Source organism: Polychytrium aggregatum, assembly GCF_025602895.1.
Source record: "Polychytrium aggregatum strain JEL109 chromosome Unknown BJ171scaffold_116, whole genome shotgun sequence".
Taxonomy (NCBI): Eukaryota; Fungi; Chytridiomycota; class Chytridiomycetes; order Polychytriales; genus Polychytrium; species Polychytrium aggregatum.
The window spans coordinates 1-135,660 of record NW_026516318.1 but is presented as its reverse complement, the minus strand read 5'-3'; the positions used below and the strand labels follow the sequence as shown (position 1 = coordinate 135,660).

The window sequence follows — 135,660 nt, the reverse complement described above, 5'->3', positions numbered from 1 at the left end:
CGTGGTTAAGGACCGCCTGTCCAAACAAGCACACTTTGTGCCCACCACGAAGACGGTTACAGGCGAGCAAACCGCCGAACTCTTCCTCTCCCACATCTTCCGCTTGCATGGTTGTCCCCGGTCTATTGTTTCGGACCGAGGAACTCAGTTTACTTCGGCCTTCTGGAGGCGCTTCAATGAGCTTCTGAAGACGAAGATTTCCCTTTCTTCTGCCTTCCACCCCGAGACCGACGGTTCGACCGAGGTTCTCAACCAGGTCATCGAGCAGTATTTGCGTATCCATTGCAATTACCTGCAAGACGACTGGACCCTTCACCTTCCCCTTGCCGAGTTCACTTACAACAACTCGGAAAACACCTCCACTGGCATGACTCCCTTCTTTGCAGTCCATGGCCATCACCCCATTTTCGATCCCTCTATCATCCGTGATCCCTCTGTTGTGCCCTCTGCCGAAGAACGTGTCGACCGACTTCAGACCGTTCTCGAGGATCTCAAGGCCAACCTCCGGGTTGCCCAAGAGTCCTACACTGTGCAGGCCAACAAATCCCGTCTCCCCACTCCCGACATCTCCGTTGGCGACCTCGTTTTTCTTGATCGTCGCCACATCCGCACCCTTCGTCCCTCCAACAAGCTTGATCAGAAAAAGCTTGGCCCCTTTAAAGTTCTTCGCCGCATCAACCCCGTTGCCTTTGAACTTAAACTCCCTTCCACACTTAAAGTTCACCCCGTTTTCCATGTATCCCTCCTTGAACCTCGAACGAAGGACATTGTTCCCGAGTTCACCCAACCCGAACCACCTCCCATTCTTGTTGACTCCCAGGAAGAGTTTGAGGTCGAGACTGTTCTCGATTCTCGGCTCTTCCGTGGTCGCTTACAGTACTTGGTTCAGTGGAAGGGCTATTCCGAGACTGACCGGTCTTGGGAGCCCGCTGCCAATGTTTCCCACGCCACTGATCTTGTTGCTGACTTCCACCTTCGCTATCCCTCAAAGCCGAAGGCGACGCCCGGAGTTCGTCGCTAAGGAAGGGGATGATGTTAGGGATAGCTTCTGCTTGTTCTCCACTTTGACTGCACACTTGGCTGTTCTTTTGCCTTTCTGTTTGTTTGTGTGTAGCTTTGTAGTTCCCCTCCGATTTTCCGCCCTTTGCCTGTCTTTTCCGCTCCTTCCGCACTTCCGTTTTCCCGCGCTGCTCCGCTTCCTTTGTCTTCTTCGCACGCGCCGGTTTGTTTGTGCACGCGCCTTGCTGCGATTGGTTGCAATTCGGCTGCCGGTCATGTGTCCCCCCACCGGTGACTCATGACCTGCCTGACCGCCCCGATCTCTTGTTCATCTCGCATGCATTTGCCCCAACCTTATACTTGACCAATCCGCTTCTTGGATGTTGAGTCACATTGCTTCCCTTTCGCATGTTTCTCCTGCCAGGTGCTTCGCTTTTGCTTGCGCCTCTCTCGCTTTGGTTCTCTGCCTGTCTCGGTGGTCCTTCTCGGCCCTCGTTCGTGCATCGCCCCCTTCGCCACGCTCGATCGCCCACTTTTCCCTCCCTTGGCCGCCCTTCGCTGCCAAGTCCGGACTTGTCTATAAATAGCCTGACCCCCGCGATGTGTAGTCGAACCTCAGCGTTCAAAATAGGACTAAATAAAGTGCCTTCTACTTTATTCTCTGAGTGTTCCTCACGTCTCATTTCGAGACAAGTCTTATCTTGAACGGATCTTTGCTTCCCTCGCTCCCTCTCCGAGTCCACTTCGGACTCTACCCTTGCTTTCCCTGAGCTCACTTCGAGCTCACTTCTTCTTTTGCCGTTGAGTCCCCTTTGGACTCTAACAGCATGTCCTGATTCATAACAGGAAGCCATTGGTAAAAGAGATAGCGAAGGGAACGGGGGCAAAGGCAGGGCAAGTAGGGGGTTGTTGAAGGTCTTGCCAAGTGTCAAGACTGGACAACGGGGCAAGCAGGGAAGTGCGCAAGAGTCCTAATACAAGACTCGAACGTAGGGAGAGGAGCGGGGACTGGACTGGGACACAGAGTGTCAAGTGTGAAGCCAAAGTTTTATTCTAGATCCAAGGCTTAGGATGCTTAAAATACAAAGTCATTTCAAGGACAAGGCAAGATAACTAGGCAAGATACAAGGCAAGGAAACTCGGTTCATGACATCGACCTTCTCCCGGTCTATAAATAGCCCTGCATGTCTGAGCCTATGTTGAACACCAGTTCGAACAAAACTTGTTCTTTGGTGTTCGGGGCTAAAAGCTAATAAAGCTCATACCAAGCACTTGGTCTTCGTCCTTGCGCTTGTTCACTCCTCACACTTTGTTCGAACTCTCTTCTACTGATACCACCTGCTTGGTATCTTCCGCTCCTAGCCCCGCCCCTTTCCTAGTCCTGTCCGAACCTCAAGCACACTTGTGTCTGAGCCCTCTTCGCTCTCCTGCTCTTGAACCTCCTCGTTTTTTCCCAGTCCCAGTCCCAGTCCCGCCATGGATCCTGCCCTCGTGGACCGCCTCCGTGCCTTGGAGGCCGAGCTCGCCGAGCTCCGGACAGCTCGCGATGCTCCTGCCGCTGGGTACAGCGTGCAGATGCCGGACCGTTACGACGGTAACCGGCAAGGGTTCCGGGCATTCGTAAATCAGTGCAAACTGTATATACGAATGCAGCCCCACCGGTTCCCTGCTGACCCGATTAAGGTCGGATTCGTCATTAGTCTGCTCACTGGACCGGCTCTCCAGTGGGCGACTCCGATGCTTGAGATGGGTGATCCCCGACTCAACTCTTTTGGCGATTTCCTAGAACGCTTTTCTAAAGTGTTTGACGACCCTGATCGGGCCAGGACTGCCGAGTCAGTGATCACCACACTGTCTCAGGGCAACCGCCCGTGCGCAGTCTATGCATCCGAGTTCCTTCGTATTGCCGCCGATACGACTTGGAACGACGGTGCAAAGATCTCGTTCTTCCGACTTGGCTTGTCGGATGATGTCAGAGACGAACTTTCGCGAGTTCGCCCTCTGCCACGAGATCTGGAGGAGTACATCGAGCTTTGTAACGAGCTCGATGCACGAATCCGCGAGCGCCGTCAAGAGCGCCGAAGCACGCCTGCCCGCTACCGGTCTTCCCAGTTCGCCTTTGGTTCCGCCTCCGCTGCCGTTCCCGCCATCGCTCCCGCGCCCGTCCTCGCTCCGCCGCACCCCTCCTACATTGTTTCCGAGCCCATGCAAGTGGACTCTGCCGTCTCTGGACCCCTGACCGCCGAGGAGAAACAACGCCGCCGCCGCTTTGGACTCTGCCTGTACTGTGGCAAGAAGGGCCACTTGGTACGAAACTGCCCCGTCAAGTTTGGATCTACCAGAGCTACCGGACCGCCCCCTGGACCTCCCGGCCCGAGGATCATCCGCACCATCGTTTACGAGGATGGAGAAGTGCAAGACTTCAGTTCGGGAAACGACCAGGCCCGGTTCTAAGTGAAGGCCTTGAACCGGAGCCGTGCCCACCGCCTTCCGAAAGTGAAGACATTGGTAAGGTGCCTTTGGTAAGTACTGGGGAAGCAGTGATGTGCGGACAGCTTCGCCTTGCCTCTGGACCGGCGGACACTCTCAGCTCTGGCATAGTACCCGTGGCACCTCTGGTGTCACTGGGAACTGCACCTCATCCACAGGTGCAAATACCTGAGCTGTCCTGCCAACCCTCGGCAAAGTTAACTGTCTGTGCTAGCCGCAACCCTGGTGCCGAAGCTGGTACCGAACCAAAGTCTTGTGTTTCGTCTGTTCGTCGTTGCTCGTTGGTTGTTCCCGTCGCTGTTCGTCTTCCTTCTGGTGATTCTCTGTCGTGCGAAGGACTTGTCGATTCTGGTGCCTCTGGCAACTTTATCGACGAGGACTTTGTTGCTCGACACTCTGTCCCCACCTGCTCCAAGGCTTCGCCCTTGGCAGTGGAAGGCGTGGATGGTAAGCCGCTGTCGTCTGGCCCCATCCTCCGCGAGACTGCTCCACTCGAGGTGATTCTCGGGGACGTCTCGCAACGCCTTCGGTTCGATGTGATCAGGTCTCCACATCAACCACTTATCCTTGGCTTTCCTTGGTTGCGCACCGCCGAGCCCAAGATTGTCTGGTCTCGCGGTCTTCTTTGTCTCCCTCCTTCTGTTGATTCCGACCCCTCTCCATGCACTACTTCTCTTTCGTCTTGCTCCACTTCCTCCAATGTCACTCCCCTTCTTGATGATTCCACTCCTTTGATTGATCTAAGCTCCTCTCCTACGCTCCCACCTTCGTCTTCCCCTTCTTGTCTTGTTCCTCCCGAACCCCTTCGCTCTTCCCAAACCCCTTCTTCTGTTGTCAGTTCTCTTTCCCTCCTTGATGTACCTCCTCCTGTTGTTTGTTCTTCGGACATTGTTCAGAATAAAGTAACCGTCGAACATTATTCTGACCTTGTCCACGCCCCTCCTCTCAGCTCGGACGCTCCTCTCCGCGTCTGCAGCATTGATTACCGCTCGATGCGCGAGTCTTTGGATGCATGCAGGCATGGAACGCAACCCCTGACCATCTTTCAGGTCCATGTCCTGCCCACTGACGAGCCGAGCACTGCGACTGTCGAAGTGCCTGCGGAGTACAAGGACTTCCTGTCTGTTTTCTCTAAACAGGAAGCTGACTCCTTGCCTCCGCATCGCCCTTACGACTGCCCCATTGACTTGGAGCCGGGCAAGTCGCCAAAGTTCGGGCCTCTGTACTCACTGTCCGAGCCCGAACTTCACGCTCTGCGTGACTATCTCGACGAGAATCTTGCCAAGGGATTCGTTCGTCCTTCGTCGTCCCCAGCAGGCTCGCCAATCCTCTTCGTCAAGAAGAAGGACGGCTCACTTCGTCTTTGCGTTGACTACCGCGCACTGAACGGTATCACGGTAAAGAACCGTTACCCTTTACCGCTGATCGGCGAGCTGCTGGACCGACTTCGAGGCGCGAAGGTGTTCACTAAGCTGGACCTTCGTGGAGCCTACAATCTGCTGCGCATCCGCTCCGGGGACGAGTGGAAGACAGCTTTCCGTACTCGATATGGGCACTTCGAGTACTTGGTGATGCCCTTTGGGCTCACCAACGCGCCAGCGACGTTCCAGCACTTCATCAACGACGTCCTGCGCACCGAGTTGGACCAGTTCGCAATTGCGTATCTTGACGATATCTTGATCTACAGTGCTGACCCGTCGCAGCATGTAGAGCACGTCAAGCAGGTCCTCTCGAAGCTCCGAGCTGCAAAGCTGTATTGCAAGCTGGAGAAGTGCGAGTTCTCCAAAACCTCGGTCTCGTTCCTTGGTTTCATGGTCTCGCCCGAGGGCATCGGTATGGAGCGATCCAAGCTCTCTGCGATCTTGGATTGGCCCATACCGCGCAACATCTCGGATCTTCGATCCTTTGTCGGGTTTGCGAACTTCTATCGACGCTTCATCGATGGATACGCAAAGATCGCGGGGCCCATGACTCGGCTCTTCCGGAAGACGCATGGCTTCCAGTGGTCCCGCGAAGCCGATAAAGCATTCAGATCCTTGAAGGATGCCTTCGTTTCGGAGCCCGTTCTGGTGCATCCGGACCCATCCAAGCCGTTCGTCGTAGAGTCAGATGCGTCGGACTTTGCGCTTGGATGCGTGCTCTCCCAGCGGGGTGCTGATGATCGCCTTCATCCTTGCTCGTTCCATTCGCGGACACTCTCGAATGCTGAACGTAACTACAGCATATACGAGAAAGAGCTGTTGGCGATCAAGGAGGCTTTCGAGGCGTGGCGACACTACCTCGAAGGCGCCCAGCATCCCGTTGCCGTTCTGACCGACCACAAGAACTTGGAGTACCTGGCGACGGCTCGCATCCTGAACCAGCGCCATGCACGGTGGTCCCAGTTCTTGTCTCGGTTCGACATCCGCATCCAGTACCGTCCTGGTGCGAGGAACGGCAAGGCCGATGCCCTGTCTCGTCGCTCGGACTACATCCCTTCGTCGGCCTCCGTGTCGAGGGATCCGCCTCTGCTTCTCGATCCTGCCGCGGTGATACGCGTGCTCCGAAGCAGAGACGCCCGCTCTTCGGTTGCAAGTCGCAGTGACCCTGTGGACTTGCTGCAGCTCATAGCCGAAGAGCAGGCTCGGGATCCCGGTCTAGACAAATACCGTCGTGACCCGAAGTTCGTCTGGAATGGCCAGTACCTCACCTTCCAGAACAGGATTGTAGTCCCAGAGTCGTGCCGAGTTCCGGCGCTCAAGTCGTGCCATGACCCAGTCGCTGTGGGTCATCCAGGCATCCGACGGACTCTGGCTCTGGTATCGCGACAGTTTTGGTGGCAAACCTATCGGAAAGATGTCAAAGAGTACGTCTCGACGTGCGACACCTGTGCACGCTCGAAAGCTCCGCGACACAAGCCGTTTGGGTTCCTGTTGCCACTCCAGACAGCCGATCGACCCTGGGGGACACTGACCATGGACTTTATCACTGATCTGCCAAAGTCCAAGGGTCACACCTGCATCTTTGTGGTGGTATGCAGCCTCACAAAGATGGCACACTTTATGTCCTGGCGTTCACTGCCGTCGGCGGAGGAGACTGCGTCACTGTTCCTCGACAATGTCTTTCGTCTCCATGGCCTCCCCGACACAGTGGTTTCAGACCGAGGAAGTCAGTTCACCTCTCGGTTCTGGAAGGCACTCTGCACGCAGCTCGGGATCCAAACCAGTCTGTCCACGGCCTTCCATCCCCAGACCGATGGACAGACTGAGAGTGTTATGAACGCGTACCATGATTGGCGTTGTGGCGCAGCGCATTGTCATGGCACTCATGAGCATCCGGGACTGGCGACGGTCTAGAACCTTCCTGCACCATGCATTAGATTAGTTCATTCATTTACTTTATTTGATCACAGAGTGGCTTATCCTGTGGCTGAGCTCGATGACATGATAGATTAGATGGTCGAGGTATAAATAGAGGAGCTCAGGGGCCAGAAGGAAATCACACCCAGTGAATTATCTTATCACCTTTCTGAATATAAGATCATCACTCTCTCGTACCTTGCCCTTGCTCCCTGCCCCTGCTCCTTGTTCTTGCCCTCGTTCCGATTCCCACGCCTTGTCTGCACCGTCAAGAACCCACTCGGTCTGCTGACACCTGTTTCCCACGCCTCGTTCCTGACATCATAATTCACTCCACCCCCCTTGCCTTGTCCTACTACCATGGCTGACCCCATCCAGGCCGTCCTTGAACAGCTGGCTGCTCTGACTACTCAGAACCAGCAGCAGCAAGAGACTATCCTTGAGCTTCAACGCCAACTGCAGCACCAGCATCGCCAATTCCAGATGCTTCAACAAGTCCAAGTGCCTCAGCTTCCCCCGCCCCAGGAGCACAACGTGGTCTTCAGAGAGCCCAAGGTCCCCTGCCCGGACAAATTCTCTGGTGCCGCCAAGGACATCAAGAACTTTATCGCGAACGTCAACAACGTCATCGCGCTTCAGCCCACGCGTTTCCCGGACGAGCGCGTCAAGATCCTCTACACGGGAACGCTCCTCTCGGACCAAGCTCTATCGTGGTTCCGGACCCTTGAAGACGTGCCGGTGACCCTCCAAGATTTCTGGCTTCAACTGAATAACACCTTCGGGGATCCCCACTCCGTCTGGAGTGCAAGGTCCAAGCTCAAGACCCTGAACCAAGGCAGGCAACCTTGTGTCGCGTACACGACGCGCTTCAAGCAGCTCGTGTAACGTCCACTACTGGGACGTTGGGGCAAGACGGGGAGGGAGGGGGTACAAGACAAGACAGGACGGGGCAGAACAGGGCGGTGCTAGGCTACTCTAGCGGACGGGTGAGCTCGGGGAGCACTTACGTTTATTCACGATAAAACCGAACTCCAGACAAACGGGGGGAACGGGGGCAACCCGCAGGTATACCCTGCGGTGGCCTGCCTGCGGTGCGTGAAAACGCAAAGCGCAGCACAGGTCACGACCCACTGCGCCGCGCAGTACGCGCAGTACGCGCAGCACAGCGTCGGAGATACCATCTCCTACACTCCCACACTTAAGAAGGCTTCCTGCGAGGAGCCCTGCGTGTGCTCTTTATTTGGGGCTCCTCGAGGTGTTTACCGTATTTACTCAGCTCCTCGGGTGCATGGGACAAGTCCTCCAGTGTTTGCCATGTGTTGCCCGAGTGTGGGTAACCAACCCACTTGACATAAAACCGAAGTGACCCATCAGCCACTTTCTTGTGCCTCACGATCCTTTCGACTTCATATTCTTGAGTATAGTATTGTCCGAGGTCGTCTTCCAGTGGTGCGTCGTCCGGGACACCTTCGTCGGCGTCGGGGAACTGTGCTGGACTGCGGGTCGTGTGGCGACGCAGCTTGGACACATGGAAGACAGGATGGAGCTTGCTTCCAGGTGGCAAGTCCAACAGGTAGTTGAGGGGACTGGGTCGGGCCGCTATCTTGAACGGTCCTCGGTACTTGGGCAACAACTTCTTTGACTGGGCTTCGGGGACCTTGATGTTGTCGGCGTCCAGGTAGACAAGGTCTCCAACTTCAAAGGAGACATCCTGGTGTCGGCGGTCGTAGTACTTCGCCATCACTTGTTGCGCATCCGTGAGCGCGTCGGCGATCATCTTGTGTCGGACTTGATGATCTTTGACAAAGGCACTTGGTTTGGGAGGCAATCCAGCCGTGGACTCGGTCAGTGTCAAGGAGGTGGGAACATCAGGCTGGAATCCGTAGAGCGCCTCAAAGGGGCTCAAGCCAGTTGTGCTCGACTTGGCGGTGTTGTATGCAAACTCTGCATGACTCAGCTGTATGTCCCAGTCGTCTTGGCTGGTCGAGGCGTATGTCCTCAGGTATTGCTCGAGGGTGCGGATCGTCCGCTCGGACTGTCCATCCGTTTGTTGGTGGTGCGAGGTTGACATGTTCAGCTTGGTGCCGAGATGGTCGAACAGACTTGTCCAAAACAAGGAGGTGAATCGGGGGTCTCGATCACTGACGATGGACTTTGGGAGGCCGTGGTGCTTGAACACATGCTTGAAGAACAGCAGTGCAAGGTCAGGCGCGGAGCATGTCGTCTGGCACGGCACAAAGTGTGCCATCTTGCTGAACCTGTCGACAAAGACAGCGATTGCATCGTGGTCCAACTTGGTCGTCGGTAGATGCGTGATGAGATCCATGGACATGCTGGTCCAGGGGCGGTCGGGAACAGGCAGGGGTTGCAGCAATCCTTGCTCTCGGGTCGTGCGTGACTTGACCATCTTGCAGGTATGGCAGGACTCGATGTACTTCTCGACGGTGCGCTTCATTCCAGGCCAGTATGCGACTTTGGCCAGTCGGTCGTATGTCTTCTCGACTCCAAAGTGTCCAGCGAGGGGCGAGTCGTGGACCTCTTGGAGCAACTTGGTCTTCAACGACGGAATGTCCGGCACACAGACACGGCTGTCCTTCTTCAGGAGGAGCAGGCCATCACGCACTGTGTACTCGGATGATTCGTCGTCCTTGGGGAGCTTAGACACCTTTCGGAACAGTTCTCCGAACTGTTTGTCGTTGGCGATGTTGTCTCGGACAACATCCAGCATCGTGTTGTCGACACTGACAGTCGACTCGTACAGTGACGCCAATTGGTAGTCGGGGCGTCGGGACAGTGCGTCAGGCACCACATTGAGTTTGCCTTTCTGGTATACAACCTCGTAGTTGTACTCGGCGAGGAACTCCATCCATCGCGCTTGGCGTCGGCTCAGGTTCTTCTTGGTGTCGAGGTAACGCAGTGACTGGTGGTCCGTCACAATCTTGAAGGGCTTGGCGGTACCGTGGAGGTACACTCGGAACTTCTGCAGCGCGTAGATGATCGCAAGCTGCTCCTTCTCGTGCACGGGATAGTTGATCTCGTGTTGGGACAGTTTGCGCGACTCGAAGGCAACGGGCCTTCCCTCCTGCATCAAAACAGCTCCCACCGCAAAGTCGGAGGCGTCGGTGTGCACGGAGACATCCGTGTTCGGGTCGAACACAGCGAGGACAGGAGCGTTCGTCAAGGCGTGCTTGAGGGTCTCGAACGCTTGGCGTTGTGGGTGGTCCCACACGAAGGGGCACTCTTTGCGGAGTAGGTCTGTGAGTGGACCGGCAGTGCGCGCCAGATCGGGGATGAATCGGCGGTAGTAGTTGACGAGACCGAGAAACGACTGCACGTCAGAGACGCATGCGAGCGGCGGCCACTCGACCACAGACTTGACCTTGGCGGGGTCGACTTCGATTCCTCTTCCTGAGACAACGTGTCCCAGGAACGGGACTTGATTCTTGAAGAACTCACACTTGGACAGTTTGGCATACAACTTGTGCTCGCGTAGCTTGGCCAGCACGCGGGCGACATGACCTTCATGGGTCGCTTCATCCTTGCTGTACACAAGGATATCATCCAGGTACACGATGACAGAGTTGTCGAGCTCTTGGCGGAACACATCGTTCATCAGCTGCATGAACGTGGCAGGTGCGTTCGTCAATCCGAACGGCAGCACTAGGAACTCGTACAGTCCGTAGCGAGTCCTGAAGGCGGTCTTGTGGACATCATCCTCGTGGATGCGGATCTGATGGTAGCCTGAGCGGAGGTCTATCTTGCTAAAGACCTTTGCTCCACTCAGACGATCCATCAACTCGTCGATCCTGGGCAACGGGTAGGTGTTCTTGATGGTCTGTTTGTTTAGTGCGCGATAGTCGACGCACATCCTGAGATCACCTTCTTTCTTCTTGACAAAGAGCACTGGTGCACCATACGGTGACTGGCTCGGGCGGATGAACCCATGGGCGAGGAGGTCATCCAACTGGCGCTTGAGTTCGTCCATCTCCGTCAGCGACAGTTGGTACGTCGGTCTTGACGGAGGCGACGAGCCTGGTTCGATGTCGATGCGATGATCGACGGTGCGTTGGGGTGGCAGGCATTGTGGCAACTGGTCGGGGAATACGTCCTTGTACTCGTCGAGCAGCTTGGTCACCACAGGCGGGGGACCGGGACCGGCTTGGTCGGTGTCGTCGACCTCACGCACGACACAGAGGAACGACGTGTCCTTCTTGATCAGCCTCTTGAATTGCATGGCTGAGAGGAGAGGTGGCATGTTGGGTGAGGCCATGCCCTGCAGGACAATGTCAGGGCCAACACGGACAGTGCGGCCTTTCCAGTCGACGACTGGAGTCGGCTCGGCACGAGCAAGCCAGCTCATGCCGAGGATGGCATCGAACTTGGTGTCGATCACTTGGAACAACAGGACAGGATGGTACTTGGGATGGAGGGCCACTCGCAGGACCACTTGGTGTGTGCACTGCTGCACACGATCGTCTGCAAGCGCCACACTCATCGGCGACTTCTTCTTGGTTGCATGTATGTTGAGCTCCTGGAGCAAGCGTCTGCTGACAAAGTTGCAGCTTGCTCCAGAGTCCACCATCATTCGGACGGTGTGACCTTGGACGGTGGCAGGGAGGTACAGCAGGGACTCTTCATGGTCCTCCTGCACAGCCTCCTGCACCATGACTTGACTTGGGGGAACGGGCGACACTTGGTCTTGGTTGGCTTCATCACGGCCACTCGGACATTTTGGATAGGGTTCGGCCATTGCGGGGGCCTGCGGCGTCAGCACGCCATTGCACACGACGTCCACGGCTTGCGGACACATGTCGGAAGCATCCGACACACACGACTTGACAGGGGTGAGGGCACAGGCGGTCCTGTCCCTCAAGGGTTCTTGATTTTCTTTTTTGTTTTGGTTTTCAATTTTGGTTTTCTCTTCACGTTCGTGGAGAGGCAGGCGGCTTGCGCCACCATGCACCTCTCGCACGACGCACAACACTTGGTTTGTTTCTCCTTCGGGGGAGGGGGCGAGGTGAACTTCCTCTGGAGACGCGTGGACTGCATTGAGCAATCCACGGCGTTGGTCTCCTACTAGGGCTCCAGAGCCACCTAGTAGGGTCGGCCGTTTCCCGACTTCATGGGGCACTCCTTGGCCTGGTGTCCCGGTCGGTGACAGAAGAAGCAGGAACCATGGCGGAGGTCCTCCTGCTTCTGTCTGTCCTTGGGGGAGACAGTGGCAGCTTGCTGGAACCGGGAGCGGGGAGGGCCACGAGCCTCCATGGCGTTGACGTCAACGTCCATGGGCTCAGGCATGGGTCTTGCGGGCGGGGCCGGGCGAGGCGGACGGGCTGGGACGTGATGAGACCGATGGCCGCCTGCCAGCTGCGGGTAGAACTGGCGGCCATGGTACTGGACGTTGTCGAGGTTCTCGGCAACGTCCATCATCACGTCCAGGGACTTGCGGGCATCAGGGTTGCTGGCGATGTACTCTCTGATCTTGGGCTTGAGGCCCTTCTGGAAGAGGTACATCGCATCAGCAGAGCCCAGCTCCTCAATCTGGGAGGAGAGGTCTTCAAACTCCTCGATGTAGCGGGTCACAGAACCACGCTGCACGAGAGAGTATAGCTTGTCACGGGCAATGAGTTCAGCATTGGGGCTGCCGAAGCGGCGACGGAGGCGGTCCTTGAAGTCGTCAAACACACCTTCGCTCTGCTCGTCGAACCCTTGGCGGCGGTACCAACGGTACGCCTGGTCCTTTAAGCAGAGCTTGGCGGCGACGATGTGGTGGGTGGGGGCGACTTGGGCAGCATCGAGGTAGTCCTCGAGTTGCTGCAGCCAGTCCTCCACCGAGGAGGAGCGGCTCTTCCCAGTAAACACTGGGGCACGGAAGGTCTTGAGGAAGGCTTCCGGAAGTGGGCGGGGGTTGCTCATGGCAGGGGCAGGCTCCAGGGACAGAGAGGAGAGTCGGTCGGCAAGAGAGGCGGGATCCAGCTTGAGGATCTAGAAAGAGGACAAACAGGACGAAAACAAGACGAGGATTTCCGATGCTACCATGTAACGTCCACTACTGGGACGTTGGGGCAAGACGGGGAGGGAGGGGGTACAAGACAAGACAGGACGGGGCAGAACAGGGCGGTGCTAGGCTACTCTAGCGGACGGGTGAGCTCGGGGAGCACTTACGTTTATTCACGATAAAACCGAACTCCAGACAAACGGGGGGAACGGGGGCAACCCGCAGGTATACCCTGCGGTGGCCTGCCTGCGGTGCGTGAAAACGCAAAGCGCAGCACAGGTCACGACCCACTGCGCCGCGCAGTACGCGCAGTACGCGCAGCACAGCGTCGGAGATACCATCTCCTACAGCTCGCCCTCGAGTCGGGCTACAACGAGGAAGCCCTCTACCAGCACTTCTACGATGGGCTCAGTGATCCCATCAAGGATGCACTGGCCCAGACCCTCGATGTTCCGCAGCAGTTGGATCGCTTCATGATCCTGTGTATCCAGCTTGATAATAGACAGTTCTCTCGGCGCATGGAGAAGGCGGCAGGTGGGCACGGACCCAGACCACACGGGCGGCCACCTGTCACCCTCCATGATACGCGCTATGAGCCCATGCAGGTGGATGCCGTTCACACCCTACCCAAGGGCCCACTCTCGCGTGAGGAGAAGGAGAGGAGATTAAGAGAGAACCTCTGCCTCTACTGTGGTGAACCGGGTCACCATGCCAAGACCTGCCCCAACAAGAGCCACCCAAACTTCAGCGTCCAGGCACAGTAAGGGGCCTAACCCTGGACGATACCTCTGCGGCCCCCACTCTCTTTAATGCAACTGTTACTTCTCGAAAGGCTCCAAGGAGCCTCATTGTCCCTGTTACACTTCACTTGCATGGTAGCACAATCTTGTGTAACGCCCTTATTGACTCGGGCTCTTCGTGTAACCTCCTCGATTCCAACCTTGTTCAGCATCGCCACATTCCTATTAGAAAGAAACCAAAGCCCCTTAGAGTCTACCTCGCAGACAATTCCTCTACCCAACTGATCACAGACGAGACGTACCCCTGTGATCTTGACGTCCATCCTCTCCCCCGTTCCCACGCTATGGTCTTTGATATTTTCCCTTGTAACTCCCCCCACTTTGCCATTATTTTGGGTTTCCCATGGCTTCAGGAGTGTAACCCTGCCGTGGATTGGCAGCTTGGTTCCATAGTTTCCCACGGGGTCAACTCGGTGCGCGACGCGTCAGTAGATGGAAACCCCATGGGATTGGGCACGCCTTCGATTCCCACGGGCACTACCCCGAGCGAGGAGATACCTGAGATGCTTCCGAGCACCTACCATGACTTCGCAGATGTCTTCTCGAAAATCGAAGCGGAGTTGCTGCCCGCTCAGCGCCGCTTCGACTGCGACATCCCATTGAAGGATGAAGGCGCTGCGCCACCTTTCAAGCAGCTGTACAACCTGTCCCCATCCGAGTCCAAGGCGCTAGAGGACTACATCAACGACATGCTGGCCAAGGGCTTTATACAGCCCTCGAAATCCCCCGCCGGCGCACCCATCTTCTTTGTGAAGAAGAAGGACGGTGGTTTGAGGCCTTGTGTTGACTACCGCGACCTCAACGAAATGACCGTGAAGAACAGGTACCCGCTCCCACTCATCTCGGAGCTCATGGACCGACTGGGCAGCGCCAAGATCTTTTCGAAAATTGATCTGAGGGGCGCGTACAACTTGGTCAGGATGAAGCCGAGTGACCAGTGGAAGACTGCGTTCCGCTGTAAGTTCGGTCACTTCGAGTACTTGGTAATGCCCTTTGGGCTTACCAATGCTCCCGCAATCTTCCAATCGATGATGAACGACATCTTCCGAGACGTTCTAGACCAGTTCGTGGTAGTGTACCTTGATGACATTTTAGTATTCTCACCCGATCCGGAGTCCCACACCGCCCATGTCAGGACAGTCCTGCAGCGCCTCAGGGACAACAAGCTGTATGCCAAGCTCGAGAAGTGCGAGTTCCACAAGCACTCAATCGAGTTCCTGGGTTTCATAGTGTCGACCAAGGGCGTCGCCATGGCGCCCGACAAGGTTCAAACCATCATGGAGTGGAAGTCCCCAACATCCCTCAAGGGTGTACAAAGCTTCCTGGGTTTCTGCAACTTCTACCGCAAGTTTATCGAGCACTACTCCGAGCACGCCAAGCCCATGTCCGACCTCACCAAGAAGACCACCAGCTTCCAGTGGACCCCAGAAGCCGAACAAGCCTTCACGGCTCTCAAGAATGCCGTTACCTCAGCTCCGGTGCTCAAGCATGTCGACTCGAGCCTCCCTTTCCTGCTCGAGACAGATGCTTCTGACTTTGCGCTGGGTGCTGTGCTTTCACAGCCCATGTCACACGACACCGCGTCAGCTTACCACCCAGTCGCATTCTTCTCTAGGAAGCTCAATGACGCCGAGCGCAACTACTCGGTGCATGACAAGGAGCTCCTAGCGATCGTGGAGGCTTTCCGTTTCTGGCGTCACTACCTTGTCGGTGCTCGAGACATCTCTGTCAGGTCCGACCACAAGAATCTCACCTTCTTCCGCACCCGTCGCACGCTCAAGCAACGACACGCCCGATGGGCCGAACTACTTTCCGAGTACGACTTCAAGCTCACCTACACCCCCGGGCACCTCAACACCGTGGCAGACGCACTGTCGAGGCGCCTGGACCTCGCTCCGGAGGGGGGAGATGGTTTCGACAACGACCCGACAACGATCACCCTCTTACCGGACGAACGCTGGATGCGAAGCCTCACGACCAAGCTTTCACACCAAGTACTTGTCGAGAGCGACGATCGAAAGCTCGAGATACTCCGGGCTCGACACGACTCACCAACGGCAGGACACCCCGGCCAGGCCAGAACATTGGAGCTCGTCCAAAGGGACTTTTACTGGCCGGGGATGAGGCGCTACGTCAAGGAGTATGTCAAGGCGTGTGAAACATGTCAACGCAACAAGGCAGCAAGGCACAAGCCACTGGGACTGCTCGAGCCACTACCCATTTCACTGACACCATGGACGTCGGTGGGGATGGATTTCATCGTCAAACTACCCCCCTCACACGGTCACGACTCGATCCTGGTCTTCGTTTGCCGTCGCACCAAACAGGCGCACTTTGTCCCATGCAATGAAACTATCGACGCACAAGGTACTGCTAACCTCTTCCTGCATCATGTGTTCCGACTCCATGGTCTCCCAACCGACATCGTGTCGGATCGAGGTCCGCAATTCCGTTCCTCGTTCTGGAAGGCGGTTACTACTTCCCTGGGAATCAAGCTCAAATTGTCGACCGCGTACCATCCGCAAACGGATGGGCAAACCGAGCGGACCAATCAAACGCTCGAACAGTACTTGCGGTGTTTCGTTTCCTATCAGCAAGACAACTGGTTTGAGTTGCTGCCGCTCGCCGAGTTTGCACACAACAATGCTACTAACAGTAGTACCCAGTTGAGCCCCTTTTTCAGCAACTACGGTTTCAACCCAAGAGGAGACTTCGAGCTACCCGTCCGGGACGACAGTAACCTCCTGTGATGACCAGCATCACAACGGACCAATGAGATTGTCCCGCATGCTCTCGCCCTCCGCACCAATCATGAGTCCCCACGTGTTTGTTTGCCCCCATGCATGAGCACGCGCCGTTGCCACCCGCGTCTACTGGTTTCCTGCCTCCCCCACCGCTCGGCACATGTCCCCGGGCTGTGCCAAGCCTCTCTCGCTTGCACACCAGCCACTCTCGCACCCCCTTCTCGCTTCTCTGTGATGCTCCACCCTTCTCGCCCACTTTTGCCCCTCGACCTTCTCCCGGTCTATAAATAGCCCTGCATGTCTGAGCCTATGTTGAACACCAGTTCGAACAAAACTTGTTCTTTGGTGTTCGGGGCTAAAAGCTAATAAAGCTCATACCAAGCACTTGGTCTTCGTCCTTGCGCTTGTTCACTCCTTACACTTTGTTCGAACTCTCTTCTACTGATACCACCTGCTTGGTATCTTCCGCTCCTAGCCCCGCCCCTTTCCTAGTCCTGTCCGAACCTCAAGCACACTTGTGTCTGAGCCCTCTTCGCTCTCCTGTTCTTGAACCTCCTCGCTTTTTTTTTTTTTCCCAGTCCCAGTCCCAGTCCCGCCATGGATCCTGCCCTCGTGGACCGCCTCCGTGCCTTGGAGGCCGAGCTCGCCGAGCTCCGGACAGCTCGCGATGCTCCTGCCGCTGGGTACAGCGTGCAGATGCCGGACCGTTACGACGGTAACCGGCAAGGGTTCCGGGCATTCGTAAATCAGTGCAAACTGTATATACGAATGCAGCCCCACCGGTTCCCTGCTGACCCGATTAAGGTCGGATTCGTCATTAGTCTGCTCACTGGACCGGCTCTCCAGTGGGCGACTCCGATGCTTGAGATGGGTGATCCCCGACTCAACTCTTTTGGCGATTTCCTAGAACGCTTTTCCAAAGTGTTTGACGACCCTGATCGGGCCAGGACTGCCGAGTCAGTGATCACCACACTGTCTCAGGGCAACCGCCCGTGCGCAGTCTATGCATCCGAGTTCCTTCGTATTGCCGCCGATACGACTTGGAACGACGGTGCAAAGATCTCGTTCTTCCGACTTGGCTTGTCGGATGATGTCAGAGACGAACTTTCGCGAGTTCGCCCTCTGCCACGAGATCTGGAGGAGTACATCGAGCTTTGTAACGAGCTCGATGCACGAATCCGCGAGCGCCGTCAAGAGCGCCGAAGCACGCCTGCCCGCTACCGGTCTTCCCAGTTCGCCTTTGGTTCCGCCTCCGCTGCCGTTCCCGCCATCGCTCCCGCGCCCGTCCTCGCTCCGCCGCACCCCTCCTACATTGTTTCCGAGCCCATGCAAGTGGACTCTGCCGTCTCTGGACCCCTGACCGCCGAGGAGAAACAACGCCGCCGCCGCTTTGGACTCTGCCTGTACTGTGGCAAGAAGGGCCACTTGGTACGAAACTGCCCCGTCAAGTTTGGATCTACCAGAGCTACCGGACCGCCCCCTGGACCTCCCGGCCCGAGGATCATCCGCACCATCGTTTACGAAGATGGAGAAGTGCAAGACTTCAGTTCGGGAAACGACCAGGCCCGGTTCTAAGTGAAGGCCTTGAACCGGAGCCGTGCCCACCGCCTTCCGAAAGTGAAGACATTGGTAAGGTGCCTTTGGTAAGTACTGGGGAAGCAGTGATGTGCGGACAGCTTCGCCTTGCCTCTGGACCGGCGGACACTCTCAGCTCTGGCATAGTACCCGTGGCACCTCTGGTGTCACTGGGAACTGCACCTCATCCACAGGTGCAAATACCTGAGCTGTCCTGCCAACCCTCGGCAAAGTTAACTGTCTGTGCTAGCCGCAACCCTGGTGCCGAAGCTGGTACCGAACCAAAGTCTTGTGTTTCGTCTGTTCGTCGTTGCTCGTTGGTTGTTCCCGTCGCTGTTCGTCTTCCTTCTGGTGATTCTCTGTCGTGCGAAGGACTTGTCGATTCTGGTGCCTCTGGCAACTTTATCGACGAGGACTTTGTTGCTCGACACTCTGTCCCCACCTGCTCCAAGGCTTCGCCCTTGGCAGTGGAAGGCGTGGATGGTAAGCCGCTGTCGTCTGGCCCCATCCTCCGCGAGACTGCTCCACTCGAGGTGATTCTCGGGGACGTCTCGCAACGCCTTCGGTTCGATGTGATCAGGTCTCCACATCAACCACTTATCCTTGGCTTTCCTTGGTTGCGCACCGCCGAGCCCAAGATTGTCTGGTCTCGCGGTCTTCTTTGTCTCCCTCCTTCTGTTGATTCCGACCCCTCTCCATGCACTACTTCTCTTTCGTCTTGCTCCACTTCCTCCAATGTCACTCCCCTTCTTGATGATTCCACTCCTTTGATTGATCTAAGCTCCTCTCCTACGCTCCCACCTTCGTCTTCCCCTTCTTGTCTTGTTCCTCCCGAACCCCTTCGCTCTTCCCAAACCCCTTCTTCTGTTGTCAGTTCTCTTTCCCTCCTTGATGTACCTCCTCCTGTTGTTTGTTCTTCGGACATTGTTCAGAATAAAGTAACCGTCGAACATTATTCTGACCTTGTCCACGCCCCTCCTCTCAGCTCGGACGCTCCTCTCCGCGTCTGCAGCATTGATTACCGCTCGATGCGCGAGTCTTTGGATGCATGCAGGCATGGAACGCAACCCCTGACCATCTTTCAGGTCCATGTCCTGCCCACTGACGAGCCGAGCACTGCGACTGTCGAAGTGCCTGCGGAGTACAAGGACTTCCTGTCTGTTTTCTCTAAACAGGAAGCTGACTCCTTGCCTCCGCATCGCCCTTATGACTGCCCCATTGACTTGGAGCCGGGCAAGTCGCCAAAGTTCGGGCCTCTGTACTCACTGTCCGAGCCCGAACTTCACGCTCTGCGTGACTATCTCGACGAGAATCTTGCCAAGGGATTCGTTCGTCCTTCGTCGTCCCCAGCAGGCTCACCAATCCTCTTCGTCAAGAAGAAGGACGGCTCACTTCGTCTTTGCGTTGACTACCGCGCACTGAACGGTATCACGGTAAAGAACCGTTACCCTTTACCGCTGATCGGCGAGCTGCTGGACCGACTTCGAGGCGCGAAGGTGTTCACTAAGCTGGACCTTCGTGGAGCCTACAATCTGCTGCGCATCCGCTCCGGGGACGAGTGGAAGACAGCTTTCCGTACTCGATATGGGCACTTCGAGTACTTGGTGATGCCCTTTGGGCTCACCAACGCGCCAGCGACGTTCCAGCACTTCATCAACGACGTCCTGCGCACCGAGTTGGACCAGTTCGCAATTGCGTATCTTGACGATATCTTGATCTACAGTGCTGATCCGTCGCAGCATGTAGAGCACGTCAAGCAGGTCCTCTCGAAGCTCCGAGCTGCAAAGCTGTATTGCAAGCTGGAGAAGTGCGAGTTCTCCAAAACCTCGGTCTCGTTCCTTGGTTTCATGGTCTCGCCCGAGGGCATCGGTATGGAGCGATCCAAGCTCTCTGCGATCTTGGATTGGCCCATACCGCGCAACATCTCGGATCTTCGATCCTTTGTCGGGTTTGCGAACTTCTATCGACGCTTCATCGATGGATACGCAAAGATCGCGGGGCCCATGACTCGGCTCTTCCGGAAGACGCATGGCTTCCAGTGGTCCCGCGAAGCCGATAAAGCATTCAGATCCTTGAAGGATGCCTTCGTTTCGGAGCCCGTTCTGGTGCATCCGGACCCATCCAAGCCGTTCGTCGTAGAGTCAGATGCGTCGGACTTTGCGCTTGGATGCGTGCTCTCCCAGCGGGGTGCTGATGATCGCCTTCATCCTTGCTCGTTCCATTCGCGGACACTCTCGAATGCTGAACGTAACTACAGCATATACGAGAAAGAGCTGTTGGCGATCAAGGAGGCTTTCGAGGCGTGGCGACACTACCTCGAAGGCGCCCAGCATCCCGTTGCCGTTCTGACCGATCACAAGAACTTGGAGTACCTGGCAACGGCTCGCATCCTAAACCAGCGTCATGCACGGTGGTCCCAGTTCTTGTCTCGGTTCGACATCCGCATCCAGTACCGTCCTGGTGCGAGGAACGGCAAGGCCGATGCCCTGTCTCGTCGCTCGGACTACATCCCTTCGTCGGCCTCCGTGTCGAGGGATCCGCCTCTGCTTCTCGATCCTGCCGCGGTGATACGCGTGCTCCGAAGCAGAGACGCCCGCTCTTCGGTTGCAAGTCGCAGTGACCCTGTGGATTTGCTGCAGCTCATAGCCGAAGAGCAGGCTCGGGATCCCGGTCTAGACAAATACCGTCGTGACCCGAAGTTCGTCTGGAATGGCCAGTACCTCACCTTCCAGAACAGGATTGTGGTCCCAGAGTCGTGCCGAGTTCCGGCGCTCAAGTCGTGCCATGACCCAGTCGCTGTGGGTCATCCAGGCATCCGACGGACTCTGGCTCTGGTATCGCGACAGTTTTGGTGGCAAACCTATCGGAAAGATGTCAAAGAGTACGTCTCGACGTGCGACACCTGTGCACGCTCGAAAGCTCCGCGACACAAGCCGTTTGGGTTCCTGTTGCCACTCCAGACAGCCGATCGACCCTGGGGGACACTGACCATGGACTTTATCACTGATCTGCCAAAGTCCAAGGGTCACACCTGCATCTTTGTGGTGGTATGCAGCCTCACAAAGATGGCACACTTTATGTCCTGGCGTTCACTGCCGTCGGCGGAGGAGACTGCGTCACTGTTCCTCGACAATGTCTTTCGTCTCCATGGCCTCCCCGACACAGTGGTTTCAGACCGAGGAAGTCAGTTCACCTCTCGGTTCTGGAAGGCACTCTGCACGCAGCTCGGGATCCAAACCAGTCTGTCCACGGCCTTCCATCCCCAGACCGATGGACAGACTGAGAGGGTCAACCAGGTCATCAACCAATACCTGCGCTGTTACACGTCGTATCAGCAAGATGACTGGGCCGAGCTGCTGCCGTTGGCCGAGTTCTCTTACAATAACCTCGAGAACTCGTCAACACATGCCTCGCCATTCTTGGCAACCTATGGGTTCCACCCAAGGTTCGAAGTCCCCGTTGTCGCTGGCGGCCCTGATGTTCCCTCTGCCACGGAGAGGGTTGAACATCTCCAGCGGAACCTGGCACTGTTGAAGGAGAATCTTGAGAAGGCAAAGTCTGACTACAAGCACTTCTCAGATCTCCGGAGGTCCCAGGCTCCCGACTTGCGTCCGGGCGATCAAGTCTGGGTGCTGACTCGTAACATCAGCACCACTCGCCCAAGCAAGAAGCTGGATTACCAGAGGATTGGACCATTCACCATCCTCGAGGCCGTCGGGACATTGGCTTTCCGCCTGGACTTGCCAAAGGACATAAAGGTGCACCCGGTGTTCCATGTGTCTCTTCTTGAGCCCTTGTTAGAGTCCGAAGGGGACTCAACGGCAAAAGAAGAAGTGAGCTCGAAGTGAGCTCAGGGAAGGCAAGGGTAAAGTCCGAAGTGGACTCGGAGAGGGAGCGAGGGAAGCAAAGATCCGTTCAAGATAAGACTAGTCTCGAAATGAGACGTGAGGAACACTCAGAGAATAAAGTAGAAGGCACTTTATTTAGTCCTATTTTGAACGCTGAGGTTCGACTACACATCGCGGGGGTCAGGCTATTTATAGACAAGTCCGGACTTGGCAGCGAAGGGCGGCCAAGGGAGGGAAAAGTGGGCGATCGAGCAGGGCGAAGGGGGCGATGCACGAACGAGGGCCGAGAAGGACCACCGAGACAGGCAGAGAACCAAAGCGAGGGAGGCGCAAGCAAAAGCGAAGCACCTGGCAGGAGAAACGTGCAAAGGCGAAGCAATGTGACTCAACGTCCAAGAAGCGGATTGGTCAAGTATAAGGTTGGGGCAAATGCATGCGAGATGAACAAGAGATCGGGGCGGTCAGGCAGGTCATGAGTCACCGGTGGTGGGACACATGACCGGCAGCCGAATTGCAACCAATCGCAGCAAGGCGCGTGCACAAACAAACCGGCGCGTGCGAAGAAGACAAAGGAAGCGGAGCAGCGCGGGGAAACGGAAGTGCGGAAGGAGCGGAAATGGCAGGCAAAAGGCGGAAAATTGGAGGGGAACTGCAAAGCTACACACAAACAAACAGAAAGGCAAAAGAACAGCCAAGTGTGCAGTCAAAGTGGAGAACAAGCAGAAGCTATCCCTAACATCATCCCCTTCCTTAGCGACGAACTCCGGGCGTCGCCTTCGGCTTTGAGGGATAGCGAAGGTGGAAGTCAGCAACAAGATCAGTGGCGTGGGAAACATTGGCAGCGGGCTCCCAAGACCGGTCAGTCTCGGAATAGCCCTTCCACTGAACCAAGTACTGTAAGCGACCACGGAAGAGCCGAGAATCGAGAACAGTCTCGACCTCAAACTCTTCCTGGGAGTCAACAAGAATGGGTGGAGGTTCGGGTTGGGTGAACTCGGGAACAATGTCCTTCGTTCGGGGTTCAAGGAGGGATACATGAAAGACGGGGTGGACTTTGAGTGTGGAAGGGAGTTTAAGTTCAAAGGCAACGGGGTTGATGCGGCGAAGAACTTTAAAGGGGCCAAGCTTTTTCTGATCAAGCTTGTTGGAGGGACGAAGGGTGCGGATGTGGCGACGATCAAGAAAAACGAGGTCGCCAACGGAGATGTCGGGAGTGGGGAGACGGGATTTGTTGGCCTGCAAAGTGTAGGACTCTTGGGCAACCCGGAGGTTGGCCTTGAGATCCTCGAGAACGGTCTGAAGTCGGTCGACACGTTCTTCGGCAGAGGGCACAACAGAAGGATCACGGATGATGGAGGGATCAAAAATGGGGTGATGGCCATGGACTGCAAAGAAGGGAGTCATGCCAGTGGAGGTGTTTTCCGAGTTGTTGTAAGTGAACTCGGCAAGGGGAAGGTGAAGGGTCCAGTCGTCTTGCAGGTAATTGCAATGGATACGCAAATACTGCTCGATGACCTGGTTGAGAACCTCGGTCGAACCGTCGGTCTCGGGGTGGAAGGCAGAAGAAAGGGAAATCTTCGTCTTCAGAAGCTCATTGAAGCGCCTCCAGAAGGCCGAAGTAAACTGAGTTCCTCGGTCCGAAACAATAGACCGGGGACAACCATGCAAGCGGAAGATGTGGGAGAGGAAGAGTTCGGCGGTTTGCTCGCCTGTAACCATCTTCGTGGTGGGCACAAAGTGTGCTTGTTTGGACAGGCGGTCCTTAACCACGAAGATGGAGTCAAAGCCGTTCGAAGGTGGGAGATCCGTGATGAAGTCCATCGACAGGTCCCACCAACGTTCGGAAGGAACGGGGAGAGGGTGAAGTAAACCATAAGGGGAGTGACGGGACGGCTTGGCTCGCTGGCACGCTTCACAATTAGCAATGAAGCGACGCACAGACTTACGAAGCCGGGGCCAGTGAAAGTCCCGGGAGATGAGCTCAACGGTCTTGGCAAGACCAAAGTGACCAGCGGCAGCGGAGCAGTGACGTTGCTCAAACACTTTGAGCTGGAGCTCGGGGGAAGGGACAACGATCAGGTCTTTAAAGTAAAGGAGACCGTCACGGAAGGAGTAATCGCCATCAAGACGTTTGGCGTTGAAGTCAGAAAGAAGGGAACAAGAAAGGGTGGCAGCTCGAATCTCGGAAAGAAAATCGGGGTTCGAGCCGATAACGGTGATGCTGTCGAGAGAAATAGACTCGAACAGCTGAAGGAAGTTGGTGGAGTGGAGGGAGTCACCAGGCTTTATCTCAAAGTCAGAACGGCGACTGAGAGCATCGGCTTTGGTGTTGAGGCGACCAGGGCGGTGGTAAATGCGAAAAGCAAAATCAGAAAGGAATTGGGCCCACCGGAACTGGCGGCGAGAAAGTTGGGAAGCGGAAGTGAACCGGGTGAGGTTCTGGTGATCAGAGAAAACAAGAGTGGGATGATCGGGGTCGGCAGCCATCAAGTAATGACGCCAGGCAGTAAAGGAATCGACAATAGCAAGGAGCTCTTTGTCGTGGGTGTCATAATTCACCTCGGCGGGACGGAATTGCCGAGAGTGAAAAGCAACGGGGTGAAGAGCGCCGTCAGGGTCAAACTGGGAAAGGACGGCACCCAGAGCAAAGTCAGAAGCATCGGGCTCGATGACAGCGGGTTTGGAGAAATCAAAGTAACGAAGAATAGGTGCGGAAGTGAATGAACGTTTAAGAGAATCAAAAGCCTCTTGGGCCTCGGGAGACCAAGAGAAGGTGGAGGATTTGGTGGTGAGTGAAGTCAAAGGACGAGCAAGTGCGGAAAAGTCCTTGACGAAGCGGCGGTAAAAGTTTGCGAAACCAATAAAAACTTGGATGTCGCGAGCAGAAGAGGGAACAGGCCAAAGGGAAACGGCCTCGACCTTGGCAGGGTCCATTTTAATGCCATCGGCAGAAATGATCATGCCGAGAAAGTCAACTTCAGAAAGGTCAAAAGAACACTTGGCCGGATTGACCTTAAGAGAGTGTTCACGAAGGCGAGAAAGAACAAGCTTAACATGCTCCTCATGCTCCAGGGGATCTTTTGAGAAGATCAGGATGTCGTCAAGATAAATGACAACACAGACACCAAGGAGGTCCGAGAAGATGTCGTTCATAAAAAACTGAAAAGCAGCGGGGGCATTCGAAAGACCAAAGGGGATAACATTGTACTCGTAAGAGCCAGATTTGCAAACAAAAGCAGTCTTCCACTCATCGCCCTTCTTGACACGAACCAAGTGGTAAGCATCAGGAAGGTCAAGGTGTGAGAAGACGCGGGCAGAAGAAAGTTTATCCAGAAGATCCTGGAAGAGGGGAAGAGGGTAGCGGTTCTTCTTCGTGATGGCATTGAGGCCCCGGTAGTCGACGCAAAGGCGAAGACCACCATTGGGCTTCTTCACGAAGAAGCAGGGAGCACCAACGGGAGAAGAGGATTTGGAGATCCAACCACGTGCGAGGGCGTTGGTCAGATACTCCGAAAGAGCAGATTCCTCGGCCGGGGACAAAGGATAGACTTTCCCCGGCTTTGGCAAACGAGGTTCCTTTCCATCCTCGGTCCGTACAAACTCAATAGACAAGTCATACGGACGGTGAGGAGGCAAGGAAGAAGGAGGGTCAGACTTGAGGCTGAAAACGTCGCCAAACTCATTGTATTTGAGCGGGACACCTCGAGAGTCAACAGGGGTGCCAGACTCGGCATACACCTTCGTCGTGAGCACGGACCTTATCGACACCGTAGGATACGTCTCCGGCGAAGGAGGACGGATATCCATTTGGGCAGCGAAAATGTCGAGCTTGTCTTCCCGTGCAAGACGGAGAAGACTCGCCGCATTAACGAGCTCAATGTCGGGCGAAGATAAAGCCGTTGGCTCTTCAGAAAGCGAAGCAGAGTCAAGGCGGGAAGAAAGGGAAGGCGAAGTGCCAAAGGAGGGAACCGGTGTAAGGGAAGGACCGGAGGGAGGAGTCAAAGGCGAAGTGCCCGAAGGGGGAGGCGAATAGCCGGAAGGGGACGAAGTGTCCAAGGAGGAAGCAGAGACATCCGCGAGGATGTGTCCATCAGCAAGGCAAGAGGGATCGGAGAACGAAAGGGAGAGGGACTTCCAATTGACAACTGGATTATGCAAGCGCATCCAGGGAAGACCAAGAGTGATGGGAGTGGTGGAGAGTCGAGTCACAAGAAAAGAAATCGACTCGGTGTGGGAACCAATGGTCAACGTCACAGGAACGGTTTGGAAACGAATGAAACCGGCCGAAGAACCATCAGCAAGGGAAACGGAGTAGGGAGTAGAAAGAGGGATAAGAGAGAGTTTATGGAGATCCGCAAAGGCAGGATCAATGAGGGCAAGAGCGGTGCATCCATCATCAATAAAGACAGAAAGGGAGATGGAGACCGGGCCAGAAAGACTCATGACGACAAGAGTGGCCGGAAGAAGAAGCTTATCGTCCGATAGTGACGAGTCAGAGGGGGAAGATGTTCGTATCGCCGAACAGACCACCTCGCTTACTTGCGAGGTGCTGCTCGGCTGTGAGCATTTCCCGAGTTCCGTTTGACCAGAACCGGGCACTGCTGAACATCGCGACTGCCGGGACAAGACTTTTCCCCGCAGTACAAGCAGAGACCCTGCTCACGACGTCGCTTTTTCTCGACGTCGGAGAGCTTAGCAGGGCGGACCGAGACAGAGTCAAGGTCCATGGGAGTGGGTGCAGAAGAGGAGGAAGAAGAAACATGCGCGGGAGAATGGTGGTGATGGGGAGCAGAGCGAGAAGAAGGAGGAGGAGGTTGGGAACGGGAGGAGACCTTGAGACGATGGAGGGCATCGTCGTACTCGACCGCTGCCTTGATCAACTCGGGCAAGGAAGCGGGAGCGGGGCGGAGACCGATGAGGTGGAACTTGACCTCAGACTTCAAACCCTCCTTGAAGAAGTGCATCTTGGTGGGTTCATCAGTCTGGACGCGGGCGGCGAGCTGGACGAAGCGGGTGGCGAAGGCTTGGCAGGACTTGAGCTGGACCAAGCGCTTGAGGTCGTTCAAGGCCTTATCTTGCGAGGAGGCCGTGTCCTCACCGAAGGTCGACTTGAGGGCAACTTCAAAATCCGCGAAGGAAGCCGGGAAGCGGTTGGCCATGTAGAAGGCGGCCTCGTACCACTTGAAGGCTTCACCGCGGAGGAAGGAGGTGGCGTACAGGACCTTCTGGCGCTCGGGCGCGAAGAAGGCAGGATCGGCGAGGAAAACCAGGTGGCACTGGGCGAGGAAGGCCGTCGTTTCATCGCGGGAACCTAGGAACTCCTTGGGCTTGTTGACCTGGTAGACCTGGCGGGGAGCGGCGGCGGGAGCTTGCAGATCTTGGATCTGACGATGGAGAGCAGCGTTCTGGGTCATGAGGGCGTTCATACGCTCCTCCATGCGCGCCAGATACGCGTTGAGGTCTGCAGGGGGTGCAGCAGGCTCAGCCATCGGATCGACGAGGGAAAGAGAGGCGAAAGAAGAAGAAAGGCCGGGAAGCCAAGAGGGAGCGTTCAAAATGATGTTAGAGTCCGAAGGGGACTCAACGGCAAAAGAAGAAGTGAGCTCGAAGTGAGCTCAGGGAAGGCAAGGGTAAAGTCCGAAGTGGACTCGGAGAGGGAGCGAGGGAAGCAAAGATCCGTTCAAGATAAGACTAGTCTCGAAATGAGACGTGAGGAACACTCAGAGAATAAAGTAGAAGGCACTTTATTTAGTCCTATTTTGAACGCTGAGGTTCGACTACACATCGCGGGGGTCAGGCTATTTATAGACAAGTCCGGACTTGGCAGCGAAGGGCGGCCAAGGGAGGGAAAAGTGGGCGATCGAGCAGGGCGAAGGGGGCGATGCACGAACGAGGGCCGAGAAGGACCACCGAGACAGGCAGAGAACCAAAGCGAGGGAGGCGCAAGCAAAAGCGAAGCACCTGGCAGGAGAAACGTGCAAAGGCGAAGCAATGTGACTCAACGTCCAAGAAGCGGATTGGTCAAGTATAAGGTTGGGGCAAATGCATGCGAGATGAACAAGAGATCGGGGCGGTCAGGCAGGTCATGAGTCACCGGTGGTGGGACACATGACCGGCAGCCGAATTGCAACCAATCGCAGCAAGGCGCGTGCACAAACAAACCGGCGCGTGCGAAGAAGACAAAGGAAGCGGAGCAGCGCGGGGAAACGGAAGTGCGGAAGGAGCGGAAATGGCAGGCAAAAGGCGGAAAATTGGAGGGGAACTGCAAAGCTACACACAAACAAACAGAAAGGCAAAAGAACAGCCAAGTGTGCAGTCAAAGTGGAGAACAAGCAGAAGCTATCCCTAACAGCCCTACAAGAAGAACTCGCTTCCGGGTCGGGTGCAAGCGCCGCCCCCTGCGGTGGTCATCGATGGGAACTTGGAGTGGGAGGTCGAAGAGATCTTAGACTCCAAGTTCGTGCGCGGAAAGCTGCACTATCTCATCGATTGGAAAGGCTACCCGGTCACCGATCGAAGTTGGGAGCCCGCCGACATTGTCTTTGCCCCAACGGTGGCCGCGGAGTACCACCGACGCTACCCAGACAAGCCTGGCCCCAGGAGAACTCAAGATGGAACACGCCGTAGTTTAAGGAGGAGATAGTGTGATGACCAGCATCACAACGGACCAATGAGATTGTCCCGCATGCTCTCGCCCTCCGCACCAATCATGAGTCCCCACGTGTTTGTTTGCCCCCATGCATGAGCACGCGCCGTTGCCACCCGCGTCTACTGGTTTCCTGCCTCCCCCACCGCTCGGCACATGTCCCCGGGCTGTGCCAAGCCTCTCTCGCTTGCACACCAGCCACTCTCGCACCCCCTTCTCGCTTCTCTGTGATGCTCCACCCTTCTCGCCCACTTTTGCCCCTCGACCTTCTCCCGGTCTATAAATAGCCCTGCATGTCTGAGCCTATGTTGAACACCAGTTCGAACAAAACTTGTTCTTTGGTGTTCGGGGCTAAAAGCTAATAAAGCTCATACCAAGCACTTGGTCTTCGTCCTTGCGCTTGTTCACTCCTTACACCTCCCCTCGGTCAAGACGCACCTGGATCGACTACAAGATGTCAACACCTTCCTCGACCGAACCCTGAAGCAAGCGCAGGAAGATGCGCGCCGGTTCGCCAACAAGCACCGACAGGACCACTCCTTCAAGGTTGGCCAGAAGGTGTGGCTGTTGCGAAGAAACATCAAGACACGACGCCCCAGCAGCAAGCTCGACCACGTGAAGCTTGGACCCTTCAAAGTCATCGAGCAGATCAATCCGGTCACCTACCGACTCGAACTCCCAGACTCGATGTCCATCCACCCTGTGTTTCATGTTAGCATGTTGGACGCGTACCATGCGAGCACCATTGCGGGACAGACTGCGCCACCTCCCCCTCCTGTAGAGATAGATGGTGAGGAGGAGTACGAGGTAGAAGGCATTCTTGATGCAAAATGGTTTGGGCGTACCTTAAAGTACTTAGTCAAGTGGAAGGGGTATTCGGACGTTGAGAATTCGTGGGAGCCGGAGGCGAACTTGCAGAATAGTCCGGACTTGCTTCATGAGTTTAGACTGAAGTACCCCCAGAAGGTTCAGGGCAGACCTAGAAGGGGGAGATGATGTTATGAACGCGTACCATGATTGGCGTTGTGGCGCAGCGCATTGTCATGGCACTCATGAGCATCCGGGACTGGCGACGGTCTAGAACCTTCCTGCACCATGCATTAGATTAGTTCATTCATTTACTTTATTTGATCACAGAGTGGCTTATCCTGTGGCTGAGCTCGATGACATGATAGATTAGATGGTCGAGGTATAAATAGAGGAGCTCAGGGGCCAGAAGGAAATCACACCCAGTGAATTATCTTATCACCTTTCTGAATATAAGATCATCACTCTCTCGTACCTTGCCCTTGCTCCCTGCCCCTGCTCCTTGTTCTTGCCCTCGTTCCGATTCCCACGCCTTGTCTGCACCGTCAAGAACCCACTCGGTCTGCTGACACCTGTTTCCCACGCCTCGTTCCTGACAGAGAGGGTCAACCAGGTCATCAACCAATACCTGCGCTGTTACACGTCGTATCAGCAAGATGACTGGGCCGAGCTGCTGCCGTTGGCCGAGTTCTCTTACAATAACCTCGAGAACTCATCAACACATGCCTCGCCATTCTTGGCAACCTATGGGTTCCACCCAAGGTTCGAAGTCCCCGTTGTCGCTGGCGGCCCTGATGTTCCCTCTGCCACGGAGAGGGTTGAACATCTCCAGCGGAACCTGGCACTGTTGAAGGAGAATCTTGAGAAGGCAAAGTCTGACTACAAGCACTTCTCAGATCTCCGGAGGTCCCAGGCTCCCGACTTGCGTCCGGGCGATCAAGTCTGGGTGCTGACTCGTAACATCAGCACCACTCGCCCAAGCAAGAAGCTGGATTACCAGAGGATTGGACCATTCACCATCCTCGAGGCCGTCGGGACATTGGCTTTCCGCCTGGACTTGCCAAAGGACATAAAGGTGCACCCGGTGTTCCATGTGTCTCTTCTTGAGCCCTACAAGAAGAACTCGCTTCCGGGTCGGGTGCAAGCGCCGCCCCCTGCGGTGGTCATCGATGGGAACTTGGAGTGGGAGGTCGAAGAGATCTTAGACTCCAAGTTCGTGCGCGGAAAGCTGCACTATCTCATCGATTGGAAAGGCTACCCGGTCACCGATCGAAGTTGGGAGCCCGCCGACATTGTCTTTGCCCCAACGGTGGCCGCGGAGTACCACCGACGCTACCCAGACAAGCCTGGCCCCAGGAGAACTCAAGATGGAACACGCCGTAGTTTGAGGAGGAGATAGTGTGATGACCAGCATCACAACGGACCAATGAGATTGTCCCGCATGCTCTCGCCCTCCGCACCAATCATGAGTCCCCACGTGTTTGTTTGCCCCCATGCATGAGCACGCGCCGTTGCCACCCGCGTCTACTGGTTTCCTGCCTCCCCCACCGCTCGGCACATGTCCCCGGGCTGTGCCAAGCCTCTCTCGCTTGCACACCAGCCACTCTCGCACCCCCTTCTCGCTTCTCTGTGATGCTCCACCCTTCTCGCCCACTTTTGCCCCTCGACCTTCTCCCGGTCTATAAATAGCCCTGCATGTCTGAGCCTATGTTGAACACCAGTTCGAACAAAACTTGTTCTTTGGTGTTCGGGGCTAAAAGCTAATAAAGCTCATACCAAGCACTTGGTCTTCGTCCTTGCGCTTGTTCACTCCTCACAACAAGCCCCGTGATCATCAACCCGGTCCAGCCGGTTCATCGGGGCCTTGTCCCCGACATCTTCACCATCATATGCTGCAACGACTCTTTCCAGTTCTCCCTTCCACTCACAGATATCGGGAATCTGCGACTGGTATGCAAGCAGGCAAACTTCATTTTGGACACCAAAGTGAACCGATTCCGGCTCTGGCTTGAGAAGCACCGCCCTGCTCGATCGCCCACTTTTCCCTCCCTTGGTCCCCATCGCTGCCTAGTCCGGGCTTGCCTGTAAATAGCCTGACCCCCGCGATGTGTAGTCGAACCTCAGCGTTCAAAATAGGACCAAATACAGTGCCTTCTACGTTATTCTCTGAGTGTTCCTCACGCCTCATTTCGAGACAAGTCTTGAACTCATCTTTGCCTTCCTCGCTCCCTCTCCGAGCCCAAGCCGGCCTTTGATGCCCGGCCATTCTATCCAATCGGGTTCGCGCGCAGCTTGTGCCATGCTTGTGGCACCGCCTGTCAGCGCAGCAGGCTCGTGCTGTGCGGCTCGATAGCTTATCGCCATCCACAGACATTTACCGTTGTATCCGACTTGATGTTAGGGATAGCTCCTGCTTGTTTTCCACTTTGACTGCACACTTGGCTGTTCTTTTGCCTTTCTGTTTGTTTGTGTGTAGCCTTGCAGTTCCCCTCCAATTTTCCGCCTTTTGCCTGTCTTTTCCGCTCCTTCCGCACTTCCGTTTCCCCGCGCTGCTCCGCTTCCTTTGTCTTCTTCGCACGCGCCGGTTTGTTTGTGCACGCGCCTTGCTGCGATTGGTTGCAATTCGGCTGCCGGTCATGTGTCCCCCCACCGGTGACTCATGACCTGCCTGACCGCCCCGATCTCTTGTTCATCTCGCATGCATTTGCCCCAACCTTACACTTGACCAATCCGCTTCTTGGACGTTGAGTCACATTGCTTCGCCTTTGCACGTTTCTCCTGCCAGGTGCTTCGCTTTTGCTTGCGCCTCTCTCGCTTTGGTTCTCTGCCTGTCTCGGTGGTCCTTCTCGGCCCTCGTTCGTGCATCGCCCCCTTCGCCCTGCTCGATCGCCCACTTTTCCCTCCCTTGGCCGCCCTTCGCTGCCAAGTCCGGACTTGTCTATAAATAGCCTGACCCCCGCGATGTGTAGTCGAACCTCAGCGTTCAAAATAGGACTAAATAAAGTGCCTTCTACTTTATTCTCTGAGTGTTCCTCACGTCTCATTTCGAGACAAGTCTTATCTTGAACGGATCTTTGCTTCCCTCGCTCCCTCTCCGAGTCCACTTCGGACTTTACCCTTGCTTTCCCTGAGCTCACTTCGAGCTCACTTCTTCTTTGGCCGTTGAGTCCCCTTTGGACTCTAACACTTGACGAGGTGTTTTACATTTTGCTTTGTCGATGGCGTCCGTCCTTCCCCTTTCGCATCGCGCGACTCTGGCCGAGTTTGGGGGCTCGGGTCCCCAATCCACCCGGGGATGGGGAGTATAAAGCATCCACCCAACCCCGCGCTCCGTTTCCCCCATCGCCCTGATCTCATCCACGATGCTCCAAAGGATCATCGTCATATCAGCCCTCGTTGGACTGCTGTCCCTCTGGTGGTGTGATGACCAGCATCACAACGGACCAATAAGATTGTCCCGCATGCTCTCGCCCTCCGCACCAATCATGAGTCCCCACGTGTTTGTTTGCCCCCATGCATGAGCACGCGCCGTTGCCACCCGCGTCTACTGGTTTCCTGCCTCCCCCACCGCTCGGCACATGTCCCCGGGCTGTGCCAAGCCTCTCTCGCTTGCACACCAGCCACTCTCGCACCCCCTTCTCGCTTCTCTGTGATGCTCCACCCTTCTCGCCCACTTTTGCCCCTCGACCTTCTCCCGGTCTATAAATAGCCCTGCATGTCTGAGCCTATGTTGAACACCAGTTCGAACAAAACTTGTTCTTTGGTGTTCGGGGCTAAAAGCTAATAAAGCTCATACCAAGCACTTGGTCTTCGTCCTTGCGCTTGTTCACTCCTTACACTTTGTTCGAACTCTCTTCTACTGATACCACCTGCTTGGTATCTTCCGCTCCTAGCCCCGCCCCTTTCCTAGTCCTGTCCGAACCTCAAGCACACTTGTGTCTGAGCCCTCTTCGCTCTCCTGTTCTTGAACCTCCTCGCTTTTTTTTTCCCAGTCCCAGTCCCAGTCCCGCCATGGATCCTGCCCTCGTGGACCGCCTCCGTGCCTTGGAGGCCGAGCTCGCCGAGCTCCGGACAGCTCGCGATGCTCCTGCCGCTGGGTACAGCGTGCAGATGCCGGACCGTTACGACGGTAACCGGCAAGGGTTCCGGGCATTCGTAAATCAGTGCAAACTGTATATACGAATGCAGCCCCACCGGTTCCCTGCTGACCCGATTAAGGTCGGATTCGTCATTAGTCTGCTCACTGGACCGGCTCTCCAGTGGGCGACTCCGATGCTTGAGATGGGTGATCCCCGACTCAACTCTTTTGGCGATTTCCTAGAACGCTTTTCTAAAGTGTTTGACGACCCTGATCGGGCCAGGACTGCCGAGTCAGTGATCACCACACTGTCTCAGGGCAACCGCCCGTGCGCAGTCTATGCATCCGAGTTCCTTCGTATTGCCGCCGATACGACTTGGAACGACGGTGCAAAGATCTCGTTCTTCCGACTTGGCTTGTCGGATGATGTCAGAGACGAACTTTCGCGAGTTCGCCCTCTGCCACGAGATCTGGAGGAGTACATCGAGCTTTGTAACGAGCTCGATGCACGAATCCGCGAGCGCCGTCAAGAGCGCCGAAGCACGCCTGCCCGCTACCGGTCTTTCCAGTTCGCCTTTGGTTCCGCCTCCGCTGCCGTTCCCGCCATCGCTCCCGCGCCCGTCCTCGCTCCGCCGCACCCCTCCTACATTGTTTCCGAGCCCATGCAAGTGGACTCTGCCGTCTCTGGACCCCTGACCGCCGAGGAGAAACAACGCCGCCGCCGCTTTGGACTCTGCCTGTACTGTGGCAAGAAGGGCCACTTGGTACGAAACTGCCCCGTCAAGTTTGGATCTACCAGAGCTACCGGACCGCCCCCTGGACCTCCCGGCCCGAGGATCATCCGCACCATCGTTTACGAGGATGGAGAAGTGCAAGACTTCAGTTCGGGAAACGACCAGGCCCGGTTCTAAGTGAAGGCCTTGAACCGGAGCCGTGCCCACCGCCTTCCGAAAGTGAAGACATTGGTAAGGTGCCTTTGGTAAGTACTGGGGAAGCAGTGATGTGCGGACAGCTTCGCCTTGCCTCTGGACCGGCGGACACTCTCAGCTCTGGCATAGTACCCGTGGCACCTCTGGTGTCACTGGGAACTGCACCTCATCCACAGGTGCAAATACCTGAGCTGTCCTGCCAACCCTCGGCAAAGTTAACTGTCTGTGCTAGCCGCAACCCTGGTGCCGAAGCTGGTACCGAACCAAAGTCTTGTGTTTCGTCTGTTCGTCGTTGCTCGTTGGTTGTTCCCGTCGCTGTTCGTCTTCCTTCTGGTGATTCTCTGTCGTGCGAAGGACTTGTCGATTCTGGTGCCTCTGGCAACTTTATCGACGAGGACTTTGTTGCTCGACACTCTGTCCCCACCTGCTCCAAGGCTTCGCCCTTGGCAGTGGAAGGCGTGGATGGTAAGCCGCTGTCGTCTGGCCCCATCCTCCGCGAGACTGCTCCACTCGAGGTGATTCTCGGGGACGTCTCGCAACGCCTTCGGTTCGATGTGATCAGGTCTCCACATCAACCACTTATCCTTGGCTTTCCTTGGTTGCGCACCGCCGAGCCCAAGATTGTCTGGTCTCGCGGTCTTCTTTGTCTCCCTCCTTCTGTTGATTCCGACCCCTCTCCATGCACTACTTCTCTTTCGTCTTGCTCCACTTCCTCCAATGTCACTCCCCTTCTTGATGATTCCACTCCTTTGATTGATCTAAGCTCCTCTCCTACGCTCCCACCTTCGTCTTCCCCTTCTTGTCTTGTTCCTCCCGAACCCCTTCGCTCTTCCCAAACCCCTTCTTCTGTTGTCAGTTCTCTTTCCCTCCTTGATGTACCTCCTCCTGTTGTTTGTTCTTCGGACATTGTTCAGAATAAAGTAACCGTCGAACATTATTCTGACCTTGTCCACGCCCCTCCTCTCAGCTCGGACGCTCCTCTCCGCGTCTGCAGCATTGATTACCGCTCGATGCGCGAGTCTTTGGATGCATGCAGGCATGGAACGCAACCCCTGACCATCTTTCAGGTCCATGTCCTGCCCACTGACGAGCCGAGCACTGCGACTGTCGAAGTGCCTGCGGAGTACAAGGACTTCCTGTCTGTTTTCTCTAAACAGGAAGCTGACTCCTTGCCTCCGCATCGCCCTTACGACTGCCCCATTGACTTGGAGCCGGGCAAGTCGCCAAAGTTCGGGCCTCTGTACTCACTGTCCGAGCCCGAACTTCACGCTCTGCGTGACTATCTCGACGAGAATCTTGCCAAGGGATTCGTTCGTCCTTCGTCGTCCCCAGCAGGCTCGCCAATCCTCTTCGTCAAGAAGAAGGACGGCTCACTTCGTCTTTGCGTTGACTACCGCGCACTGAACGGTATCACGGTAAAGAACCGTTACCCTTTACCGCTGATCGGCGAGCTGCTGGACCGACTTCGAGGCGCGAAGGTGTTCACTAAGCTGGACCTTCGTGGAGCCTACAATCTGCTGCGCATCCGCTCCGGGGACGAGTGGAAGACAGCTTTCCGTACTCGATATGGGCACTTCGAGTACTTGGTGATGCCCTTTGGGCTCACCAACGCGCCAGCGACGTTCCAGCACTTCATCAACGACGTCCTGCGCACCGAGTTGGACCAGTTCGCAATTGCGTATCTTGACGATATCTTGATCTACAGTGCTGACCCGTCGCAGCATGTAGAGCACGTCAAGCAGGTCCTCTCGAAGCTCCGAGCTGCAAAGCTGTATTGCAAGCTGGAGAAGTGCGAGTTCTCCAAAACCTCGGTCTCGTTCCTTGGTTTCATGGTCTCGCCCGAGGGCATCGGTATGGAGCGATCCAAGCTCTCTGCGATCTTGGATTGGCCCATACCGCGCAACATCTCGGATCTTCGATCCTTTGTCGGGTTTGCGAACTTCTATCGACGCTTCATCGATGGATACGCAAAGATCGCGGGGCCCATGACTCGGCTCTTCCGGAAGACGCATGGCTTCCAGTGGTCCCGCGAAGCCGATAAAGCATTCAGATCCTTGAAGGATGCCTTCGTTTCGGAGCCCGTTCTGGTGCATCCGGACCCATCCAAGCCGTTCGTCGTAGAGTCAGATGCGTCGGACTTTGCGCTTGGATGCGTGCTCTCCCAGCGGGGTGCTGATGATCGCCTTCATCCTTGCTCGTTCCATTCGCGGACACTCTCGAATGCTGAACGTAACTACAGCATATACGAGAAAGAGCTGTTGGCGATCAAGGAGGCTTTCGAGGCGTGGCGACACTACCTCGAAGGCGCCCAGCATCCCGTTGCCGTTCTGACCGACCACAAGAACTTGGAGTACCTGGCGACGGCTCGCATCCTGAACCAGCGCCATGCACGGTGGTCCCAGTTCTTGTCTCGGTTCGACATCCGCATCCAGTACCGTCCTGGTGCGAGGAACGGCAAGGCCGATGCCCTGTCTCGTCGCTCGGACTACATCCCTTCGTCGGCCTCCGTGTCGAGGGATCCGCCTCTGCTTCTCGATCCTGCCGCGGTGATACGCGTGCTCCGAAGCAGAGACGCCCGCTCTTCGGTTGCAAGTCGCAGTGACCCTGTGGACTTGCTGCAGCTCATAGCCGAAGAGCAGGCTCGGGATCCCGGTCTAGACAAATACCGTCGTGACCCGAAGTTCGTCTGGAATGGCCAGTACCTCACCTTCCAGAACAGGATTGTAGTCCCAGAGTCGTGCCGAGTTCCGGCGCTCAAGTCGTGCCATGACCCAGTCGCTGTGGGTCATCCAGGCATCCGACGGACTCTGGCTCTGGTATCGCGACAGTTTTGGTGGCAAACCTATCGGAAAGATGTCAAAGAGTACGTCTCGACGTGCGACACCTGTGCACGCTCGAAAGCTCCGCGACACAAGCCGTTTGGGTTCCTGTTGCCACTCCAGACAGCCGATCGACCCTGGGGGACACTGACCATGGACTTTATCACTGATCTGCCAAAGTCCAAGGGTCACACCTGCATCTTTGTGGTGGTATGCAGCCTCACAAAGATGGCACACTTTATGTCCTGGCGTTCACTGCCGTCGGCGGAGGAGACTGCGTCACTGTTCCTCGACAATGTCTTTCGTCTCCATGGCCTCCCCGACACAGTGGTTTCAGACCGAGGAAGTCAGTTCACCTCTCGGTTCTGGAAGGCACTCTGCACGCAGCTCGGGATCCAAACCAGTCTGTCCACGGCCTTCCATCCCCAGACCGATGGACAGACTGAGAGGGTCAACCAGGTCATCAACCAATACCTGCGCTGTTACACGTCGTATCAGCAAGATGACTGGGCCGAGCTGCTGCCGTTGGCCGAGTTCTCTTACAATAACCTCGAGAACTCATCAACACATGCCTCGCCATTCTTGGCAACCTATGGGTTCCACCCAAGGTTCGAAGTCCCCGTTGTCGCTGGCGGCCCTGATGTTCCCTCTGCCACGGAGAGGGTTGAACATCTCCAGCGGAACCTGGCACTGTTGAAGGAGAATCTTGAGAAGGCAAAGTCTGACTACAAGCACTTCTCAGATCTCCGGAGGTCCCAGGCTCCCGACTTGCGTCCGGGCGATCAAGTCTGGGTGCTGACTCGTAACATCAGCACCACTCGCCCAAGCAAGAAGCTGGATTACCAGAGGATTGGACCATTCACCATCCTCGAGGCCGTCGGGACATTGGCTTTCCGCCTGGACTTGCCAAAGGACATAAAGGTGCACCCGGTGTTCCATGTGTCTCTTCTTGAGCCCTACAAGAAGAACTCGCTTCCGGGTCGGGTGCAAGCGCCGCCCCCTGCGGTGGTCATCGATGGGAACTTGGAGTGGGAGGTCGAAGAGATCTTAGACTCCAAGTTCGTGCGCGGAAAGCTGCACTATCTCATCGATTGGAAAGGCTACCCGGTCACCGATCGAAGTTGGGAGCCCGCCGACATTGTCTTTGCCCCAACGGTGGCCGCGGAGTACCACCGACGCTACCCAGACAAGCCTGGCCCCAGGAGAACTCAAGATGGAACACGCCGTAGTTTGAGGAGGAGATAGTGTGATGACCAGCATCACAACGGACCAATGAGATTGTCCCGCATGCTCTCGCCCTCCGCACCAATCATGAGTCCCCACGTGTTTGTTTGCCCCCATGCATGAGCACGCGCCGTTGCCACCCGCGTCTACTGGTTTCCTGCCTCCCCCACCGCTCGGCACATGTCCCCGGGCTGTGCCAAGCCTCTCTCGCTTGCACACCAGCCACTCTCGCACCCCCTTCTCGCTTCTCTGTGATGCTCCACCCTTCTCGCCCACTTTTGCCCCTCGACCTTCTCCCGGTCTATAAATAGCCCTGCATGTCTGAGCCTATGTTGAACACCAGTTCGAACAAAACTTGTTCTTTGGTGTTCGGGGCTAAAAGCTAATAAAGCTCATACCAAGCACTTGGTCTTCGTCCTTGCGCTTGTTCACTCCTTACAGGTGGCTGCACCAGAAGAAACAAGCACCAGGTCAGTGTCGTTGATTGCTGAATCGATTCTGAACAATAATGGTCGTGGATTGGAGATAAACCAGGACGACTTCTCGGTAAAATGGCGATGTCGGGAATCGAACCCCCGTCATCGGAGTGATCTTGGATCGAGCCACGGATCCAGTGTGGTTCGAATTGGATTGGTTTGTCATGTGATCTGACTCTCGCTCATTCGATCCAAAGATGACACCCCCCAAGTTAACACCAAGGAACCAAAGGATGGTCAATCCAAAACCGCTAGGACCTCTAATGAAGACGAAGAGACCGAATTGACAGAGGAGTCTAAAGAATTTGATGAATTCCTGAAGAAATATGGCCTCAATGAGCAAAGAGATTGCTTCATCGAAAACGGATTGAATTCTATCGAATTAGTAAGTGTTGGTTTCTAGTCGTCGTTGGCATTCATTTTGTTCTGATTAGCTCATCTCCTCTATACCACAGCTCCTCGATCTAAAAGAAGCGCAGATGAAAGATATTGGACTGAAAATCGGCACTATTATCAAATTACAAAAAGCACTGAAAGCCCATCGATCAACCAAGGATACTGCCAAAGGAACTAATTCTCAAACGAAGCCCGAGGATACACCACCAAAACGTCGCACCAAATCGAGCGACTATAACCCGGCCACACCCACAGAAAATTGGAAGTGTCAAAGCCACTACAAAGAGCACGATGTTTTCATCAGGTACGGGGTGACTTGTCCGCACCCACGTCACTGGCAGTGGCACCATCTAACTTGTCACACCAAAGTTATCGTGTTGATAGCGATAAACACAATGCAACGGCCTTGCATGGAACACTTGCCGTCGCTCCATACGGCCAAATGGCTCTCCATCCCTATCTCGACAACCAGTGCCTCTGTGACGCAGCCGACTGGGAACAAGGCTTCATCAATGGTCTCTACCAATCGAACCTGATTGTCTTGATTCTCTCCGAGGCCGGCCTCAAGAAAACCTTTACCGCCCACGATGTCCTCGATAATCAATTTCTCGAGGTACGGTTGTTCAGCTCGGTACCATTCTCTCAAACCCGCAGTCTCACATCCACTGTGTCTATAGATCCAGCACGCTCTCAAGAGAATGAAGGATGGCGAGAAGAGTGGCAACCCCGTTACCATCCAGCCAATACTCATGTGGTCCCCTGTGGAGAAAAAAGGTGGTGGAATGGCTGCAGAGAAGTACTTCCCACCCGTCAAAGAGTTCCCTGATCACCCTCCGATGCATGAGAAGAGCCCGTTGTTCGATGGCAAGCCAATGACCATCCGCGAAACCTTTGCCGTGCTGATGAAGCTGCAGGCACTCGACGCCGTTGATGAGAACGCGCTCAAGAGGTATGGGCATCGATGTTATATATTATCCTGTTGATACAATCTCACACTCTTTCTATTCGATAGGCTGGTTCCCAAGATCCGAGAACTTATCACCAAGACTTCTACAGCCGCCAAGGAGGGCGATGTGTACACACAGGGCGGCAGTGTCGTCCTCACCGCCGAACAAGACTCGCTCCTGCGATCCCTCCTCGATCCCGTCGACTCGACCCAGGACCAGCACGACCTTGAGGATCTGTATGTCGAGGGTACCCGCCAGTGGCTGTTCGACCAAGTCACTCACTGGGTCAACGAAGACACCGCCGACACTGTCCTGTGGGTCAATGCCGTTGCCGGTGTCGGCAAGTCTGTTGCCGCAGCCAAGCTGGCCAGCTTCCTCCGGAGCAAGAGCCAGCTGGTGTCGGCGCTGTTCCTCAAGTACAACGACACCCGCAAGAGCGATCCGCGGGCCGTGCTGAGCACGATCGCATACGGCCTGTGCCAGTGGTATGCCCCCATCGGCCGCAAGCTGCTCGATGCTGGCCACTCCAAGGACAGTCTCGACAAGATGTCCATCCCCGAGTTGTTCAAGGCCGTGATTGCCGATCCACTCGAAGCCATCGGCAAATACAGACCCAAGGGATCGGTGATGATCCTGGTGGATGCACTCGACGAGTGCTCTCCACGCGACCAGCTGCTCAGTCTGCTTGCCTGGCGGTTCGTCGAGCTGAACAAGACCCGTCCGTGGCTCAAGTTGCTGCTGACATCTCGTCCCGAGGACGACATCAAGGCAGCATTCCATGGAGTGAATGCCAAAACAATCGAGCCCTCGAGCGATGAGAATATCGCCGACTTGAGGGTATTCATCAGACACCGACTCACCAACGAGCACAAGGGACTCACCGAGGTCGATAGAGATCAGGCCATCGAGATCATCCTCCACAACCCGGCTCAGTCGAATGAACATGGAAAGCCAGCTGATACCAAGGATTCGGCTGACGATGACAAATCCAAGACATTCGTGTGGATCAACCTGATCCTTAACACGCTCAAGGAGCAGGCCAAGAGCGAAGCCATCACACTCGACAAGATCAGGGAGATCAACGACAGCGCCACTGATGTCAAGCAGCTCTACGGGATCACATTCACCAAGATCCACTCCGTGTCGAGTCGTAAGGACGAACTGATCACCGTGATCTCGGCTATCGCCACATCGCAGACCATCCTCACACCCAATATGATTGCCGGGATCTTCTTCCGCAACGTGGCCGAGGGATATGCACTCCGCATAGTTCACGAATGCCTGAGGAGTCTCAACTTGGTTCTCGCTCCTGGTGCCAACGGATCCACCGACGATGGCGAGGTCAAGTTCAACCACAAGTCGGTGGCGGACTATCTCCTCGGCGACGAGTCCAAGAATGAGCCATGGCATGTGTCGAGCTCGTTCCACACGGTGTTTGCCAAGGGATGTCTCGATGTGATCCTCTCGCACGAGCCAGTGATCAACATCTGCGAGATCTTCGACTTTCACGACAAGATCCCAGACCTCGAGGACAGGGTTAACAAAACCATCACACCGTCGCTGCGATACAGCGTCGCCCACTGGGTCACCCATCTGACTGAGGGTACCAAGGTCAATGGTGTCGAGTTGGACCATCCCTTTGAGACACAATCCTTCGAAGAATTGGCCCCGTCTCTCACCCAATTCATGTCGAGCCATGTGTTCCACTGGCTCGAGTGTGGGTCGCTCACACATGTGGTCAAGCCGATCATCGAGCAACTGGCTGTGCTGCGAGGAGTGATCGCCAAGGCACCCAGCACCATCGTCGACGACACCACGAAGGAACTGGTCAAGGACACGTATCGATTCATCCGCGAATTTGCCGACCCGATCATTGCGAGTGCACCACAGGTGTACAACTCGGGGTATGCATTCACACCGAAGGAGACGGCGATCTACAAGACATATGCCACCCAACTCGAGGACAAGATCCCGTTCCTGGTCACGGCCGGTCCAGCACCCACCTGGCATCCGTGCGAGATGACACTCACAGGCCACTCGAGCCAAGTGAACTCTGTGGCAATCTCACCTGATGGCAAGTGGATTGTATCTGGCTCTTGGGACAAGACCATCAAGGTGTGGGATGCCACCACAGGCCAGCTGAAGCACACGCTCGAGGGACACACATGGGGTGTGACCTCCGTGGCGATCTCACCCGATGGCAAGTGGATTGTCTCTGGGTCCGGGTCAATTATTGGCTCTGGTGACAACAATACCATCAAGGTGTGGGATGCCACCACAGGCCAGGTGAAGCACACCCTCGAGGGACACACAAGGGATGTGACCTCCGTGGCAATCTCATCTGATGGCAACTCAATTCTGTCTCGCGACCGTTTTAACAACCAAATCCTCTGGGTCCGTCGCGGTGACGAGTGGGTTCAATCCGACGAGGATCCCTCCAACTTTACCACCGCATCCGACCCACATGCATCATCCCTGTGGACCGAAATCGATGAAGACAACGCTCCCCAATGGATCCGCCATGGCAGCCACATCACCAAGGTCCCACACTCCCTCTTTGGTGATTGGGACAAACATGACTTCACTCCATCCGGCGGGGTTGCTATTTTGACCCGTGAAACACCCCACCGCCCGGTCATCATCCTGGTAAGTCCAGCCACCTGTCACCACTCCTCCAGTCCCTCAACTAACACTCCTACCACCACAGCCAATCTACCTCAACACCCGAGAGATCCGAGCCGAGGTTGCCAGATACATCGAAGCTCGACCAGCCATCACAGCCGCCTTCGAAGAGGCAAGAACAGCAGTCGATGAGTAAGCTTGAGTGACCGAAGAACAAGCCAAACCGAAGGGTCTGTTCAAGTGGTTCCGCAAGTAGTGTGGGAAGAACGCAAGTGCAATTGGAATGTATTGCATGCGAATATCGAATACATGGTGTCCGTATGCCGTGTGAATTTGGGCATAGGTCCGCCTCTGCCGCCGCCAAATTTGCGTTCAAACCCGACCGTAATGGTCGTTGAAGCGAAGACCAATGAACCAGTCTCGCGTGTGGACAGAGCCACGGTGGTTCCAGACAGAGCTGGAGGTCTCAACTGGCGAACCAGTTGGTGATGGGCGGCGGCAGAGGGCTTATCAAATCATATCAAATCAACAGAGTCATGTTCCAGGAGTGGTTCCCATTTGAGTCGGGAGAGTATCGAGCTTGGTGGTCTTGGTGTCGCGAGCGAGGCTCGAGTGGATCAATAGAGACAGGAATGGTCTCGGATGTGCCATGGATGGGCAGGAATGTCTTGGGGCGTCGATAGTGACGTGCGACGCGTAGTAATCGCGGAATGCGATGCATAGGATGGTTTGTGCCGGAAGATAGCAGGCAATATAGGTAATATAGGCAATGTAGGTAATGATAGTATAGGCCGTAGAAGAGGCAGTATGAAGTAGGCAGTGGGCAATGGGCCAGAGGACGAAGGCCAGGAGGAGCATGATTGTGATTGTCATTTTTGGTTTCTGCGAATGGAACGTGCAGACTGGAGGTGCCGAGTCATGTTAGCCATCGCACAGCATGACACACGGACATGCATGGAGTATCATCACGGAAGGAAATGCACTTACGTTACGGTCTTGAATGTTGCTGCTGCCCAACTGCCTGGGGGGCAATCAGTAACATCAACACCAGCCGAATTTATGGGCCGGGAATCCCGCCAAAACCCAGCCCGCCAAACCAACCCGCCAAAGCCAACCCGCCAATACCCGCCAGCACGAATCACTCCTGTATGATGTGCTCATCCCGCCATGGGGCCAGGGCCAGCCCCCACATGACGTCGATACCCCGGACCATCATTTTACAGTACGACCATTATGCTATTCCTCAAGCGTCAACATGAACCCACAACGACCATGTAGACGCGACCTGAAAGCCTCACGCACCACCATGTTCGACCAAGCAGAAAGATCTGCCATCGACGAGTGCCCACGATGATAGCGCAGCACCAAACAACACCACGAACCACAATACCCACCATCCCAGAACATACACACCGATAACACCATTCTCACAACCCCAGCGGACACCACACAAACAGACATGAAACACAACTGCGCACGGATACCACGGAACCATCAACAAACCACAATAACAACGATATATCAATACTCCACATTCGACGACATCCCACACTGAATTCCAACGAACCCAACAGATACGGTATCTACCACACTGTCCCCCCTCCCGATAACACAAGTCACACGGACCACACAAACCCAAGCCACACGCAAGCAGACGACAGAAATATAAAAGAGGACGAATTCCCCCCCAAACCCGATGGACGTCCAAACCCAACTATCACGACGACCACGACGATCACAACTATCACGACTACCACTACTATCACGACTATCACGACTACCACTACTATCACAACACCACGACTATCACGACTACCACAACCACCACGACTATCACGACTACCACGACTACCACGACAACCACAACCACACTTAACCTAAACCTAACCTAACCTAACCTAAACCCTCACAATAAAACACCATATACCACAAATATCACAACTACCACCACTACCACCACTACCACCACTACCACATCCACCCCAACTACCCCTACCACCACCCCGCCAGCCACATCATCTACCCCTACCCCGCCGTACCCTACGACTACCCCGTCTTCCGTTAGGTTACGCTAACCCTACCGTCCTCCACAGCCCCCACCCCACGTCTACCCCTACCCTAACGCCTATACCGTTTTTCCCCATCTACATCATCTCTCAAAAACGGTATAGTCACCGATATACCCCTATACTACTCACCACTCGGTCCTGTGTTGCTTGGCCTGTGGTGTCGTTGGCTCGGCCAGCATTTCCTCCCCAGCCTCAACCCGTCAACAGAGCTGCTCTGCCATACCATGCTGTTGGTCCCTGTGCTTCTGTGAGCTGGCTTGCGGCCAACGTCCAGCCCCCTTCCTCCATCGCTGTCCAGCCCTGTGCTTCGATGAGCGGGAATATCCAAGAGCGAGAAACGATGGCTCGCCATGTGTCTCGCGGGCCAATCAGCGGTGACGCGCCGCTTTGGCTGAGGATCGCTGTCGGCTGGCCACCATCCATCCATCGTGTGGCGCCTCTGCCAACATCCCGCATCCCCCAACAGCAAGCTTTCTCCTCGGCACCGCTATCGCCACCATCATTCTCTGCTGCTGCTGTTGCTGCCGCCTTCCAAACGACTCCGCTACATCCCTGACCCATCCTCCATCCGACTCGCTGCGATTCCAAGCCATGTCCGCATCTGCCCCCCAACCGATAAATCCTGCGTTCGCCCTCGGAAACGGCCCCGTGTTTGCACCCGTCGGTATGGACTCGCTGTGGAGGTCGTGTGTGAACAGGGAGGGGGGGAAGAGGCCACTATTCTGCCGTTACCGTTTGATAAAGGCGACACAGTATCGTTTCCGACATCGCTGCCGCCTGGTATCTCCAGGGACCTCCCTCTCCTGCTCCCTCGACTCGCCTCGCTTCCCTTTCTTCCTCGTCCATGATCGTATGGTGATGATGAGATATGGGAGCAGGGCAGGGCAGATCTTTTGCTCGAGGTTGATCTTTGAGGCCGTTTTCTTATCATGATGCTCGCCATGTGCCGATTTCAGAGGAAGATCAGAATACCGAAGACTTTGGCCCGAGCAGCTACCGACCCTACAACCGTGGCAACAAACATATCCTTTCTATTCTGCATGGATGAGAAGGAGAGTGGTGGGGGGGGGGAGAGGATAGAAGCCGCTAACACTGACGCTGGCGCTGACGCATGCACACGCCTGTTTGATATCCTTGACTTGATTTGCCTCGACTCGCTCGCTCGCTCGTCGGCCGACCATGGGGGTTCTTTCTCTCCCATTTGTCGTTGGGAATGTTGTTTTTCTCTTTTCATTTTCTTCCTCCCGTCCTCGATCCGGGTCTCTCGATCTGGCGCTTGATCCGACACTGAAGAGACGGGCTCGGGAGCCAGCCACGATCTCGACTCGTCCTGTGCTCTGGGCATCTGCTAATATCGACCAGGACTTTCATCTCGGGCGCATCGGTAAACGCCGCGCCATCATGCGGAAGGTGTTTAATGCCTCTGGTGCGGCCGGGCCTGGTGCTGCTGCTCTTGCTCCGGACGACGATGACGACGATCCGTACAAGGACATCAAGATCGAAGGTATGAGAGCGTGTGGGGAAAGAGACAGCGGCGGAGGAGCGATGACGAGACTGGTAGGGAGGCGGGGTGAGGGTCAGATCTCGCCGGCGACGCTAAACATCACTGATTCGAGATGATGTGGTTTTGCTTTCTCTGTTGGCTTGACCCTACGTACTGGTCCTGCGATTGCGCACTGGCTCGCGATTGCACGCCGGCTCACGATTGTGCATTGGCTGAACCCTGTTCTCTACCACACGACGGGATTCTGGAACTGCATCTCGATCAATCGGATTCCCCCCCCCATCGACCCACTCTCTGTACGAAACGGCTCCATCGACACAACGCGGACCCCGGTCAACTGGCAGAGATCTGGGGGCTGCCTGAGTCCCTGGATGACGTCCGGAACCATCGGCCAATGGTGCACAGCCTGCGATCGAGGCATCTTAAGATGCTCGAGGCCACGAGCCTGGAGATGATCGAGATGGAGGCACAGCTCTACAAGCTGCTGAATCGGATCTCGGACGTGTTCCAGGGCGACGACCCCGAGTTTGCGCCGCTGGTGGATGTCGAGAAGACCATCCCGGTCGAGCTGCTGCAGCGCATTCGGGACCTAACCCAGGTAGATGCTATCGTGACTGAAGCATCGGGTCTATTTATTTTTTTTTGGGGGGGGGCAGCTGCTTTTTCCACCATCGCGGGAATGCTGATAAGGACTGCTGCATGCGTCACCGTCCCGCAGGAGCACATCGGAAACACTCGTGAGTCGATGCGGAGGCTGACTCTCACCAAGACCAAGCTGAACCGCATCCACGACGAAAAGAGGACGATTGCGCGGCAGCTGGCGCCGGTTCCCAAGCCCAAGCCCGAGGATGACGACAGCATACCCGACTCGCTCATTGGCGCTGTTATGCAAGCGCAATGAAGGATTCTGCATATCGTGATGGGGGGCGGTGCGAAGAAAAGCAGAGGGTGCTTTCCAGCTGGAGCGTCTCAATGCACCTTATTTTTGTATCTGAGGATATGTGAGAGGCAGAGCGGAAGGCTGTTCTGGGGCTTCATTGTGGCCATTGGTGCTCGGCCATTGGTGCTCGGCGACATCGACCCGGTCCTCACCGAGCGGCTCGTTCTGGAGTTGAAAGCGCTCCACCCCCTACAATCCAACAGCGCCCTCTGTGCTGGTCAGAGACATGCATCGCACCTGGATCTGGAATACACACGCATTGCCCAGCCGAGCATCCATATGGAAGTGTTTGCTCATGGAAACATGACACCAACACACAAACAGAGGCACGTGGCGGCGGAGCTTGCATCACGTGGGTGCAGTTTTCTTTTTGGATTCTGCGATGCGTTTGGACAGATCGCACCACATCGCATCGCAGCGGCGGAATCAGCCGGTGCTCAAATCCACCTCCAGCAGCCCCGCCAGCATGAGATTCAAGAGCGGTCCGCGGTCCCTGCCGAGCGCACAAGCGTCATCCAAGAAGGCCGCCGAGTATGATCTGCCGCCCAACCTGCGCCCGTCATCCCGGCCCAAGTCGTCGGGATCCTCCTCCTCCAGCTCCACAGCGCAACCCAAGAGCAGCCAGCAGCAACAAAAGCACAATCAAAAGCAGAAGCACAATCAAAAGCAGCAGCAGCAGCAACCCACGAAATCAGCGCAGGCCACCGTTCAGGGCAATGTCGGCGACACCCACGTCTTCTACGACGATCCGCTCCCGAAAAAGTTTCAGTATCTGATGAAGCGCATGGCCAAGCTGGAGTCGACCGGGACATCGACCAATGGGCCCGCACAGGCGACAGACTCGAAGAAGCGCAAGTCCAAGGAAGACGGGCAGAGCCAGGCCAACAAAGCCAGCAAGCTTGAAAACGGAGCATCGGCCAAGTCTGCGGCAGAGTCAAACGCAGCAGCCAAGTCGACCAAAGGTAGGGGTGCCAGCAAATCTCGTGAGATAATCGACTGGAAGCGAGCCCTTCCACTTGCTTTCAAAGGCACGGATGAGGAGGACAAGGGGATGCTAAACCTGACCCTTGGTGTTGATCTGCCACGAACAATCCTCCGACGTCGATGCAGAGGTACGGACGAGCCTGAATGTGACATACTGCTGCATTGGTCGCTATGATTGCTGCTGAATCTGACAGCCCGCACACCGGCATCCCTTCTCAAGACGAAACAATTGCCCGGCGAGAGTCTCCGCGACTATCACAAGTAGGTCTGCGGGGCAGCTCTATCTTTTTAGGCTCCCCGAGATTGTATCGGCATTGCAGCCTGCGATGTGCTGCAGACAGGAGCATATTGGCAGTCGTCCCATCCATGCTCGCAAGGGTCAAACTCATGGCTCGTGGCTCTCGCGTACCTGATCTACCCAACGCAGACGACTCGATGACAGCGTTCGCAAGGCAGTCAACGATGCTGTCCAGTCTGAGTTTCGGAAACGAACCAAGCGCAAGGAATGGCAGAAGCAACGTAAGCTCAAGCTCCAGGCCAAGAAGCGAGGCGAGACAGGAAAGGACATTGATTTGGAGCAGAAGCTCCAAGACACGGTCGAGTTTGGACAGGTACGACGGGCGCATACGGGATCATGCGAGCTCGTGCAGGCTCAAGGGAAGCGGGAGCAGATATATTCATCGGGCGATCGCTGGCCAGGCTGTCTTGTTGCCATTCCACCCCATGCTCTTGGGAGCCAATCTCATCCATTAACTCACCAATTCATCGGCCCATCCATCCAATTCTTTCGAGCAGGTCGTCCAAGCGCCACCGTCGATCTCCGTGATACCCCGCAAGATTGGAGGAAAGAAGGTTTGTGACGAACTGCAGCAACCTGCGCTCCGCAGGCTCCGGTGGATGCTCTTCTCGGATGATCGCTGGCTCAGCAGAGTTGGACGAGAGGAGACGACCCTGGACTCGAGACTGCGGTGCCAAGGAATGGTTCTGCCTGATTGTATCTTGGAGTCAGTGGTCTGGCGAGATCTTGGCCAGTTGGTGCAGTGACACTAATGCCGTGGATGCTCTGCACGGCCACTTCCCAGACGGCGACACAGGACGATGTCGAGAAGCTGAGGGCACTGATGAGCGGCAAGGACGAAGAGTCTGAGGCTGGATCCGGGTCTGGGTCCGAGGAGCCGCAGCACGAAGCCGCCAAGACAGCGCGCAGACCCGGAGACGACAAGCCCGCAGTGAAGGCGGTCGGCCGCAAGCGCAAGCTCAAGACGCTGCCCATGGCCGAGCAGGTCCGCCTGACACAAGAGCGAGAGCGGGCGATCCAGATCTACCGCGACCAGAAGAAACGGAAGGAGCAGGCCTTTGGGGAGTACCAGAAGCGCGAGGTGTACGAGGGCTTCCAGAGCTGATGGCGAGCAGTGTCCAAGAGCAGCGCCCGAGAGCAGCGTCCAAGAGCAGCAAATACACCGAATCTATCTGCCACACGGCGCCCACGGAGCAATGAGGCCGGTGGAAGCAATGAGATCGGTGGAAGCAAACAGGGTGGTTGTGATCGGTGGCTCACCAACCCCACAATTTGCACAGCCAGCGCCACGAACCCTGCGTCTTGGCGCAAGCGATGAAGCACCGCGGCAGGGATGCTGGTGTGATTTGGCATTTAGGCAGATCCGCAAGAGTTGCGGGAAAACGGCATATCCCTCGATTGGCGACATGGTGCCGGCACCAACCACGAGGGGCCAAGAGAAGCCAAGGCCGCTGGGCAAGGATGGGGGGGGCTGTCAGATGGGGCGGAATCAGGCAAATTTCGGTGGGCAGCAGCGAGCGAGGGAGACGCAGCGATGGCGGGAGCGACGAGGCCAACATCGATATCGAGTAACTGGGGCCTGGGGCGGCGATGATGACGTCGAATGCATGGGTGGGCGGTCTTGTCGGCGATGCCCCTTGCGGTTGCACGGCGCAGGGGATGCCGCGCCCATGTGAAGGCGTTTGCGTTTGCGTTTGCGTTTGCATTTGCAGGAGGGTTCAGATCTGGATCCGGGACTGGCTCCCAACCCACGGCCACAACCACGGCCACAACCACGGCCAAAACCACGGCGCGGGACGCGTCTCCCGGCGCGTCGGCGGGTGCGCGGACCGTGGGAGGCAGTGTACTTGCCGACGCGCGACGCTTTCCTTTCTTGGCGCGTGCGATCGCACGGACGGGGTATAAAAACGCCCTCGCGGCGACACACCACCGACGCAGCTCCAACCAGAAAGCAGCGACAGGAACAGCGGCGACAGCAGCAAGGGTCACAGCAACACTGACACCGGCAGCAGCGAAAGCGAGTCACCGCCCGCAATAGCCACAGCAGCCAATCAGCCACAGTCACAGCGTCAGCGCCAACAGCGCCAACAGCAACAGTGAGTCGTGTGCGATCGCTCCTTTGGTCCTGATTGCGCCGGTGATTAAATTCCCCATTTTCTTTTTCTTTTCAACCGTCCTGCCATCCTGCTCACTGGCATATCTTGCTATCATCTTGCTATTGTCTTGCTATCGTCTTGCTCTCTACCATCGTACTCCCCCCCCCGGCAATCTCGCTCTCGGCAATCTCGCTCTCGGCGGGTCGCAGGAACACCCCAACCCCCAACAAGCAGGTCAGTCACCGCGACCAACTCCGACTCGCAAACAAGCCGTCCCTTTTCTGCTCTTGTGGCTGTTGGGCGGGGGGTTTTGCGCTCGTCGCAACGTCCCGTTGGCTCGTCTCGCCCCCCCCCCGCCGCTTTTTATACTGTCTCCTCGCCCCTGCTCTCGCTTCTTGCTCTGCAGCGGCCTTCCTCCTGATCGCTCCCCCCCCCTCGTTCCGCTCGCTCCTGCTCTTCTCGCAGTAGCTCCTCAGGCATCCGAACGACCTGTGACCCATCCCACACGGCCCTCCGTCAACCCATCCGCCGTTGCCCTCTCCTGTCGTCCTCGCAGCCGCCATGTGCGTCCCCGACAAGAAGCAAGAAAAGCCCGTCACCCTGTTTACCCGAGAGGAAATCAAGGAGCGAGCCCTCAAGTCCCAGGAGATCCTGATCATCTTCAAGTCCAAGGTCTACAATCTGACCAAATGGGCAAAGTATCATCCGGGTGGCTACATGGCCGTCTTCCATCTCGCCGGTAGGACTCTCTCTATCCCTGCACCGACCAAACCAAACCAAACCATACGTACCAACCACCAACCGGCCCACCAGCCAATCCAATGCTCCCCGTGCTTCCTCTTCCTTCCGCCCCTGCTTTCTGTCCTTGCGTTCTGGTGTTCTATGCTGCTGCCTCCTGCTGCGCTATGCCGTGTGTTTGTCGAGCAAGCCAAGCCGCATGCAACTTGTGCTCGCCCACTTCCGAGCCAGCATCGTCTGTCGTGAACGGGCGTTTTGTCCACTCCTCCCTCAGCACTCTGTTGCCGATCTGACGGAAGCATTGACGGCCTGCCCGGGTTGCTGGGTCTTGCACGTCGACTCGCGTTCTCGTTGATCCACCCGGTTTGCTGCTTGGTCGCTCGGTCGCCCTGATCACTTGATCATCCTCCTCGATCATTTGATTTTCCCGATCGCCTGGCTGTCGCTGATCACCCTGCGTCCCGAGATCGGATCTCTGGGTGTGTTCCGTCGCCCTGGCGACTGTCTGGCGGTGGGGGAAGGCGACGTCCTGGCGGCAGCTTCGCGCCCTGCCTTCATTATCCCGCCTGGAGGCCCTCCACGATTTCCCTCTTCTCCGTCGCAAAAGTCCCCCCCTCTCCCTTACTGACGCACTTCTGTTGAATTACCTCCATCTTGGCTCACAGGCAAGGATGCCACCGACGCCATCACCGCCTTCCATCCGGACTGGGTCATGGAGACCAGGATGCCCCACTTCCAGGTCGGTGAGCTCGTCCCAGAGCAGCGCAAGGTCTCCAAGATCTCCGAAGACTACCAGCTGTTGGACCAGCAGCTCCGCAAGGAGGGTCTCTACAAGACCGACATGTTCTTCTACGTCCGCGAGGCCGCCAAGTTCTTTGCCGCTTGGGCCCTCGCCTTTGCCTTCATGTTTGTCGGCCCGACCTACATGCCTCCGGCCGTCGCCTACCTCGCCAGCTGCTCCTCGCTTGCCTTCCTGTGGCACCAGGCTGCTTTCGTCGCCCACGACGCCGGCCACAGCAGCATCTTCCACAACTCCACCAAGGACGTCATCTTTGGCATCTTCCTCGCCGACTTTTTCGGCGGCCTGAGTCTGGGCTGGTGGAAGGACAGCCACAACGTCCACCACATCGTCACCAACTCGGAGGAGCACGACCCCGACATCCAGCACCTGCCCTTCTTTGCCGTCTCGACCCGTCTCTTCAACAACCTGTACTCGACCTACCACAAGCGAGTCATGGAGTTTGACGACGCCGCCAAGATCTTTGTCTCGATCCAGGACCGGCTCTACTACATCATCCTGCTCTTTGGCCGCTTCAACCTCTACGTCAACTCGTGGATGCATCTGCTCAAGCCCCGCGTGCCCTTCCGCTCGCTCGAGATTGTCGGCATGGCTGTCTACTGGTCGTGGTACACGCTGCTGCTCTCGCAGCTGCCTTCGTGGGGCTGGATCCTCGGCTACGTCTTCCTGTCGCATGCCCTCACCGCCATCCTGCACGTCCAGATCACTCTCTCGCACTTTGGCATGCCCACGGGCGATATTGGCGACGAGGAGTTTGCTGCCATGGGTCTGCGAACCAGCATGGACGTTGATTGCCCCTGGTGGCTGGACTGGTTCCACGGTGGTCTCCAAGTAAGTTGTGTTGCGCAATAGCGTGCCGGTGCTTCTGGACCCAGGCTCGACATGTGTCGCTGCACGTGTCCAGTTTTTGTCCACTCCCCTTTCTGCTTCCCTGCACACGTCCGATGCATACCGTTCGTTTGCCTGGCGAGCTTCTCGTCTCCATGATCCATCGTATCGGTGAGACTGCATGGCTTACTCTGTGTCCTCATCGTTCCGTGTGCAGTTCCAAGTCGGCCACCATCTCTTCCCCCGCATTCCGCGCACCAACCTGAGACGCCTCCGCCCATACATTGCCAAGTTTGCCAAGGACCACGGCCTTGAATACCACAACTATGGCTTCATCAAGGGCAACGGCATCGTCCTGGGCGTCTTGCGAGACGTTGCCAACCACGCCCACCTGCTGGCCAAGGCCTCCAAGCCCCACCGCCACTGAGCCGCCGAGCCACCGAGCCACTTGGTCGCCCTGATTTGTTTTGGTCCTGATATCGCTCTCGTCCATCTCATCTTCATTTTCTTTCCATTCTTTCCTTTTTTTTGTTCTGCTCGGCCCGCACCCTTTCCTATTCTCTTGGCATTGTTATTATTATTATGATCACTATCTTGCTCGCTCGCCGATCCGCTCCTCAAAGTCTTCCGTCCCCCCCCCCCACACTCCCTCTCGCTTGGTATGCCTGCTCGAAGCATCTCACCGGACCTGCCAATTTCTCATCCGCTTCCGCGCGACCCGAACCGAGCCGAGCCGACCCGGCCCGCCACCGCCGCCAGGCCTAAATGTTTTGACGATGCCCAAGACTTGTCGCTACTGTGTAATCATCATAGATCGATACAGTGCTCCCCCCCCCATTTTGCCTCACTCCCCTATTTTAATTTTTGATTTTTCTTGTTTGTTTTGCGTCTTTGGCCCCACAGAGTTTCCCACGACTCTTCCAAACCAATACCAAAAGACAGAGAATATAAAAAAAATAGAATGGGATCCGTCATTACTACCAGCACCACCAGCACCACCATCAGAATGGGATCCACCACTGTTATCCTGGTGCCCAGCGAACCGAGAATGATCCTTGTGTCATCGCCTTCGCCGAGCAACTATCGACCGACGGACGGTCAAGCCTCACATTATCGACGAGACATTGCTCGCTCTGTGTATTAGCTATAGAACGGATCAATGGATTGATGAAAAACAAAGGTGGCGACTGCGACTGTGGGTTGTGGCACTGAAACGTGGACATTATGGAAGGAAGAGGCAAAGTGTCCCCCATGGCCTGCGATAACCATTCGAAAACAGAACAAAAGGCAAGCAAGTCACACCGGCAAAAAAAAAAAAAAACACCAGCATCGACACCGAAAGGACAACATTCGCTTGCATCGTACGGCTTGTGACGGCTGCCATACATCCTCCAGGCATTGGCGATCCCTTGGCGCAAATTTCTCTTTGGAGGCGGGGGGGGGGAGTGGACAACGAGCGAATGAGCGGACGAGGGAGAGCAAGAGCAAGAGCAAGAGCAAGAGCAAACTCGCGAACAGCAGCGTGTCTAAACAACCGATATGCGCAGGGACTCCTCGTCGATCTTGTCGTTGGAGCGCACTTGGGCCTGGTAGCCCTCGCGTTGACGACTCCTGCTGGCGAGGCCCGCGCACGAGAACAGCGAGTTTGGGATCAGCCGGACGATGGCGCCGACCACCAGCGATCCGGCGCCGATTCCAATGGTGATGAACCACTGGGCGACCGTCAGCTGCGTCACGCGGAAGACGGTGTTGCCGGTCTCCATGATGATGATCTGGACAATGATCGACACCGACAAGATCATCAGAAACAGATAGTTCTTGAACATGTTTTGGAAGACGTTGAGGTCTAGGGTAGTGGAGTGCATGAGTGAGTGTGTGAGTGTGTGAAAGGGGGAACGCGGTGCTTCTCGGTGCTCCTGGGTGCTCCTGGGTGCTCCTGGGTGAGCCCAAGGTGAAAACGATTCCGCCACACATCGGCTACCTGGCAATCTGAGCCCAGGCCATTGCAGCCGCAGCCGCAATCAAACAACCACACTACCACACTACCACACTACCACACTACCACACTACCACACTACCACACTACCACACTACCACACTACCACACTACCACACTACCAGCCGCAATCGCCAGGCTTACTGTTGGTGAGGCTTCTTGAGTTGATAAGATTGAAGATTTGCATCCACACAAAGGTATTGAAGACGATACTGGAGGTGAGGCTCTCGGCCTGGTCCACAGGAAGCCCGCCGTCGCTTGGGCCGAACCAAGTGACCGCCTGTTGGTACAGCAGCAAGCAGATTACGATCTGGTAAAGCGCCTGCGAGCAAATGAGCTTGTACATGTCAATGGAAAACATAGACTCGTCCTTGCGCGTGGGTTGCCGGTCGAGCATATCCGGGGTGGGTTCGTCGGTGGCCAGGGCCAAAGCTGCAAAGGTGTCCTGGATCAAGTTGACCCAGAGCAGCTGGACCACCGTCAAGACCGAGGTCGGGCTTTGTTTGGTGAAGGTTGAGTTGAGGGAGCTGACGATGGTAATCAGAACTGCGGTCTGAAGCGAGAATGTGTTGGTCAGCTGCCTCATCGACCATGACTCTTGAATGGCACCATTCCACAAATACACCTCCTTCGCAAAGGCCATCGCAGCAACCAACCAGGCAAGCCCCGCACAGCCGCCTTACCAAGTTGATGGTGAGCTGGAACTGGAGGAACTTTTTGACGGCATCATAGACGTTCCGGCCCCACATTACGGCGTGATGCAGGGTTGTAAAGTTGTCTATGGGGGGGGGAGCGAACGTGGAGTGAGCGCGGAGCACGCCGCACCGCACAAGCACAGAGTGGAAGGTGAGTAAGTTGACAGGCCGGTTGGTTCAACGAGATGCACGAGCCGATGCATCGATAGAGCCAAATCAGATCCAATCGATTTGCTGCATCAAAGGGAGGGGGACTCCAGCCCAGCCCAGCCCAGCCCAGCCCAGCCCAGCCCAGCTTCTCGTCCACTACTGATCATGCACTTGACTCACCGTCGAGCAGAATAATGTCCGACGCCAGCTTGGCCACGTCTGTTCCGTCAACTCCCATGGCAAACCCAACATCCGCAGCCCTGAGTGCCGGCGCATCGTTGGTGCCATCGCCCGTCACAGCCACACACTCGCCGAGCTCCTTGAGCTTCTGGACAAGCAGCTTCTTGTCGCTCGGTGTGCTTCGTGCCAAAACCCTGAGCTTTGGCAGGATCTCGACCATCTGTTCGTGATCGAGGGTCCGGAAGACCCGACCCTCGACGACGACCTGTTCGTCGCGCCCCAGGCCGTGGTAGTGCATCAGCGAACCCGGCGGCGACCCTGGCGAGCTCGGCTGCGGCGGTGGGAGAATGCCGCACTGTCGGGCAACGTGGCGGGCTGTTTCGATGTTGTCGCCCGTGACCATGCGCACGATGATTCCAGAGTTTTGGCACCGCTGGATGGCGTGCGGCACCTCCGGCCGGAGCGGGTCTTCGATGCCGACAATGCTCAGCAGGATCATGTCGCTGTCGTCGGGAATGTGCAGCTCGTGCACCGTGATGGTGCCCAGGTTGGCCAGCGAGTTTCGCGTCGAGGCTTCGCCAGGTCGAAATTGGCTGGGACCCATCGGGCGGAACGAGATTCCGAGGCTCCGCAGCCCCTCTGTCGAGCACGACTTGATCCACTTTTTGAACTCGGCGCGCGCAGCATCATCGAGGAGGCGAACCTAGATAGCCAAGAGATATCCAAGTGGCGTCAGCGTTGGCAAACAAAGACTCTTCCATCTACCTGCATCGAGATGATAACCCTCGAATCGGGATGATAGACTTGCACCAAGATGATAGACTTGCCCTGCACCGCCCTGCGCGTGTTCATACCTTTCCGTGCTCGTTGATGTAGAACTTGCACGCCTCCAAAATCAGCTCGGGTGCACCCTTGGAGTAAATCATGTAGCCTGCATCGCCATCTTTGAGATTCACGAGGATCTCCGAGGGCCACTCCATATACTGCTCGAGCGCGGTGTCGCGCTTGACCCGCACGACGGTCGACATCTTCTTACGCTCACTGTTGAAGGGCACCACCTCGACGACCACGGCCTCGTCACGATCGATGGGGTACGGGCGATCGAGACTCGCGGTCAGATTCAGCAGGGCAATCTCGGTCTTGGAGCCAACGAGCTCGGGGGTGGTCTGGTTGCCTGGAGTCAAGTTCTTGAGCAGCTGGTTGTCGCCGGTGGCATAGATACCATAGTGTGCGCTTGTATTGACGTTGATGCTCCGAAGGGCAATGTGCAGAACCCGGCTGTGCAGCTCCTTCCCGGGACCATCGTCAAATATTTTTTTGAGCGCGTTGATGGATTTGGATTCGAAGGGAACTCGGCAGAGGATACCCTGCAGCAGTGATCGAGAAAGCGGGAGCCTGTGAGCGAAGAATCATGTCTCCCTCGCTGGGTACGCTCGTTCAATTCAGGAGCAGGAACAGGAACAGAGATGGTGATGGGCTCGTGCTTACCTTGACCACCTTCATTCGGTTCATAGTCAGTGTTCTGTTCGTTGTTGGTGGCGGTGGTGTTGGAAGCCCGGTGCGTTAGTGACGGCTGGGCGTCCTGTCGCTCATTCCCGAGTATTAATGCCTCTTTCCAGTACAGCCGAATGCATCCGGGCTTGACCAGCACGCAGATCGACAGACACGCAGCATACCCTGTTTTGTCGGAGCAAATTGTGGTGGCGTTGCCCATGGTTTCGCACGAAGACAGGTGGCGGACGAGGTTATTGTCCTTGAGCATTCTCAGGGTCGTGAAGCCCAGCGACAGCGTCACAGCGACGGGCAGGCCCTCGGGGACGGCGATCACGACGATGGTGATGCCCTGGATGATGATCTCGATGACGTCGTTGGCAATGGCGATCTGGTCCTTCAAGCCAACGCCATTGGCGAAATAGCAAATCACCTGGACGACGACATAGACAATCGCAGCACCGAGGCCGTACTTTGAGATGGTTGTGGCCAGGGTACCGAGGCGCACTTGCAGGGGTGTATCCTCACTCTCGACTTGGAGTTCGAGCATGGCCTTGCCCTGGAGCGAGTGCTCGCCCACGCAGAGCACCACGGCATGGCCCACGCCATCGACCACCTTCGTCCCCGAGAGCAGGAAGGGGTCGGTCGCGCCTGCTTGGACAGTCGGCCGACCCGACCAAGGACGCTTGTCGACGGCGTTGGATTCGCCCGTGACGCTGCTCTCGTCGCACAGCATGTTGTATCCGTTGACGACCAGGCAGTCCGCGGGAATCTGATCGCCCGTTTCGATGGCCAGGATGTCGCCAACGACGAGGTCGACGGAAGGGACATGGACGATGGTGCCCTCGCGAATGACCTTGACCAGAGTCAGCGAGGACTGAGCTGCACTCAGCTTGAGGAACTGGCCCTGCTTGCGATACTCGTTAATCGAGTTGACGAGGACGAGCAGCACCACTAGCGAGCGTCGCAGCGGTGTGGGAGGTGGGATGTGAGCAAGTCAGCATGATTGTGTTGAGGGACAACGCAATGCGACCAAGCGGACGTGTGATGCGACCGAGCAAGCAGTCAACACGGCTTTGTGTTGGCCGGCCAGCATGATGCCGATAAAAGTCAACAGCGCAGCGGGTCTGTGGACGAGCCGAGGGTGGGCCAATGCGACAGCAGGCAATCAAACAAATCCTCTGCTCACCGGCGATAAGAATGGCCAGGCCGTCGACGTATGCGTATTTTTCGTTGTGAGGGGGAGGGGCATACACCTTGTAGATGCCCACACCCAGGTCGACGAAGGCGGCCGCAATCAAAACCAAGAGCGTCGTGTCTGTGACGGCATCCCACAGGAGTTCCCATATGGTCGAGGCCGGGGCGCTGGGCAGCGTGTTGGTCTTGAAGCTGTATCGTTGACAGCGCAGCATCAGGAGGGGAAAGGAGAAAAGTAATCAGAATCGAGACCAAGCACGGGAAGCGAACGCACTGCGATATCGATCCGCAACGAGGATGCGGATCCGAGGAGGTGCTCACGTCGATCTGCGGTGCTCCAGCTCGGTAGCGTCCGCCGAGATGCCTCGCACGGCGTCGGTGCCCAGGGCCTGCAGGAGGGCTTTGAGGGTGGTATCTGGGCCGAGAAGCGTCCGCAGGTCTTCGACATCACGGTTGTCAAACAGCTTCTTGAGTTGATCCGGGGTGAGCGAAAAGCTCTGCAGCCGCCGCGACTCGACAGCGATTGCCTGATGGGAGTCCATGGGCTGCAAGTCGTATTTCAGGCGAGCAGGTATGAGCGAGCAAGCGAGTTGAAGGAACGAGCGGCGCCGGCGGTGACGGCGAACACCGAGCCCGAACGGTGCAGATGAAAGAAGGAATGCGGGTCAGGAGACGGATGCTTGGTGTTTGTTATTGGAGGAAATACGAAGGGGGCGATCCGGGCTGTGCTCGTCGGGATGGGACGGACTGAGCTCGTCGGGATGGCGGCGATGGCGCGATGGGGACCTGCTCGAGAAGGTTGTGCGATGGAGACGGGATGGGATGGGTTTGGACGATCGCAGGAGGAGGGCGCCGATGCACCGGAGAATAGCGGACACTGGTGCGGTCCTGGGGGTGAGCAGTATCAATCATGGCAGGCGGCGACGGAGAGAGCGATGTCGATGCTATCGTTTGTACAGAGCAGTATCAATCATGGATCATCACCACTGGAGCAACGATCTGCACTGGCATACACTGTCACTTCAGCCAGACAGTTCCCCCCGGGATATCCCCACATGTGCGATATGAAGTGTGTCTTCCATGCAGCTATGGGCTTGCTTCGGCACTGTGATTCGAGGGTGCTATTGAACATTACGTTGCTGGACATCAAGCTGCTTCCTGGGATGGATTACAGGCAATCCAAAAAAAACGGGACACCCGGGTTTTTGACCATTCATCGAATATTTTGTTACCCAATGTTATCGCGCGCTGGCCATGACCATTCGCCACACAACCACTCTCCAGAGGAAAGTTTCACTCACACTCTGCCACACTGCCATCCAGCGAGCAGGTCTCTCTCACAAGAGGGCAACACACCTCTACAAGTCCAAGCGACTGGATGAGCGAGTGGCACAGTTCAGGGACCAGGTCCACTCCATCGACCCACGGCGGCTCGTTTTTGTCGATGAGACAGGGATCAGGAGATCCATTTTCCCTCTCTACGGATACTCACCGAAGGGTGCTCCGCTTCGCCAGCGCAATCACATGAAGCACAAGTCTGTCTCGGCTGCATTTGCCATCAACCACTCTGGTGTGCTGCATCGCATGTACATCCCCACATCATTCAAGACACACTCGATGGTCGAGTTCTTTGAGCGAGCGACCTTCCCAGACGACTCTGTGATTGTGATGGACAATGTCAGCATGCACAAGACAATGGCTGTCCTGGACTGCATCGATCGCCGAGGATGGTCAGTGATCTTCACCCCACCTGCCTCGCCCGACTTCAATCCCATCGAGAACTTCTTTGGGATTGTGAAGCATCAGTACAGGAAGGCAGCAGCGCTGAATGCGTCCGAGGGGTTCAGAGTCGGGATGGTGACCCTGTTTGAGTCTGCCGTTCGGAGGGTGCTTCCAGATGTCTTCCCACGGCTGATTGAGCGAGCGATGCGCTTCTGGGGTTGAGTTCCCTCCAATCAAGCCGCCATTTTCGCGTTCACATCCCTGGCTTGAACCTCTCGGCGATTTTTGAACAGGGTCACTTCCCCAACCAGCCCGCGCAGACGGGTTCCTGCTCTCGGGTATAAATGTCCCACCTTCGTCCTGCTGCTTTCTTCCCTCATCTCGCCTTGATCGGATCATCGCGCTATTGTACGATAAAAAAAAGTCTCTGCTCTGACCAGTACCACTGGCAGGCATCCAGCATCCTCTGTTCCCATGCCTCCGAAGCGCAAGGGTACCGGTGATGGCCAGCCTCGGCCACCCAGGCCCAAGAAAGCCAAGTCACAGTCGGAGCCTGTCTCTGGTTCGTATTCTGACCCCACGCATGCTTGGTCGTCTGTTGCTCCGTCGCTCACCACCACTGCTTCTGCAGATCCAATGGATGTCGATCCCACCGAGCCTGGTCCATCTACTTCCTCGAGTACCGGCAAGCGATGTCGCCAGTGCGATGGCACCGATCACGAACGCTGCAACACTAGCAAGTGTCCCAAATACCGGCCCCTCAAGAGTTCTGTCGTCCCACTCGTGGATGGAAGGTCATCCGCCCCTCAGTTCAGCTGCTTCAAGCAGACCATGGATGGCTGTTGTCTCAATCCCGCTCTCCGCGACAAGATCCAGGCCACCGTCGAGGCCATGACCCAGATCCAGTTCGAGGCATCCAGGCTGCTCAACCTGCACATCCTCCGGTGCATCGAGCAGGATCTTCCCATCCCCGTCATCTCCAAGTCCACCCCTGCTTTCGTTCGCCAATGCTTCAAGATCGTCCAGGACGGTGCCCTCTCGACGGCCAGGGACATTGAGAAATACAACGAGCATCTGGTCGCTTCCTTTCGCGACTACCAGACCACTCGGCACGCAGACCTGCCTCCGGCCCCTCGTCTGCCTGATGGCGCTCACAGTCAGCTTCTCACACTGGCTGTCAATGCCTATGCTACCAACTGCACCACCCACCTCGACCTGGCCTACTGGCGACTCCTTCGCCGCTTCTGCGCTGCCGTCTTCCCAGCCAACAAGCATAAGCACGAAGCCATCGAGGCCTGTCTCGAGCTCTTCGAGAAACCAGGGCAGACTCCACCCAAGGCCGATCTCGAGTTCCTCTATCCAGACTTTGGCCACGTCCTGGACGAGTTTCGGTACAGCAACGACCAGGACCGCTTCCGGGCCCTCCATCGCCTCTCACACCATGTGGGAATCCTCGCCCGAGACAAGATGGTCGACAATGTCCACAAGTGGATCGACTGTGACATGCCCGCCCTCCGAGTCACAGAGCTGCAGCGCCAGGCCAAGCTGGACGAGCTCACTGCCAGAGGCATTCCCTCCGACGACAAGAGGTTCACCAAGGCCAAGTCTGAGCTCGGCACCACCAAGGCCAAGATCAACAAGCTGGCATCCAGGATCAAGTGGTGCCTCAAGCAGCTCGCTCTGGACACTCCTCCGGCCGTGTGCACGATGGTTCCTCTATGCACTGCAAGGGCCAAGTATGTCAAGATCGACACGGTCACTCTCTGGCAACTCCTTTACACCGAACATCGTCTTGGACTCACCCGGGACATGCTCAAGGAAGAAGGTGAGGACGGTGTCAACAACCAGGATCGTCTCTGGCGCAGTTGCTTCAAGCTGCGTAGTTCCCTCTTCCGTGACCGGGATATCAATCACAAACTGTTCAACTACGAGATCAGCACCGATGGCATTGGATGCACCATCGGCCTCGTCAAGTTTGTGCGTCGAACCGATCGCACCGAGACCATCGAGCCTCCTCCGACTGCCGAGCAGCGTATCCAGGAGCACATTGGCAACCCAGACCCCGACCACACCACTTGGATTGGCATCGATCCTGGAGTCGGCTCCATCTTCACGGCAGTCATCCAAGCACCGGGCCACCAAGACGAGGTGGTCTCATTCTCCAATGGCCACTACCAGCAAATGTGTGGCCATACGTCCAACACCAAGTGGCACAACACCATGAAGAAGCGACTCGATATCGAGACCTGGATGTCGACCACTCCCTCGCCCAAGGTGTCGTCCTCGGAAGCCTTCAAGGTCCATCTCACCCATGTCCTGCGACCGGAGCTGCGAGTGCAGCTCGACTTCCACCTTGGCAAGAAGGCCCGTCACCATCGCTTCACGGGCCACAAGAGGCGCCAAGTGGCCGTCGACAGGATGTGCAAGGCCGTCCTGAAGCACGCCCCGATACGAACCGATGTGGTGATCGCCTTTGGCAATGCGTCATGGCGGCAAGGCAAGGGCTATGCATCCAGCCCTCGGAGGCAGCGATTTGCTCGGTACTTTGAGCAATTCGAGCACCACCGACGCCGTCCCAATCACCATCATGGAAGCGTCAAGGTAGTCTCGACGAACGAGTTCAACACCTCGCAGGTGTGCTCCAACTGCCTGGAGCCAGTTCGGTTGGAAGGACTCGATGCGCCCAGTGTTGCGAATTCCCACTTTGTCAGGAGCTGCAAGAATCCCAGCTGCCAGACAGTGTGGAATCGCGACGTCAATGCGGCGCGCAACATGATCACAGTGTGCAGGTCGATTGTGGAGATCGGAGAGCGACCGGCGGTCTTCACTCGGAGGCTGCCAAAGTGATCTGTTCTATTTCTTATGGCATAGTTGGATGCATGCCATCGCATACTACGCTGACAAATGGGTTGTGGGCAGGTGTCCATTTCCCCCCCCCTGAATACAGTGTAGCAACGTGCCCAAAACGAAACAGGACGCACTGCTCCGAGTTCTGCACCGCACTTTTGTGGATTCTGGATACACTCATGCACCGCGATGCTGCATCCCCAGCTGCCGCGCACGGCCGAGTCGCAAGGTCAATGCGGTGCGCAACATGACCATCGTGAACAAGTGGACAGTGGAAGGCTGGGTGTCTTCACTCGGGGGGTAGTCAAAGTAGTCCCTTTGGTTGTATGTCCTGTTGGCCACAAGCTATCACAGATTATGCAAGCACAATGGAAATGGGGAATGCCTCGGTTTCTGCTGCATAGCACGTAACTCTGCGACGCCGCAACGCTGGAAAGCACACTCGCAGAGGTAGCACGGACACCAACAGCCGGCTTCGTCGTTGGGAACGAGCCACGCTGTCCAAGCGGCGGTCCTCATAGCTTCAGTTGATTGATATCGTCGGCCTTGAAGTCAGTTCTACGGGACAACAGAGCGTCAGCTTCGCTTCCGCACAGCTTTTGCCATGCGCATGAGTTTGCTACCTGGCCATCCGCTCGACCAGAAGACGACAGCGAACGGCCATCTTGACATTACCTCAGCGACAGGACTCTTCGGATTTCCGCACCAGTCATTCTCCACGCCATTGGGCCCATCTTGGGTCCCCAGCAGTCGTAAATTTCACCAGGGCTCTCGAGGTTCATCAGATTGGAGATCTGATAGAGCCGCGAAAGCTTCTCGCGATGCGGCGCATTGCCGATTCCGCTGCCGGCGGAGGTTTGAGCCAGAAGGAAGGCAGTGATGGCCCGGAGATCCTTTTCGTACCGCAGGCCACCAAGCTACCGGACCAAAGGGCACACAAAATACAGAGCAAGATTAAACATCTCTGTGCGAGGCCGTCTGTCTGCGACAATCGGCGGCCACTCCATGCAGACACACTGGTTCGTCGGCTCATAAGTGCATTCGTACCAGAGTAAACTTCATGTTCATGAGGATGCGCTCCCATTCCTTGGCTAGCACCTCGACGACGTGTGTCATCAGTTGGTTGAGGTTGCCTGCAGTCAGCGTCGACCTGAACGGCTGCATCAACTTGCTCATGGCAGACTGGAACTTGAACTGCGCCTCCTCGCTCGTGTCGTAGGACCGGTACTCGTCTTCGGTCAGGTTATATCTGTAGGTTTGATACATGTCCGTAAGGAGTGGCTTGATCTTGGGCTTGACCAGTTGGTTGAAGAGATTGTCGATCCATGTCTGTCGCATCAATATGCATATGGTCAGGTTGGACGATGAGATCTCGACGCGGCGGCGTCAGTACTGACACAAATGTCTGCTCAACCGACCTGCAGCACCGTCTTGAACAAGTTGCAGCAGTCGACAAAACCGCCCATATGCTTCTTCATACGCTCGAGATCCGCGCTGCCCGAGGAGCCTGGGCCGTGGGTCTTGGAATAGCCAGCAGTCGTGGCTTCGCTGCTACTTTTGTTGTGAGGTTGATCCATGACTTGGTCGACCTGCTGCTCGAGTTCGTGCATGATCTTGACAAGATAATCGCGGCTAACATCAAGGTTATTTAGGGTGATCTGTGCGGAAAGAGCGCATCAGTCACGGCCGCGAGCTAGGCATTATGGGACGGCGGCTACGCGAGGGAGCTTTCGAGGCGATCGTTGCCGTACCATATATCCCAGACGGTCCTTGTCGTTTTGTCCGACAACCTGGCTCCCAAGGCCATTGACGAGCTTCTTTTGCAGGTTGGTGATATAGTCCATCTCAATCACATGGCTCGTGGATTTGACAAACTCCCCAAGTGCCCGTGCGTCGTGGGTGCTGACAACTCGGCTGAAACAGTTGCGGATGATGTAGAAAACATCGTCCACGCAAGTAGATATTGCGCTGCCTGTTTCGTATTCGTCGATTTTGAGAGCCTAGAAAGTCGGGACGTTGACGAAGGTGTCAACAGTTGGGGAAGTGATGCAGACGACATGCGATATTGGAGCGAAAGCACATGCTCCCCTGTGGTTCTCGTCGCCTGGGCACTTGCCCGATACCTTTTCAATTCGATTGCGGATGAAGTACTCATCCAGAATCTGAAAGGCGCTCATCATATTCGAGAGCTTTTGACTGAGGGTTCCAATACTGTGTCCTGCACCGCCTTGGTCGGATGCCTGGCTTGGGACCGTTGCGGCTTGCTCGCCATAAATCTATCGGGAAGTAATCAGGAGCAGCCCTGCAGAGGTGCAAGCTCACAGCGTCTGCATCTCCCACGAGGGACACCACTCCTAGCACTGATGTCCAAAAGACTGAAGCCAGCCAGCATGAATGTGCCGAGAGTAGTCTCTGCTGCCTACCTGTGTTCGTGTCTCAATGAATCGTTTGAACAAACCGGCCCTTTGGCGCGCGATCGCCATCTCATTCAAAATGAGATCGACCTCACGTACTTCGACGTTGATGTCGCTTAGATTGAGAGGGAACTTTCCTTTCTTTTGGACCTCCTGTACCTTGCGCTGGACTTGCCTCTTTTCGAAAAACTGCTCAAACAAAATGGCGCTCTGGACATTGGCTTCGCGTTCGAGACGGTTGGTGATTTGAAGCATCGCGCCGGGGCCGCCGAACTGCGTTATGAAAGTCTCCTGTCGGTCGACAATGTTGGCAATGCTTTCAAACAGAAACGTCAGCAAATCCGAGAACTGCGACGATCCTGCAGCCAGAGAAGGAAGAATGCCGCTGCTTAGTTGGACGCGATTGCATGATTCGATGCGACACCGCATAGTCTGACACAAGGGTATCGAGCCGAGGTATCGAAACAATCAATCGAAGCTGGGTATCGGAGTCAAAGCGTCCAGCCCGTTGCGAGCACATGTCGGCGCTATCGTTACCATCCAGTGACGACTTGATGGCATCCTGGCACTTTCGTCTGATTCCGCTGCACAGATACGACGAGTAGCGGTCCAACCCAAGCGGGGCTTCTCCAATCAACGAAAACCACTTGAAATACTTGACAATCTCGGCATCTTCCTGCTTCAGCATGGCACCGTCAAATCCCTCGACAAAGATTGCCAGTAGCTTTGACCGGATATCCTTCATTGTTGCGGCGGGGCTCGTTTGGCTCGTCGAGTTGGCAGTGGCGACCGATTCATCGGGGACGCTGTAGTCCCGACCTTGAAGCGGTGGATACAGATATGGGCTCTCCAGAATGGGGGACGACTTGATACTGGCATCGAACCCAAGGTATTTTGATACAAATCGCGCTGCCTGGTCGTAATCATGCTGGTCCATCGCAGCTTTGGCTCCAGCCGCACATTGCTTTGGCACGTACCAGAGATCAGATCAACGCATCAGTATCCGCGAGCGGCAGCGGAAAGCGTCGACGCCACAGACTAGCATCCAACGCATGCCCCAGGAGGCAAGCAGGGGACCTATCTCTGGCCCCTTCCACCCACACCACACCGGTCACTGGGCTCGGCAGTTGAGCCGCAAGGGAGTGCGTTGCAAGTATCAGCCAACCTTGAGATCCTGTAGATCATTGACGACCTGAATCGTCTTCTGGATGTTGGACTGCTCAAGATCCAGCTCTCGGACCTTTGAGGAAATGCGGTCCGCCAGATGGGTTGTACGGTGGATGCGCTCGGCCAGGACCGACGCCTGGCTCTTGAGCTGAACAACCGCATGGCCAAGCGGCTCTATCGGCTGGAGGGCTGCCTTGATTCTGGACGGCTTTTCTTGCAGGAACGCATCCAGCGAGTTGTCGAGCTGCGACTCCTCCTCCTGGATAATCCGCAGCTGCTGAACAATGTTCTCGATATCGGTGAGCTGCATCAGATCTTTGAGCGGCAGCGACTGGAGAGGCGCGGCTGCTTCCTCGCCGTCGATCTCGAGATCAGCCTCGGCCTTCTCTGTCGCCACGGTATCGACAGGTTCTTTGGCTGATGTGTCGAGACGAGCGACGTGGGGTGCGGTGCGGTGGTCCGTCGTTGTTGTCATGATGGTGCAAGGGGCTCGATGCGCTGCAAAGCGGGGGATACGGTTGACACCGGCGGTGTCTCGATCACTGGGCGAGGGCACGTCAGGACTTGCTCTGTCCTTGCGATGCGTAGCGTCCTTCGGGGAGGGGCCGGCAGTCGTCTTTGCAGTTGTCTCGGCAGTCGTCTCGGCAGTTGCGTGCGGCGGGCAGGCGTTGCGATGATGCAGGTGAGTCCCTGGAAGCCAGCGGGTTGAATCGCAAACCAAGCGCTGGCCGCCTTGTGGCCGGCCGACACATGGCTGGCTGGCCGCACGTGGCTCGCCACTCCCTGGCTGGCTGTGGGGCTGGATCGATCCGCCCTGGCCAGCCAGCGGCTGGCTCGCCTGGCTGTCCTGTTTGCTTCGTTGCTTGTCCTGTGCTCTGGCTTCTTCCGACGCACCAACCCGTCGTGCGATCGCATATCCAGAGCATCGGCCGCAAGAATGACCTCCAAGGTGAACAAGGCCGTGCTCTATGTCGGCGGCCTCGATGATATGGTCGACGAGCATGTGCTGACGGCTGCATTTGCGCCGTTCGGCGATCTCGTCTCGGTGCAGCTGCCGAACGATCCGTCGTCCCGTATGTACCTGTCCTTCTCTCCCCTTACGACTCTGTCTCCGGCCCGGCCCGCGATGCTCCCTTTCTCTCCAATGGCCCGGCGTTCGGACGATGGCTTGATATCGAATGCACACTTTGCATACTCGCCCATCGCCCTCTCTCCGCTGGCTGCGCGAGTGCCGCACCGTTTGCCAGGCGATCTAACCGCTCCTGATCTACATCGTCTCAAACAGACAACCGCCATCGTGGTTTTGGATTTGTCGAGTTCGAGAGCGCAGACGACGCAAGCGCCGCCGTGGATAACATGAGATTTGCCGAGCTCTATGGAAAGGTCATCAAGGTGTCGCTGGCAAAGCCAATGCAGGGATCGGCATCCGGCTCCAAAGCTAGTATGTATTGCCCTCGAACCCGCAATGCCGGATCCGTGCTGCAGCCGATCCAGCGAACGGAGGGTGTGCTCGCAGTGCATATGTGCACATCGGCCATATCGATCACGACACACCACTGGCGAGCATATGTTTGTCGTTGGGTCCAGATGTGGGATTCCGGGCCAGGTCTCTGCATCGGTGGATATTCACGAATCGACTCGTTAACTTTTCCTTCGGCACTCTGAAGTCTGGGACGACGAGGAATACATCAAAGAGCATATCGCTGTCTCCGAAGAGACCGGGCCGATCGATCCCAGTGCCGAAAATGGTGCTCCGGGCGCCAATCCATCCGAGACCGACGATGCCGCGGCCGAAAAGGCTCAAAAGCAGCCGCCGGCCCCATCGAGCAACAAGGTCTACTTTGATATTGAAATCGGAGGCATCATGGCTGGACGCATTGTGATGCAACTCTATTCCAGCATCTGCCCCAAAACAACCGAGAACTTCCGTGCGCTGTAAGTACCAGATCTGCTCGTCCGCGAAACGGACAGCCGTCGGCTGCCAATCTAGTCTGTGTCCGACTCGAGCATCAAAGCTAACTTTGGAATGGCGACCATCCTCGCTCGCAGTTGCACCCATGCTAAAGGCTACGGATACAAAAAGTCGGCGTTCCATCGCATTATCCCCCAGTTTATGTGCCAAGGAGGTTGGTTGTCAAGCTCGAATCTGCGCTACTGACCCAAAGTCATCCGTGTCCATCAATCGAGCGACACTTTCGCTGCGTCTACTCACATATTCCATCGATCAGGCGATTTTACCAGACATAACGGCACCGGCGGAAAGTCGATTTATGGCGAAAAGTTTGCCGACGAAAACTTCAAGGTCAAGCATACCAAGGCCGGGCTACTCTCCATGGCCAACGCCGGGCCCAATACCAACGGCTCGCAATTCTTCATCACCCTGGAACGGACGCCATGGCTCGATGGCAAGCACGTGGTGGGTATCGACTGCGAATCACGAGCGCGGCCCGCTGCTTTGACCGGCGGCAAGCAATTTGTGCAATCTGATCAGGGCTGTGGGCTTCTGAGACATGCTTAGCGTGGCCATCGCTTTCCGATCGCATCCCCCGGGCTGCTCAGTCCTGCGCCAGCAACGGCTCCTTCGACCCGATGGCATGGATCGCAATGTCTCTGCTGTTGCTGACTCGCCTTTCCCCCAACGGTGGCACCAGGTTTTCGGAGAAGTCATCTCTGGATTTGACGTTGTGCGAAAGATGGAGAAGGCCGGATCATCATCGGGCGCTACCTCGAAAAAAGTGGTCATTGCCGACTGCGGCGAGCTATGAGTTCGTCGGCACGAACAGAATGCATTCTGGCTCGGGGCGGGAGCTGGAGCTTCGGACGATTCCGCACCTTGTATGCAGTCTGTCCGATTGTACCGATTGCACTGATTGCAGCGATGCACCCTTGGACATTCTCCTCGTGCCCGAGCCGCACAAGGGCACCCATGCCTGATCTATCTACTCAGGTCCAGCGGACATCCCTTCGCAGTAGTCAGACCCAGCTTTGCTTCAACGGGAGATGGAAGCGGCTTTCCTTCCATTGCTCCCAGAGTAACCAAATACACGATCCTTAAGCAGCGAGCAGAGGCCTTCAGATATGCTCATGAAGTGATCTGGTGGTGGCATATCTGATCTCGACAAAAGCTGGTCGCTGTGGAGCTGTCAAATGGCTCCTATCCTTACTCCGAGCCAACGCCGCACGACCATCCTTTCCCAGATCATGCGACCTACGATGTGGCTCAATTACAGCTATGATTCGCAAAACGAGGAGCGCAGACCCTGCACCCAAATCATTGACACAGTATTGTGAGGGGGGGGGTCTCTGCATCCCAGCCCAATCGGCTGTAGCCAAGGTCATTCAAAGTCAGCCATTGCGGGCTGTTGCAGCTGCGATCAAATCTACTCCCCACAGTTCCAGTAAAACCCCGCGAATGGCATAATCATCGACAGCGGGCCGCAACGCCGGCGATTCCCCCAGCTCCGTTGTGGTCGAATCATCAGGCATATGGCCTGCCACCATCAAGACCAGCCCACGACAATAACAGCTGCAAACACGACAGAGCACCCACACGGGCATCTGCTGCAGCCACATCCACTTGGACTGACAGAGTACCCAATTGAGTATCCGGCATCTCGGGGATCTCGCTGTCTTGCGGCTGATCAGCTTCCACACCAAACATCATTGCGAGTAGTGCGTGGCCTGTGGAAGCACATCTCTGCTGGCATTTTATTCGCCCGTTTCCGGCTCGCCAAACAACCAGCAAACCAGCCTCCACCCCCCCCCAAAAAAAGTGCGTCTTCGGCAATCGTGGCCGAACAGCATTTGCCGTCTTCAAAAACGCGTCGCTGCGAGTAGGAAGTGCGTCGACATTCCGATTGCATGCCGTGGATTTGGTCGGGAGAGCGCCAGCATGCTGCTCGGTGTCTTCCCAGCACGCCAGGCCGAGTCTGGTCGAGCGGTTTGGAGACGTGCTCGCATTGAACTGTTTTGATTCCCTTCTGCAGGACGGTATATGCCAGTGCGACGTCTCGGCTTCGTAAACGTAGGTTGCTGGCTCACTAAACACTCTTCCTGCTTCGAGCCTTGTTTTCAGCATCGCGAGAGGGGTATTCCTGGATTGCTCGACGCATGGCATGGGGAGTGCGGCGCGATGTCCGTCAAAGCTCCTCTCAAGCTCCATCTTGGGCTAATCATCGGATCCGGCTCGACACAATCGTCTCTTGCAAGCAGATTTCGATCCGCTGACAGAACTCGAGACAGACTCGCAGCTTAGCGCCGGAGGGCCAGCGTCCATCAACTTGCTGCCTTGTTTTCCTCCAGCCAGTCCCTTCTCCCACGCTCTCCCACGCTCTGCGTTTCGTCATATATCCGAAGGGTCCTTTGAGCCGAACGCTGGCGTCTGTTGCATACTCGACCTTTGGCTGTGTGATCCCACCCTTGCTCCTTCGCTCCTTCCTTTCGCTCCTTCCTCGCCCTTCCTCGCTTCACTCCTCAAGAAGCGTGTCCTTTTCGCTCCACCATTGTAGTTTACGTCATATACATTGCCGTTTCAGTTACATCATCTGCTTTCCGTCAATTGCTATTTTTTTGGTTTGCTGCTGTTGCAAAAGCGATTCACCTATGGCACATTTTGTCGTTGCTGGACGCTCCAACGATCCGGAATTCGCAAGAGTAAGTCACCGGATGCAACCATATCATGTCGTGCAAGGGATGAAATCGGAGAGAACCGGAACGGCGAAAGACCGGAAGAGCGGTGATCTAGTTGTTGTCCTGCAGAGTCGATACACCATCGGGTTGCCGCATCTTCATCCCGATTGCAAAACCTCTGTTGCCCAATTCAGGCTGAAGCCCTTGGATGCCACCTCGCCCACAACCTCCCCAACTTTCGCGTCGATATCATCATGCTACCGCCACCAGAATGGCCAGATTATCAGCGGACAGTGTACATACAGAACGGATGGGACCACCGGATGTCCTTTGACCGGAAGATGAAGACGCCGGATCAGCTCGATCAGATGATATGGCGAAGATCAGGGCAATTAATAGGTGCGAGCCAAACAATCACTTGGTTAAGGCCGCCATCGTGACGGACGGGCAACTCTTGACCTGCTGATGTGACAATCGAGGCTCTCGTCTCACGCATTCACCCCCCCCCATGCCGGCAACTCGGCTTTCTCCAAACAGGCGATACTTCGGATTTTGTGAAGCTGGTAAACCTGTCGATCTTGCCACCAACGAAGCTTGCGTGCGCCTGAGCGACGCTGATAACCGGAGAACCGAACCATGCTCACCCGCCACCGACACCTCTCGCCACAGATCTGGCATGCATACCGGATCCAACTCAATCTACCTGACTCGTTACTGTAAGTTACCTCCGAGAGTTCCTCGTCGTGTCGATGCCTGAGGACTCTGAAGCGCCTCCCGAAGGTTGCTTGCTGGGCACCAGCAAAGAGATGTGATAGAGCCACTGATACTGAATCATCCCTCCGAATGCAACATGCATCGCTATTGCTCAAATTGACACATGGGCAAAATGACTTTGAAATATTCGTAACGGGGCTTCCTCAATCTGGATCATGCAAAACCGGTATCCCATTGTCTATATGGGTGGTGGCATTTGCTCATGCTCGACGCAATCGATGGTTCCGACCTGCTTTCCTCCCCTCGCATCCTTCCGTTCATGCTGCGTGTGCGTGGACTGGCCGGTGCTTCATCAGAGTGGAGATTGCCGAAGAAAATCATCGAAATCTGCAGCTTGTTCGTGTTTGACGTCAGCGCAGGCGTTTTACTGCTCCCGCAAGGTGCCATTTCGGTAGAGCCGCTGCTGATGAATTGCTGGGCTGCTATGTAGCGCTTTGGGCATCGTACACCGGCGGGCAGCGCTGCTACGGATACCGATGTGAATAAATGTACATGTAGTTTCTTTACAGCGCCTCCAAAGGAACGAGCGGGTGGAGGAGACTGGAAGCACACGTTGAACATGTCCGGTCGAGATCTGAATGTGGGAGGAAATCTCATCGCTGGGACTCACGAATCGGCTGCGTTGGTTCGTGGTTGCTTGTCGTTCTTGTCATCCAAGGGCCGAATACGAGACGAAAGGGAGAGTGATTCGACCAGCACCCTGCCGCGCTCTCCGTTTTCGAGAAGCAGGCATAGCCGAACGGGCATAATCGCTGATACCCATCACTCCAAACTGCCGAATGCTCCTGGATGTGCATTTTTGTTGGTCCATTCACAAGTTGAAATGGTTGTATTCTATGGAACTGACAGATGGCCCAAAGAGCAAACTGCGCAATAAGGCTATCGGTGGGCATGGATATGATGAGGCGCTGTTTTTGTTGGTGAAGGCGGGGAGAGCACTTGACGGTATGAGGGATGAGTGGAGCGGCAAGCAGATGCGACAATTGAAACTGAAACTGAAACTGATACAGATGTGAGAGTGTCGTGTGTGCACGGTGGTGGTGGTGGGCTGAGTGCTCCGGCAAGACCGGGGGTCTGCTGTTTGGCTTGGACACTGAAGCGGATCTGAAATCCACAAGCAGTGCCAAGATATGGGGGGGGGGTGGATTACTTGGCGCTCGGGCATGATGGGCTGGGCGACAAAGGCTGGGCTCTACGTATTGCCCTCTATGTGGTGGGACTAGGTTCGGTCTCGATGGGTGCGACCGCCTTCATTGGAATCAACCCGATCATGGCTGTCCTCTGATTCCGAGCCTACGGGGCAGCAGATGGGGGGTGATGATGAACATTACAGCAGCGTCGGCACAACCAGCATGCCCTTCCGCCGCCCGAGTCGGCAAAGGGTCCTTGCATGACCATCAGCGGTGGCCCGGCTGAATGTGCAATCAGATCAGAATGCAGAGCATCGGGGTGGCAGACACCTACCTTGACGAGGCCGTCTGTACGAACAGCAAGTATCTCTAGAATATCGCCCGGCATGGTATCGATTTCGTCAGGATTCCGGCCGTTGAAATGTACGATCGCCACAGACTTCATCATGAACCGGTCCGTTTGAGGCGAAGGAAGGCCGGAGAGCGAATGGCGTCCGAGTCGCTGTGGTGTGGCTGGCCGCAATACATGCACGGGATCGATGACATAGTGTCCAGAGGCCTTGCGCTGGTGGCTATGGTCGTTAGGGTGGTATGTAGAGGCCTCGAGCTGCGCTGGCGATGGCGGAAATTGGCCGTGGCTGTAGACCGAAGACGAGTCGTCGACAGCAGATGAATCGGTGAACGGACTAAGAGGCAAATTGATCTCGGAGGCAGAGTCATCGACGGGCACACTTGCGTCGTGTCGACTTTCCGCAGGCTCGTCATGAGGCGATGGGCCAGCCAGATCGGAAGGAACCCGGCGCGCTTGGCGGCCAAAGGTGCCCTGTTGGGACAGAGGACTGGACGACTGCTGCCTCGGCGACCCCCTGTCACTGTTGGACGGATAGGTGTGCCCGTTGGTGCTGCTGACGACCGAGAACTTTGACGGAACCCGATGAGGCGCAGGGCTTCTGGGGACGAAGCTGGGCGATCTGGATGCTGGCCAGGGTCCGAGGCGCGGGTCTGACCCTTGCGGCTGATGTGCTTGCGACTCTGCGGGCCGTGATGACCGGCTCTGGGAAGGCAACGACCACGGCCGGGGCGGCACCGCCAGTGGATAGGCAGAGGGAGAGGAGCGTTGTGTCTGTCGATGCCGACGTTGGAATCGCTGTAGACAAAGGTAGAGAACAACCGCCGCGAGCAGCACTGCGATGCAAGAGCAGGGAGGAAACTGGGTCAGCATCGCCTGATAGATCGAGCCATGATAGGTCCGGGACCATTTGGCGGTCAGGGCAAGTCGGCAGCTGGGTGACAGATGAGGACGTGGACCTAGGCTGTTATGCTTGCAAAGTAGCACCGAGTCAGGCCGGAGCAGAGGACGGACTGGGAGGTGGATGTACATACCAAGGCCGCCGGCTATCAGCCCATAGGCAAGTCCAGAGAGCCCTCCCCCTCCATCAGCAACAGGGCCGCCAGGCGAAACCAAGACGTGGGTGACCGTGCGGGTCGTTGCGGGGGTGAACGAGGCCAATGTCTGGTTTGGGAACCCCGTCGGGAGCTCCAGGGCAGGATCGCTCAATATCCAAGGCAAGGCCCCACGCTGAGAGCCGGTGCTTGAGCCTGGGCCCGGACTGACGGTGCCGCATCCAGCCCACAGAGTGTAGGCGGCTCCGGGAATGCAGTCGCTGCAGTTGGGGCTGGAGCAGACAAAGGTAACCAGGCCCGTCGGGCTGCGGAGGGTGATGGCATAGAGTCCATCCAGCACCCTGGAGCAGGTGGGGAAGACCGGGGATCGCTCTGCTTGGGCAGTCAAGTTTGGGCTGCAGCCAGGACTGCGGGACCCTTTGGTGCGGAAGATAAAGTACCGAGTCCCAAAGGCAGACCCGAAGCCGGCCGTCGAAATCGAGCTGGCGTTCACTGGGCCGCTGAAGGACGAAGAGCACGAAGGGGTTGACAGAGGGAGGGTCTCGGAGGTGCATGTCCGGCAGCTCGAATCGGCTCCGCAGACCTGGCGAGCGATGCGACCAGGGGTGTCCAAAGTGAGCCGCTGACACTCGGCTGGCTTTGGGCAAAAACAGACGCCGAGCGGGGAGATCCAGTCGCCGATCTTCTGGAAGGTCTCGACGAGTGACACCGAGGATGACAGCGAGGACGACGCATTCAAGCACAGAGGGGATTCGTGGTCTGGGTCATGATAGATAACGAATTGTGATTGGGCCGACATGGCGGCCGGAGAGCTCGAGAAGGATGGGTCGAAGAGGAGACGGCGGCCGGAGCGAGAGAAAGGGGTGCGGACGGCCTGGGACAGAAAGGACAGGCCACCGAAAGGAGCCGGCAGGGGCGAAGCAGCAAGACGGAGAGGAAAGAGGCAGCCGTGGGCAAGCAAGCCAAAGGCACAACGGCAATGGCCGGCGGGACTCGGTGGAGACTGCTGGTGGAACTCCCTGGCACCGAATGGGCGGTGGGGGAGGGACAACGGCGAGAAACGTGGGCTGCAGAATGTGGGTGAAGCCACGGGGACAGAAACAGCCGGATGGGACGGGCTGGAATGGGGTGAGGCCGCAGTGGAGAAGCGGTGCGAAGAATGCACTTGGGATGGAGTAATGCACTTGGGATGGAGTAATGCACTTGGGTGTAATAACGCACTTGGGATGGAGTAATGCACTATGCGTCCAAGAGAGACCTGTGTCTGATGGGCCACATGCAATCAAAGGATCGCTTCGGCTCTCGAAAGACCCATGGGTATCCAGCCCTCCAAGAACGCCATGCACCGATTCCCTGTCGGCGCTGCCCAAGACATGGATCTGGTGTATCTGTCAGTCACCGCCCGTGAGGGTATTTCTTCCTGCGACCAGGCGATATTGCTGGACTTTGCTCAACACCGACGCCCTTCGTGGTCGGCACAGCCAGTCGGGTAATTTTTTCAGGCAGGCGTGGCCAGCCAATCCAATCAACGCACAGTCTGCAAGATGGCCGGCTCGAGCTTTGGCTATCGGCCCACATCTGCAGCTGAGCCTGCGATGCCGTTGCACCCCTCCAACAATCGCACTGCCGGTGAAGCTACTCGCATTTCGCTGTCGACCTTTCGGAGCAGTCAAGCGACATGGTGACGCTGTCGCGACCGGCCTCGTCAAGCAGCTCTATTCGGCGCCAGAGCCCAGATGGCTCTTTCGACGACGACATGGCCTCTGAGTTTCCCTATTCGCCGAACGCAGAGCTTTTGGTGGGCCAGCCCAACGGAGGCGATTCGCCGCTCTCCGAAAACGATCCAGATGCAGTCGAGGAAGGCTCTGGAGATGAAGCCGAGACGGCAGATGCCGTTCGGCCACGCAAGCAGAGCAAGATCGCCTCAAATGTATCCTCCAAGGTCACTTCCCTCCCGCGACCAAGCGATATGACAATCATACAACCCTGGAGGGATGTGCAGGCCAAGATCGATGCCATCATCGTGGCCAAAACCACCATAATCAACATCGAGGGCCAACCCACAACGACACAGCTCGCCGTCTTGCCCATCACCATCCCTCATGGCATCCAGCTCCTTCGCACACTGCCGCATTCGCGACCGACGCTCAAATCGGTTCTGTTTGTGCCAGCATCGATAACATCGGAGATGCTGGTGACCCTGGATTCGCACCACGTCCATATCTGGCGCGGAGGCTCGCGCGTTCGCAAGGTCAGAACCGACGTTGAGCACAAGGTCGAAACGAAATCGCGGGATACTCGGCAGCCTGGCAACGGCGGGCAGAGCCAGAGCCTGAATGGCATATCGAAATGGGTATATGTTGAAAAATGGCGAGTGTACATCATTGCCACGTCGCAGCTGACTCTCAGGGTAAGCATGCAAATGAGAGCAGGGGCCCTGAGTGTCGCCCATCCATATACCTTGCAAGGAACTCGAACCAGGCCAAATGCTACTGCATCTCGAAACGATGAAGCTTGCCTGCGACTGGTGCTGACCGTTGTCGTGGGGGCACATCAGGTTCTGGACAGTCATTTGGATGAAATATCATCTGTATCCAGCTCGAAGCCGGTGCTTTGGTAAGATCCCGGCTGGCCCTGTGCCACTGCGGCTTGTGCCGCTCGTCATCACCCGCCCAGCAGTTACGCTCGACACAATGCTAATACCAGGCACTTTCTTGCGAACTGGTGGTGTGTCAGCATGGAGTACATCAATGAGTTCGACCACCTTGTCGTGGGACAGGTGGGAAGAATCAAGGTACGCTTCGCTGGCCTGTCTCTGAAACAGCGTGTCGCTCGCGGGGGTTTGATGTGGCGGCCATCCTGCCTCGCCATGCAGTAGTCGTGGTTTGTAGCGGCAACTGATCAACCACAAATCAATGCCGCCCTTCAAGACGTGGAAGTTACAGAGAGAAAGGTTCGGCTGCTGCTTTTGCTTGACGAAAGGCAGATCATTGAGTGAATAGCGCTGTTGTTGTGTGCGCTCGCTGTCATCGAGCTTCTTCTGGCTGACGCCTCTACCGCTCTGCAGCGTCAACAACCGAGAGATTTTCACGCTGAGCGAAAGGACATCCATCAGCGATCTGGCCGACGATGAATGGGTTGTTTGCTTGCACTATCAGACAAGTCTGGATCTGCTCCTCTTCTCGTGCGAGTCAACCCTCTATGTAAGCTAGTGTTCATGCAAGTAGTGCCTAAAGCGCAGGTTCACGGCTATAGTCAGTTCGCAGTTCGAAGTTCGGACGCTGCTCTCCTCTCGCCGCCAGTGCCACCGCTGTAATGAGTAAGTATCACGCCATTCGACTGTAGAGCTGACGAATGAAACACCATATGCGCTTGTGAGGTCTATAAATATAGCACGGGAAGGCGGCTTGACAAGCTCTTCAATATCCACGAGATGTCGATAACGTCGATACAATACTACGAGCCCCTAAGTTACATAATCACAGGCGGAAAGGACGGAAAGATCAAAGTCTGGAACTGCCAAAAGTTCCTCGTCTACGAGTTCCACGAGCATTTCAAGGCTGTGACCGGTCTGCTGCTGGTCGAGAGTGTGTGCCGTGCAACCCCAAAGACCGTGCCGGCTGTGATGAGCTGCTCCCTGGATGGCTCGATCAGGATGTGGAATTTTGAGCTCGGCACATGCATATACAGGTATCCATCGACTACGGGCTGACGCTTTCAGGCGGTGGGTGTGTTGTACTTGGTGGCTGACACGGCCAAAAACATAGAATCGATACACAGCAGCCTTGCCTTGGAATGAGAATGATCAAGAAGGACACCTTCTTTCATTTTTCCAAGAGCACAGTGTCAATATGGAACATCAATCGTTACTATCAGACATTCTATTCGATGGGGTACGAATCATCCACGCTTTCGGGAAATGATGCTGGCTAGACTTGACTCTCGGCTCAGATGGCTCTTCGTGGAAGGCAGCATATTGTGCCGTCAAGGGTTGCATACGTCTTGGCAAACTAACCCAGCTGTCGCATATGCGCTCGCAAGCTCCCAACCCATCTTGATGCGTCGGGCCTCGGAGCCATCCCAGCCGGCAAGAATCATCACTGTCGCTGCCGACTCGACTCTGAAGATTCTATCACCGGTGACTGGAGCGGCACTTGTCACAGGGTTTCCGACACACAAGGATGTCCACACACTGGATATGGTGTATTGCTATCAGCGAGGTGCGTTTCGATCAGGACACAGCCATTAGCAAATTTGGCGACTCGATTGATCTTGAAGGCTTTGAAGAAGCACGCTTCGAGTCTACCCGTTGATAAATCCGCCATTCTCTCGTCGTCTCTGCTTTGCAGACACTGCGTTTTGCCTAACGAGCGAAGGTGAAGTTGTGGTATATGACACAAGTGTCAACCCATGCAAAATCGTGGGAATCTGGGAGCACTACGGTATGTTGAATGTACCAACGGCAATGCTATTCATTGGGTCGCTTGATCGCATCGGATATTTATCACCCTAGTTGATACACAGGGACTCAGGAGAGGCTCAACTGCATCGCCTGCATTTGTATCGATCCAAGGCACACCGGACGACTTGTACTTGGCGACGGCAGGATCTCTGGCTTCAAAGAAACCCTCTTTCTTATCGGAGGAAGCACAAATGGCCAAATCCTGAATATCAACACAGTGTTTGGAAAGCAGGAGCTTATATGCCAGGTAAGGGGTCCAGTTTCCAGCGGCAAAGCCATGATTCTGTTGGCCAAGTTCATAGGATAAGCACTCACGCCTCTCGGATAGGCGCACACGGCCGAAATCAGCACACTCGTTTATGACGATCTCAGATTCCTCCTCATATCTGGCGGACAAGGTGATGGATGTCTCCTGGTGCCTCCGCAGAGCCCGCGACCGCTTCACCGGACACTTGGTTTCTGATGAGTGAATACACCCGCCCAGATGCTCTGATCAAGGTGTGGAGAATAGCAACGCCGGTCGAGCCCCTCGTTCCGTCGACGGATCCGCTTCCAAGCTTTGTCCTTGAATGTGTCAGCGTCCTGTCCATCGAAGGCTTCGACAGCCCTCTTCCTGTGACCGGCTGGGATTGCGATCAAGCCATAGTCGCCCTCGGCTTCAATGGATCGATATTTCTGTACTCCTATAACGAGACGAGTATGAGATTCTGGCAGCATATGGCATCGGCGCGGAAGCTTTCTGTGAGCGCAACAACATCATCTGCACCATAAATCAATTTTGGCCGCACCTGCAACGGCAATGGACAGGGTTGGTATTGCTGCGTCCATACTGACTCGAATCTTCATAATTGCCACTGCACTCGCTCGACCGGCGTTGACTACAGGTATGGTCACACCCCGTCGCACCGATGAAGAAAATACGGCCACAATCACCTGTATCGTCCATCTGGCGTCGTACAGTATATGGGCCTCCTCCAGCATCAACGGCACGATCAGAATATGGGATCAAGGAGGCGCGCTATTGAGGTGAATTGGAGACCTCATGCGGCGAGTGCTGCCGATTGGGTACATCTGCTTGTTTCGAGGCGGAATCCGTCCTCTCAGCCATCTTGACAGTCGATTCTATGGTGCAACATTGTCATACTTTGTTGCGGTGACTGTCTCAGGGAGATTCAATTCAACGAAACCATCTTGTCAATCCTGTTTTGCAACGATCGAGGAGACCTCTTGGTCGGCCTCCGAGACCAGATAGCAGTGGTGGCTATACAAGAATGTCGGTGACACACTCGATTCGTTTCTGCTGCTTCTGTAGCTGTACCTTGATAGCCTTGGCCCGTAAGCATATGATACACGAATATCAGGTCAGGGTATGGGCAGTGGGGCTCGGACGCTGGTTGCTGCTAATATCGACGGACCCTTGTACGGATCTAGACCTGCCATTGGCGCTCCTGCGGGATGTTGGGCAAAGGGTATTCCAGGACGATCCGACAGAAGCGCCAACGGCATTCGATGTCAACCTTGACTTTTGGGAATATTGCTACGACCAGCAGCGCCTGGAGAAAGACTCGATGGCATGGCATGTGGTGAAGTCTGTATCCCGCGTTCGTTTGCCCAGAACTTTCGTCATGCGAATCTAGTTCAGGGCCGACAGTGAATCAGTACTTTGGCGTCTCGATAGCGGCTTCTGTGCGCATCTGCCATGCACAGATCGATGGCACGATATGGTGTCACTAATGTCTCCACACGAGAGATATAAACACCCGCCCTGCACTCACAATCATCTCTCCCTGCGCTCACAATCATCTCACAACCTCCCACAAACTTTGTGCGCTTCCACTCTCCGCTGCTTCTGTATCAAACAGAGATGCACAGGCACAAGAGGCTGCTGTCAAGAGGAAGGAAGCGATCGCCGTTCTGCGAGGTCCGACCTTGGCCGAGAGACGCGCACTAGGTTTAAAGGTTGGTCACCGATTCGATCTCGCGCAGACCGCACTCGTTCGATATGCTTGAGTGTACATTCACACAGTGGACAGCGCATGTTGCGAACTTTAGCTCGCTGACTGAGAGTCTACAGTGAACTTGGATTCCTTCCTTCGACTCAAACATTTGCGACGTACGCTGCATTCTATCGGACTATGCCACAGAGAAGGCAAATCCGCCTCCAGATGGAAAGAGAGAAGAAGCTCTTGAAGGCAGCCAGGCAGTTTGAAGTCAACGGTGACGAGCAGCCTTCAGGGCAATTGGATACTGAGATGGGTTCGAGCGAATTCAAGTTTGACAAATATCTTGCAGCCGCCTCGCTCGAGGAAGTCAATGTCGATCTGATCCGACCCACTTCGCCAACTCTCTCGGAGGTAGTCGCCCATCGCCTGGATCATATCTGAGCATAAGCACGACCAAGGAGAAGTGTGCGCTAACAGCGTTGCTCTGCATTCCAGAAGGAAGCCCTGGCCCAGGAGGAAGAGGTCCCGGATCGAACCCTAATCATCCAATGTGGTGAGTGGCGCACCGATGGGCTATATGTGCGATAAATGACTCTACTTGTATTTGTACTTGCGTCTGAAGCGATCTTTGGATGCTATTGTGGAATATGGGTGTGCCTTCATCGCCTTTGCAACCAGCATCAATCGATCCGACTCTGACCCCTACCGCCCCTTCTCACGAAACCATGGACCTGCGTGCGTTTTCATGCCACTCTCTCACCCGCTAAACCACTGCTTGTGACGCCGTACCGATATTCAAAAGCTACGAAAAAGAAGGAGCGGGCCAAGAAGCTGGAGGAGCGCATCAAAAAGGTCCAAGCCGAGCTTGCTCCTCCCAATCTCCGAATGCGGCCGGTTGCCACCAAGGAACAGGCCGAGGCCAAGGCCCGAGAGATTCGCAAGAAGCTGCAGCACAGCGGTGTCGCCCTTCCGAACTCCACCGTGACCACGGTCATAAAACCAAAATCCAAGCCCGATCGAAGACACGAGGAGAAACGTGCTGAGCCCAAGGAGGCGTTCTCTGCACCCAAATATGCCGTTCCCAAAAATCGCGCCCGAGGAAAGCCAATCATAAAGAAGTCTGTGCTCTTGGTTGACGATACATCGTTTCGAGAGCCCGGAAGTGCATACTTTGATGTGCTGGATGAAGTTGAGGAGATGAACATTGAAATGCCGGAGCCCATGCAGCCCCCGGAGGATAGACTGGCCCCAGAGGAGGCTGTATTGCCAGAGGCTATTCCCGATCTCGCTCCCGTCGAAGCCCCACCACCGGTCATGGTCGACCAGTCACTTCCGATCCAGGCCACTGTCGAGGAAGTAACCCAGCCGACCACCGAGTCCCTGGAGCCAATTCAGGAGCCGCAGCCTATCGAGGTGCAAGTGTCACTCCCAAAGATATCCAGCATCCAGAGGCGGATGCAACGACCGCCACCAACATTTGAATCCAAGCGAGTGTTTGCTCCACCACATGTTCCCCAGCCCAAGGTTGCAGAAAAGAAGATCCAATACAAAATGACTGCTCCGAAGCCGGCTCCAAAGTTCAAACCCCCTCCGGAGCGAGTCAGCAAACCCATCGTTCGCCACACGGTCAAACAGCCCGAGCCCAGCGGGCTTAGTGTCGAGTCACTCAAGTTTGAAAAGGAACACTATAAAAAGCCCAAAGAAGCGGAACCTGAGCCAGATATGTTCGACATCCCTGATGTCGAGTATCTAAAGCCAGAGCCGAAAATTGTGGCTGATATCATGCCCGACTTGGGCGAGAGCTACGATCCGGGAGTGATCATTCCGGCCATTTACACATCATCTCAGGAGTCCGAGCAGTACTGCTGGAATCTCATTCGCCAAAGGGACGATGCCGATGATGAGGTCTTGACCAAGATCACGAAACTTTTTTGGTTTCCTGGACTGAAGGTGTGTGTAGTCGGTCGCGGCTCGAGGCTGACACGGAATAGTTGACGTCGCCCTCGATACATTGGAAGCAACGAGCCGCCGGGATTGGCAGTTGGAGTAGCGATCGACACGAGGCGTATGAAACTGACTTGCATGCGTTCATCTCTTCCTCCAGGGAAAGCCCTTGACTCTCACCAACATCATAGCGGTCCTCCTGGATGTGTTGCGGGGCGGCTACTGGTCCGAAAAGTGCGAGTCCTCCAAGGCCATCCTCTTTCTCTACAGAACTTTCAAAGATGACTTCCTCGATCCTATGGGTCTCTTGGTCAAGCCTCAGATAGAGTGCCTTTGGGACGACAGCTGGCAAGTCCGCGCCCAAATCACGAGTAATCTCGTTGGATATGAGATATATCATCCCGAGATCATATTTGCCCTCATATGTCGGCTGGACGACAAAAACGATGCCGTTCGGTATGTTGAGCTGGCATCGTTGGTGGCCCTGAATGCCCTTGATCGCAGTTGCAGGCGGCTATGTTGACGGCATGCTTCATGAGCCCGCAAACACTGCACTGGTGTCTATGGACTGCGCCCGGTGGTTGCGTGTGTTCCCTCTTCCTGTCACATACTGCAGCTGTCAGCGATGATGCATTCCAATATTTGGACACTGAATGCAGCTTCCATGTGGATACTAACTGTTTACCGGGTGCACATGATCACTGTTAACAGCAAGGCAGCCCTCACCAGCCTCATGCACTTTGGAATCAACAGCCGAGAGAATCTGCAGAAAACCATGGTGAGCCTCGGGTTGATGAAAAGATCTGGTGCTGCAGCCACTGGCGTACCTCATTTGCGGGTAAGTACCTACTTAACAAACGGCGCAATCCATTGGCGGCACCTTGCACTGTGGAACCATGCTTGGCGATTTGCCAGTCGATCTGTGAAATCAGTCGGTGGGGCTCAAGTGGTGGGGCTCGATTGGTGAGGCTCGATTGGTGGGGCTCGAGCAGAGACATGATGGACTTGGTCTCACCGACAACGCTGGACTTTTTAGAAACTGCATGACGAACTGAACACACAGCATCGACAAAAGTATTCGCAAAAGCTCTCCTTGATCCGTGACTGGCTACATAGAGCCAACGAATCTCCAGAGAGACGTCCGGGCCTCTTTCGGGACTCAAGCTACTACGATCATCTCGCAGGCCCATTTTTCCCAGCGGATGCTCCTGGCTTTGAAATGCCTCCGCCGACGGTCGATGTCTTGTTTGCACATCATCGAAACAATGCCTTGCGTATGAGAGTCCAGGACTGGGACGTCGACTCGAGTCTCGAGAACGAGGAGCTTGACATGGTTCCGGCTGTGGGAATCACAGTCTCGGCAACGACCCATCGCAACCGGTTTCGCCCCGATGACCTTTCGGACACATGGAGTTTCGGAAGAGGGGCCGCTGCTGCTGCGGACAGCATATCCAACGGGTATTCGCACGGCTGGGACTTTGATTCCCCAAACGGATCCGAGTATACTGGTGGCGAAGTCAGCGTCAAGGACTATACACGCAAGTCCGGCAGATCTCACGACCCGAGTAGTCACCGGCGCTCCCAAGATTTGCTGTTTGGCTCCAAGACGTCCCTCGGAAGCAGATATCTCTCTCAAAGCAACCTCGGTTCTCAGAACCATCTCCTGGTCAGAGATGCACATGGCAGTGCAAAGAAAAGCACAGGGAATCTGCTGGGCGATGTCCGTCCAATGACCGCAGCTCTTGCATCGTTCGGCAAGCCCTTGGCACTGAGCGCCTCCATGGCTCGGCGCCAGTCCAAATCTGCCCAGCCATCGAGGGCAAGCTCGTTGGCGCAGCTACACCAAACCAACAGCAACGGCAGCTCCAACTCCAACTCCAGCTCCAACCGCCAAATCGACCCGCGGTCGGTGGGAAGCCAAATCTCCATGAGCCCGCTCGGCGCTGCACAAAGCGCATCGATAGGAAGCTCGCAGAGACTGAAGGCACCAGAGCACGGCTCGCTGTACTTGCTACCGAGAAACGGCACCATGAGAAACAACTGGATGGGCTCGCAGCGCATGGGTTCGAAAGACCAGCTGAAGGGACCCAATGGAATGGTGACTGGCCACAAACCCACCACAGGCACGAACCTCCCGCCGCTGCCGTAGCCACGGCCGTGGGAGCAGAAATGTACGCATTTGTCGAACCAACTGTCTCGCGGCTGATGCAGATGCCGATAATCCTGATGCAGATGCTGATAATCCTGATGCTGCGTCATGAATCGCGTGCGGTGGTTTGGCGGGGGCCGGTCGCACAACGGCCGTTTTGGGGCAGAGTGGTCTCGGCGGGCGCTGATTGGCGCGCGTGTGTGTGTGCAACATACTTTTTTTTTGCGCCTTTGGCTGGCGTCCTGACCGGCCAAAACCAAGCTGGGTGTCTCCAGGGCGGCTTTTTGCTTCCTGTCCCGGAGCGCATCGTCCACTCCAGGAATAGCGATCTCTGGACTCGGCCCACCCTGACCGTCTTGCCTCTGGTCCTCACTAGCTCTTCTCCGGCACCTCGCACCTTTTTCCTGGCAACCTCTTTGCCCACCGCTTTGCTTTTGGCTTCCCACCCCACCTTTCGCTTCGCCTGCCATGTCTCATACTCCCGAACACCTCATCAACGTCCTGCAGCACCTGCAGACTGCAGACAACACCGTGCGTTCTCACGCTGAAGATGAGCTCAACACTCTCGTCAACCACAACCCCGACTTTGTCATCACCACTCTGGCCCAGTTGTCGGTCCAGCATCCCGACCAGCAGCTGCGTGCCTATACCGCCGTCCTTTTCCGACGCATCGCTCTCCGAAACCGCAAGATCGACGACAGCACCCAAGTGGCTGCCGATGCCGACTTGTCCGTCTGGGCTGTTCTTTCGCCCTCCATCCAGGCCGGATGCAAGACCCTCCTTCTCCAGTCTCTCTCCTCAGAGTCCGTCGCCGTTGTCCGCAACAAGATCTGCGATACCATCAGCGAGCTTGCCAAGCACCTCTTCACAATGCAAGGTGCGCCCGCCCCGCCTCGTGCCATGTCTATGCCCTGCGCCCGTTACCCTTGCCGATTTGCGCATTTGCAGCTGTGAAGCTCAATGCTAACCCTACTGTGTTCGCCGTGACAACAGAATCGTGGCCTGAGCTGCTTGGCGCCGTTTTCGAATGCACCAAGTCTCCCTCGGCCGACCACCGGGACAGCGCCCTTCGCATCATCAGCTCGGTCCCGTCTCTTATTACTGAACAGGACCCCAGCGGTGTTGCTCACGTTTTTGCTGCATCTCTCCAGGACGGTGTTCTGAACGTACGTGTTTTCTGTGGCTTGGCCCCGATAGCGGCATACCGACTGCAACGCCACTCTGCATGCATTGTGCTTGTCGCTTGGTTTGCTCTGAGCTGGCATTTACCCAGTTGTCCATGCCTCTATCTATTACCGTCCTGTTTCGGCCTGTCCTCAGATCCGTGCCTCTGCCTTGAAGGCCATTGTCAGCTACATGGTCTCTGCCAACAAGGCCGGACGCAGCGCTGTTCAGCCCCTGATCCCCCAGCTTTTGTCGGTCAGTGTTTTCACGTCAGGCAGCGCCGCATATGAGTCGTTCTTGGGATCCAGCTCAATGATTGGGCTTCATGGGTCAAAGTTGGTCCATCAGGCCTGGTGACAATGCGCATGTGCAACGGCATGCACTGATGACTTTTTCAACCATCACTCAGACCATTCCCGAGATCCTCAACCAGGATGAGGTCCAAGCCATGGACTGTTTCAGCTGCCTGATCGAACTTGCGGAGAGCTATCCAAAGACCTTCCGCTCCGTTATGCCCCAACTTGTTCAGCTACTTGTCGGCATTCTGAAGAACAAGAGCATCGAGGCTTGTAAGTCCCGGTTCCATGTCCCTCCATGGCGTCATGTGGGATAGTTTGGCGCTGGACTGCTTGGGTTTCCGAACGACGGTAGCTCGCCCCATACTGATGCACGCATGCTCGCCAGCCACCCGCCATACCGCCCTCGAGATTCTCATCACCATTGGCGAATACGCCCCCGCCATGGTTCGCAAGTTCCCTGAGTATGCCAGTACTCTGATTCCCATCATGCTGGAGTGGATGGCGGACCTTGAGGATGAGCCCTCCTGGTACACCACCGACGTTCTCGAGGACGACGACAACGAAGAAGACTATGTCGTTGGCGAGCAGACTATGGACAGACTGGCTCGAAACCTTGGTTAGTACGCAGGCCCTCTCACTTATTGCAGCCCCATCGTCTTGACGGTGTCTGCTGGCCTTGATCGTTGAAAGTAGTCACCCCGTGCTCATCTGCCCGCTGGTTGCTCCGCTTTGCCCCCTGACCACCATCGGTCGCATTCTGTGATCGAAACCCCGGCCAATGCAATCACAGGTGGAGCGTCCGTGCTTCCTGTGACCTTCAATGTCCTGTCTGCCATGCTGGGTGCCCAGGAGTGGCAGCGCCGTCATGCTGCCCTCATGGCCATCTCGGCCATTGGAGAAGGCTGCAAGAAGCAGATGGAAGCCGACCTGAAGCGTGTTGTTGAGTAAGTTGGCTCACCTTGCGGCAGTGATCACCAGCTGGCGTCGCTGGCTATCGCTCTGATGAATCCATACATCTCGGGATGGAGGAACGCTGCGCACAAATGTGGATCTGCGTTCCAATATGGCCGCCGTGAAAAACTTCTTCTGAATTGCTTGCCGAGTTCGCATAGCGACCAGGCCCAATGCAGATGTCGCCTTGGAGTGATGAGATTTGCCGTGCTCTTCTCTAACCAGATGTGTACCTCTGTGCTAGCCTCGTTGTTCCCTATACGCGCGATCCCCATCCCCGGGTGCGATACGCCGCTCTGAACACCATTGGTCAACTGTCGACCGACTTTGCAGTGAGTACTCCAGCCCTTTGTTGTTGGTCGTGAGCCTACTCGTAGGGCCTGATGGACATGCATACCATTAGTGCTGCTGAGCATTGCACAGTGATGCCGATATTCTGGTGTTGCGACAATGTCTAACTCAATCGATCTGTCCACAGCCCCTCATCCAGAGCGACTACCATCACGTCGTCCTCGAGAGCCTCGCCACATGCATGGACGATGCTCAGTATCCCCGTGTCCAGGCCCACGCTGCTGCGGCCCTCGTCAATTTCTCGGAGGAGGCCGAGAAGGACGTTATGGCGCCTTACCTGGACCACCTTTTCCCGCGCCTTCTGACCCTCCTGGACAAGGGCAAGACATATGTTCAGGAACAGGCCATCACCTCGATGGCCACCGTGGCCGAGAGCGCCAAGGACAAGTTTGCTGCCTACTACAACAGCATCATGCCCCTGCTTTTGAACGTCATGAAGCACGCTACCACCAAGGAGTTCCGCCTGCTCCGTGGCAAGGCCATGGAGTGTGCCAGTCTGGTTGGTACGTAGCGGGTCTCCGACTCTAGCGACGCCGTATTCTGCAATTTGTCTCCAGAACGCGCAAGCGGAACTCTGGCACGAATGCCCACGCTGTCCGCGAGGCTGTGTTCCTCCCACTTGATCCTCACCAACTTGCTTGATGTCATTTATTCTGCCAGCGCTTGCTGTCGGCAAGGATGTGTTCCTGCCCCATGCTAGCGAGTTTATCGAGATCCTGCGAGTCACTCAGCAATCCATCACCGATTCCGACGACCCCCAGGCCGGTTATCTCCCTCCGGCTTGGGCCCGTGTCTGCAAAGTTCTTGGCCAAGACTTCCTGCCCTTCTTGGATATTGTCATGCCTCCGGTTCTGGAGGGCGCCAAGCTCAAGCCCGACTTTGCTGTTCTTGATGGTAGGAGCTGCCATGTCGCCGTAGCCCAAATTCCATCGTTCCCGGCATCTCTGAAATCGCAGATGGTTTTAGAGATCGAGCCCGAGTTGCTGTCTTGCCTCTAACCTATAGCCACAACCCTTGCATTGGCGTGTTTGGTTTAGTCGAAGATGATATCGAGGAGAAATTTGGCGATGAAGAGGGCTGGGAGTTCCTCCAGATGGAGGGCCAGCGTGTTGGAATCAAAACCAGTGTTCTTGACGACAAGTGTACCTCGGTCGAAATGCTTGTCTCGTACGCTGCCGAGCTCGGTGCTGGCTTCCACACCTACGTGCCGCAGGTCATGGAGATTGTCCTCCCTCTGGTGACCTTCTACTTCCACGATGGTGTCCGTGAGGCTGCCGCCGCCTGCATCACCCAGCTGATCCTCTCATGGAAGAAAGCCAACTATCCCCAGGACCAGATCTTGGCGCTTTGGCACAAGGTCCTCGCCAAGACCCTCGAAACCATGAAAGACGAAGCTGACCCCGTCTTCCTGGCGAACCTCTATGCGTCGTTCTACGAGGTACGATGGCGACCTTCCAGCACGCAGAGTCCGTCGCCTGTCGCTTTTGAATGTGCTCAGGGCTCTTTCTAATAGCTTCTCTCATCCACTCCTTCCTGGCGGGCCTCATCAGTCGCTCGAGGCCGTCGGTCCCATGAGCATGACTGCCGATCAGCTCGCATTGTTCATCAACGGTGCCCAGTACCAGCTCCTGCAGTATTTCGAGCGTAACAAGGAGCGTGCTGGTAAGTCCCGTAGTTGCTTTTATCGCCGCCCTCTGCAACTTTGTGCATACATGCGCTCCACTGAGCGACACATGCGCCAGCTGAGTCTTGAGTTACTCTGTCCACTCTATCAATCCATGCTGTCACAATGCTGCCTTTCAGAGCGCCGTAAGGATGCTGATCACGATGAAGAGGACGAAGAAACCCTCCTCGAGAACGAAGAAGATGATGACATTTTGCTGAGCGAGCTCTCTCGCGCCATCCACGAAATCTTCAAGCAGCACGGCCAGGCCTTCCTGCCCTACTTTGAAATCATCATCCCGATCGTGAACAACTTTTTGGTGAGTGTATGCTCAGCCGAGGCACATTTGAGCGCTCGCTCCACTTACCCCACCACCTGGCGATTCCGCCAGCAGGATCAGCTACTGACAAGCGCCCGCCTTCCCATCTCGGCTCGCCCAATCTGCAGGTCAACAGCGATTCGAGCGCTCGCCAGTGGGCCATCTGCGTCTACGACGACCTGATTGAGTTCACGGGTCCGGCCTCGTGGGTCTATCATACCCATTTCCTTTCGGCCTTGTCTAACGCTCTCGGCGACAAGTCCTCGGACGTCCGTCAGGCCGCCGCCTACGGTGTCGGCGTTATGGCCCAGTTTGGCGGCGAGAGCTTTGCTCAAACCTGCTGCCAGGCCCTGAACGCCCTCTTTGGGATCGTCAACGCCTCCGATGCTCGCTCGGAAGCGAACGTTGTTGCCACCGAGAACGCCATCTCCGCCATTGGCAAGATTTGCCACTTCCATGGACAACACTTTGATGTCAACACCGCTCTCGCCCACTGGTTCCAGGCGCTGCCCATTGTCCATGATGAGGACGAGGCCCCACATACATACACTTATCTCCTGGATCTCCTTGAGGGGTACGTGGCAATTCATGAGACCGTGGTTGTTTTGCACTCAAAGTATGAAGGCTCCTTGGACTGACGCTCTCCTGTCGCATCCATTGCCTCTAGGAACCATCCCGCCATCCTTGGCGAGGGACACGCCAACCTGCCCAAGCTCGTTCCGATGTTCGCCCAGGTCCTGATGGCCGGAATCCTCTCGGCTGAGCTCGAGCCCCGCATGTCCAACTCGATCCGTGTTATCCTTACCCAGTGCGACGATGCCACCAAGGGCGCTCTCTGGCAAAGCCTGACCGACGCTCAGCGACAGTTTTTGCAGCAAAAGGGATTTGTGTAAGCCGGTGCAGCGACGCCATCCCTCTATATAGAACCCCTCTGCTCGATCCCGCATGACTTGTTGCTGTGATTTATGTGATCCGGACGCACACTTGCCGACGAATCGTTTACGTGCATTTCCTTTAGCGTATTCATTGTGGCCACCAGAATGAAATGGTACACACCCCGTTGTTGCTTTGTCAGTCGCTCTTTCTGGAGCGGAATACAACTTTTCCAAGCGCCAACGGTGCCGCCCAGAACTTATGGCGGAGCCAAGAGTGTTGTCATGAGTGAGCAATCCTCACGGATGGAATGGCATTGGGACATCATCTCGTTGGGCGATCGAGTCGCTGTGGCGCGATGGATACAGTTCATCTATCACCAGTCAATGTCGTTGGTGACTCGTTCGTGATGTACGAGCTGATCATCGTTCGTGGGGGGACAAATGGGAGGATCTTGTCACGGATCCGAGACAATTCAAAAACAATGTGTATTGTTGAAGGATAATAATGTGTGCCGAGTCTCTAAAACCAAGGGCCTCCCGATCCATTATGCAAAAGTTGCGAGCAGATTAAAGTCCAAAAGGTTGGATTAAGGAGAAATCAAGTAACCTCTAAATCAGCACATCAAGTCGCTAAGGAGTGAATAAAATGGAAATGGAAATAACGTGAATCGGCCGAGTGAATCTTCCGAATAGTTTCCAACGTGTCGTCAGCTCAACTCGTGTGTCGTCAACCTCCTCGGGGGCCTCCGCTTGCGGATACACGCTTAGTGGTGAAGCACGGCGTGGCTGGCTTTGGTGGGGCTTGCGGTTGAGAAGCCGCTTTGATTGCCATCATCCGTGACAGCCAGAATAAACTCGTCCATCTCGTTTTCAGAAGCCATCGTGATGGAAAACGTCTCACTTCCCACTGTCAGCTTGAACATTTTGTTGCCGCGTGGGCTTGAAACCAAGCAATCGTGGAAGTAGCAGCAAATGCCCGACTGAATGGAGAGGGAAGCACAATGCAATCAGCCGGTGGTTTATTACAGCCTACGCCATGTTATCGCCCACTAAGAGTGCATCGGCTCATAGCTCTCAACTTACCTTCACGTGCGACTCGTCGCTAGTTTTCTTCTTGTGGTAGATGCAAATGATGGACTCGTTGTCGAAAACCTTGATTCTTGCACTCTCCCACTTGGCAAACAGAGCGGCGGCTTTGATTTTGATCGCAAATGTCCTCTTGTGATCCGCGCTTTTCTGTACGGCTTTGGTATGTCCCCGTGTTTGACTGGTTGCTGTGGCCGAGGCAGTCGCCGAACTTGTGTGCTTACTAGTTTTGGAACCCACTTCGACTAGATCCGATAGGATCGTCACGATCACTCTTCCGATCAGACAGTCTGAAGTTGACGAATCAGTTTTTGTTTGTGACGAGTCTTTGAACAATACTCAGACCAGAGCGCCTTTCGAGCTCATCTGAACGCGATGTGGTTGCATGGAATCAAGCCCGGCTTCACTTACAGTAGGTAACAAAGTTGCCCAGCGCTATAACCCACATACGGACCGAGTACTGAATATAGGCACCTGTCAGTATCACCAAGTTGGTCCCGGGGGGTCTTCAGACGAAGCATACCCATTACGGAGCTTCGGCGATCCGTTTATATGTGTGCAGCCACCAGCAGGGCAGGGCAGGGCAGGGCAGGGCAGGGCAGGGCAGGGCAGGGCAGGGCAGGGCAGGGCAGGGCAGGGCAGGGCAGGGCAGGGCAGGGCAGGGCAGGGCAGGGCAGGGCAGGGCAGGGCAGGGCAGGGCAGGGCAGGGCAGGGCAGGGCAGGGCAGGGCAGGGCAGGGCAGGGCAGGGCAGGGCAGGGCAGGGCAGGGCAGGGCAGGGCAGGGCAGGCAATACCAACCGTTCCAACATAATCGTTGCTAGACATCAGGAGAATGATGACAACCGAGCCACAGAGTATAATAAACAGCCCGCAATATGCGATCCAGTTGCTCTCGCGGAACTGGGCAGCGACGTTGCGTGTCTTGTAGGCCAAGTAGGTAACTCCCAGCAGCAGAATGCTGCCATCATGACCGCGAACAGGGTTAAATGACGTCGAAGCGGTTTGGAAAGAGCGCTCCCCCAGGAACTGGGGTGATATCTTTGCCTCAGGCAAAGTGTTTCAAACACTAGAACGCACCCATTGTATACCAACAAGGCATTCGAGAACCCGGACTGGTTGACCGAACTTGCCGATTGGCAGTCCAAGTACCAGTACGATCTGGTTGTCACGCGGACGGGGCTCAGGGGATCGACCACGTTCCAAGCGATGATGATGATGACATTGACCAAGATCAAACCAAAGCTGCCGCTCATAAGGATCCAGTTGCTCAAGTTGAGCTTTTGCATCTTGGTGTTTCCTGATCAAAGTTGGATCGGGCAGAGGACAGCGAATCGCGCCTTTAGCATTCGAATTCTTGGAGATGACTGCATAAGCCGAATAGTACATTCTCGCTCTCACAACAGTCAATAGGACGACCAGATCCGACGATTTACCAAAGATCTTGTGAATGCGGTAGACTTTAACAAACAGATTAGCAAAGACCTGGATAACGAGGGGCATCAGTGATCGAGAACCATCAGATACCGTCGATGCTCTGTCCTTTTGGACTGCAGGGAGTGATTGGGAAATAGCCAGCATTATCCGCCCTGCTTCGTCAAATGCAATTCGAGCGGCTCGTATTCGCAAACACTGCCGGAGTGCTTGGTCTAGCTAGTCGCCACTGGGCGGGGGTCAAGACGGGTATGTGAAGCTGCTGTGATGCAAACCATTGAAAATGCTATCCACATGACCCATGATTGGAATCGGCAAGTTGCGGCCGTTGTGTTTCCGGAGTACGCATAGACAGACATCCACGAGAGCATGAGCCCGATCTAGACATCGGCAGTGACCTTGAATTAGCCCAGATCCAATGAAGCAACGTAGTGCACGATATAGAGACCATGAACAAGTAGTCTCACTCGCATTGACTGTGTGACATACGTTGATGAGAAGCAAAAATGGTAGAGACATTTTCTGCACAATTGGAGCAGCTCTGTTGACCCAGAGGATCGCTGCTGATGCGATGCACAAGCAGAGCCCTGATCCGAAGACAGATTCGTTTTAGCGCAGCCCAAACTCCACGAGCGCCACGGTGTAAAATGTATAGGCGCATACCAATCGAATAAACAATAACGAGGACCATCGGGCTCGTGCTTGAGTAGGACATGACCATCTGTGGAATAGCTGGAGAGCATCCGAGTTAAGAGCACGAGTTAATATCCGACGCAACAGCAGCATCGAAAGTAGCTTGTACTGAGCCGCAAGGTGGTGCTCAACCGACCAATGCTGTCTTGTGGAGGAGTCGATGATCCCGAGAAGAACAGGGTCGGGGAAAGCACCGTGACAGTTCCATCAGTTTGGATGATGCTGGTTTGGACAGCGCTGATACCACCGCCCGGAGCACTTTGTAAGTTTGTAACGGCATAGGGAGCCAGCCTGTCGCCATTTGAGCTGAAAGCCACTTGACCAGTTGCGCCAGTGAAGGTTGTCAGAATATTGGCGAAACTAAGATTGGCCCTCCTGTTGTAAATATCCTGGACAGTATTGACATTCCTACTGATGAGCTAAAGGAAAGCCATCGAATCAGTTGGTTCGCTCAATCCCATTTGATTTGAGGGATGAGACTCAAGTCAGCCAAACAACTTTGGAAAGTCGCCGCGTCATCGGTTGACACGAGCACAGAAACATATGTAAACTGGTATGCACTGTGATAGTTTCTACCTGCTGTAGTCCATGGGCTATTGCGAACACGCTGCTCATCGATGGTGTTGAGTAATTCAGACGCATCGGGTTCCGAGATGGAAGAGTTGAATCTTATCAGTGACACTGCAACAAATGGAAGGTGTGGCAGAAATGTGATATCCTGCGTACCAGTCATAAAAGAAGAGCGAATCTGCTCCAGGGGTTTGTCCATATGCCGCTTGGAACCTTATGAATCGACACATATCTTGTTAGTCATGGGGTGCGCAAAGATTTGAGACACGGTGCAAGCGACTCCCGATCATTTGCGCTCACAGGGCATCGGTCTGCACACCTGCTAATGACACTCTGCGTGATTGAATTTCCACCGTTCTCAAGGGCACCGAGATAGATAAATCCAGGGAGATTGGCGAGATCAGACGGCTGAGCGTCCGAGACGATTGTTGACATTCCATCAGAGCCAATGTAGACGTAACTTGGTCCAACCATTCCCATGGAGCTGTCGATTTTGCGGCAAATTATATCATGGTAGGCATTTGGATCGTGAATAGATGAGTCATTTCAATCATTTTCGCAAAAAAATGAGCTCGAACACGATGAATATCAATTTGATTTGCTCGGCGCTGCGGGTATGACATGACACTCACCTCGCAAGTTGCAAGTAAAGCAGTGTGTCGGTGTCGTATCCGAGAAAAATTATGATTCGACAGCCGCTGCTCTGGATTCGGTTTGCAGTATCCGAAAAAACAGCTGGAGCTGACGCGCTGTGATCAGTGGCCACAATCAACAGCAGGATTAGCTCCGCAGATTGAGTCTCGAGACGCCATCCCTACACCGCAAGCTTGATGCAACGGTACTGAATATCGAGTATAGCCCGCATATATCTCTGCTCGATTCAAACTGACTTACGGAGAATTGTATGGCTGGGAGAGCTGGATATTGATCTAATCGATGGTAGAAGATTGGATTCTTAACAGATCTGCGCTAGTGAATCATCAACAACCAGGTCGATCAGAGCATTTAAATCCAGGATGTAGATGTGCATGGCATACCCCAAGTGTCTGCGCTTGGGCTTGAAATGCCTGCATCAAACTTGTTCCATATGTGTCGCTCTTGGAAATTCAAAGAAGCAAAAGGTAAAATGATGGTTAGTTGTTGACCGGCCCTTTATACGCTGTATATGGGCCAGTAAATGCAATCGGCTATGAACAAGAGAGATCAATGTCTGCGAATGACTTACCGAGTAGATCACGATCACGTTTCTCCAATTGTTTGCATACACAAAATTTGCGATTGCTGGTCCTTGAAAATTATCTGGTGGAAGTGTTCTGAGACAGCGGCGGCAAGTCCAGTGTAAGCTAAAGATTCTGGGTATGTATTCTCTGACATTTCGCGATGACGTATTCGTCCACGAAACGGAGAGCCCTGAATCCTGTGGCAATTATATGCAGTTATGTCTAACCTGAGGAACGTTGTGTACGTGCTCTTGTCGCTCAAGACAGGCGATCTGTTCGACGAATCCTGGTTAATGAACCTTTCAGAGGTACACATGCTACCCAGCGACTCTTGCTCTATCCGCTTACGTGGCCGAACCAGAGCATTGAGGCAGCTGTGGTATTGATTTCGGGATGTGCTCAGTGAGTTTCGCATGGAGCACAGCTAATCAGTTTAGATTCCTTTGCGAAGCGTAACCGATTTATCCTGACCCGCACACTTACGTTGTAGGCCTTTGTTGTCAGGGCCAAAGGTGCCGTTACCGAAGAAAACAATTCCCCTGAAAATCAGACTCTGGGTTAGAGCAACGTTTTAGTGGAGCTCATGGAGCTCACAGCAGCACTGCGGACGTACCGATGACTGCAACCACCCCGGATGTGTTGGCGAGGTTGATGCCGTTCTGAACAGCCAGATACTGTTACAGTGTCCCAAGAAAAACATTCAACATAATGTATCAACTGGTCCGTGCTATTTACATCGATGGCTGAAGTACCACATCCAGGATATCGGCACTCGCGCAGCAATTGTGGTCGGTTGGATGAAGCAGTAAATCAATGGAAATAGGCCTACTTTGGGCCTTGGCTTACCTGGTTTGTCAAGCTGTTGAATTGGACAGCTGAAAGCGTGATTCCTGGAAGGATACCTTGGCTATTGACATCTTGAATGGCCATTTCCGTGATGTTGATGGCAGATCGGCCCATACCCGGAACTATATATGGAATTGCATAGCAAGGAGGAGAGTTGGCGCTCGATTCCACGTACGATTGTTGGTTTCTTCTCATGATGGGCTATCGAGGACTGTGTACTCACTGATATTGTCAGAGATCACGATTCCAATTTTCCACTGCGTCACACTGCATTGAGAACGGGGCGCCAACGCCGCCAATATCAGCAGCAAGATCAAAGAGAGGCCCATATTCGAGCGCTGTATAAGTTGGATGGGGTCTCGGAGGGTGGAGGAGAAGATGGAAAGAAGAGGTGCCGGGGGTGAGAAGAAAGGGTCTCGGCAACACCTTTATCGAGACGTGGACGCAGTCAAGCTCTCCGAGATGATTGGCAAATTAGGTTGAGAAAGTGGTCAGTGAGGTGACCGATTCAGCACTGACGCAGGAGATGACGTCAATGAGGATGTTTGACCAATCGGAGAATAAAGCGTTCCTTTCAGGACGAGAACGAGGCCAAATCAACTCGGTTGAGAAGAAAATGCTGAGCCTGGTATGTGAGTGTAAGGTGGTGAGATTAAGGAAACGCCAGCACTCGCCTCATAAGGTCAGTCTCGCCTCATAAGCCCAGTCTCGGCTAGCAATCACTTCGGTAACTGCACGGGTAGACCGGTCGCCCGTTTGTGATCAACAACCAAATGATCATATGAATCCCAATATTAATGTGACGCTCAACTTGATCATCGTGTGCAGGATGCTGTGGAGTCGAAGGCGGCCCGCAGGCTGTCGATTGAAACGGTTCAGCGTCTCGTTGTGGATATTCATTTGGAAGCACCCCCGATTTGAGTCACATATTGAATCATGGATCACTTTGTAGAGCCCACGTTCGGGACCAGACTGGATCGGGTTTGTCCGTGCGGACGGAAAGAAAACGTCCGTTCCCCCGACGCCCCGACTTGCCTTCCGCGGCCATCTTCTCCCATCGCGGCATCATGGCTACTCAGCCGTTCTCAGCAGGGCTCGCGCTCTTGCTCCTCCTGTTGGCCCATCTGCCGCGTCTGGACGCCATCGATATTGCCGTCCATCCCAACAAGAATGCCTCGTTCACCAGAACTCTCAATATTGGGTTGCTATACTGGAGTGGTACAATCGCAGCCTTCAACAACCCCGCTGTTTATGCAACAAACCCTTTTTATTACTATTACACAAGCGTCGAAGCGATGGAAATGTAACGGAACCGTCCTCTAGCCATTGTCCCAGCAGGGCCACTGCAGAGGTTGAAGTGCCTCGTCGGTGCGAATCAGCTGGTTTAACAGCGCGTGCGATCGCGTTTGCTTTGATTCCAGGATCAGCGGGCTCGAAGCTCTCCAGATCAACATTAACCGCCGGTAGGTGCATCACCCTGTAGTTTGGTCCCGATTGCTATCTAGAACATGGCTCTAGCTGACAAACAGCCATATCTTCTGGATATAGGAACGATATTCTTCCGAATATTGTAAGTCGATGTCCCTGGGAGTTGTCATTTCGTGGACAGCCATGATCCAGTTGCCTGTGGTGCCGGAGCAACAGCGACAGACTCACGACTGAGTCGGGATGCGCAAGTAAACACACTGTCCTCCGCTGACATCTCTTGCTCGGTCTACAATGCCATCGCAGTATCTCAACATTACTGGATATAACAGCTTCCGCATGGGTTCATCTGCAGTCGGTGTAAGTACGAGCGAGATCTGGCCGATTGCGCATACGAACAGAATGTGGCGATTGTGAACAAGAAGGAACTGACCGACTCTGTTTGCTTAGTTGTCGGCGGCAATCGAAGCCGTCCGTGATGGGAACAATGGCCTCATTGGCGATGCAGTCCTGGCAGCAGATGCAATTCTCATGGAGTCACTCTGGGCCGCAACCCAACATGTTCCGGTATGATCTGTTGCTTGGATCAGTGGTTTTGATGGTTACTGGGCTTCGCGGCCACATCTCCGTGACATGGTAGTACCACATCATGGTCGGCGATCCTGTACCAATAGATATTAACAGGTTTATCCACTCCGCATCCCACATTCTTACCCTGCTGTTTGCCTGACTAGATCTGCTCACCGACCTCCAATGACCCGCGGGTGAGAACTGGTCATAAACGATAGACATTTCTGGAACATTGTGGAGCTAACAAGGTCATGTTTGAGCTAGCTTTCCGATCGCACCATGTACCCGACGTTTTTCCGGACTCTGACGGCATCGACAATGCAAGGGCGAGGTATCAGTGCAACGGAACATATCTGCTTCATGTGTTGTTCGACAGTCGATCACGCTGCAAAAGATCCCCACAAGGCATACTAACGTCGATACTTTCAAAATAGCGTTTGCTATCTGGGTTCATGCCATGGGATGGAAGCGCGTTGCTGTCCTGGTCTCGGTAAGATCCCGTTGCAATCTCTTGTTTTAATACTCTCGCAATCTATCGCAATACTTGATGCCGTATTCGCATCGCCACTTCATCGGTCATTGACACGCCATAATGTGTGCGTTGCCTTCAGGATCGAACTCATGATCAGTTTGGCTATAATGCCCTTCCAGGATTTCTAGACGAAGCCAGTGCATTGGGAATCGAGATACTCGGCGGCGTGGTCGAATTCGCCTCGGGAAAGTTTCCCCTCGGATCCGATTGGGTGACTCCCCTGGCAGCTATTTCTGCCACAAACGCACGGATTATACTGTGCTTTTCCGCCGTGTTTCAGTCATCGCTGGCATATCTCTGGGTAAGTATTGTATGATTTCTGATATGGAGGAGGCTCAGTGCTCTCGACCGAATGCACTCGGTCTCTGAGGGAAATGAGGGATGTAATTCGGTCTGCATGGATCCGATGGTTCATCTCTGCTACTGCGATGCGAGGCGATTGCTCATGGCCCAATCCTTCACTCTCGCGCTTCCTCCACCGCCGCTGGAAACGGCACATGGATGCGTGGCCCCCAGGCTAAAAAGTAGGTGGGGTGATGCTATAGCACCACAGCTGGCGCACTCGGCCCGAGTCTTTGGTGCTGACAGTCATCAATGCGTGCATTTGTCTCTGGAAATCGAGCGCTTGCTTGTTTTCTTGATCCTGACAATGGTTAAAGCCAAACATTGAGAGCAAACATATGACTCGCCTTGTGATCCCCGATCTCATCGAACATATCGTCAATCTATAGGCTATTTCAGATCACGGGTCCTGAGTACGTCTGGATTACGATGCAAGGCGTTATGGGATATGATGTGGTTCAAGTCTTAGAGGAATATGGATATCAAAATGTGTTTGAAAATCAGCTTGTGCCTTTCCAAGATGGACCGATCAATGGATCATACATACGAAACTAGTATGTTGTATGGCGGTCCGTGTGCTGCAGCAACTCATATGGGTCGATGAAGTGCATCACCGACAGACCGCGACCCGATGGATTGGATTGCCGTGTCGCTAATGTACTGAATCTTGGCTACACATTGCATACATACAGTGGCGAGGGCGAGTAAGTTGTATAGACGCGAGTGCTTGCTGGATACTCGTCTGCGAAGCTGGCGTCTTGGACTAGCTTGTTCACACTCAATGGGAACCTCTATTGCACGGCGCTGCTCCTGTGATCCCAACCCATTCGGTAGAACATACATGGTGTAAGTCATTACTGGCGATCTCTAGCCATCTTGATACCTCCTCTCTGCTACAGGGGACACTGGTTAATAACAACCGCAAACGCTTGTTCAAACCAGATACGGTCCATCCTCTAACTATCCAGCAACACCTCAATGGATTGACTACAACGACACAATGACTTATGTCTACGCATCCGAACCGCTGATGCTCCCAGTGGGAGTGTAAGTTATTGATGGCGATGCATTGACCCGAGGAGCGCAAGAAACACCAGCGCGATACTTGATCTAACAAGCAAACACAAAATTGCAAACAGAGAAACATACGACTGTGCATTGTCCCTTGTGCTCGGATTCGATCACGTACGCACTGTTGTGCAGCCATAAGTCGTTGCTGCGTGCAGGCTCCTATGCACCGACCATATGATGCGAGCATCCAAACCCCTGCATAGCAATGTGAACCAACTTGGCAGTGGAAAATGCATTTTGCTTGGTGAATACCCAGGGTACGCGCCTTGCTCGCTAACAGATGAGCAACCTGTCTCTCAGCTGTTGAAATCGGGCATAAGTCTCGACACCATCCTCTCAAACGCTGTCGACACTTCGTTCCTCGAGCCATCCTTCTTTTTGAACTACACGTATAATGGCGCAACTGGCCCTCTCGAATATGATTGTAGGTTCACCGCAGTTCGCCCAGCCAGATGCACTCCACCACACTGATTGCTTTGTGCAGCACTGATACATTTGGCCTCAAACAAATCCACCCATGAAGCGCAAGGAAATCGACTCTACGGGTAAGCATGGTGGTGTTCAAGTGGTTGCAACTTCCTCGATGTCTGGAACTCACTGTTTTGATGGTTCTTCAACAGTGTATATGATATTTATTCTGTGGTAAGTTCTGTGGGATCATAAACCTCACAGCGACAACCTCCGGTCAGCAGTATTCGAGTAACATTTTCAAATGACCCCAGATGAACAACAGCTTAACGGGGTGGCTCGAAGCCGAAATTTACATCGATGCAACCAATGCTTCCAAAAGCTCTGTGTTGTTTGAAAACACGACCAGCTTTGGAACGGCCGTCTGGAACGTGACTTCGCCGCTCCTGAACATTCCGGTGGACTTCCCTCCGCTGGTCTTCATGAACCCGACACTGCTGAGTTCCAGGGGGGTGTTTGGGGCCAGCTTGGCCCTCATCGCCTTGGCTACCGTTTCGGCGCTCTACCTCACAATCCTGGCAGCACGCAAACACCAAAAACTGCGACTCTTCAACTCACTCTATGTGATATCAGGTGAGCGTGCTGCCCTGTTTGATGATTCCCATTAAATCAACCTGTCGCACATTATCGTACATCCACGACCCGTTGTAACTCGTGGCCTCGACGCCGTGACTCGTGTTGGAAACTATCGCTGCGCACCACGGACTATCATCGCCTCTCACATACACCGCTATCGCACAATTCCCCGCCACGGATATGCGCTCCCTCAGTGCACCTTGCCATTATCTTGTGCATGCTATCGGTTGTCTCGGAGCTCGGAGTTCCCTCTCAGGCCTTGTGTCGGCTGTTCAAGTACGGCATGGAGAACATCAAGGTTTCGCTCATTGGAGGGTGTGTATCTGGAGTGCCGTGCATGTGCAGTCGGGCCACTCGGTCGTGAACGAAGCTGTTGGCCAAACCAAGCCGCCGCTAACAGCGCTGGGCTCCACTCCCATAGCTGCATTGCATCCAAGATGCTTCGTAAGTGACTGCGCTTCCCAGTGCACCTGTTTTGCATGATAACACAGTGTTGTCAAGAGTCGCAGCGACGTCGTTTGTCTTTCTGATACCACACAATGACCGCTCACGCACCCGTCTGATTCGCGGGTGCAGGTTTCTTGATGATACGCAGAAGCACCAAGATATCGCAGTCGGTTCTGCCGAACAATCTCCTGCTCACGATTGTAGCAGCCATCTTGGCGATCAACACTGTGAGTGCCGTTGTCGATGATGCGGATGAGCCGCAACAACTTTGATCGAATCCACACTGACTCGACGAACTGTGCCTCTCATGCCCAACCAAGATCATCACCCTGCTCCTTGATATACTCTCAGTCCTGTCACCAGTCAATGTGGCAACAAGCGCAGATGGGCTCAGCGTCTATGCATTGTGTATGGCAGCCGACCCCAGCATCAACAGCATCGTCAGCGGTCTTCAGATAGGATTCAACTCTGGAGTATTTCTGGTTTCGGCAGTGTATGCCGTCGAGCTGCGAAACTCGATCTGCTACAGGTAGGCACTGAGTATGGCAGTGTATCACTCGGTTGAGTGGGAACGACGGACATATCGATTTCTGAAGGAAGACGATGCACAAGATATGACAATTGGTATTGAACTGCATTGAATGTACCAGTCTGGGACAGTAGATTGACCACAGACTCACATCACATCCTGCTGACAGCTATGAGGTCAAGTGGATCATGGCAAGCTCGAGGTAGGCCGTTGGCAGAGACAGAAGATCGTCGCTGGACCACTATGCCACTGCACGACCGGCACAGAATCTGGCTTGGCTCGGGACTAACCATATGCTCCGTCGATTCCTCCAGCCTCGTCACGATGATCTACCTGCTCTTTGCGGTGTTCACGAATGTCTTTGTGTCAGCGGGGATGCGCTTGGCCTTCCACTTTCTGCTTGGCATAGCGCTCGTTCCCTTGGTGGTTCCCGTCTACATGACTGTCACGTTCGGTCACGATTCAACAGGCGCGATCGCCGAGATTCGAAAGAATATGAGCAAAGGCGCTTCAACCGCTACGCAGAGCAGCAGGGTGACCAACATGGAAATAGGATCGGCGGTCAAATCGCGAACCGACTCGGCAATTCCAACAACGCTCTTCTCGACAGTGAGACTGTCGCGACACAGCCGAGACCTTGAGAGTGGCAAGAGCGATGTTGGCATATTTGACCTCCATGTGGTGGACAAACGCATATTCATCTTCTCCCCAAGCAAAGTGGTAAGTGTCATCTTTGGCGCCACTATCCACAACCAGGGAATACATGCTCACTAAATCATCGATCATGTCGATCGCTCGGCGTGACCAGGTTTCCGTCGACCAGTCAAAGGCGGCTACCCATATCTTTGAGATTCCGTATGTGACTGTCTCGGCAGATGGGCTTCTGAGCAGCAGATCCCAAGGCGAGGACACCGCCAACACTTCCCAGGCAGAGCACCCCGACGAACTCTTCAAAATCACAGACTCCAGAATGGCCTATATTGTCGAGATAGTGCACACTCGTGAGCTTAAAAACAAATGAGACATTGGTGTAAGCATCATGTCGGATTCAAGAAGCCGCTCTTGTGATGTCAGGCTTGCCGCTGTCTCGCTGATGGAAGCGTACCAATCGGCTGGCCTGTGGTGGACCTTCGCAGCATCGATTCTGAATATAATCCGATCGATCCGCCGCTTCACTTTCTGCACTCGCTGCGAGGGCTGAGCATCTTTGCAGCCGTGGGTCCGATGCATTCGAATTGGTGCAGAGATCGAATATCCTGGCTCCAAACTGAATCGGAAACGGAAGCATCACGCCGAGTAGTGGACGGCGAACCGCAATTCGATGGACAGTCCGCAGAGTGATCCCACAACGAAATGATTGGACAACTGTTGTCTGACGGTGCGCCGTGATTTCATATGTTGTTGCTCAGGTCTTGTGGACTGTGGATGTGCATCCGCAGACTCGCTCCGGAACGAGGGAACTCGTACACAACATCGGTCATTCTACCCATCTGCCGATGCCGTTCGCACGATATCTTGCTTCAGTCGCACTGCGATTTCCATCCTATCCTGCACTGAGTCTCGCATCTGGAGCAATCTGTGCCTCGAACTTGCTCAGTGGTTTCAAGACACCAACCGGCCAGCTATGGATTCCCAGACCCTTCAAGACGCTCAGATCTTTACCTTCTTTGTCTGCATCGTGACTATCTGTTTCTCCACTCGCACACTCAAGTCGGTCAATTGGAAGGGGGCCATCAACGTGCGACGGGGCCCACAGATCCACACCATGATGGCTCTGGCGATAATCTGCGTCGCCCTGTGCTGCACAGGCTATCTCTTGATGCTCTACGACCCCTGCTACTCCAACCCTGTGTGCTATCAACTCGTCAACTTCCTCTATGCACTTGGCGATGGCGTCGGCTCCGCTGCCACAGGATGGGCTTTCCTCTTGCGCCTGAGGGCCATGAACACCACCAACGAACCGACAAGCAACTGGCTCTTCCTGCTTGGCATCATGCCGATCGCCTACATTGCCAACGATGTGTGCTTCATCCTGAGTACCTTTGGTGTCATATCGCTCGCCCAGCTCTGGACCAACAGCGTCGGCTTCGGTCTGGCTCTGGAGGCCAATCTGGTGTGCCTGCACCTCTTGATGATTTATCGACTCTACTCTCTCAGATTCTCCATCCGCACGATTGGAAGACAGACAACCAGCAAGGGACAGCCCTCGGGTGCCACCAACATGTCCGCAGAGAAAATCAAAGCTCTGGAGCGCGAAGGCTTGACGCTGGTTGCTGCGATTGCGGCTGAAATCGTGGTTGCCATCGTCTGCATTGTCTACTCAGAGCACGATCCCACGGGCCTCATTGGGACGGTGATCTGCATTTTCATCTGGGCCGTGGACATGTACCTCTTCTGTGCCATCGACAGCTACGTCACCAATCTGATCGAATCGTCAGGGGGTGTGTCGGGCCGAAGCTCCGTGTCGGCTCAAAGCCAAACTCCAACACTCACGATGGGAGGTGTCGGCGGCCGGCCCATCCTGTCGACTGCCCGGGCGAGCGTGTGCCGATCTGGTGGCACTGGCGACAGCATTGAGACTGCTTAGCAATCAGGTTCGCTGACTCTTGGCTGGAAGGGCAATATATGGCCATGGTCCGGATGCATCCGATGATAGCCAGAGCCGAGCCACCATGGCAGCTCACTGATCACGGCAGTCTACGAGTCGAGACTATTCATCGAGAGTATTCATTGAGAGTATTCATAGAGACTGTTCTTCGAGACCACGGCCACACCGGCTCAAACACAGTCTGGACGAGCGGCCTACAGAGGGATGCAAGGATCAAGGCTCTTGAGTCTGCAATATCGATATCGAGATGCAGGCGATAGCATCCAGAAGTGTGATGGCGAACAGAGCGAAGGACAAAACATTTGTTGAAGGGTGAGCACTTACTGGCCCGTGGAGCTGTTCCTGGCTTGTGAGAACAGAGGCCACGCAGGCCCATGATGATGGATGCGCCATCAGAGCTCAGAGAGTCGCAAGTATCTCACCGATCCAACATGATAATGAAACATCACCTATCGACCACCCGGAGCTTCGCTGCCCCTTGATTTGATGGCTCTTTGATATGGGCAGTGTGCTGTGTAGTTTTAGTATTGGCGTCAGTGCGTGGTGTGCCGATGGCCTGAACTCTTACCATACGATGGCTGGACTGAGAGACTGGCTACTGATTTCATCAACAGAAACAGTACGATATCCTCGTTGTGTCAGGAGCAGACTTGAGGAGCTCACGGACAACGAGAAGCTTCTTGGAGGAACAGTGAGGGGCGAAATGATGAAGCCGAGAAGAACGAAAGAGTCAAAATGGTTGTCACTTGGTAGACCCCAAGAAACACCCTGCGACTCGATCGATGCGGTGCCTGGTTCGTGAATGAAACAGCAACTGCCGCCGATCTGTCCAGAGCATCAGCAGGAGAATCAAACCCCCCTATTCATTGGATACCAATGGATCAAAGCCGACGCCGTTGTCAAAGTCTGGAGTTGATTCCAATCACTGGAATGAAGGGAGCGATAGTATAAGAGCATCAAGCGAATCATGGATCCACAAAACGAAGAGAACGGAGAGCACCACGCAGACGGCAAATGTCTTGCGAACGAAGAATGGATTACGTATTGGTGGAAAAGGCAGCACGGGGCCGGATATTTGCACGATGGAAGTTCGGTTTGACAGCCATTGGAAACGGGCAAAACGAAAATAGAGGTCCCACCGAGATTTGAACTCGGGTTGCAGGAGTCAGAATCCTGAGTGCTAACCGCTACACTATGGAACCGATATTCCGCATCGGGGAATCGAACCCCGGCCGTCTCGGTGAGAGCGAGAAATCCTAGCCACTGGACCAATGCGGATCACTTGTTGAATCAAATTATTTTCTTTGCCGCTATGATGCTTCTTCCGCGGATTGTACTCTTCACGATGTAACATTGTGATGCGATCATCGTTCACATCTGCGACTCGTAAGCATCATCAAGAAAGCATAGCGAAAACGATTATCGGTAACAAAATTGTTCGCATTGCACCAATAGGAGTTCGGTTTCCATCCCAAGTCAGACGCCGAGCACCCCGGAGTGGCTGAGAGCATGAGAGGGACTGAGAAAGTGCGCAAGCCATCCCAGCTCCAACGGGATGTGCCTCGAAGCTTCACCACCAAGCCATACAACTGATGGCAGACCAACAGCACCGCCTCTTTCAGCGCTACACAAATGACCGTTTATGGAGATGAGTCCCATCGCCAATTCTCAAGGAGACCTCCACAACAGAGGGAACATGGACCAGACACGGGACTGAGCATCATACTGGAATGTTGGAAAACGACAATACATCTTGTATCGCCTTCCCAGATCGACAACCCATGACTCGACTGATCATCAAATGCTTTCGCCCAGACTCCAGAACTAGAATGGCCCATGACGACCACCTGCATCCTTCGCTTCCCTATTCTCGACGGCATTCGCCAAAGCTCACCAGTAGGTGTTCACGGAAAATGACAAAGCAAAAGTGCACGATGACCTCATCCACGGATGCAAAGCACATGCAGCTGGATATTGCAACGGTATTGGAGAGCATCAAGACAGCGATGAGGGTAAAGAGGGGATGAGAGAGAACCAAAAGTGGGGTGTAAACCGAGAAGGGAAGCAAAAAATGCTCCGCACAGGGATCGAACCTGTGACCTTGGCGTTATTAGCACCACGCTCTAACCAACTGAGCTAGCGGAGCGAGAGAATGGTTTCGTCCGGGATCGAACCAGAGACCTTGAGTGTGTTAGACTCACGTGATAACCAACTACACCACGAAACCCTGTGACTTCCGATTACACCGGCTCACTCTATGAAACGGCGCACCCCTTTTCGATCATCGAATGTTTCATCAGTGGGCCCAACCTCATAATGACCCAGGATTCCATGCATCCCACGCTCCCACGCACGCTGCGGGACTGACCGCAAGGATACCAGCGATATCAGTCGCTCAAGCCCGAAGAATGTTTCTCTGGCGGGTCGGAGGCTTCCCTCCCAAACCTGACGGAGCGTGCAGAAAGCCCGTACCCAACGGCCCCAAGGTGTATGTCAACAGAAAACATGCAGCAGAATGTGCCCGAGCCAAGGACCGACTCGAGAAATATGTTCACCCCACATCGATCCCCGAAGGCATCACCTACATCGACCTTGCAATCGACGCACTCCCCAAGCTGGCTCGAGTGCCCGCAAGACCAGCCACCATCGACCAGGAAAAACTGAGCAAATGGCGAGCCAAACGCGAACGAATCCTCAACAACAGACCAGCGATCTGGCTGGATGTTGTGGCGGTGTTGGATGACATCGCAACTGAATGTCTGTCGTAGACGCCAATCCCTCGGATACGCCACGCACGACAGTAGGAGCCTGAGGAAGTAATGCCACAGGCATACGCCAGCACAAGTCTGGACATGGAAGTCGGAGCTGCAGATTCCAAACTGTCACTGGATGGATGAGTTCGGCAAAACTTGACATCGCCGTCCCTCCACAAACAGGTCCCCAAGGGATAGAGAGCTGCAATGATGATTGTAAAATGTCCTGGTTGGCAAAGCCAACACCTAATGCCAGAGCCAGCCAGCAATACCAGGGGTCAGAAATGGAAGCTCTCAGAGACGAGTAAGGCTGGTGGTTTGCTTTTTTTTTTTTTTTTGTTTACAATAGTTGTATATTCAGGAATATTCAACAAGCCATCAGTACCATGCGGTACCCGGCAGTGGGCGTACAAGCAGGCTCACACGCCCCTGTTGCGGCTCTCGCCGACTCTCCAGCCCACACGGCGAGCCATGCGGGTGAACACTTCCTCCAAGAGGTCCCACAGGGACTCGCATGTCTCCAGGTCCCGCTCGGGGACCCTTTCTCTCTGGCCATGGGAGCTCCTCTCCGGGATCTCCTCAAAGCCCATCCACGGCTTTGTTCGTTGGGTTCGCTGTCGTGGCCTCATGCCTCTCAGCACTCCAGTCACTCTGTCATTGCTCCGTGTGGGGGGAGGGCTGCCTCTCCTGCTGGTCGTTGGGAACGGTGTGTCTCCGAGTCCGAGGTCGTCGTCCGAGACCAGGTCCGGGCTCAGATCGGCATCGTCGATCAGATCGATGCTTGGTGTTGTGTTCGAGAGCAAGTCGACACTCTGGTCGCTCTGCCAATCCCATCCGTGGCTGGGCAGGTCGTCGTCGATGTTGGTGAGGAAGGAAAAGTCCAGATCTCTCTCCAGATTCAATTCCCAGTCTGGCACCGAGCTCATTTCGGAGCTCAGGTCTGTTGAGTCGTCGTCGGTCAGCCGGAGTCGCTCCAGTCGTGCCAGCACCTCTCGATGTGGGTACCAGAGCGACTCCCCGTCGTCATCCGAGACTGCTTCGTCAATGCTGGTCTCCCCATCCGACGTGGTGTCGGACACGATTGGTGGTGGCCTGCAATCCGCTCCACCGTCAGTGTCCTCGTGGTTCTTCTGTCTTGCCTTCTGTTGCTCAAAGGTGATCAGGTCCAGCAGCTTGTCGACTGGTCCCACTCCGATGGTCTGAGGCTCCACCCATGCTGGGTGTGATCGTTGAAGTTGGCGCACCTTCCTCGGGAGGATCCCTCTTGGGTCGATGCACCGCTGTGCGTGGGTGCGGTTGAACTCCACGGTGGCTCCGTTTGTCGAACATTGTCGGCATATTTGAAGCCGGCCTGTGTGATGGCCCGGGAAGGCTCCGAGTCTCCACCGAACCATGAGCTCGAGGATGGGTTTGGATCCTTGGTACCCTTCCGCCATCCAGAGACCTGACATCTGGGTTGACGGTGTGCATGCCGCCGTCAGCTGTTGATTCCCTCGAAACGCTGTTCTCATATGCTCAGTGAGCATGAGCTCCTTGATGGGTGTGGTGACAGCGTCCTCATTCATCGTGGTGGTATTCTGTCGGTTTGTTCGGTTGTGGGATCCTTCCTCACTACTCGTGATCCCGGAGAGCCCGTTCCCGAGCAGCCGTCTGCGTCGTTGCGAGGTGGATAGTGGGACCATGATGAGTCCCGTGACGATCTCGATCTGTTCTGGTGTTGATCGTGGGACTGGGCTGGTCGGTTTCCGTTGCGCTCCTTCCTTCCCCAGGAAGGCCTCGGTTGCGGTTAGGCTTTGGTCCGAGTCTAGTCTGCGCATTAGTTTGACCCAATACGGGTCTTCCATCACTTGGTAGCCAAGGAATTGGTTGGGGTGGTGGGGGTGTCTGATTGTGTTTCTCATGATCAGTGCTATGAGCTTGGTGTGATCGGAGGACGCGTCTTCCCATCTCGTCCAGGTTTGGAAGGTCAGGATCTTGATTCTCATGGACAGTTTTGGCAGTCCACAGCTCAGATGCATGGCTCCGGCCGATGTCCCAGGGCCGACTCTGAACATTGCCCTCAGTGCATTTGTCTGGACCTTGTCGATTCGTTCTTGCTGTGCCTCGGGTAGGAGGTCCAGTGCCAGGCCGTATTCGAGCCTTGGCCTGATGAAGGCTCGGTAAGTTCTCACGATGGTCCTTGCAGACGCTCCTCCGAGCCTGATTCCAAGCTTGACGATGCTCTTCACGGCCATGTTGGCTTTCTCGACCAGGTGGTCGACTTGTCGATCGACTCGGAACCCGTTGGCGTCGATGATCGTTCCAAGGTATTTGAACTCTTTCGCCGTCGGCAGCTCTTCTCCGTAGAGAGTGGCCTTGGTTGTCGCGGCGGGGTAGTTGGTCGAGAGGATGATCTCGCATTTGCTTGGTGCGAACTTGTACCTGTTTTCGGTGCTGTGTCGTTCGCATATATCCAGGAGCTTCTGTGTCGAAGCTGGACTTGCGACAAGTACTCCATCGTCGGCGAACCATAACGAGTTGACCTTGATTGTCGACACCGTGCTGGTTGAGAGCTCTAGGTCTTCGTCGGCGCTGGTTGTGCCCCGTCTCAGGAGCTCTGGTAAGTCATCGATGAAAGCGCTGAACAGCAAGGGACTCAGTACAGATCCCTGTATGAGCCCTTTTTGGAGCCACACAGGTTCTGACCGACGTCCCTTGCTGGCGACTCTCACCATTGTCCTATCAAACAGCGCCTTGAGGATCCCGAGTGCGGTCGAGCTTGCTCCTCTATCTTTGATTTTTTCCCACAGGCGTTCCCTCCAGACGGTGTCGTACGCCGCCTTGATGTCCAGGAACACCAAGGAGTACTCCAAGCCTTGGAGCCTCTTCATCCGAATCAGGCTGTCCAGGGAGTAGACCTGGTCGAGCGTGCCTCGTCCTGGTCGGAATCCTCCCTGGACAATGTCCATCGTCCCAATTTCCTTTGTGAGGTACGGGAGGAGGATGCGCTCCGCTATCTTGCGGAGCACTTGTGTCAATCCGATTGGCCTGTACATTGCCGGGTCAAGTATTGATCCTTTGTTTTTGTACACGGGGTGGATCAACACTTCGTTCCACGACACGGGGACAACCGAAGCTTTGACCGCCGCCTTCATGATGATCTGGAGCCACTCGGCAAGCACCGGTGCCACTGGGTGCAGCAACTCGCTTTTGATTCTGTCTGACCCACAGGCCTTCATCTTGGGGGACGCCCGGATGGCCGCGATGATGTCCTGGATGTCGAATTGTGGAAGGTACTGGTCCTCAGTGAGAGGCCGGGGGGTTCCCTCTGGCCCTGCCGGTCTGGTTGTCCGGTCGTACTGCTCTCCTGTATCTCGGCTATGGGCCGAGACCGAGCCGTAGTGGGCCACTAGTCGTTCCAGTGCCTCGTCCGAACTATCCAACTGGTACGCATCCGCGAGCTCTCTGCGTTTCTGCTCGGCGGCTAGGGCTTTTGTTGACTCTGAGCTGTTGAGTCTATGGAGCTTGCTGAGGAATTTGTCATGGAGGGACTTCCTTGCTGTTCGGAGTGCTGCCACTTCTTTTGCCCGAGCCATACTGAGCTCTCTTCTACACTCATTGGCTTCTTCGTCTCCAATGTCCTTCCTCTTCAGTCGTCGGCACAGCTGGCGTCGGATGTTGGCCAATCGGCGGATCTCTGGCTTGTGTAACATGTCATGGGTGACGCGTCGAATCTCCGACTTTCCCACGGTTCGTTCCGCAATGTTGTTCACCATGGTGGTGAGTGCTTCCCAGGCTTTGTTCATGGCGAACTGTGCTCCGCGCTCCGAGATCTGATGTTGAGGCTCTCCCAGGATTGGTTTGAGGGCCGTCGTGATTGTCAATGTTCCCTCCACTTGGCGGTCATTAAACAGCTGGACGTATTGGGCCTTGACCTCGCGGTCCTTGAGCCTGCCAATCTTCCACCGCCATTGGTCGACCCTGGGATAGTGTGTGACCTCTATCCTCAGGGTCGCCCAGATGGCCTTGTGGTCGGACCTTCCTCGGTAGGCTCCAGCAGCGTCGACTTGGAGCCGAGGGTCGCTGCTGGCCAAGGTCTTTGAAACGAAGATGTAATCGATGGTTGAAGCACTCTCGCCTCGTTCCCGGGTGTGGGTCGGGATGATTTCTGGGGCAACGACTCGCATCCGGGCTCGGCTCAGGGTGTCCAGGAGTGCTTTCTCCTTGTTCCTGGGGGCCGACGGTCTCCCCTGGAGTGCAGCCAGTCTGGTGTTGAAGTCCCCGACAACGATCACCTGGGTGTCGGGGTCCGACGCCTTCTGCTGTATGGACTTGATGGCGGCCCTGAATGCTTCGATCTTCATGCTGGGGCTTAAGTAAAAGTTCCCTATGTGGATGTTGTCCTTGTACTTGAACCACATGGTGGCTCCGTCGTTGCGGACCTCCACGTTGGATATGTCTCGTGGGTCGACTGTCGCTGGGTTATAGAGGAACGCCATTCCTCTCCCAGCTTCTCCCTGCGTTCCTGGGTTAGTGATGGTGTAGTCTCTGAGGGGATTTCGATCTTTTGTTTTGAGTAAAGTTTCTTGAAGACCGATAAAATCAATCTTCATGTTCGTTATGAGGTCCTTCACAGCAGTATGGTTGTTGGCCAAGCCACAGACATTGAAGGATGCAACGGTCAGAGATGTCTGAACTCTGCCGTCTCCTGTTGTCTGGGCTGGATTCATAATCGGATGGGGAGTGCATTTCTGCTGGGCGTCTGCCCCTCCCCATCGCTCGACGAGTCCATATCCATCACCTCGTGCTCGAGGTTGGGTCTTTGGCTCTCGGTCTGTTGTGTACTCATGACCCGATCAGTCGTCATGGTTGGCCCGGATGACGCGTGTCGTCCGGTCATGGCCATGCGCGGTGCTGCGCCACTCGGTGCCTGGACGGCTGCACTTGCTTTCCGGCCAGCTCGTCCATTGGCAAGGGTCCGACTGCCACTTTCAACTGGTTCACTGAGCAAGTTCGAGCTGTTACCGCCTCGTCGTTCTGCGGTCAGGTTTGGGGGCCTCCCTTCTGTAGGAGTCTGAGACACTGCCTGGGACACTGTCCGGGGCATGGCCTGGGGCACCGCCTTGACATCATCTTTCTTGATTTCCTTGCCCGACATGGCTCTGACGAGAAGTTCGTCGTACTCTTGCCGGTATTGTTCGGGCACCCTCATTTGAATGCATCGACGCACAGGGGTCGACTTTGCCTTTGCCGCTTGTCGGACCGACTTGACGATGAAGGTCTTGATTACCTCGGTCTTTGGGAGACTGAGTCCGTGGTGCTTGAAACCGTTGATCACATCATAGGCTTGAATGACCCTGACCTTGCCGTGTTCTGAGGATAACGCCTCAAACTCGGCTGCAATCCGGTTTTTCTTTGTTTTGTCTTGAAGGAGGACCTCCATCACCGAAGCCTCGGGGAAGTTGAGTTCAGCAAACTCCCTTGTGTCGAGTCCGCACATTTTCAGGTTGCGGCGGATGCGACCCAGATCACCACATCGTATCCCCTCAATGTACATCCACTCCATGTTGGTCACGGTCTCCTTGAACTTTTCGTTCTTGAGCTCGTCGTTGGGGATGTTTCCTGGGACCACCACAGGGTTGTTGGTGGTTCTTGGCTGGATTGTCTTGGACGTGCCAGGCATTCTACCTGTCGTGAGGACCCTCTTCCATTCTTGGATTTGCTGGGTCTCGTCCATACGACCGATGATTCGCTCTGTGGTAGCGATGTTCTTCATCAAGGCGGCCTTGTACGTGACTGGCTTGCCTTGGTCCTGCGCAATGTGGGCCTGGTTCGGATGGGTCTGCCCAATTTGGGCTTGGTGCTTGGTGCCTCGGGCCTGGGTTGCATCCATCTGCTTTGAGATCATCTGGGCTTGGTCTCGGGCCTTGCGCACGGCTTCGTTTGCTTTGGCAATCTTGTGGATGAGTGCTTTGGTTCTTGCATCCATCCAATCCTCAATCAGCGTCTCGAAGATGAGTTGCTGAATCAGGTCGGCGCTCGTCTTGGCTGCTTCGAGTGCCTCGGCCAGGCTGACCTCAGTGCTCTTTCTAGCAACAGCAGCTTTAGTGCTTGCCACTACCTGTGGGACGGCTGGATGCTCCTTTGCCATGGGGCCCCTCTCATCGACTTGGGGTCTGGTGCTTGTTGGCTCAGTCCCCTGGTCGACGTCTCTGTTGTGGCGGGTCGCTCGTATGATTCCGGTAGCGGTTCCCACTGCCTGGGAAGTGGTTCTGGGTGTGGTTGGCGTGGCCTTGACAATCTCCATGGTGGATTCAACTGCTTGGGACGCCATTGGACTTTCGGTCTCTCTGTCATAGCCATCCACTTCAAAACCACACTTGGTGTGAAACCGGTCTTTGAACCGGTCAGTGTAGGACTTCACGAATGATTGTCTGAACTCCCTGGTCGCGTGGCGCATGTGCGCCCAGAACTGAAAGGCCGTCATTTGTCCTTGGCACGGAGTCGTGCCCTCCTTTCGTGGGCATCTCAGGTGGACTTCGTCTTTGCCATGCTTGACAGTCTTCCATGGGGTGTTCGAGGTCTTCTTGCACTTTCTGCACTCGACTGTGCCCTGGAGCTTGCTTGTAACCGTGCTCCAAAGCAGGCTATTCATGCCTCCAACATCAATGGTCTGTTTTTTTTTTTTTTGTTTACAATAGTTGTATATTCAGGAATATTCAACAAGCCATCAGTACCATGCGGTACCCGGCAGTGGGCGTACAAGCAGGCTCACACGCCCCTGTTGCGGCTCTCGCCGACTCTCCAGCCCACACGGCGAGCCATGCGGGTGAACACTTCCTCCAAGAGGTCCCACAGGGACTCGCATGTCTCCAGGTCCCGCTCGGGGACCCTTTCTCTCTGGCCATGGGAGCTCCTCTCCGGGATCTCTGTAACAGGACTGGGGACTGGACGAGAGCGGACGGACTGGAGTGAGCGGGTAACGACTGGTTTACTAGGCGAAGGACGGTGTTGTCAGGGTTAGGTTAGGTTAGGTTAGGTTAGGTTAGGTTAGGTTAGGTTAGGTTAGGTTAGGTTTTTTTTTTTTTTTGTTACTATAGTCAACTTTATTCAAGAAGACAAGCCATCAGGTCCAACAGGTTGGTACCCCGGCACGTTGAGTACACAGGCAAGCCTATTTACTCCTGTTGCAGCCTAGTGCTGCCTCAGCTGCCCACAAGGTCTGAGACCAAGCGGGTGAACACATTTTCGAGCAGTTCCCACAAGGGAACAGCAGGATCGAGGGGGGGTCGGGGTGGAGGAATGACAAGTGCTGACACTATACTACGCTGTGATGAGGGTGCAGGGAGAGACTGCAAGGGTGGGACTACACTGGGTGTGGGAGTGGGTGGTGGTGCTGGGTGTGCACCAAGTGCGAATGCTCGGAAGGCAGTGCGGGGAGCGGGTACATGAGCAGCAAGTGATCCAAGTGCGGGAGGGGTGCGACTGCGAGGGGGAGTGCGATCGAAACTGAGCAGGTCCAGCAGCTTGTCCACTGGTCCCACTCCGGCTATACCACTTTCCACCCAAGTCGGGTGGGCCGTCTTGAGGGCTGCGACCTTGCGGACCAGGACTTGATGCGGATCCACACACTGCTGTGCGTGGGTCCTGGTCAAGTCGATCCCGGATCCGTGTCGAGCCAGGTTCTTGCACTTGCGGTAGCCAAATCTGAAGTGGCCTGGGAGAGCACCGAGTCGCCATCGGACCATGAACATGAGCATGATCATGGATCCTTGGTACCCGCGAGCCTCCCAGAGTCCCGACATCTTGGTCGACGGGGTGCAGGCGGCGGTGAGCTGCTTGGAGCGGTCGAAGCCGTTCTTCATGTGGTCCTCGAAGATGAGGGTCTTGATCGGGACGGGCTGGGGTCGGGGCGGTCCGGGCGGCGGCGGCTGGTGTCGGGTCTTGCCTCGGTAGATCTCCGTGGCCGTGAGGGAGTGGTCGGCCTCTTGTCGGCGGACCACCATGGCCCAGTGCGGATCGGCTCGGACTCCTTGGCCGAGGAACTGGTCGGGGTGGTAGGGCGCAATGATCTTGTTGCGCAGGATCATCGACAGCATCTTGTCGCCGTCAGAGACTTGGTCGTCCCAGCGGGCCCAGTTCTGCAGGGCCAGCATCTTGACACGGACCGACATCTTGGGAAGGCCGCAGTTGAGGTGCATGGCACCGACGGAGTGCCGGGCCGACGCGGTGTAACGTCCACTACTGGGACGTTGGGGCAAGACGGGGAGGGAGGGGGTACAAGACAAGACAGGACGGGGCAGAACAGGGCGGTGCTAGGCTACTCTAGCGGACGGGTGAGCTCGGGGAGCACTTACGTTTATTCACGATAAAACCGAACTCCAGACAAACGGGGGGAACGGGGGCAACCCGCAGGTATACCCTGCGGTGGCCTGCCTGCGGTGCGTGAAAACGCAAAGCGCAGCACAGGTCACGACCCACTGCGCCGCGCAGTACGCGCAGTACGCGCAGCACAGCGTCGGAGATACCATCTCCTACACTCCCACACTTAAGAAGGCTTCCTGCGAGGAGCCCTGCGTGTGCTCTTTATTTGGGGCTCCTCGAGGTGTTTACCGTATTTACTCAGCTCCTCGGGTGCATGGGACAAGTCCTCCAGTGTTTGCCATGTGTTGCCCGAGTGTGGGTAACCAACCCACTTGACATAAAACCGAAGTGACCCATCAGCCACTTTCTTGTGCCTCACGATCCTTTCGACTTCATATTCTTGAGTATAGTATTGTCCGAGGTCGTCTTCCAGTGGTGCGTCGTCCGGGACACCTTCGTCGGCGTCGGGGAACTGTGCTGGACTGCGGGTCGTGTGGCGACGCAGCTTGGACACATGGAAGACAGGATGGAGCTTGCTTCCAGGTGGCAAGTCCAACAGGTAGTTGAGGGGACTGGGTCGGGCCGCTATCTTGAACGGTCCTCGGTACTTGGGCAACAACTTCTTTGACTGGGCTTCGGGGACCTTGATGTTGTCGGCGTCCAGGTAGACAAGGTCTCCAACTTCAAAGGAGACATCCTGGTGTCGGCGGTCGTAGTACTTCGCCATCACTTGTTGCGCATCCGTGAGCGCGTCGGCGATCATCTTGTGTCGGACTTGATGATCTTTGACAAAGGCACTTGGTTTGGGAGGCAATCCAGCCGTGGACTCGGTCAGTGTCAAGGAGGTGGGAACATCAGGCTGGAATCCGTAGAGCGCCTCAAAGGGGCTCAAGCCAGTTGTGCTCGACTTGGCGGTGTTGTATGCAAACTCTGCATGACTCAGCTGTATGTCCCAGTCGTCTTGGCTGGTCGAGGCGTATGTCCTCAGGTATTGCTCGAGGGTGCGGATCGTCCGCTCGGACTGTCCATCCGTTTGTTGGTGGTGCGAGGTTGACATGTTCAGCTTGGTGCCGAGATGGTCGAACAGACTTGTCCAAAACAAGGAGGTGAATCGGGGGTCTCGATCACTGACGATGGACTTTGGGAGGCCGTGGTGCTTGAACACATGCTTGAAGAACAGCAGTGCAAGGTCAGGCGCGGAGCATGTCGTCTGGCACGGCACAAAGTGTGCCATCTTGCTGAACCTGTCGACAAAGACAGCGATTGCATCGTGGTCCAACTTGGTCGTCGGTAGATGCGTGATGAGATCCATGGACATGCTGGTCCAGGGGCGGTCGGGAACAGGCAGGGGTTGCAGCAATCCTTGCTCTCGGGTCGTGCGTGACTTGACCATCTTGCAGGTATGGCAGGACTCGATGTACTTCTCGACGGTGCGCTTCATTCCAGGCCAGTATGCGACTTTGGCCAGTCGGTCGTATGTCTTCTCGACTCCAAAGTGTCCAGCGAGGGGCGAGTCGTGGACCTCTTGGAGCAACTTGGTCTTCAACGACGGAATGTCCGGCACACAGACACGGCTGTCCTTCTTCAGGAGGAGCAGGCCATCACGCACTGTGTACTCGGATGATTCGTCGTCCTTGGGGAGCTTAGACACCTTTCGGAACAGTTCTCCGAACTGTTTGTCGTTGGCGATGTTGTCTCGGACAACATCCAGCATCGTGTTGTCGACACTGACAGTCGACTCGTACAGTGACGCCAATTGGTAGTCGGGGCGTCGGGACAGTGCGTCAGGCACCACATTGAGTTTGCCTTTCTGGTATACAACCTCGTAGTTGTACTCGGCGAGGAACTCCATCCATCGCGCTTGGCGTCGGCTCAGGTTCTTCTTGGTGTCGAGGTAACGCAGTGACTGGTGGTCCGTCACAATCTTGAAGGGCTTGGCGGTACCGTGGAGGTACACTCGGAACTTCTGCAGCGCGTAGATGATCGCAAGCTGCTCCTTCTCGTGCACGGGATAGTTGATCTCGTGTTGGGACAGTTTGCGCGACTCGAAGGCAACGGGCCTTCCCTCCTGCATCAAAACAGCTCCCACCGCAAAGTCGGAGGCGTCGGTGTGCACGGAGACATCCGTGTTCGGGTCGAACACAGCGAGGACAGGAGCGTTCGTCAAGGCGTGCTTGAGGGTCTCGAACGCTTGGCGTTGTGGGTGGTCCCACACGAAGGGGCACTCTTTGCGGAGTAGGTCTGTGAGTGGACCGGCAGTGCGCGCCAGATCGGGGATGAATCGGCGGTAGTAGTTGACGAGACCGAGAAACGACTGCACGTCAGAGACGCATGCGAGCGGCGGCCACTCGACCACAGACTTGACCTTGGCGGGGTCGACTTCGATTCCTCTTCCTGAGACAACGTGTCCCAGGAACGGGACTTGATTCTTGAAGAACTCACACTTGGACAGTTTGGCATACAACTTGTGCTCGCGTAGCTTGGCCAGCACGCGGGCGACATGACCTTCATGGGTCGCTTCATCCTTGCTGTACACAAGGATATCATCCAGGTACACGATGACAGAGTTGTCGAGCTCTTGGCGGAACACATCGTTCATCAGCTGCATGAACGTGGCAGGTGCGTTCGTCAATCCGAACGGCAGCACTAGGAACTCGTACAGTCCGTAGCGAGTCCTGAAGGCGGTCTTGTGGACATCATCCTCGTGGATGCGGATCTGATGGTAGCCTGAGCGGAGGTCTATCTTGCTAAAGACCTTTGCTCCACTCAGACGATCCATCAACTCGTCGATCCTGGGCAACGGGTAGGTGTTCTTGATGGTCTGTTTGTTTAGTGCGCGATAGTCGACGCACATCCTGAGATCACCTTCTTTCTTCTTGACAAAGAGCACTGGTGCACCATACGGTGACTGGCTCGGGCGGATGAACCCATGGGCGAGGAGGTCATCCAACTGGCGCTTGAGTTCGTCCATCTCCGTCAGCGACAGTTGGTACGTCGGTCTTGACGGAGGCGACGAGCCTGGTTCGATGTCGATGCGATGATCGACGGTGCGTTGGGGTGGCAGGCATTGTGGCAACTGGTCGGGGAATACGTCCTTGTACTCGTCGAGCAGCTTGGTCACCACAGGCGGGGGACCGGGACCGGCTTGGTCGGTGTCGTCGACCTCACGCACGACACAGAGGAACGACGTGTCCTTCTTGATCAGCCTCTTGAATTGCATGGCTGAGAGGAGAGGTGGCATGTTGGGTGAGGCCATGCCCTGCAGGACAATGTCAGGGCCAACACGGACAGTGCGGCCTTTCCAGTCGACGACTGGAGTCGGCTCGGCACGAGCAAGCCAGCTCATGCCGAGGATGGCATCGAACTTGGTGTCGATCACTTGGAACAACAGGACAGGATGGTACTTGGGATGGAGGGCCACTCGCAGGACCACTTGGTGTGTGCACTGCTGCACACGATCGTCTGCAAGCGCCACACTCATCGGCGACTTCTTCTTGGTTGCATGTATGTTGAGCTCCTGGAGCAAGCGTCTGCTGACAAAGTTGCAGCTTGCTCCAGAGTCCACCATCATTCGGACGGTGTGACCTTGGACGGTGGCAGGGAGGTACAGCAGGGACTCTTCATGGTCCTCCTGCACAGCCTCCTGCACCATGACTTGACTTGGGGGAACGGGCGACACTTGGTCTTGGTTGGCTTCATCACGGCCACTCGGACATTTTGGATAGGGTTCGGCCATTGCGGGGGCCTGCGGCGTCAGCACGCCATTGCACACGACGTCCACGGCTTGCGGACACATGTCGGAAGCATCCGACACACACGACTTGACAGGGGTGAGGGCACAGGCGGTCCTGTCCCTCAAGGGTTCTTGATTTTCTTTTTTGTTTTGGTTTTCAATTTTGGTTTTCTCTTCACGTTCGTGGAGAGGCAGGCGGCTTGCGCCACCATGCACCTCTCGCACGACGCACAACACTTGGTTTGTTTCTCCTTCGGGGGAGGGGGCGAGGTGAACTTCCTCTGGAGACGCGTGGACTGCATTGAGCAATCCACGGCGTTGGTCTCCTACTAGGGCTCCAGAGCCACCTAGTAGGGTCGGCCGTTTCCCGACTTCATGGGGCACTCCTTGGCCTGGTGTCCCGGTCGGTGACAGAAGAAGCAGGAACCATGGCGGAGGTCCTCCTGCTTCTGTCTGTCCTTGGGGGAGACAGTGGCAGCTTGCTGGAACCGGGAGCGGGGAGGGCCACGAGCCTCCATGGCGTTGACGTCAACGTCCATGGGCTCAGGCATGGGTCTTGCGGGCGGGGCCGGGCGAGGCGGACGGGCTGGGACGTGATGAGACCGATGGCCGCCTGCCAGCTGCGGGTAGAACTGGCGGCCATGGTACTGGACGTTGTCGAGGTTCTCGGCAACGTCCATCATCACGTCCAGGGACTTGCGGGCATCAGGGTTGCTGGCGATGTACTCTCTGATCTTGGGCTTGAGGCCCTTCTGGAAGAGGTACATCGCATCAGCAGAGCCCAGCTCCTCAATCTGGGAGGAGAGGTCTTCAAACTCCTCGATGTAGCGGGTCACAGAACCACGCTGCACGAGAGAGTATAGCTTGTCACGGGCAATGAGTTCAGCATTGGGGCTGCCGAAGCGGCGACGGAGGCGGTCCTTGAAGTCGTCAAACACACCTTCGCTCTGCTCGTCGAACCCTTGGCGGCGGTACCAACGGTACGCCTGGTCCTTTAAGCAGAGCTTGGCGGCGACGATGTGGTGGGTGGGGGCGACTTGGGCAGCATCGAGGTAGTCCTCGAGTTGCTGCAGCCAGTCCTCCACCGAGGAGGAGCGGCTCTTCCCAGTAAACACTGGGGCACGGAAGGTCTTGAGGAAGGCTTCCGGAAGTGGGCGGGGGTTGCTCATGGCAGGGGCAGGCTCCAGGGACAGAGAGGAGAGTCGGTCGGCAAGAGAGGCGGGATCCAGCTTGAGGATCTAGAAAGAGGACAAACAGGACGAAAACAAGACGAGGATTTCCGATGCTACCATGTAACGTCCACTACTGGGACGTTGGGGCAAGACGGGGAGGGAGGGGGTACAAGACAAGACAGGACGGGGCAGAACAGGGCGGTGCTAGGCTACTCTAGCGGACGGGTGAGCTCGGGGAGCACTTACGTTTATTCACGATAAAACCGAACTCCAGACAAACGGGGGGAACGGGGGCAACCCGCAGGTATACCCTGCGGTGGCCTGCCTGCGGTGCGTGAAAACGCAAAGCGCAGCACAGGTCACGACCCACTGCGCCGCGCAGTACGCGCAGTACGCGCAGCACAGCGTCGGAGATACCATCTCCTACAACGGGAGTGCCGGGGCCGACGCGGAACATGGTGCGGAGGGCCGTCATCTGGGCGTCGTCGAGGCGGTCGCGCAGAGCTGGGTCGGGGATGTCCATGGCCATCCCGTATTCGAGGGTCGGCCGCACAAAGGTCTTGTAGACCTGGGTGATGGTCTTGGCCGAGACCTTGCCGAGGGTGATGCCGAGTCCAACCACGGTGTCGGTGACCATGTGGACCTTGCGGAGGAGCTTGTCGAACTGGAGGTCCGGGCGGAATCCGTCAATGTCGACCATGACACCGAGGTAGCGGAACTGGAGGACCTTGGGCAGCTCGGTGCCGTACAGCTTGGCGGGATGGAGCTGGTCGACGTTGCAGGCCGAGTACAGCACCTCGCACTTGGGAGGCGAGAAGCGGTACCGGTTGTCGATGCTGTGGCGTTCGCAGATATCCAGCATGGCCTGGGTGCGGCCAGCCGGACAGATGAGGACACCGTCATCGGCAAACCAGAGCGAGTTGACCCGGAGACGGTGGTGGCGACTCGAGGCAAGCACAAGTCCGTCCTCGGCTCGGAGCAGTCCAGGCAGGTCGTCAATGTGGGCACTGAACAGAAGGGGACTCAGGACCGAGCCTTGGATGAGACCCTTCTGCAGCCACACAGGCTGCGACGTGCGGCCCTTGCTGGCGACGCGGACAAGAGTGCGGTCGAACATGGCCCTGAGGACCCCGACGGCGACCGGACCAGCACCTCGGGTGGCGATCTTGTCCCAGAGGCGCTCCCGCCAGACAGTGTCGTAGGCGGCCTTGATGTCGAGGAAGACCAGGCTGTACTCGTCGTCGCGGATCTTGTTCATGCGGACAAGAGCGTCGAGCGAGTACACCTGGTCGAGGGTGCCTCGGTCCGGGCGGAAGCCTCCCTGGGCAATGTCCATGATGCCGATCTCGCGGGTGAGGAACGGCAGCAGGACTCGCTCGGCGATCTTGCGGAGGACCTGGGTCAACCCGATGGGCCGGTACATGGCCGGATCGAGGATCGAACCCTTGTTCTTGTAGACCGGGTGGATCAGGACAGTGTTCCACTCGGTCGGGACGACGGAGGCCTTGAGGGCGGCCAGCAGGATGGCCCGGAGCCAGGGAGCGACCACGGGAGCGACAGGGTGCAGCATCTCGGCCTTGATCTTGTCCGGGCCGGAAGACTTGCGCTTGGGGGACTTGACGATGGCATCGGCCACCTCGTCCGACGACAATCGGGGAATGGAGCGGTCCTCGGGGAGCAGGCGCGGAACAGTGTCCAGGGGTCTTGGGCCGACGGTCCGGTCAAAGGCGGCACCGGGGGTGTCCTGGGAGTGCGAGGAGACCTTGCCGTAGTGGACCACAAGTCGCTCGAGGGCCTCGTCCGAGTTGTCAAAGTGGAAGGCGTCGTCGAGCTCCTTGCGCTTCTTCATGGCGGCCAGGGACTTGGCGACCTCGGAAGCGTTGAGGGAGTGCAGCTTGTTCATGGCCAGGGTCTCGGCTGCTCGGCGGGACTGGACGATGAGGTTCTTTTCTTGTTTGCGGACAGCGCGGAGTTCGGCGCGCTTGTCCTCGGCGACGCGGAGGGAGAGCCCGGGCAACTTGAGCTGGTAGATGAGATCGCGGCGCCTCTCGCGAAGCTGCCGCATCTCGGGGATCAGGGCCGGGTCCTTCCAGACGGTCTTGATGGAAGCCTTGCCGATGGTGGAGTCGGCAGCGGTGGTGATCAGGGCGATCATGATGGACCAGGCGCGGTCGATGCAGTCCTGGGCCGCACTCTCCGAGATCGGAATGACCGATCCCCTTGAGATTGGCCGGAGTGCAGCCTGGATGCGCTGCAGACCGCGTTCGCGCTCGTCCAGCAGCGCCAAGAGGTACTGGGCGCGGACGGCAGGATCCTCGAGCTGGGCGATCTTCCACTGCCATTGGTCGACCTTTGGGTAGTACTTTGGCTGTACCCGCAGAGTCGCCCAGATGGGGAAGTGGTCGGACTGGCCACGGAAGGCACCGGCAGTGTCGACCTGCAGCAGCGGGTCGTTGTTGGCCTGGCGATGCGACACAAAGATGTAGTCGATCGTTGTCCAGCTGGGACCCCGCTGCCGGGTGTGGGTCGGGATCACAGCTGGAGGCACAACGCGGAGACCGGCGCGGGAGACAGTGTCCTCGAGGATCTTCTCCCTGCCACGGAGCGGCGTGGGCAGTCCGCTCAGGGCACTGAGGTGGGCATTGAAGTCACCCACCACAATGACCTGGGCGTCGGGGAGGGCGGCCTTGGTGTGGATCGACTGGAGGGCCTCGCGGTAGTCGTCCAGCTTGAGGCTCGGGGACAGGTAGAAGTTGCCGATGTGGATGACGTGTTTGTATGTCACCCACATGGCGTCGCCCTTGTCGCTGACTTCAATGTTGGTGAAGTCGTGCGGGTCGATCCTGGCCGGGTTGTAGAGGATGGCGATGCCTCTACCGGCGCGGCAACGGGGACCAGGGACCTTGACGGCATAGCCACAGAGAGGGCTGCGGGGTTCGAGGTCGGCGAGGGTTTCTTGGACACCGACAAAGTCGATGTCGTTGGTGTCGATGAGGTTCTTGAGTTCAACGTCGTTGACGTTGATGCCACAGACATTGAAGGAAGCGACGGTCAGGGATGTCTGGGCCCTGCCGCCTCCCTGCGAGGGGTGTGGATTCATTGGAGTCGTGCAGCGCTGCTGCTGGCCCGGGGGCCCTCTCCTTCAGAGTCAGTGTCCATGACGGACAGCGGGACTCTGTAGGCGGGGTGAGGCTTGCTGGGCTTTGACGAGGCACCAGCGGCGGGGGCAGCAGCAGCAGCGACAGCAACGACAACGGCAGGGGCAGCGGTAGCGGCAGCGGCAGAGGCAGACGACGAGGCAGCGGCAGCGGCAGAACCAGGGACCTTGGGGACGGCGGTGATGTCCGCCCGCTTGACCTCCTTGCCGGATAGGGCCTTCTTGAGGAGCGAGTCGTACTCGTCGCGGTACTCCTCGGGGATGCGCATCTGGATGCAGCGGCGGACAGGGGCGGTCTTGGCCTTGGCTGCCTGGCGGAGGGACTTTGCCATAAAGTTCTTGATGGCATCGGATCGGGACAGGGCCAGTCCATGGTGCTTGAGACCATGGATGACGTCGTAGGCCGGTACGACCCTGACCCTGCCATGTGTGGACGACAGCGACTCCAGACGGGCACCAAGGTCGGCCTTGTTGGATTTGTCGCGGACAAGGACCTCCATGACCGTGGCCTCAGGGAAGTTGATCTCGGCCAACTCCCTGGTGTCGATGCCGCATCGCTTGAGGTTGCGGCGGACACTGCCGAGGTCGCCACAGCGGATGCCCTCGACGTACAGCCAGTCCATGTTGGTGACGGCCTCCCTGAACTTGTCGTTCCGGAGCTCAGAGTTGGCGACCGTCCCGGGGACAAGGACTGGCTGGCGGTGCTGGTTGGGCTGGATCGGCTTGGAGGAGCCTGGCATTCGGCCGGTGGTCAGCATCCTCTTCCATTCGTCGAGCTGGCTGGCCTCGGACATGCGGCCGACACGGCTCTCGGCCTCCCGAACGTTCTTCAAGAGAGCGGCCTTGTACGAGGGAGACGGGGCGGAAACAGGGGCAGAGCCAGGGAGGGAGCCGGAGGACTGGGTCTTGGAACCGGGGGACTGGGTCTTGGGGGTGGCAGTCTTGTTGGCAACAGACTTGCGGAGCTGCTCCGTGGCACGGCTGATTGCCACATTGGACTTGGCGATCTTCTGGACCATGGCCTTGGTGGCAGCATCCATGTTGTCGGCCACGAGTGCCTCGAACAGGATGGACTGCACCCGGTCAGCCTCTCGCTTGAGGATAGCGAGGGCCTCCTCGGGTTTCATCGCAGGGACGGGAGCCTGGGACGGAGGAGGGGTCTTGGCCTTGACGACGGGTCGGGGCGGAAGGACGGGCCTGGCCTTGGGGACAGGGGACGCAGTGCCAACAGCATCAACAGCTCGACGAGCTGGATCGACGGGGTCAGCAGTGGAAGCAGGGGCTGCTCGAGGGGCGCCTTCAGAGGCACCACGGGGGACGGCGCGCTGCTTGTCCATGGTCTTGAGGCCGCACTTGGTGTGGAAGTTCTCCTTGAACTTGTCCGAGAACGCATCCACAAACAGCTTGCGGGACTCCTTGGTGGTGCGGCTCATGTGGGCCCAGAACTGGAAGGCCGACATCTGGCCGGGGCAGGGTCCGTCCTCGAGGGCCTGGGGACACTTGAGCTGGAGCTCGTCCTTGCCGTGCTTGACGACGATCCAGGGATCGGCCGAGGCGAGCTTGCACTTGCGGCACAGGACAGTGCACTGCAGCTTGGCGGTCACGGCCATCCACAGCTGGTTGTTCATCTTGGTGACGTCGATGATCTGGGTTGCAGCCTTCTGATCATCGACGTCGGACGAGGCGTGCCACTTGCGCCAGAACTCGTCGCGCCAAGGAACCGAGACGACGTCGGCACTGGGCTGGACAACAATGTCCATGGCACAGTGGTCTTGGTGGGGAGCGGCGGAGGAGGACACGGGAGCCAGGGACTCGGCAGGGTGGTCTTGGTCGGCACAGGAGGACGAGGGCTCAGCGTCAGGCTCTTGGTCCGGGCTGAGGTCTTCTTCGACATTGATGTCCTCCAGTTCATCAATGTCGACGGCGGCACGGGCGGCAGCGCGGTCCAAGGGCGGGAACGAAAAGTCGGGTTCGGCCGGGAACCTGAACTCGGGCGGGGCCGGGAGCCTGGACTCGGGCACGGACACGGACGGGAACTCGGACTCGGGGAGACGCTCGTCATGCTCCGGCCTGGGGAGCATGGTCATTGCGTCGGGCAAGGACAGGCGACGCTTGGCGGGGGAGGAAGGGGTGGCCACGGGTCGCTCCTTGCGCTTGAAGATCAAGCTGCCGACAGCGATGGTCGAGGCCGGGAGAAGGGACTGCTGGGGTCTGTCCTTGGACATCGCTCAGCAGTGGGGAAGGGGACAGGGAGTGTGGGAGCGAGGGCGGGGAACTGGAGGGGCAGAGCTGGAACAAACACAGAGGTGAAAGCAGTGTGGTGCAGGCCACACGGTGCAGCAAGAGCAATACAGGTGCAGCAGGAGCAGGACAGGTGCAGCAAGAGCAGGACAGGTGCAGCAAGAGCAGGACAGGTGCAGCAAGAGCAGGACAGGTGCAGCAGGAGCAGGATAGGTGCGGCAGGAGCAGAGAACTCGATGTGTCAGGGTTAGGTTAGGTTAGGTTAGGTTAGGTTTTTTTTTTTTTGTTACTATAGTCAACTTTATTCAAGAAGACAAGCCATCAGGTCCAACAGGTTGGTACCCCGGCACGTTGAGTACACAGGCAAGCCTATTTACTCCTGTTGCAGCCTAGTGCTGCCTCAGCTGCCCACAAGGTCTGAGACCAAGCGGGTGAACACATTTTCGAGCAGTTCCCACAAGGGAACAGCAGGATTTTTTTTTTTTTTTTGTTACTATAGTCAACTTTATTCAAGAAGACAAGCCATCAGGTCCAACAGGTTGGTACCCCGGCACGTTGAGTACACAGGCAAGCCTATTTACTCCTGTTGCAGCCTAGTGCTGCCTCAGCTGCCCACAAGGTCTGAGACCAAGCGGGTGAACACATTTTCGAGCAGTTCCCACAAGGGAACAGCAGGATCGAGGGGGGGTCGGGGTGGAGGAATGACAAGTGCTGACACTATACTACGCTGTGATGAGGGTGCAGGGAGAGACTGCAAGGGTGGGACTACACTGGGTGTGGGAGTGGGTGGTGGTGCTGGGTGTGCACCAAGTGCGAATGCTCGGAAGGCAGTGCGGGGAGCGGGTACATGAGCAGCAAGTGATCCAAGTGCGGGAGGGGTGCGACTGCGAGGGGGAGTGCGATCGAAACTGAGCAGGTCCAGCAGCTTGTCCACTGGTCCCACTCCGGCTATACCACTTTCCACCCAAGTCGGGTGGGCCGTCTTGAGGGCTGCGACCTTGCGGACCAGGACTTGATGCGGATCCACACACTGCTGTGCGTGGGTCCTGGTCAAGTCGATCCCGGATCCGTGTCGAGCCAGGTTCTTGCACTTGCGGTAGCCAAATCTGAAGTGGCCTGGGAGAGCACCGAGTCGCCATCGGACCATGAACATGAGCATGATCATGGATCCTTGGTACCCGCGAGCCTCCCAGAGTCCCGACATCTTGGTCGACGGGGTGCAGGCGGCGGTGAGCTGCTTGGAGCGGTCGAAGCCGTTCTTCATGTGGTCCTCGAAGATGAGGGTCTTGATCGGGACGGGCTGGGGTCGGGGCGGTCCGGGCGGCGGCGGCTGGTGTCGGGTCTTGCCTCGGTAGATCTCCGTGGCCGTGAGGGAGTGGTCGGCCTCTTGTCGGCGGACCACCATGGCCCAGTGCGGATCGGCTCGGACTCCTTGGCCGAGGAACTGGTCGGGGTGGTAGGGCGCAATGATCTTGTTGCGCAGGATCATCGACAGCATCTTGTCGCCGTCAGAGACTTGGTCGTCCCAGCGGGCCCAGTTCTGCAGGGCCAGCATCTTGACACGGACCGACATCTTGGGAAGGCCGCAGTTGAGGTGCATGGCACCGACGGGAGTGCCGGGGCCGACGCGGAACATGGTGCGGAGGGCCGTCATCTGGGCGTCGTCGAGGCGGTCGCGCAGAGCTGGGTCGGGGATGTCCATGGCCATCCCGTATTCGAGGGTCGGCCGCACAAAGGTCTTGTAGACCTGGGTGATGGTCTTGGCCGAGACCTTGCCGAGGGTGATGCCGAGTCCAACCACGGTGTCGGTGACCATGTGGACCTTGCGGAGGAGCTTGTCGAACTGGAGGTCCGGGCGGAATCCGTCAATGTCGACCATGACACCGAGGTAGCGGAACTGGAGGACCTTGGGCAGCTCGGTGCCGTACAGCTTGGCGGGATGGATGTCAAGACTGGACAACGGGGCAAGCAGGGAAGCGCGCAAGAGTCCTAATGCAAGACTCGAACGTAGGGAGAGGAGCGGGGACTGGACTGGGACACAGAGTGTCAAGTGTGAAGCCAAAGTTTTATTCTAGATCCAAGGCTTAGGATACTAAAAATACAAAGTTCATTTCAAGGACAAGGCAAGATAACTAGGCAAGATACAAGGCAAGGAAACTCGGTTCATGACACTATCTCCCCCTTATAGGTCAGCCATAATGGCTCGATAGGACTGGAACATGAACGGCACCCCAGCTCGGGCTTTTCCGAAATTCAGTGTCAGCATCGGTTTCGAACCGGCAACCTCCAGACTGGTATGCAGACACCTTAAACGAACTCGGCGAACTGGGGCACTGGCAGGGGACTCGGAACGGCGGATGAAACCCTTGGAGAGGTTCTCTTGGATGTAGGTGTGGAGGGCGTCCATCTCCGGCTTGGAGAGGTTGTAGACGGGCCCAAACGACGGAGACGCACCTTCGACCAACGGGATCGTGTGGTCGTAAGGGCGGTGCTGGGGGAGCTTGTCGGCCTCGGACTTGGAAAACACCTTGGCAAAGGACGAGTACTTGGAGGGGACAGAGGGCTCGGCCTTGGGCTTGGCTCCAGCGTCGACGGAGCAGAGGGACAGGACTCGGGCAGCATCCAAGAGGAACACTTCCAGGCCTTCCTTCTGGACGGCGTGCTGGAAGGGGATGCTGCCGATCAGGCTGACGCTGGGCAGGGACTGGGTCTTGGTCTTGGTCTTTGGGACGGCAGGAGGCAAGGCAGGACTGGGCTTGGGCACGGCAGGAGGCAAGGCAGGGAGGATCTCGGGCTCGGCTGGGGACTCGGCTGGGGACTTGGCAGGAACAATCTTGGACTCGGGCAGGGACACGGCAGGCTCGGCGGGGACCTCAGCAGGGGACTCGGCAGGGCTGGACCTAGAGGACTGTGGCTCGGGAGAGAACGGGGAGGCCAAACTGTGGATAGAGGTGCAAGGCAAGAAAATAGAGTCATGGTGCCAGTCAAAGTAGGGTTTGTGTTTCTTGATCCAATCCATACCCAAGATGATCGGGTATGAAGCCAAGGGAATCAGCGCGAACGAGATTTGTTCATAGTGGCTGATGCCTGTGATCATAGAAACACAAACTCCAAGACTAGACTCCATCGAAGAACCATCGGCAAGAGTGATGACGAAAGAAGTTTCAAAGGTGGGGAGAGCGTGGGTTGCGGCGAATCCAGTGTCCATAAACGAAGTAACCGCGCCGGTATCGATCATGGCGGTTGCCCGTATGGACTCTGGACCGCACAGCAGAGTCACAGCGAGGGAGGGCTGACGTTGGATGTCAGGCTCGGGAGGCGAAGACGAAGAAGCAAGAGCGGTGGAAACGGTGGCAATGGTGACGGGGGCAAGATGGCAAAAGGCAGAAGAGTGATTTACCGTGGAGACATTTACAGGAGGAAGATTTATGACATGATTGACGCCTAGGAAAGCTCCTCCGACCTTTTCTAGGCAGAGAAGTTTTCCTGGTCGTCAAGTTTATTCACATCAACGACAGCCAAAGAAGCATCGATGGCAGCCAAGCGGGAGGATGCCTTATTGGGGCAGCGAGGGGCAATGTGCCCTTCCTGCTTGCAATAAAAGCAACGATTAGCAGCACGGAGGGCGGCCTTGTCCTCGGCGGTCAGCCTGCGAGCGGAAGCCTGGCTGAGGTCCATGGGCTGGGGAACGTTGAAGGCTTGAGCGGGGCGAGGAGGAGGAGCAGGAGCGAAGGGACGAGGAGCCGGACGGAAAGGGAGAGGAGCCGGACGAGCAGGAGCAGGAGCAGGAGCGGAGCGGTGGTTGGGACGGCGGGAGCGTTGGTCCTCCTGGCGGTTGTCGATGGCGATCGCCGCTTGCATGAGATCTTCGAGGTTGTCGAAGGAGCGGCGGGAGAGTTCATCTTGAACCGAGGGCTTGAGTCCACTCTCGAAGTGGAACATGAGAGGGTCTTGGGACCAAGTGACGAGGTGGACGGCTTGGCGGCGGTACTCGGCGGCATAGGCGGCGGCGGAGGTGACTTGGTAAAGCCTGACCATCTCGCGAGCAGCGGCGATGGTGGGCTGGACCTGGCCAAAGGCAGCACGGAGCCACTCGGAGAAACCGGCAAAGTCACGGATGGCAGGGGGAGAGCACTCGGGGTCTCTCTCCAACTGATCGATGTACGGCTGCATGTAGTCTGCAGCAGTACCATCGAGATAGGATAAGGCGTAAAACACCTTATCCCTTTCAGTCTGGAAGAGGGGAGGGTTGGACACGAAGGCCAGTCTGCAATGCGAGAGGAAGGCATTGCAGCGGCTCGGGTCCTTACCAGAGAAGCGGTCGGGAGGACCTATCTGCCTGGTGGCAGAGTTGCGACCAGCAGAGTGATCCTCGGGGTCTTGGGCAGGATCATCGACGTCGTCAGGTACGCCGAAGTAGGGGCGACCTGCGCGACGGATCGGAGCGGGAGCAGGAACTGGAGGAGGTAGCTGGGCCTGGTAGCTGCGGAGGGCCTCCTGGACACTGGCGGCGACAACTTGGCGGACATCCTCTTCACGGCGAGCCAGGACCTGGTCCATACGATCGGTGATGCGGTTGAGCGCATCATCCTGATCGTGGAGGAACTTGGAAAAGTCCTGGAGAGAACGGGCGTTCTCGGCGGACTGGATAATGACCGCACGGATGGCCTGGAGCTCGGGCTCGGAAAGGCCAGAAGGGGAAGCCATTGGTAAAAGAGATAGCGAAGGGAACGGGGACAAAAGCTGGGCAAGTGGGGGGTTGTTGAAGGTCTTGCCAAGTGTCAAGACTGGACAACGGGGCAAGCAGGGAAGCGCGCAAGAGTCCTAATGCAAGACTCGAACGTAGGGAGAGGAGCGGGGACTGGACTGGGACACAGAGTGTCAAGTGTGAAGCCAAAGTTTTATTCTAGATCCAAGGCTTAGGATACTAAAAATACAAAGTTCATTTCAAGGACAAGGCAAGATAACTAGGCAAGATACAAGGCAAGGAAACTCGGTTCATGACAATGGAGCTGGTCGACGTTGCAGGCCGAGTACAGCACCTCGCACTTGGGAGGCGAGAAGCGGTACCGGTTGTCGATGCTGTGGCGTTCGCAGATATCCAGCATGGCCTGGGTGCGGCCAGCCGGACAGATGAGGACACCGTCATCGGCAAACCAGAGCGAGTTGACCCGGAGACGGTGGTGGCGACTCGAGGCAAGCACAAGTCCGTCCTCGGCTCGGAGCAGTCCAGGCAGGTCGTCAATGTGGGCACTGAACAGAAGGGGACTCAGGACCGAGCCTTGGATGAGACCCTTCTGCAGCCACACAGGCTGCGACGTGCGGCCCTTGCTGGCGACGCGGACAAGAGTGCGGTCGAACATGGCCCTGAGGACCCCGACGGCGACCGGACCAGCACCTCGGGTGGCGATCTTGTCCCAGAGGCGCTCCCGCCAGACAGTGTCGTAGGCGGCCTTGATGTCGAGGAAGACCAGGCTGTACTCGTCGTCGCGGATCTTGTTCATGCGGACAAGAGCGTCGAGCGAGTACACCTGGTCGAGGGTGCCTCGGTCCGGGCGGAAGCCTCCCTGGGCAATGTCCATGATGCCGATCTCGCGGGTGAGGAACGGCAGCAGGACTCGCTCGGCGATCTTGCGGAGGACCTGGGTCAACCCGATGGGCCGGTACATGGCCGGATCGAGGATCGAACCCTTGTTCTTGTAGACCGGGTGGATCAGGACAGTGTTCCACTCGGTCGGGACGACGGAGGCCTTGAGGGCGGCCAGCAGGATGGCCCGGAGCCAGGGAGCGACCACGGGAGCGACAGGGTGCAGCATCTCGGCCTTGATCTTGTCCGGGCCGGAAGACTTGCGCTTGGGGGACTTGACGATGGCATCGGCCACCTCGTCCGACGACAATCGGGGAATGGAGCGGTCCTCGGGGAGCAGGCGCGGAACAGTGTCCAGGGGTCTTGGGCCGACGGTCCGGTCAAAGGCGGCACCGGGGGTGTCCTGGGAGTGCGAGGAGACCTTGCCGTAGTGGACCACAAGTCGCTCGAGGGCCTCGTCCGAGTTGTCAAAGTGGAAGGCGTCGTCGAGCTCCTTGCGCTTCTTCATGGCGGCCAGGGACTTGGCGACCTCGGAAGCGTTGAGGGAGTGCAGCTTGTTCATGGCCAGGGTCTCGGCTGCTCGGCGGGACTGGACGATGAGGTTCTTTTCTTGTTTGCGGACAGCGCGGAGTTCGGCGCGCTTGTCCTCGGCGACGCGGAGGGAGAGCCCGGGCAACTTGAGCTGGTAGATGAGATCGCGGCGCCTCTCGCGAAGCTGCCGCATCTCGGGGATCAGGGCCGGGTCCTTCCAGACGGTCTTGATGGAAGCCTTGCCGATGGTGGAGTCGGCAGCGGTGGTGATCAGGGCGATCATGATGGACCAGGCGCGGTCGATGCAGTCCTGGGCCGCACTCTCCGAGATCGGAATGACCGATCCCCTTGAGATTGGCCGGAGTGCAGCCTGGATGCGCTGCAGACCGCGTTCGCGCTCGTCCAGCAGCGCCAAGAGGTACTGGGCGCGGACGGCAGGATCCTCGAGCTGGGCGATCTTCCACTGCCATTGGTCGACCTTTGGGTAGTACTTTGGCTGTACCCGCAGAGTCGCCCAGATGGGGAAGTGGTCGGACTGGCCACGGAAGGCACCGGCAGTGTCGACCTGCAGCAGCGGGTCGTTGTTGGCCTGGCGATGCGACACAAAGATGTAGTCGATCGTTGTCCAGCTGGGACCCCGCTGCCGGGTGTGGGTCGGGATCACAGCTGGAGGCACAACGCGGAGACCGGCGCGGGAGACAGTGTCCTCGAGGATCTTCTCCCTGCCACGGAGCGGCGTGGGCAGTCCGCTCAGGGCACTGAGGTGGGCATTGAAGTCACCCACCACAATGACCTGGGCGTCGGGGAGGGCGGCCTTGGTGTGGATCGACTGGAGGGCCTCGCGGTAGTCGTCCAGCTTGAGGCTCGGGGACAGGTAGAAGTTGCCGATGTGGATGACGTGTTTGTATGTCACCCACATGGCGTCGCCCTTGTCGCTGACTTCAATGTTGGTGAAGTCGTGCGGGTCGATCCTGGCCGGGTTGTAGAGGATGGCGATGCCTCTACCGGCGCGGCAACGGGGACCAGGGACCTTGACGGCATAGCCACAGAGAGGGCTGCGGGGTTCGAGGTCGGCGAGGGTTTCTTGGACACCGACAAAGTCGATGTCGTTGGTGTCGATGAGGTTCTTGAGTTCAACGTCGTTGACGTTGATGCCACAGACATTGAAGGAAGCGACGGTCAGGGATGTCTGGGCCCTGCCGCCTCCCTGCGAGGGGTGTGGATTCATTGGAGTCGTGCAGCGCTGCTGCTGGCCCGGGGGCCCTCTCCTTCAGAGTCAGTGTCCATGACGGACAGCGGGACTCTGTAGGCGGGGTGAGGCTTGCTGGGCTTTGACGAGGCACCAGCGGCGGGGGCAGCAGCAGCAGCGACAGCAACGACAACGGCAGGGGCAGCGGTAGCGGCAGCGGCAGAGGCAGACGACGAGGCAGCGGCAGCGGCAGAACCAGGGACCTTGGGGACGGCGGTGATGTCCGCCCGCTTGACCTCCTTGCCGGATAGGGCCTTCTTGAGGAGCGAGTCGTACTCGTCGCGGTACTCCTCGGGGATGCGCATCTGGATGCAGCGGCGGACAGGGGCGGTCTTGGCCTTGGCTGCCTGGCGGAGGGACTTTGCCATAAAGTTCTTGATGGCATCGGATCGGGACAGGGCCAGTCCATGGTGCTTGAGACCATGGATGACGTCGTAGGCCGGTACGACCCTGACCCTGCCATGTGTGGACGACAGCGACTCCAGACGGGCACCAAGGTCGGCCTTGTTGGATTTGTCGCGGACAAGGACCTCCATGACCGTGGCCTCAGGGAAGTTGATCTCGGCCAACTCCCTGGTGTCGATGCCGCATCGCTTGAGGTTGCGGCGGACACTGCCGAGGTCGCCACAGCGGATGCCCTCGACGTACAGCCAGTCCATGTTGGTGACGGCCTCCCTGAACTTGTCGTTCCGGAGCTCAGAGTTGGCGACCGTCCCGGGGACAAGGACTGGCTGGCGGTGCTGGTTGGGCTGGATCGGCTTGGAGGAGCCTGGCATTCGGCCGGTGGTCAGCATCCTCTTCCATTCGTCGAGCTGGCTGGCCTCGGACATGCGGCCGACACGGCTCTCGGCCTCCCGAACGTTCTTCAAGAGAGCGGCCTTGTACGAGGGAGACGGGGCGGAAACAGGGGCAGAGCCAGGGAGGGAGCCGGAGGACTGGGTCTTGGAACCGGGGGACTGGGTCTTGGGGGTGGCAGTCTTGTTGGCAACAGACTTGCGGAGCTGCTCCGTGGCACGGCTGATTGCCACATTGGACTTGGCGATCTTCTGGACCATGGCCTTGGTGGCAGCATCCATGTTGTCGGCCACGAGTGCCTCGAACAGGATGGACTGCACCCGGTCAGCCTCTCGCTTGAGGATAGCGAGGGCCTCCTCGGGTTTCATCGCAGGGACGGGAGCCTGGGACGGAGGAGGGGTCTTGGCCTTGACGACGGGTCGGGGCGGAAGGACGGGCCTGGCCTTGGGGACAGGGGACGCAGTGCCAACAGCATCAACAGCTCGACGAGCTGGATCGACGGGGTCAGCAGTGGAAGCAGGGGCTGCTCGAGGGGCGCCTTCAGAGGCACCACGGGGGACGGCGCGCTGCTTGTCCATGGTCTTGAGGCCGCACTTGGTGTGGAAGTTCTCCTTGAACTTGTCCGAGAACGCATCCACAAACAGCTTGCGGGACTCCTTGGTGGTGCGGCTCATGTGGGCCCAGAACTGGAAGGCCGACATCTGGCCGGGGCAGGGTCCGTCCTCGAGGGCCTGGGGACACTTGAGCTGGAGCTCGTCCTTGCCGTGCTTGACGACG

The 135,660-nt window shown here is 56.2% G+C and overlaps 15 protein-coding genes and 4 non-coding genes across 19 annotated transcripts; 10 read left to right on the top strand and 9 right to left on the bottom strand.

The window, feature by feature from the left end:
- Positions 1–43,257: 43,257 nt before the first annotated feature.
- BJ171DRAFT_538511 (uncharacterized protein) lies at positions 43,258–43,904 on the top strand (the record flags this gene model as incomplete). Its single annotated transcript, XM_053112898.1, is given in 3 exon segments — positions 43,258–43,638; positions 43,724–43,832; positions 43,847–43,904. Coding segments are annotated over 3 exon segments (243 nt in total), but the record flags the coding sequence as incomplete, so codon positions are not given.
- Positions 43,905–45,170: 1,266 nt separating this feature from the next.
- BJ171DRAFT_538508 (uncharacterized protein) lies at positions 45,171–47,525 on the top strand. Its single transcript, XM_053112897.1, has 5 exons — positions 45,171–45,469; positions 45,762–45,825; positions 46,092–46,309; positions 46,654–46,907; positions 47,028–47,525. Exons 1-5 carry the CDS (start codon positions 45,397–45,399, stop codon positions 47,208–47,210), a joined length of 792 nt encoding a protein of 263 aa, XP_052961844.1. The 5' UTR covers positions 45,171–45,396; the 3' UTR covers positions 47,211–47,525.
- A 49-nt stretch (positions 47,526–47,574) lies between these two features.
- Positions 47,575–49,730, top strand: BJ171DRAFT_538504 (uncharacterized protein). Its single transcript, XM_053112896.1, has 5 exons — positions 47,575–48,211; positions 48,452–48,494; positions 48,661–48,844; positions 49,029–49,085; positions 49,316–49,730. Exons 1-5 carry the CDS (start codon positions 47,632–47,634, stop codon positions 49,634–49,636), a joined length of 1,185 nt encoding a protein of 394 aa, XP_052961843.1. The 5' UTR covers positions 47,575–47,631; the 3' UTR covers positions 49,637–49,730.
- A 1,366-nt stretch (positions 49,731–51,096) lies between these two features.
- BJ171DRAFT_36499 (fatty acid desaturase-domain-containing protein) lies at positions 51,097–53,627 on the top strand. The gene is made up of 3 exons (XM_053107149.1): positions 51,097–51,366; positions 52,031–52,995; positions 53,210–53,627. Exons 1-3 carry the CDS (start codon positions 51,189–51,191, stop codon positions 53,417–53,419), a joined length of 1,353 nt encoding a protein of 450 aa, XP_052961842.1. The 5' UTR covers positions 51,097–51,188; the 3' UTR covers positions 53,420–53,627.
- An 891-nt stretch (positions 53,628–54,518) lies between these two features.
- BJ171DRAFT_481538 (uncharacterized protein) lies at positions 54,519–59,243 on the bottom strand (the record flags this gene model as incomplete). Its single annotated transcript, XM_053108943.1, has 9 exons — positions 54,519–54,838; positions 55,133–55,541; positions 55,672–55,766; positions 56,014–56,716; positions 56,868–57,380; positions 57,502–57,535; positions 57,690–58,458; positions 58,694–58,893; positions 59,023–59,243. 9 exons carry the CDS (start codon positions 59,241–59,243, stop codon positions 54,519–54,521), a joined length of 3,264 nt encoding a protein of 1,087 aa, XP_052961841.1.
- Positions 59,244–63,941: 4,698 nt separating this feature from the next.
- BJ171DRAFT_433170 (COG4 transport protein-domain-containing protein) lies at positions 63,942–67,326 on the bottom strand (the record flags this gene model as incomplete). The annotated part of the gene is made up of 9 exons (XM_053107925.1): positions 63,942–64,187; positions 64,318–64,599; positions 64,689–64,790; positions 64,851–64,928; positions 64,989–65,270; positions 65,394–65,546; positions 65,694–66,043; positions 66,222–66,648; positions 66,850–67,326. 9 exons carry the CDS (start codon positions 67,324–67,326, stop codon positions 63,942–63,944), a joined length of 2,397 nt encoding a protein of 798 aa, XP_052961840.1.
- A 411-nt stretch (positions 67,327–67,737) lies between these two features.
- Positions 67,738–69,913, top strand: BJ171DRAFT_467423 (cyclophilin-like domain-containing protein). The gene is made up of 6 exons (XM_053108562.1): positions 67,738–67,924; positions 68,137–68,292; positions 68,519–68,786; positions 68,901–68,977; positions 69,080–69,267; positions 69,503–69,913. Exons 1-6 carry the CDS (start codon positions 67,789–67,791, stop codon positions 69,614–69,616), a joined length of 939 nt encoding a protein of 312 aa, XP_052961839.1. The 5' UTR covers positions 67,738–67,788; the 3' UTR covers positions 69,617–69,913.
- A 1,475-nt stretch (positions 69,914–71,388) lies between these two features.
- On the top strand, positions 71,389–72,746 carry BJ171DRAFT_538454 (uncharacterized protein). Its single transcript, XM_053112895.1, has 5 exons — positions 71,389–71,504; positions 71,675–71,879; positions 72,018–72,043; positions 72,150–72,196; positions 72,551–72,746. The coding sequence occupies exons 1-5, from the start codon at positions 71,454–71,456 to the stop codon at positions 72,600–72,602; spliced, it is 381 nt and encodes a 126-aa protein (XP_052961838.1). The 5' UTR covers positions 71,389–71,453; the 3' UTR covers positions 72,603–72,746.
- A 318-nt stretch (positions 72,747–73,064) lies between these two features.
- Positions 73,065–75,776, bottom strand: BJ171DRAFT_605915 (uncharacterized protein). Its single transcript, XM_053115209.1, has 3 exons — positions 74,768–75,776; positions 73,719–74,569; positions 73,065–73,547 (listed from the first exon to the last, which is right to left on the bottom strand). The coding sequence occupies exons 1-3, from the start codon at positions 75,585–75,587 to the stop codon at positions 73,461–73,463; spliced, it is 1,758 nt and encodes a 585-aa protein (XP_052961837.1). The 5' UTR covers positions 75,588–75,776; the 3' UTR covers positions 73,065–73,460.
- A 590-nt stretch (positions 75,777–76,366) lies between these two features.
- BJ171DRAFT_605914 (uncharacterized protein) lies at positions 76,367–85,374 on the top strand. Its single transcript, XM_053115208.1, has 22 exons — positions 76,367–77,198; positions 77,346–77,404; positions 77,525–77,582; positions 77,719–77,741; positions 77,856–77,991; positions 78,168–78,478; positions 78,556–78,681; positions 78,830–79,008; positions 79,138–79,230; positions 79,313–79,497; positions 79,579–79,648; positions 79,735–79,947; positions 80,135–80,276; positions 80,417–80,523; positions 80,682–80,838; positions 81,113–81,209; positions 81,395–81,604; positions 81,689–81,746; positions 81,996–83,143; positions 83,298–83,593; positions 83,849–83,975; positions 84,174–85,374. The coding sequence occupies exons 1-22, from the start codon at positions 76,467–76,469 to the stop codon at positions 85,284–85,286; spliced, it is 5,640 nt and encodes a 1,879-aa protein (XP_052961836.1). The 5' UTR covers positions 76,367–76,466; the 3' UTR covers positions 85,287–85,374.
- Positions 85,375–85,584: 210 nt separating this feature from the next.
- On the top strand, positions 85,585–91,164 carry BJ171DRAFT_605913 (importin subunit beta-3). Its single transcript, XM_053115207.1, has 14 exons — positions 85,585–86,163; positions 86,280–86,452; positions 86,607–86,705; positions 86,860–87,019; positions 87,135–87,365; positions 87,540–87,693; positions 87,945–88,032; positions 88,179–88,554; positions 88,712–88,945; positions 89,089–89,489; positions 89,602–89,713; positions 89,855–90,033; positions 90,162–90,607; positions 90,701–91,164. Exons 1-14 carry the CDS (start codon positions 85,755–85,757, stop codon positions 90,924–90,926), a joined length of 3,288 nt encoding a protein of 1,095 aa, XP_052961835.1. The 5' UTR covers positions 85,585–85,754; the 3' UTR covers positions 90,927–91,164.
- A 230-nt stretch (positions 91,165–91,394) lies between these two features.
- On the bottom strand, positions 91,395–96,868 carry BJ171DRAFT_605912 (periplasmic binding protein-like I; the record flags this gene model as incomplete). The annotated part of the gene is made up of 21 exons (XM_053115206.1): positions 91,395–91,888; positions 91,992–92,284; positions 92,406–92,454; positions 92,793–92,952; positions 93,072–93,291; positions 93,428–93,476; positions 93,701–93,805; positions 93,915–93,988; positions 94,089–94,157; positions 94,255–94,526; positions 94,845–94,901; positions 95,008–95,172; positions 95,321–95,437; positions 95,583–95,617; positions 95,726–95,785; positions 95,914–96,001; positions 96,136–96,180; positions 96,257–96,282; positions 96,392–96,447; positions 96,522–96,582; positions 96,755–96,868. The coding sequence occupies 21 exons, from the start codon at positions 96,866–96,868 to the stop codon at positions 91,673–91,675; spliced, it is 2,331 nt and encodes a 776-aa protein (XP_052961834.1). The 3' UTR covers positions 91,395–91,672.
- A 3,724-nt stretch (positions 96,869–100,592) lies between these two features.
- BJ171DRAFT_36340 (uncharacterized protein) lies at positions 100,593–103,082 on the top strand. The gene is made up of 12 exons (XM_053107148.1): positions 100,593–100,670; positions 100,763–100,808; positions 100,995–101,118; positions 101,218–101,239; positions 101,315–101,336; positions 101,417–101,735; positions 101,933–102,053; positions 102,160–102,182; positions 102,315–102,412; positions 102,506–102,718; positions 102,884–102,916; positions 103,029–103,082. The coding sequence occupies exons 1-10, from the start codon at positions 100,624–100,626 to the stop codon at positions 102,716–102,718; spliced, it is 1,035 nt and encodes a 344-aa protein (XP_052961833.1). The 5' UTR covers positions 100,593–100,623; the 3' UTR covers positions 102,884–102,916; positions 103,029–103,082.
- Positions 103,083–104,338: 1,256 nt separating this feature from the next.
- Positions 104,339–105,301, top strand: BJ171DRAFT_590356 (uncharacterized protein; the record flags this gene model as incomplete). Its single annotated transcript, XM_053114476.1, has 1 exon — positions 104,339–105,301. One exon carries the CDS (start codon positions 104,339–104,341, stop codon positions 105,299–105,301), a length of 963 nt encoding a protein of 320 aa, XP_052961832.1.
- Positions 105,302–106,452: 1,151 nt separating this feature from the next.
- On the bottom strand, positions 106,453–106,524 carry BJ171DRAFT_t354. The gene has a single exon. It is a non-coding gene; the product is annotated as a tRNA-Gln (tRNA).
- A 4-nt stretch (positions 106,525–106,528) lies between these two features.
- Positions 106,529–106,600, bottom strand: BJ171DRAFT_t353. Its single transcript has one exon. It is a non-coding gene; the product is annotated as a tRNA-Glu (tRNA).
- Positions 106,601–107,394: 794 nt separating this feature from the next.
- On the bottom strand, positions 107,395–107,468 carry BJ171DRAFT_t352. Its single transcript has one exon. It is a non-coding gene; the product is annotated as a tRNA-Ile (tRNA).
- A 7-nt stretch (positions 107,469–107,475) lies between these two features.
- On the bottom strand, positions 107,476–107,549 carry BJ171DRAFT_t351. Its single transcript has one exon. It is a non-coding gene; the product is annotated as a tRNA-Val (tRNA).
- A 7,822-nt stretch (positions 107,550–115,371) lies between these two features.
- On the bottom strand, positions 115,372–116,249 carry BJ171DRAFT_574038 (uncharacterized protein). Its single transcript, XM_053113712.1, has 2 exons — positions 115,610–116,249; positions 115,372–115,563 (listed from the first exon to the last, which is right to left on the bottom strand). The coding sequence occupies exons 1-2, from the start codon at positions 116,226–116,228 to the stop codon at positions 115,421–115,423; spliced, it is 762 nt and encodes a 253-aa protein (XP_052961831.1). The 5' UTR covers positions 116,229–116,249; the 3' UTR covers positions 115,372–115,420.
- Positions 116,250–135,660: the final 19,411 nt, after the last annotated feature.

What these genes read in the sequence shown, in the direction of transcription:
- BJ171DRAFT_574038 (XM_053113712.1), bottom strand. Translation starts at nt 116,228, where the DNA reads ATGTCGGTCCGTGTCAAGATGCTGGCCCTGCAGAACTGGGCCCGCTGG. An exon ending in CCCGACTTGGGTGGAAAGTG is followed by an intron (nt 115,564 to 115,609) that starts GTATAGCCGGAG and finishes GGACCTGCTCAG; the next exon opens with TTTCGATCGCACTCCCCCTC.
- BJ171DRAFT_538504 (XM_053112896.1), top strand. Translation starts at nt 47,632, where the DNA reads ATGCGTTTGGACAGATCGCACCACATCGCATCGCAGCGGCGGAATCAG. An exon ending in AGTCTCCGCGACTATCACAA is followed by an intron (nt 48,495 to 48,660) that starts GTAGGTCTGCGG and finishes TACCCAACGCAG; the next exon opens with ACGACTCGATGACAGCGTTC. An exon ending in ACACGGTCGAGTTTGGACAG is followed by an intron (nt 48,845 to 49,028) that starts GTACGACGGGCG and finishes TCTTTCGAGCAG; the next exon opens with GTCGTCCAAGCGCCACCGTC.
- BJ171DRAFT_605915 (XM_053115209.1), bottom strand. Translation starts at nt 75,587, where the DNA reads ATGTCGGCCCAATCACAATTCGTTATCTATCATGACCCAGACCACGAA. An exon ending in GCTGATAGCCGGCGGCCTTG is followed by an intron (nt 74,570 to 74,767) that starts GTATGTACATCC and finishes CTTGCATCGCAG; the next exon opens with TGCTGCTCGCGGCGGTTGTT. An exon ending in GTACAGACGGCCTCGTCAAG is followed by an intron (nt 73,548 to 73,718) that starts GTAGGTGTCTGC and finishes GCTGCCCCGTAG; the next exon opens with GCTCGGAATCAGAGGACAGC.
- BJ171DRAFT_605914 (XM_053115208.1), top strand. Translation starts at nt 76,467, where the DNA reads ATGGTGACGCTGTCGCGACCGGCCTCGTCAAGCAGCTCTATTCGGCGC. An exon ending in CCTCATATCTGGCGGACAAG is followed by an intron (nt 79,649 to 79,734) that starts GTGATGGATGTC and finishes ACACCCGCCCAG; the next exon opens with ATGCTCTGATCAAGGTGTGG. An exon ending in CTTCGCCAACTCTCTCGGAG is followed by an intron (nt 81,605 to 81,688) that starts GTAGTCGCCCAT and finishes TCTGCATTCCAG; the next exon opens with AAGGAAGCCCTGGCCCAGGA.
- BJ171DRAFT_36499 (XM_053107149.1), top strand. Translation starts at nt 51,189, where the DNA reads ATGTGCGTCCCCGACAAGAAGCAAGAAAAGCCCGTCACCCTGTTTACC. An exon ending in GGCCGTCTTCCATCTCGCCG is followed by an intron (nt 51,367 to 52,030) that starts GTAGGACTCTCT and finishes CTTGGCTCACAG; the next exon opens with GCAAGGATGCCACCGACGCC. An exon ending in GGTTCCACGGTGGTCTCCAA is followed by an intron (nt 52,996 to 53,209) that starts GTAAGTTGTGTT and finishes TTCCGTGTGCAG; the next exon opens with TTCCAAGTCGGCCACCATCT.
- BJ171DRAFT_36340 (XM_053107148.1), top strand. Translation starts at nt 100,624, where the DNA reads ATGACTTATGTCTACGCATCCGAACCGCTGATGCTCCCAGTGGGAGT. An exon ending in CAAGGAAATCGACTCTACGG is followed by an intron (nt 101,240 to 101,314) that starts GTAAGCATGGTG and finishes GTTCTTCAACAG; the next exon opens with TGTATATGATATTTATTCTG. An exon ending in TATATGATATTTATTCTGTG is followed by an intron (nt 101,337 to 101,416) that starts GTAAGTTCTGTG and finishes AAATGACCCCAG; the next exon opens with ATGAACAACAGCTTAACGGG.
- BJ171DRAFT_538454 (XM_053112895.1), top strand. Translation starts at nt 71,454, where the DNA reads ATGGCACATTTTGTCGTTGCTGGACGCTCCAACGATCCGGAATTCGCA. An exon ending in ACGATCCGGAATTCGCAAGA is followed by an intron (nt 71,505 to 71,674) that starts GTAAGTCACCGG and finishes TGCCCAATTCAG; the next exon opens with GCTGAAGCCCTTGGATGCCA. An exon ending in CTTCGGATTTTGTGAAGCTG is followed by an intron (nt 72,044 to 72,149) that starts GTAAACCTGTCG and finishes CTCTCGCCACAG; the next exon opens with ATCTGGCATGCATACCGGAT.
- BJ171DRAFT_467423 (XM_053108562.1), top strand. Translation starts at nt 67,789, where the DNA reads ATGACCTCCAAGGTGAACAAGGCCGTGCTCTATGTCGGCGGCCTCGAT. An exon ending in CCAGTTTATGTGCCAAGGAG is followed by an intron (nt 68,978 to 69,079) that starts GTTGGTTGTCAA and finishes TCCATCGATCAG; the next exon opens with GCGATTTTACCAGACATAAC. An exon ending in GGCTCGATGGCAAGCACGTG is followed by an intron (nt 69,268 to 69,502) that starts GTGGGTATCGAC and finishes CGGTGGCACCAG; the next exon opens with GTTTTCGGAGAAGTCATCTC.
- BJ171DRAFT_605913 (XM_053115207.1), top strand. Translation starts at nt 85,755, where the DNA reads ATGTCTCATACTCCCGAACACCTCATCAACGTCCTGCAGCACCTGCAG. An exon ending in CGACTTTGCTGTTCTTGATG is followed by an intron (nt 88,946 to 89,088) that starts GTAGGAGCTGCC and finishes TGTTTGGTTTAG; the next exon opens with TCGAAGATGATATCGAGGAG. An exon ending in TCTATGCGTCGTTCTACGAG is followed by an intron (nt 89,490 to 89,601) that starts GTACGATGGCGA and finishes GGGCCTCATCAG; the next exon opens with TCGCTCGAGGCCGTCGGTCC.
- BJ171DRAFT_538508 (XM_053112897.1), top strand. Translation starts at nt 45,397, where the DNA reads ATGTCCGCATCTGCCCCCCAACCGATAAATCCTGCGTTCGCCCTCGGA. An exon ending in CCCTACAACCGTGGCAACAA is followed by an intron (nt 45,826 to 46,091) that starts ACATATCCTTTC and finishes GCTTGATCCGAC; the next exon opens with ACTGAAGAGACGGGCTCGGG. An exon ending in GCATTCGGGACCTAACCCAG is followed by an intron (nt 46,908 to 47,027) that starts GTAGATGCTATC and finishes ACCGTCCCGCAG; the next exon opens with GAGCACATCGGAAACACTCG.